Below are 144,179 nucleotides of genomic sequence, written 5' to 3' on the forward strand. Positions count from 1 at the left end.
ACGTATCAAACATTAGCATACAGCAGATGCATTCCGACAATGCGAGAAATGATGATGGTGCCCTCTCTGGGAACTGAGAGCGTCGTATGAACAGAAAAAAAACAGTCAACGGTAAAACACCGACCATGTATTTCCAGAAAATGCGACAAGCACATCGAAGCCATTGATGCAGAGAAACGACTTCCCCGTGCATTCTGTACTTTTGAATCCATTGCGCACGAGGGCTGAGGAGATCCAGAAGCATGAAAGGAGTAGAGAAGATGAGGTGAGTGAAAAAGGCAGCGCACACGGTCCAGTGAGGTGAAATGAGGAGAACATGATGTTCCTTATACATTAAATCCCAAATCAGCTGCGGTAATGTATCGTCCCCGAACATCAGTAAGGCCAAAATAATCATTTTGAATTATCAACAGATGTTTTCATATATCCGCAACACTCCCTAGTTATGATATCCTCCTGTCCAGAACGTGAGAACTACCCTCTCCTGTACGGTTATGAAACTCGTCTGGATGGTTTAGCTCTCTTTCTGGGGAATACTGACTCAACATTTGCACTTTCAGTGAAATATCATTACTCAAAACACATTGTTTAGAAATGTTGCTCTCTCAGGCAAAATTCCGTATTTCTTTGTGGTGCTCTGTGTGATGCAACAAAAGCTGGCTACATTTTTTGTTTCTATTTATAAATCATGAAAAGTTGTACTGGTGTTTACTTACCTGAGCCAAATTTAATTTATCTTTCAATAAAGCTTTATCTTTTAAGTTACACAGTTTCATTTAGCCAAAATCAAGCAGATAGGGTAGAGCAGGGAAAACAAAACTTGTGGGTCTTTGATAATTTATTCAGACATGTCAGTTATCTGTACACATGTCAATGATATTTATATAACATCATCGAATTGAACTAAAAATACACATGACAATATTATTTATAACAACCAGTATGTCATTATTGTAACACATTGTAATAAATACAAAAGCACAATAAATGTGAATATATAGTGTATGAGTGTCTTGTGTGAAATTAGTTAAATCACTGAATCAACAAAGAAAAATTTAATCCTTTAAAATGTGTATGTTTACAGACCTACAAATAAAATGTAGTAGAGGTTTAAATCATTATAAGAACAAAGCAAATCTATAATTTCCCTACAATTTGTGAGCTGCTGAGCATGACTTTTATCAAAAGGCAACAATAATAGTCTTATAATAATTATGAGTTTCAATAATGTCCGTATGTTTTCAAGTAAAAAAAAGTGTCGACACATCTAACGACTTAGACCTGTTGTGTTCTCGGAACACATGCATTTTACTAATCTTTTTTCCTACCATTTGTTGACTGCACAACAACATAGAGGTAAGAGAGCTGATATTATTGATATATATTATAACACAGATCTAGTAATCTGATTGTGAGTGGTTACAATGAAACCCGGGACAGAGAGGTGTGGTGACCTTGGAGTTTATACATTTGTACAGAGATTATTTCACCTCTAAAGAACTAAATTGTGCCAAAAAAAAAATAAAAATTATTACTAAAAGAGAAACTGTGAGTTGGGTGGCCAATGGGGTTACCAGGCTTTGGTCCATGGTGGCCACGGCCACCCCTAGCTCCGTCACGGAGCGGGATGTGGTCACGTGTCTGTTTTTGGGAAGCTCTCATGAGTCTCTCAGGTCCAATTCTAATGAAGTATTACACAACCTGCTTTAAATTTGATTAAAATGAATCAGTTCACAACAATCTGGCTATAGACAACAATGTCAGCATAAAATATGCCCCCAAGAAACACCATCATCACAAAATAAAGCTAGTCATTAATATCAAAAAGATATGATTACAAATATTTAGTTCAAATATGAGGTATGCTGTTCATTATGGAAACATAAATCAATAAAAACCTTGCAGCTACTGTCAGTTTTTAAAACATTTCTATTCCTTACAAATGTTGAGGCAAGCTTTTGATCCACATACTAATATTTGGAGGTACCAGAAAAATATGATCTTTGTATGTAACATAATTCAAAACAGCTGGCAACAAACGTCTGTATACATTATGTAACACCGCTTCAGTTTAGGGGAATTGGTGAACATTCACAGAAAACCGATTTACTCATGACACATGTAAAATGTAGACTATTCCAAGATTCCAGTAAAGGAACAGCCCACAAATGCACTGATTCAACCACAGTGAGTTGACCATAACAAAGACTCATTGCTGATGCAGTCTGCCAACACAATTTTTTGTTTTTCCTTGGAAATCTGAAGGTGATAGAAGAACTGAGTTAATGAGATCACAGTACTGGAGTTTCAGAGATCACTACTGTGCATTGGGGGTGGGACAAAGGACATCCTTACAGTTATTGTACTGGACTTAACACTGTCGGTGTTAAAAATCACATACTATTTTATAAAGATGTACTGTATGATATAGTGCTCTGTATGCAACAACACAAGTTGTAATATGCTAAATTAGCTGGGTTTCCATCCAAAATGGAAAAACTTGATATGCAAATAAACTTGGGAGTTTTGACCATACGAGCATGTGTTATGAGTGTACGATAGCTTGATGTCACTAGCCCAATGAAAGATCCGATCATGGCACAATTCTTTGTGCATAGCTCTTGGAATTTGGAAGTGTTTAATCCACTGCTGGTCATTAAAGTGTGTCCTCACAATATACCAGAACAGTTTTGACACTGTATGTGGAGGCTGGCAGCATATGGGAATCGCATTCATTTCAGCCTTCATTATATCAGATATTACACTTATTCTGTGGCGTCTCCAGGAAGCAAGTAATAAATCGAGGTGCAATTGCTCCAATCCTGCTAATAAAACTCTCCCCAAAACAAGGTCATTCAGCTGCTCCAACAAGATAAGGCAGGCCCCTCAAGATAATACGCATGACGTAGTGGATGGAAACGTGCAACGATTAATATTTTCTATAGTCTAATTTTTAGAAATGTGCTTAAAAATGCTAAACATTTAGGTGGAAATTCAGCTATTGTTTTCATATGACCTTCTGTTATGTTGCAGCTTTATGACACCATGTAATTAATACATTATATACAACAGTTAGTTCCGGTTCTTGATTTGAGGAGAGATGTTCCTTGAGTGCTGATGTCTCAGAACAGCAGTACTCAGATGCTTCAGTCTTTGTATCACTCCACTTGCGTTTGCAGCATTCTAAACTAAAGTGTAAGAGCAGCGCAGATGTATAAAAGATATGGCAGTACTAATATAGGGTCATACAGCACTCTTATTCGTGTGAAATTGCTTAAATCTTTTCTAACTGAGGCATATTTATATTATATATATATATATATATATATATATATATATATATATATATATATATATATTTTTTTTTTATTTACTTTTTTTTTTTTTAGCACATTCAAGTGAAAAAACAGGACGAAACAGAAATAGCAGACGGAAACCAGTAGTAGTTTAGTGCTGATGGGCTTATAGAGAAACAAAAGGACATTTTTTACACAAAAAATATAGGTGTATCCCTGAGGTACATATAAGTCTTTAGGACTCTAAGATGGGTAATAAGTTAACTTAATATTGTCCTATGAGTGCAAACAAATTAATGAACATTGTTAATACATTTTATGTATATTACAACATGCACAGATCTTTCCTAAGAACTTCACTCCTATCCTCCTTTGGGTTCTAAACTCACATTCAAATAAACCACCAGATTCCCTTTGTTCTGTTCAAAAGTATAACACTCCATTCAGCCACCACTGGTAATGAGCAGAGACAGTAGGATGTACCTAACACCTGTTTAGACATAGGTGTAGTGTTTTTGCCCCACTGATTCAGTATCATGTTAATTTTACTGAAGTGGTCCCTTGGTTTCAGCTGCACTTTTTGTACCAAAGCAGTCTGTTGACTGGCATTTAATCTATGCTCTTCCAATACCTGTTCATTAATCCACTGTCTCAGTGCTACAAATTTGCTTCTGGTCCTCTTTCTTGTCAATCCATGTCCAGTATACCCTCTGAGAGGGCATCTATGGCTTTGGAGGCAGCTGAGGAAGAGCTTCCTGGTCCAGAGTCCATAAACATGTGAGGGATCTCGCTTCCAAAGTATATCTTACTATTAGTGGCTATTGCCTTAAATTTCATCAGCTGGAGATATTCTGGAGTCAGTTTCAACTGAGAGGAGAAATTAAAATTGAGAACATGTAATAATTCATATAACAAAAAGCACAGGATAATCGGGTGCAATTTAGGAATAGTTACAGTACCTTGTTGGCCTCAGCTGCTTTCTGTGCCGTGTAGAACTCTGCGTCTGCCTTTGCTTTCTGCCTAGCAAGGAAAGCACTATCTATAACATCAGAGAGACATATGGAGAGGGAAGGAGGCAACAGAAAGAGCAAAATAAACACCACAAAAACATTAATATGTTTTCAAGAAGGATTTCAGTACACAGTTCCCAAAACTCACATTTAGAGCTGAGTGATGAAGGACTGTCAATGGCATTTTAAATTGATTGTTCTATTTACATTAACATTTCATATTCATCAGATAATATATTCAACAATCTGTCATTCTAATAAGATGTTTCCTCCTCAACATTTCAAGCATTTGATCTTGTGTTTATACAGTAAGTCAAAATTACACACAACCAGAGTCAAATGTATATTTAATTAATACTTAAGTTTAGCATATTTGTAACACTCCTGCAAGATTTGTCACAATGTTTGCATTAAGTGTTCAAAACCCAGCCAAGATTATACCCATTGATGTTCAATTACCCAGACTGATCACACTGTGATTTCTGCAACATTACGTTGCTGCTGAAATCAGTCTGCACTTAATAGCCATGGGAATCTTAAGAAGTTTAACAATTCCAGTTATTTAACAGTTCCAGTAATTCTTTTGAGGAATACGATCCTTATTCGATTTACTGTCCTCTACAGACTGATTAGATAATTTAAGATTTCTACAGAGCAGATATAAAAAAAACACATTTCATACAATTCTTGTTTGCTGAATTTTTAGAGACATAAATCCAATCCAACAATTGATCGTAACTGGGCTATAAAAATATATATATATATATATATATATCAGCCCAAAATAGCCCAATATCAGTAAAATACTGTGCAAAATCTGGAACAGCATGTTTCTCACACAATCACATGGAGTACCTGCAATTTACATCTTCTTCATGGTCCCATAGGGCTAAAATGAAATCAATCTTTTAAGCATACTAACGGTGTAAAAAAATATTGTATTATTTTGTATCAATTTGTATCATATGATACGAGGCTCACTATACAATACCACATGCATCGTACGATACATAAACACATTATAGTGTAGTGTTTTCAAAAATACCGGTACTCCGGTACCAAGTCAGTACTGAAACAAAAAATGTTTTACGATACCAGAATTTCTGAAGGTACCGGAATACCGAGTACCGTGTCTACCCGGTACCCGTGCAGTGTCAGGAACATTTGAACGCTCACAACAAGCAAAAGATGGCGACAAGCAAAGCTGCTGCGGAGTCTCAACTGAATCTTGTCGAAAAGAAAAGTGGAAAAAGCCAGGTTTGGAAATTCTTTGTATTTGAGGCTGATGAAAAGGGAAACATCATAGATCGGCAAAAACCTATTTGTAAACGGTGCTTTCGCAATGTTCTGACGAAAGGAGGAAACACATCAAACTTAATAAAGCACCTGAAAGACAGACACCCGGATTAATTCAAGCAACCAAAGCAGGTTAGTTTAAAAGCATATTAACATTTGCATTAGGGCTGAAATGATTAGTCGACATTTTTTAAAATGAATGAAAAATGAAAAATTTTCATTGTCGAAAAGTCGTTTGATCTCATTTAATGTAAAATGAAATCATATTATACTCTAATGGCACATGAGAGCAGCACTGCTTCATGCCTGACAGAGGAGAGGAATAATTACACAGATCACAGACCAGATGCTTTAAACTTTCACAGCTTTATTTTATGTAGATCCCAAAGTATTAGGGAATTATAAAAAAAAACAAAAAAGAAAAGTAAATTCTTATTCGTTGTGGAATAAGCGGAGCTGGAGCTCTTTAAAAGGAAATATCCCGGTGTTACAAATGCTGTTATATTTAATGTGTTATAGCTTTAATAAAGTTAAAATAATACAGAAGCAGCTCATGTTAACTATAAACTCAGAAACTGGCATTTCTCTGTGTGGCAAGCGCCTCTTCAATGAGTTGAGCGAATGTCCCGATCTAAGGGGGAGAGATTGAAACTGCACCCTAGATTAGAATGCGATGGCTCGCGACTTATTTAATCATAATATATTTCACTATGCATTTCTTATCGTGAAGAAAAATGGCAATATGCAGCTTTATTAATACGAGAGCACTTTGCACATTAGTTTGGAAATAGTTTTCTATTCATTCTATTGTATGCTTGTTGATTTTGGGTTTTTTTTAGTACTTGGCAAAAACTTAAAGTAAAAGTTGCAAAAGTTGAAGCAAATCTTATATACGTGTTCAAAAATACTTTAAGCATACATTGTACAGTTTTGTTATAATTCAAAAATAATATATTTAAATTAAAGTGTTGCTCAATGGTATATTGTTTAGTAACCTGTTTTTGCTTCGTACCGAAAATGGTATTGAGTAGCGTGAAATTTCAATGGTATTGGTACCGACTACTGAAATTTTGGTACCGTGACAACACTATTATAGTGTAATTAAAACCAAGAAGTGCAACACTGAGAGCATTGAAACAAACTCCCCCACAGTGAGATGGCGCTGAGCACTCACAGGAAAAACAGAGCAACAGATCTACAATACTTAGCATTTGCCGTTGATCTTCTCACCTATGTATTGTACCGTAGCATTACAGCTTGTTGAATTTGCCAAACAACGGTGTCATGTCTCGGTGCTACAATATATCAAACATGTATACATGTATAGACATTAAATATGTGTGCAGATCGGTTATTGCACAAGCCGCAAAATATATTGGATTATGTACATGTATCATAAAACCAGATGTCAGGTTCCCCCTCAAGATTTTTTCACCATTAAATGACATTGAAAGAAGATTTTCCTTGCTACGGTAATGTCAGCTTGTTCACAGGGGGCTTTAAAACTATGTGCGTTGTGGAAAGTACTATACAAATATACAGTAAATGACTTCATATAAAAAATATGTTCTCAAGAAAAACATATCATATTAGTTAATCTCATAACAATCAAACAGAATAAATGCAGTGCTGTTGTTAAGTCTGAGAGAAACATTTGTGGGCGCTGTTTTTTTTATTTATTTATTTAATCTTATTGTAAAATTTGTCCTTTTACTACCAAGTACTGACGGCCAGCCACACTACTTATGACACTATAATGAAAAACAAACGAAAGGAAAGTGCTCTTAAGAATGCCAATATAAACACATGTAAACCTACCTTCAATTTCTGAGATCTTTTTTTCAGTTTCTTTTTCCATAACTTTCTGTCCAAACTTTATTTCAGACACCTGAGCCACCTTCTCTGCCTCTGAAGGCAAGAAGAGAAAAAAAGAGCAACAGACTGTAATTTTTAATTTATTAACTTCATCAGAATCCAATCCACATGACTGAACCAACTCATGAGACTGAATATTAAGAATAACATCTCTGTATACCGATGACAGCCTTTTTCCTCTCTGTTTCTGCCTCCTTCTCTACCACCTTCTGGGTCTGAGCTGCAATAAGTAACTTTGTCCTCTCACTCTCCCTAAGAGAGGCACATGAAGAGAAATAGAGAAAAAATGAAGAGTAAGAGAATGGATACTCTAAATTCAGGTCAAAATATTTGTCAATAAAACACAATATACAATTGATAAGCACTGACAAAGCTACAGGTGCATCCCAAACTAAACACTATTTGCATTATTCAATGTCATTCTGTAGTGCAAGTAGTGTGAGTAGTATGTTAACACTAGCGGAAGGGGCGGAGTTACCTGCGTTGCTGGTCTGACAAAACAATTGTAAAAGTAGAATGTAGCAACTAGTGAAACTTTATGCTAGCACGTGCTAAGTGCAGCGCAATACCTTTACACATAAGCACAAATTCAATGGGTATGGCCAGGAAGTTTTGGTATTTTTGTGCAGGTGTGCGCTAAGTCTAGGTGCAAGTGGGTTTGGTGAAATCGTGCATGCAAGACGCTAATCAGGTCAATGGAGTTTCTTCGCCAGCACCATCTCCATCCTATTATACAGTCCATTCCCTGTCAAGCACCAGCAATATAAACAAAGACAGTACATTAATAAGAAGTTGGTAGTGTAATACAGCTGTATGCAATGAGTTGGGAGAATAAAAATAAGGATTATCATTAACCCTCTGGAGTCGACGGACGTGCCGGCGCGTCCTGCTGAATATTAAATCATTACAGTGGAAACAACATAAAATTCTCCATCATTTTTGGGCATACAGATAATTTTAAGACATCATTAGAGACTATAAAGGGTCTACTTTTATTTGTGTACACTCACAATAACAACAAAACCTTGTGCTTTTGTAAAATAAAGAAAATAAAAAGGGTGAGCTTTCAGCAGTCTCTGTGTTCACGAGCATATTTCAGAAACACGTCAAAAAATGAACTGAAATTCCGCCAATACTTATCACACAAACATGAAACATGTTTAAAGAAAGCTTAATGTCTACTTTTAAATAAAACAATTCAAATTTAAAACAAATATTCTCCTGCAATGTAATCTGTATGAAACAAAGCGATGTACAGTTTTCCTGGCTCAGCTAATGTGCGTCATTCATACGCTAATGTGCTGAGAGGATCAAATCAAATGGTGAACTTAAGGCGACTGTGCCTTAAAAACAAGTTCGTTCATTTTCTGAGTGTTTGAAAGACAGCACGATACACAAGTGAGAAAACTCCTGGATAGTGACGAAGAGTTACAATTTTCCTCAGAAGAAGAGTGGGACTCAGATGAACGTTTGTATTTTAAAGAGAGACTTGATTCAGCCGAGGATAAAATTTTGGATGAGTAAGTCATTTAGTTTTCATTAGTTGACATGCTATTTTATATAAACATGTAGATATTTTACTAGTGGGACTGTTTCCAGACTTGCCAGCCAGGATTCAGAGTATTGACATTTGAAATATGACTCCTAATAAGCAAGTTTTAGTTACATTTAAATGCTAATATAAATATGATATGTAATATGATATAAAAATAATATGAATGTTTAGATTATATTTTAACTAGTGTTTATGCTGTCTCATTATCATCAACAAAGCTTGTGCTTGCAAATATCTGTTCAGGTGTAAATGAGTAAAATGCACTTTATATATGACCATATTAGAAAATCACCATCTTATAATGATTTCTAAAGGATCATGTGACACTGAAGACTGCAGTAATGATGCTGAAAATTCAGCTTTGATCACAAATTGCATTTTACAATATATTCAAATATAAAACTGCTCTTTTACATTTTAAAAATAGTACAAAATATCACTGTTTTTGCTGTATTTTGGATCAAATAAATGCAGCATTGGTGAGCAGAAGAGACTTCTTTTAAATCGTAGCGTAGGTCTAAAATTAAGTAAAGTCTTTAAGTAAAGAAAATGTATAGTCAGATTACTTCTTTTAACTTAAAACTTCATTTTGATCATTAAGTCTCCTCACATTCATTCTCTTTCTGTTACATTCCTCATTGATAGGCCCAGGGGTGGGGTCTTTTGTCTCCTCAGATGTGAATTACAATCCATATTCATAATTCACGCCTCCTTGCATATGACCTTTCTAACACTAAAAGTGTCTTACAAAAGTTAATTTACTATATTGTTTTGTATGAATGAGTGATCAGGAAGGTTTTCACATTATTTTGTAGCAAAAACCCTAGGATACAAGAGCCAGTTCTCAAAGGTCTTGTGGACAAATGTTTAGTATGTGTTATATGGCCTTATTTCAATTACTTAAAAATGTTGTTTTCTCAAAAATACAAACATGTACACATGTACAAACATGTACACACGTGTTGCTCACATATTATTGTTGCCCAGTATTGTAGCACAGAATACAGACTTTAGCCATTAATGTGTTTTTAAGCAACTGAAAGAAGCACAAATGTCAAGGCATGTCAAAACTTCTCCACGGCCCAAAAAACCCTCAGACCCCAGAGGGTTAAGTTGTTCATCCTTGTTAAATGGGACACGTTCCTTTTATACGCATGGAAAATGTGGTCAGGATCAGAATATAATATGAACTTTATTACTACATGCTGGTGAAATCTCCAAACTGCAAACGCTGAAACTAAATTTGGACATAAGTTAAGAGGTGGTATTGAAAAATCTTAGCATAATGACATATTTCTCAGGAAAAAAGCAATTTGTGCTTTGAACCACTTCCTTAACATACAATACACCCATTGTTTGTGCACTTATACCCACAGTAGAGCAAACACTCCCATCCACGACCACTTTCGCAGGCATGAAAATTGCCCTTAGAATTAGTGCTCTCATAAAAATTGGATAAGGCGATGCACACCATCATAGTGATTTGCGTACCCACAAAATTAGAGCCCAGCACCTTATAAGATGAATGGTTTACCATAAACCCACGCTGTGTGAATATGTATGTTGCTAATGCCCTAAAGCTAGAGGCAACTAGGGTTGTCAACTTTCTACCAGCCAAAAACAGGACATTCCAGCTTTAAATACGGAACACTTTTTTTTCCCAGTGGGGCTGCAGCATGAGATGCTGCGAGAAGGTTAAAAAGTTCCACCTAAAGCTTGTTTACATGGAAAACAACAGCGCAGACAGACACAAAAACATGTTAAGTTCGCTTTTTTTAAGCCCCTTTATATGCTTAAAATGAAAACCGCTTTAATACACTGCCTGGCCAAAAAACAAAACAAGCAATCTCCTTAGTTGTTTTCTTCGCTTGATGCAGGCTAATAATTTGTACCTTCTGAAACACAGTAAAAAAAATTCCACGACCACGGAATATGTCTTCAAAAATGGTTGTTTAAGAAATGAGAAGCTACACACTGCATCAGTTTGGGTAAAATAATTGTTGCCAACATATTAATCACTGCAATAATTATCCAATCATAGGCTCTAAAATATCTGCTTATTTAAATCCAAATGGTGATTATTATTATTTTTTGGCCAGGCAGTGTACAATGTCCAGGAAAAAACTAATCTATCAGTCTTCACTTATTATAAACACTACATTTTGTCAAAAGAACGAAGCTGCAATCAATCGAGAAAGACAATGTTTTTCTGTGAAGCATTTTCTTCCCCATAATTAACTTGTTAAAAAAAATTAGAATTTGGGGCATCAGTTTAGACAGTATATTATTATTTAGTATAATAAAAACTTTATTTTATTTAATCACTAAATAAAATATTTCTCTCAGTACAAGTCTTAGTAGTAACCATGCACTAAAATGTATTTTTATGGGAGAGAAAACACTCAACATGAAATTGTGTATTTCTCCTTGGATTACAGTGTCATTCTTTTGGCAGTAAGTAGTGTTTATCACAAGGAAATTAAAATAAATACATAAATAAATAAATCCCCAAAACAATTTTTTTTTAGAAACCTGTACTGTATTGTACTTCAAAAAAGTGCTGCAGTTTTTCTCTCACTCTCATTTAGCAGAATCTCACTTCCAGAACAAGCCCTTAAATATGTAATGTAACGCAATGCCATGAATTACTGGTGTTTTTGAAATTACAATGTTGAAAAACAATTATCATGTACTCGAATGCTATATGTTTGACAAAATTCTCCTGCTTCTGACTGAAAACTGATTTTCACTGATCATTTCCCCAGCCGCTTCTGTCAATTGTAGCATCCGAGTAACGTTTAAAAGCCGATATCTCATACAACTCATGCGAAAGGTGTGTGTTTCAGGTCCATTTTCCTGATTTGTGAAACATTCTCAGCAGTTTGGGTGTGAGACACTAAAATATGGGACAAACGGTGTCCTGTATTCATTTCATACGGAATGCAACTTTGTTCCCTCAAATACAGGACGATTCCGTATTATAAGGGACGGTTGGCAACCCAAGCGGCAACACATCCCATGTGTTTGAATTGTGACTTCTCTTCCATCGGCTGTTAAACGACAAATGTTTCTGTGTAGTAAAAAACTTTAAGTGTTTAATTTGGGACAATACTACACTTTTAATATTTATACACTACATGGCTGAGTGCTTAGTGTATATTTAAAGTGAATAGTGTATAGTGCGTCATTTGTGACAGCAATTCTTACACTAGACCAAGCTGATACAGAATGAGTACAAATACAGAATGAGCAGCTACTGTACATTGTTTCCCATTAAGATATTTAGGGATAGTTCACCCAAAAAAGTACATTTTGTCATTTTTTCCTGATCCTAAACCTGTATGACTTTACTTTTAGTTAATGTTGCTCTTTTTTCCACACAATAAAAGTAAATGGGGACTCAGGCTGCCAGACCCTAAAATTGTGCCAAGTCCAACCACCTTCTTGTGTGTTCCTTGGATGAGGTGGAACATGATGGTGAGTAAATAATGAGAGAATTGAGATTTTTGGGTGAAATATCCCTGTAAAACTGCCATTACTTATATTCAGCTTCAACAGGTCTATTACAAAGAAGGCACATAAACTCACATCAGTTCATAGTTCCTGCGAATACTTTCTGGAATGTTTGGTTTGGTAACACGTACTGCCTGCTTATGAGGTAGAGGAAGAGAGAGAGATAGAGAGAGAGAGAGAGAGAGAGAGAGAGAGAGAGAGAGAAGAAAATGAGAGATGTATTATTATTATTTTTTTTAAAGAAAAAAAAAAAAAATTAAATCTGATTACAACTAGCAATCTTCCCACCAAGACACCTTGTTGCAGGAAGGCAAACAGCAGAATGCATGAAGACACAAAACAAAAACAAGCAGTCTGGCACCAATCTCACAAGATAAATACAGTGAATAAGTAGATAAAAACTTGTTACAGTAAATACTGTAATACTCTCCATCTGACTCATTGGTCCTCACACATCAAGTGGGTTAAAAAATACCCACAAAAGCTTGATCAGGGAATTCAGGCAAAAAGGAAGCTTGTATTTGGTCACTGATGATCTCAGGGACATTTAAATGACTGGATGACTTGTAGCACTGCCAGATGACAAATAACAGTAACAACATAGAAATAGAACACCTACATGCTACCTATGCAGAAAATTGAATATTATTGACAAGAGTAGAAAGGAAGAAGAATAAATTGTCAGACAAATCTCTGCTGAATTTCACCTGAATGATGAGTCCAGGTGCCATATTGGTCAGATCCTCCTGCAGGGTGAGCTTTAGATTCTCATCTATTTGATCTAAAATGTAAAAACAAAACATAAAAGGTCAATTTTATTATATTGATAAAATTCATCAATGTTTCATTACACTGAATCACCATTGAACAACTGCAAATAAAATAGCAGCTAAAGAGCTTATGTCAGTGACAGTGCAAATATAAAGCACCTAAACATCACCGCTAGAGGGCAGATACAGCTACTATCAACTATACCAGGGTTCAGAAACCTTTTTGACATGAAATGCAATTTTTAATTTTAATTGTTAATCAATGTGCCGAGCGACTATACTGACATCATGTGCAGGTTATCTATGGAAGAAATCTAAAGTGATAATTTTTTCATACCATAAAACTCTCAAAAATGACAATTAATTACTGTAAGGAGTTTAATTATAACAAATAATATTTATTTTTATTTATAATATTAATATTAATTAAAAAAGGTTACCTAAACACTCCTAGGAAAAATGTGTGCATATAGACTCATGACCAGGGCCTGAATCACCATAGACATTGAGTTTTTTTAATCACCAATTCATGCATTTTTACATTTGGTTGTCATGACCATTTCTCAAAGGAATAATTCACCCAAAATTATAATTCTCTCTTTACATATATATCATCTCAAACTCACATGACTTTCTTATATACAGAATACACTCACTGAACACTTTATAAGGAACACCTGTACACATACTTATTCATGCGATTATTTAATCAGCCAATCATGTAGAAGCAGTGCAATGCATAAAATCATGCAGATACAGGTCAGGAGATTCAGTTAAGGTTCACATCAACCATCAGAATGGGAAAATTTTTGATCTCAGTTATTTTGACCATGGTATGATTGTTGGTGTCAGGCGGGCTGGTTTGAGTATTTCTGTAACTGCTGATCTCCTGGGATTTGCATGCACAACAGTGTCTAGTTTACTCAGAATGGTACCAAAAACAAAAAACATCCAGTGAGTGCCAGTTCTGTGGACGGAAACACCTTGTTGATGAGAGAGGTCACTGGAGAATGGCCAGACTGGTTTGAGTTGACAGAAAGACTACAGTAACTCAGATAATCACTCTGTACAATTGTAGTGAGCAGAAAAGCATCTCAGAATACACATGTCGAAACTTGAAGCAGATGGTCTACAACAGCAGAAGGCCATGTTGGACACTTTATTAGGACCATAGTATTCCTAATAAAGAGTTCAGTGAGTGTATATTGAAACCAGGGACTAAAAACTGTTCAAAGAACAACAAAACTATATTTTTAGCAGAATGTAATCAAAAAACTGAACAAAGTGATTTTCAATTGTTCTGGAATGAAAACATTATTTTTAAATGCTGAAAACCAGCTATAACCGGTTAATTTTGTTTCCGATAATGTTTTCATGAAACTTAAGCCCAAAAGGTTTATCACAGTATATTTTTGGAACTACACCACTTTATGTTGCCTGAAAAAATTAAATATCTGCTTTGATCCTGAAGGAAACTGCTGCATCACACATTTCTTTGCCTAATTGTCCATTGTGGATGTCGTATTCTGTGAAAGAAGACCTATTCAGCAACTATGTATAATTACTACACATACATGCATGGCTAATTCAGATACAAGGAAAATATTACTAGATGTAAAAAGTACTTTTCTCAGTTGTTTCCAAGTCTTCACTGAATTATTGTTAGATAGGATGCATTAATAAAGATGTGATGCTGCCAGGTTTTGACTCAGAAGCAGATCTTTAAAAATGTACTCAATTGTTTATTAACTGTATGCTTGTTCCGATTTCTATTGTGATAAATTGCTCATTTTTGGATTATTTCGAGACAAGTGGCTTATTTTGGGCTTGATTTTTCCCAACCAGATTGCTTGCTTCTTTTGTGAGATCTGGCACAACTGCAACTGGTATTTCACCCACCCCTTAGCGCAGAGTACTGTCATGTTATTAATCGTAAAAAAAAACTATTTTTTGTTCTAACCAGTTAACATTTGGAAAGGAGGCTGTAGAACTTTTGAACTGGAACAAAAAAAATACAGTTTTTGCTCAGAACGAACCAAAATTAAAAACATTAAGTTTTATTCCCTAATTGTAACAATTATACTATGGATCTTAGTCAGAGATTAATGGAAACAAGGCAGTGAGGGTTAGGATCTTTCCAGAAAAAATGTAGTAGACAAAAAATTAGGTCACATGATGCCATGCAAGGAGCAGACGTGTAAATGGCGAACTCTGCGCACTTTGCTAATTTTTTTTATTATTTTCATGTTATAATCCAGTGAGATTCGATAAACCAAGCTACCTATTTGTTCTTTGAGGTAAACATGGCAAAGCAGTCAAAATCTTCGGGCTCTGGATACATTAAAAGACACTTACGTGCTCAAGCAGAAACCTCTGACAGGCCTGTGGACCAGGGACTCGATTTGAACGGCACGGTGGGCAGAATCCTGCATCAACTGTCCAACATGTCAGTGATGCTGATGAAGGTTGTTGCTGACTTGGATGATCTCACAATAATACGTTGATCGATTAAAACGATGGAAACAAAATTCTCTGAGTTGGTTACAAGAGTGGCAGATGTTGAGAAATAGATTGATTATCTGGAAAGGGAATTATCCTCTAATCCACTAGTGACCATTTTGGAAAAACTGAAAGATCTTAAAAATAGGAGCCAAAGAAATAACATACGGATAGTTGGAATTCCTGAGCATGAAGAAGGCAGAGATATGGTGAAATTCCTAAATGAGCTCTTTCCGAGTCTGCTCGATATAACAGGCCATAAGCTGGAAATCGAGCAAGCTCACAGAGTCCCGGCTCGCAGATCTGCTGAGGGAAACAAGCCCAGATCAATTCCAAATTTCTGAGATCATCCAATAAAAATCTCGGTGAGGAGCAAAGGAAATCTTTCTTGGAAGGATCACAATATTTTCTTGTTCCCGGACTTTGCTAATTCGAGAGAAACGCGATGAATTCAAGGAATGTAAGAAACTCTTAAATCAATGGAAGATCGCTTTAGCACTGTTTTTGCAGTTTGCCAAACTGAGAATAGAGGCTAAGGATGGCCTCAAAGTATTTATGAGTCCCAAGCAAGCAATGGAGTGAGTCATTTGGTGTTCCTCATGTAGCTCCTGAGTGGATTAACGTACTCTTGGCTGTCTGAAGAATCTGGGCGCCATCTTTGTTTCAGTTTGTTCCGCCTAGTGTCTGGAGTTTGTTTTGTGGAATAACACTCCTTCAAGAAACAATTGCATGGTCGGAAGATTGCTTTTACACTGAAGTTCCCGGCCAGATGAAGAATGGACATTACGGTTGGACGCAAAATATCTACAAGGCCACAAAAAGGATTTTATAAAGTTGACTGACTGAATAAGTCATGGTGTATTTTTTTATGTGGCCTCAGAGTGAATTAAACTCGCTCAATACACTATTGACCATCTGGGGAACCGGGATGCATTTTTTGTTTCTTTTTGTGCTGGCTCCGCCTAGAAGCTGGAGTTTGTTTTGTGGAATAACACTGCTTCAAGACAGTTGTGGATGAATCTGTTCATTTTGTGCTTTTGCCTCCTGTTGGATGGAGTTTGTTTTGTAGAGTATTTTTGAGGGTCAATGGAATGATTACGTCATCTGCTGCACTCGTAAACAGCCGGCTCACTGAACACTTGTTTGTCTCTCCGAGGAAACTGAACGCCTTTATATCGGCTGGAATTCATTTGGTGGAGGAACACACCTTTGAGGCAGTTCTGTGAAAGAATCTACACATTCTTTGTGTTTATTCTGCCTGTTGGTTGGGGTTTGTTTTACAAAGCATTTTCTGTACTGTACTTTTGCCTCACTAAATTTGTGCAGAAAATCCAACAGCAAAGTTGTTACGGGGGCTCTCGTGGATGTACATGGACCTTTTGAGTTTAGAGGGATTGACGCCGGTTGGCGCCGTCGTGCACAGGGTTAATGCACACATTTTTCTGTTGGCTTGGTTAGGGGCTCCGCATTCCACGACTCCGCCCACTCCCAGGCCTCCTGACCCAGTCCCTGTCTTATTGCTGACTCCCAGGCCTCCAGACCCAGTCCCTGTCCTCTGGCCGACTCCCAGGCCTCCAGACCCAGTCCCTGCCCTGTGGCCAGCTCCCAGGCCTCCTGAACCTGTCCCTGCCCTGTGGCCGACTCCCAGGCCCCCTGAACCTGCCCCTGTCCTGCGGCCGCCTCCCAGGCCCCCTGAACCTGTCCCTGTCCTGTGGCCGCCTCCCAGGCCTCCTGAACCTGTCCCTGTCCTGTGGCCGCCTCCCAGGCCTCCTGAACCAGTCCCTGTCCTGCGGCCGCCTCCCAGGCCCCGATCATCCTCCTGGGATCATTCTTCTCCATTTCCTCACTGTCATCTGTCTTGGGGCGCCAGGAGTCGCCCATTTAAAGAGGGGTGTATATATACACTCTAGTTTTGTCAGTAGTTGTCAATCCTTGAATTGTATTGTTATGTTTGATGTTACTCCTGCGTTTGTTCCACTCCAGTGATGGTAATTAAAGGATTTAAAGTTCCTACTCCTGCATCTCCTCTTGACTCCTAGGACACCAGTTGTTACAATAGGGAGTTTTGATTCTGATGGTATAAGTTCAAAAGCTTTGATGACAGGTGTCAGACAGTCAGAGGCACTAAATAATTGATATATTTATTACAAATAATACAAATAATTATTCATATTATATGACATAGTAATTTTCAATCACATTTGCTCGCACTCTAGAGACCTGTTTTTACATTGTTACATGATGTTTTTTCACCAAATGAGCTCAACATTGCCAACAGTTTTAGATGTGACATAAAAAAAATCACCTTGAGCGGACCGCGCAATTGCACAGATACTTATCCATAATGCTAAAAAACGGCCGGCAATGCCCTATATGCAATGATGCGCAATTCAAGGCACAGAACCGAACACTATTCTTGCATACAGCGTGACGCAATGAGGGGGCCGTTTTCAAGTTATGCAGTTATATCATATCTAGCATTCCCATTTCAATCGGTAAGCCATTTATTCAGTATGTGTATGATTAATATAATGTACAAAACATGTAATGATATAACATGTTTAATATAAGTGAGTTGTTTTACAAATATAATTGTGTTAAACAGACATATTTTCAAATGACCTTGTGTGAATTTTATGTGAGGGGGTACGTGAAAGGATGTTGAATGTTTGAAGGGGTACGCCACTGTAAAAGTTTGGGAACCACTGTTCTGAAGCTAGATAGGTTTCTTTTACTTGACATATTTAAGTTTAGCCTACATGGTGTTTTTAAGTTCAGCCAAAGATTTAAAGTTAAGTACCATTAAAATGTATGAGTTAGCTTACTTAATATTACAAGTTTAAAAAAATAAAAATCAACATGCATGAGTAGTACAAAATCAAAATCTGACAGTTATGCTTACTTAAATTTGTAATGTATTAACTTAAATTTTTTTATGTAACTGAATACCTCAAAAGTTTTGAGTTCTGCTGTAAGGCTGGCACCAAGTTGTCGTAAAAGTCAAAGACCTCTGCGAGAACCAAGTCATAAAAACTTTCACACATAATAACATCATCCTCACATCAAGTCAACACATCCTACTGAGCAAGGAACATAAAACGCAAATCTCTGCCCCCCCTCTCCTTCGTTCCCCTTCAGCTCAGAATCATCTCAAACTCACCTAAGATCTGTAAATAACTAAATATCATATCTGATGTGTACAAATTATGTAAATAGGAATGTTTGATAGAATTTAAAAGGTCTGCGACTATGGTTTCATCCCCACAATTGATAATGTAATACGGTTTTAGCAATGTAAACAAAATCTGGCCATTGCTTCGGGGTCTGTAAACCTAACCACTCCCAAAATTCCCTTTGTTTATAGTTTGGATGTTTAAGGAAAGCTGGCCCAGAGCTCATGGAATCTGCAGCACAGTTGTTGTGTGTAATGACAAAGAAATCCGGGTCTCTCTGTAGCCAGATTGACCCACACAGAAAGCACTGTGTGTAGTTTTCTCTACCAGGAAGTCTGTAGCCAAATCTCCCATGCTTTGCAATTGCATGTAGTTTTTTAATTGCCCGGTATGTTTCTTTGACTTTTGACTTTTTATTTTTAGGAATGTTTATTTATTCTGGTCATATGTGAATTTGGCTTTGATTGAATTTTGTAACATGTTTTTAATCCTATCTGGCAAATAAATTGTTATTATTTGATTTATTCTGTATTCCTCCAAAATCATTTATATCATTACTGGAGCTTTAATATAGGAGAAACTGCCCTGGATATAGCCGGGCAGGAGAAAGCCATTTAGAAATTTTTAGTTAATAAATTATATAATTACTGGAGCTTTAATATAGGAGGAACCCATTTACAGAATTTCAGTTTCAATTTCATTAGAAACTGATCAAAAGGACAATGAATAGAAGAGGATTTAGAGTAATCAATAACTTAATTTAAAAATGTTATATTAAAAGAATGATCAGAAAGTAATAAGAGCTTTAATCTAAATTAGAGGTCAACTTAAATTGGAGTCAGATTAATATAAAATTGGAGTCAGATAAAATGAGCTGCAGCTGTCTAATTTTTTATTTTCTTTGGAAGGTCAGTGAGAAGTTCATTGCAGTAATCCACAAAGTGATGAATGCATGAACAAGTTGTGGCTGGATACAAAACATCTAATTCTCGCTATATTTTTTAGATGATAGTAGGCTGATTTAGTTATTGATTTAATATGACTACTGATATGGTCTGACTCCAAAATAACATTAAGATTCCTTACTTGATCTTTTGTCTTTGTTACCAAATACAATGACTTGTATTGTTTAACTGAAGGACGTTTTGGCACATCCAACTATTCATTTCATCAATGCACAAGCACAGATTGTCTATAGGGCTGTAGTCATTTAGCGGTAAAATTAGGCTACATAAATCCGGGTGTCATCTGCATAGCTATGGTACGCAATTTTGTTCTTTTTCATAATTTGGCCTAGTGGGAGCATTTACAGGTTGAACAGTAGCAGAGAAAAAAAAAATTTGCCTTGTGGGACTCCACACGTCATGGATGTTCACTCAGATTCATAGTTCCCTACAGTACTGTGCAAAAGTCTTAGGGCACATAGTTTCACAAAAGCATTTGTATTAAGATGGTTATAAAGTCTTAGTTTCACAAAAGCATTTGTCTTAAGATGGTTATATATATCTTCAGCTTTAGTGTGTCAATATATAAAAACATAAAACAAATATACATTTTAAACTCCTGAACATTCCTTTTTCAAAAAGAATAGAATAGAATAACAGGGAGCTTTGCAACAGATAGCATGACCCTCACAAAGCCCCCCACTGAACAGAGTCAGTCTGGGATTACATGAAGAGACCGGAAGTAGTTGAGGCCACCTAAATAGAGTCAAGAACTGTTCCAAATTCTCCAAGAAGCTTGGAACATCCTATCTGCCAACAACCCAGAAAAACTGTGTCCAGATGACCTACGAGAATTGGTGCTGTTTTGAAGGCAAAGGTGGTCACACCAAATATTGATGTAGCTTTTTTAAATTTACTGGACTTTGAATGATGTTAACTGATAAATGAAAACTTTTTATGGCATTATGTTTGAAGACATCCTCAATATGCAACATTTTTAACAAGTGCCAAAACCTTTGATTAATACTGTATGTTCACATAGCACCCCTCCCAGGTTAGATATAACCTGAACCAGCTGAGGACAAGCATTATTGTTTTTAAAGCAGGAAAATCCTAACAAGCTTACGATGATAAGGTCATCCAATTTGGCATCAATATGTGCATGGCTGGGTCAAAACTTACCAAACAGGCCTATGTAGACCTCCTGAAGTGTGTGCACACTACAGAACTGATTCAGCTCATGGTGAACTTTGTTGAAAATCAGGGCTTTGTCATAGTCAGCAGTGAAGTTTCTTACAATGCCATACACTGAGAAGATGATAGTAAAAGAGGAAAGGTAACTGATGAGATGAACATAGCAGATAAAAATAATAACATTTATAGATCTAAACTGGAAAACTCTAATTAAGAACAAAGGCATTTTACCTGCTGTAGGAATAAGGAAGTTCACCACCTCAATGCGATCAAAGTAGATCATTACACCTCCACTGCAAGCCAAAAAAAGAACCATGAATGAGTGACAACTGAAATGAATGAGTGACAACTAAATATGTAAACCTCATGTGGGGTTGCTTTCCAAATAGTCGTGGAGATTTTGATTTATCATTCATTTTGATTTCGGTCACTGATTCGTTCAGTGACCATTTCAGGAGATTGTATTTTTATACCAGTAGGTGGTGACAAACAAGCATCTTTTACTGTATGTTATAAGTCATTCAATCATTGACTCAATTGATTCCTTGCTAAACACAGAGTTGTTCAACACAGAACGAGAAGGATTCATTCACTTCAAAGAAAATGTGAAAAACGCTGATTCATTTATGAACAAAACACCACTAGTTCAAAACCAGAGTATGAGTGCAGTGCAGAGAGCAGTATTGTGTTTGAAGATTTGGCTTCTTTTGGAAATATATTCGCTGGCAGAGAAGAAATGCATGATCTAATTGGCCAATTTTTGTCTGAAATGTAATTTATTTAATATTTTCAACTTGTTTGTTGAACTGTTATGTTGAAGCAATTTCACACTCGCAATCATGCTGTTGTTCCATATTTCAGCACTTGTTGGCATTAATATCACTGTTGGAGCACATGCACGAAGTACCAGGCCATGGCCTCAACTTCAACCATTTTTTAATCACTAGCCTATAAATAATTTGTGATGTTTAGATTCTATATTGGTCATCTTCTCGCTATACAAACTCATAGACCAGAGTTCACCAAACTTGAATTTTGCTATGCAGCATAAGTGTTTGCATGCGTATGAAAGAAAATGTAAGGAACACAAAGTTTAGTGTCACAACACCTTCAGCATTTAGAAGATCTGATGCATGAAAAATCAACCTTACCTTGTGCCACATGGTACATTCTTTACTTCATCTGTTTGTAGGGTTGTCTGCAAGAAAAGAGAAAAAGTATACTGAAAGAAACAGAAAACTTTAAGTTTAGCTATACTGCTCTCTGTAAGTCTGTCTTTTACCTGTACAGACTTGAATGTCGTAATAAACGGCAGCATCAGATGAAATCCAGGACCGCTGGTTGCAGTTAGCAAAGCTCCACCCCTGATAGAAGAGAAGCATTCTCAGCATCGCTTGGTTAAGAATTGTTCACAACAAATTTGCAAGAAGAACTTCCAACTAAAGGTCTAGTCACAGTGAGACCAAAATGAATGAAGCGTAAACATATTTCAAACATATTTATACTAGTTACCTGCCCGAACCTTTCAGCGTTGAGTTGTCAATGCAAGGGATAAATATATTGACCGCTGTTAAAGCATTTATTTACCTAATTTATATTACCTATTTTTTTTGTATGTTATGCATTTTGAGGAATATAGAATCTGTGTTTTTTATGTGAGTGAGATAAGAGCGCTGCTGCATAAATATACGTCTTGTGTCTTTATATTTGCACATGTCTTTTGCTACAAGTATATTCCAAATGTACTTCTCACCCAATTTTTCTTTTTATAATGCCTGGATAATATAACACAAGGTATATGGATATAAATACACCTGGAATAAATTACAATAAGAATAACAGGTATAATAGAAAATATGTTGCACAGTATTCAAAAGATAATACTGGCTCACGGCCTGTTCTCTATTTAATTATTGCATATTAGTATTGAATTCAGGGTCTCTATCAAATAGATGTATGTGCTATTAGGGATATATCACAATTCATTATATCACTATATCAGATTTACAAGCTTTTCCATGCGTATAAAAGCAGCTTATCACAGTCAAAGCAGTTAATACACAAAATAATGGAAGTCAATTTTTGTATTGTTCCAATTCATTATACAGTCCATTTACTCTACCAACTTCTTATGAATGTGCCGTCTTTGTTAATAATAATGATTAATTATATGTTCAAAATAAAATAAGAACCTCTAAATTAAATTGCACTTGACCCAGTCCATTAGCGCCTTGTGCACACTTCTCCAAACCCATTTGTACCTAGACTAAGCGCATGCTTGCACAGAAATACTGAAACTTCATGGCCATACCCATTGAATTTGTGCCTATGACATATTGCTAAGCATATGGGATCAATTCCATGCCACATATATTTGCAAAAATATAAAGTATTGCAAAATAAAATAAAGTTTTGCAAAAGAAAAAAGTATTGAGCAAAAACAATTTTTTAAAAAAACAAAAATTAAGTATCACAAACATAAAATAAAGTATCGAGAGAAAAAAATAAAGTTTTGCAAACAAAAATAAAGAATTGCAAAACATAAATACAGGTGAAACTCGAAAAATTAGAATATCGTGCAAAAGTTCATTAATTTCAGTAATTCAACTTAAAAGGTGAAACTAATACATTATATAGACTCATTACAAGCAAAGTAAGATATTTCAAGCCTTTATTTGATATAATTTTGATGATTATGGCTTACAGCTTATGAAAACCCCAAATTCAGAATCTCAGAAAATTTGAATATTACATGAATTCAATAAAAAAAAAAGGATTTTAAATACAGAAATGTCGGCCCTCTGAAAAGTATAATCATGCATATGTACTCGGTACTTGGTTTGGGCCCCTTTTGCATTAATTACTGCCTCAATGCGGCGTGGCATGGATGCTATCAGCCTGTGGCAATGCTGAGGTGTTATGGAAGACCAAGATGCTTCAATAGCGGCCTTCAGCTCTTCTGCATTGTTTGGTCTCATGTCTCTCATCTTTCTCTTAGCAATGCCCCATAGATTCTCTATGGGGTTCAGGTCAGGCGAGTTTGCTGGCCAATCAAGCACAGTAATACCATGGTCATTGAACCAGGTTTTGGTACTTTTGGCAGTGTGGGCAGGTGCAAAGTCCTGCTGGAAAATGAAGTCAGCATCTCCATAAAGCTTGTCTGCTGAAGGAAGCATGAAGTGCTCTAAAATGTCCCGGTAGGCGGCTGCGTTGACTCTGGACTTAATAAAGCACAGTGGACCAACACCAGCCGATGACATGGCTCCCCAAACCAACACAGACTGTGGAAACTTCACACTGGACTTCAAGCATCTTGGATTGTGTGCCTCTCCATTCTTCCTCCAGACTCTGGGACCTTGGTTTCCAAATGAGATGCAAAATTTGCTCTCATCAGAAAAGAGGACTTTGGACCACTGAGCAACAGACCAGTTCTTTTTTTCTTTAGCCCAGGTAAGATGTTTGACATTTGAAGCCCATGTCCAGGACCCGTCTGTGTGTGGTGGCTCTTGATGCAGTAACTCCAGCCTCAGTCCACTCCTTGTGAAGCTCCCCACACATTTGAATGGCCTTTTCCTGACAATCCTCTCCAGGCTACGGTCATCCCTGCTGCTTGTGCACCTTTTTCTTCCACACCTTTCCCTTCCACTTAACTTTCTATTAATGTGCTTTGATACAGCACTTTGAGAACATCCAACTTCTTTTGCAATTACCTTTTGAGGCTTTCCCTCCTTGTGGAGGGTGTCAATTATGGTTTTCTGCACAACTGTCAGGTCAGCAGTCTTCCCCATGATTGTGAATTCAACTGAACCAGACTGAGAGACCATTTAAAGGCTCAGGAACCCTTTGCAGGTGTTTAGCTGATTAGAGTGTGACACTTTGAGCCTACAATACTGAACCTTTTCACAATATTCTAATTTTCTGAGATTCTGAATTTGGGGTTTTCATAAGCTGTAAGACATAATCATCAAAATTATATCAAATAAAGGCTTGAAATATCTTACTTTGCTTGTAATGAGTCTATATAATATGTTAGTTTCACCTTTTAAGTTGAATTACTGAAATTAATGAACTTTTGCACGACATTCTAATTTTTCGAGTTTCACCTGTAAAATATAGCAAAAACCAAGATATAATTAACTGCAAAAATCAATGACTGTTGTAAAAGAAACTAAAGAACTTTTATCCTTTTTTATCCCTGCAACAGATTTTTAGGCAGCAATGATTTTGCCACACATCTTTTTCTTTGCAATGCCTACTAATTATTTTGCAATGCTCCTTTTAATCTGCATTACCATCACGCGTGAGCTCGTGATACCGTTTTGCCTTTGCGCTTCACTTTTCTGTGCGTTTCACTTTATGGCACTGTTTTGACGTGGTGGTGGAGTCAGGGGATTGGGGCGTGTACAACGGGCTCAGTGATGCCTCTCTGGAAGTTACGTCATTAGCTTGAGACACGGATCAAACATCATGGCTGAGCACAGGCATGCAGGTGGATCTCAGGTATATAAAGTTGATTGTTTCCTTTTATTTAATTAGCATTAAATGTGCTTTAACAGCGTTTGCTTCAGATAAAAAAAGTTAGAGATCAGTTAAAGCGATGAATTTATTAGCCATACTCGCTAACATAGCCAGCATCTGCAGTTTTTTCTCTAAAGAGATTAAAAGGAGCATTGCAAAATAATTAGTAGCATTGCAAAGAAATGATGTGTGGCAAAATCATTGCTGCATAAAAGTTCTTTAGTTTCTTTTACAACAGTCATTGATTTTTGCAATTAATTATATCTTGGTTTTTGCTATATTTTATTTATATTTTGCAATTCTTTATTTTTGTTTGCAAAACTTTCTTTTTTTCTCTCGATACCTTATTTTACGTTTGTGATACTTAATTTTTGTTTAAACATTTTTTTTGTTTGTTTGCTCAATACTTTTTTCTTTTGCAAAACTTGATTTTGCAATACTTTATATTTTTGCAAATATATGTGGCATGGAATTGATTCCATATAAGCACTCTTAAAATAGGGCCCTGTATCTCATTGGTCAGTGAGTTTTCATCGCAGACAATTTTGTCAGTGTGAATAGCGCCATATTAATCCATTGTTCCAATTCAAAAGCACATTCGGAACGAACATTCGCTCTAAAAAAGACAGAATTGTGAATAGGCCTTTATGCTTCTGTGAGGAGTTTATTGGAAAATATTGAGCAACTGACCTGTAGTAAACACCCACATGTCCTTCTTCAATCTTATGAAGAGCAGAAAACATGACAGCCCCTCCTATGGCGAGGATCACAGAGGCAACTGCTCCCAAAGTCATCCTGAACAATAAAGAAATATAGTAACCAAAGAACCGAATTTACATAGTTTATAGTGCATCATAGGAAGGCAAGAGTGCAGTTCTATCTCGTGACAGATTGGGAGAGCATGTGGAACTCAGTGACATTGCCGCGGCTTTGCTTTTAAGAGGATTGAGCAAACATGCAAGCATTAGGACCATGCAACTGTCCGTTTTATTTAACATGACTGTATATTTTTGATAACCGAAAACTTATTTAATTTAACAAGCACTAGAGGGTGCAAAACTTCTGTCGAAAGGGTTTAAGATATGGCAATAACAGGCAGGATATCTGAATTGAGCTACAATTGTTATAAGTGCATAACCTAGTGTAGATAAGCTAAATTGGCTTATATGTGCCGGCTAATGGCAATGGATTTTCTATTCTTGTTTTACAAAGTGATCGCTACAGTTTTACAAACCGTTTCATGTTACGCCCTGAATTTTTAACTGAACAAGAATCACTTAATATAGTCGCAGGACATCTGCGAGACGACCAGCTACTATCTAACCAGTAGAAAACATGACTAGCTAGCTTTAAAAGATGTACATACAAACAATATAAATGAGAAGAATTACTTTGGGAGTGAATGTGAACCAAATGAGATGTTACCTGGATAAGTATGTACTGTAACTCCTTCGTGATGGCCAGTGGAGACACCTGCGAAGGAAAAATACAGTGACGATTTTTTTTTTTTGTTTCGTTTTTTTTCTTGGCGTCTGACGTCATTACAGTTTGGGTCAACCCACTTTTCAGTGTGGTTCGAGCATCTCACCACTAGATGAGGACAAATACATGCTTAAAAGCGCAGGATTGCGGATGGCTGAGTAAAGTGAATATTGATACTTTACTCTGATTTATCAGTGCTGTTTAATGCCCTGTAACACTCTGTTTTCACCGTCATTACCTTTCACCTGCCTGCCCCCTCTAGATAGGCTATATTTTTATTTAGCTTTAATTATTTATTTTTTAATTTTAGTTGGGATAGAGTCTACCTTGATGTAGTTATTAATGTATTTCTTATGTAGTCTATAAGTTAATTAATTTGTCAGAAGTGGTCAGTGCATTTTAAGTCTAGACCTTCAATGCAACTCATGGCATGAATAAAACATGGACATCATGCATTACAGGGCCTTACAGTATGTCACAGCAAAATAATAGTAAAAAAGACTACTGACACTACTGACAACAATACTCGATTTTAAGCAGACATCAACACAACCAACAAAACAGACATGATGAAAGCCAGCAACAAAAACATGACTGATAACCCATAAATAAACCTATTGTAAAAAAGCAGTTGCCAATGATTATTTGAAGTTGAAATCAGCGCTCTTTTAATGTTTAACAAATTCTGCAATTACACGTTCATGCATCTACATACAGTACTTGTAAGCAGTGAGTGGTTTTACAAGGAGGCTGCTTTTTGGTATTTCTTGCAACAAGGGAATTTTCCCTAGCATCCCCCCTCAACTGGAGCCCTGCTTGTAACTAATCTTTACATAATCAGTGTTGGGTAGCATTACTAAGTAATTAATTACAGTAATTAAATTACTTTTTCAAAGAAAATAGTAAAGTATGGGATTGCTCTTAATTTTCCAGTAATGTAATTACAGCTACTTCTGATGTAATTGTGTTAAATACTTTATAGACTATAGAACAAGTCTATATAAAACAATAGTAAAATTAAGCAAATTGTAACATCTAATGTTAAAATATATGTTTTCTAATTTAACACTTCCCCCTTGTAGAATAATTAAGGCTTCTCAACAACTTCTCTGGTGATGTAATGTGGAATAATGAAGGCCTCTTTTAAACATATTTTGTTGGGTAGCTGCAGCTGCTCCCTGTTCTAAAGATGTTCTAAGGAATCTGTTTTTTCTCTCTATTCTCACGTTTCACACGTACCTCGAATGTATGTCACCCCCATATAAAGTAAAGGACTATTTCATTGGTGAGGGTCCAGTGGAATGTGGTTTTCTGGACCATATAACAGAATGCTGAAACAATAAACGCTGAAGAAGGATTTGATAGCATTGGTTCTCTGTGTCACTTATTTCTTCCCTCAGCTGAGCCGTATCGAGACGGGGATTGCAGATCAACAAATAAATTAAATACATTGGATGACAAAATTATCTAACACCCCTTAAATTCTTTGGCCAGTTCATGAATCATGTATTTGATTTTCTATGATTTATCTGAAAAAATTAAAAGAACAGTTTCAGGACTATCCTTGAATTTTTCATCTGGTCGAGGTTGATAAGAGTTTTAGAAAGAAATTAGTAATCAGTAATGCAATTACTTTCAGAAAGAGTAATTTGTACAGTTATCTACTTACACTGTAGAAGATGTAATTAGGGTAGTTAGTAATTAATTACTTTTTAAGAGTAACTTACCCAACACTGTAGCCTACATAATTAATTTTCTAAGAAGGGCTACAACAGACCTTAGGCAACACAACATATTCTGTGAGCTGTAGCTTTCAAACTTCCTTTGCCACAACATGTCAGTCCAAGAAAACATCTTGGTTGAAAGAGGTATTACAACTATAGTAGACACACAAATCATGATTAACCAGAATCCCAGTCTTGCCATATTACTCACACTTTGCTATTACAATGACTTACTGCAAAGAACCTTACTAAGGGAATGCAACATGGATATGACATCATCATCATCAACTCATCATCATATGATGCATACTGTATATAGAGGTTTACAACATGTATAGATATAGAAATATATAAATATACCTGCAAAATAAATATGCATATAAACAGACAAATTATCAAATTACATATATATATATTTTATTCTGAAGATGAACAGAAGTGTTTATAGGACTCAATATTAGTCAGTATAACCTGTGGCATTGATATATTACTTATTTTAACAAATCACATAAATGGGGGTCATACAAGTAAAAAAATGGACCCAACACAAACATTAATGAACTGAAAATGGAACATGTTTGTACCCTTATGTATATACAGACAATAATGCTTCGTGACATCTCATTTCCCTAGGTTTCAAATTTCAGTAGGGTGATGATGTCTACAGTAGATAGCAAAAGATGATCATCTGGTTGCATCTCATTTGTTGTGTTTCTTGAAGATGGCAATATACTCTTGTACATCATCAGGGGAGCCCAGTACGACAGGAACCCTCTGGTGGATTGTGTCCGGTTTGATGTCCAGAACATTCATGGCTCCTGTTGTCGCCATACCACCAGCCTGCTCTATGATGAAGGCCATGGGGTTGCACTCATACAACAGCCTTAGCTGTAGGCCAGCCAACCAGAAAGAAATATAAAGCCTATGAGACTGTTGCCTCAAAATATATTGTAAAATGACACAGAACACTGCTCTTTTTGTAACTCAACAGCTTATAGTATATGATGAAGGGATAGTTCACACAAAAATGAAAATTCTCTCATAATTTATTCACCTCATACCATCCTAGATGTGTATGACTTTCTTTCTTCTGCTGAATACAAACAAAGATTTTTAGAACAACATTTCAGCTCTGTAGGTTCTCACAATGTAGTGGCAGACAGAGAAAATAATTCGACCATACATTTTACATAGAAACCGGCCCAGTCCTCCCTTGTCACAATTTCAGTGAATGGTGACCAAAAGCATATAAAGGCAGCATAAAAGTAATCCATATGACTCCAGTGGTTAAATCCATGTCTTCAGAAGTGATATGATAAGTATGGGTGAGAAACAGGTCAATTCGTAAGTACGTTTTTTAATATGAATCTCTACTTTCACATTCTTCTTCTCTTGTTTATTGCCACTTACTGTTAGGGTGGAGAATTTATAGTAAAAAAAGAAAATATTTATTTGTTTCTTGCCCACATATCTTATTGTTTGTGAAGATATGGATTTAACCACTGGAGTTTTATGGATTACTTTTATGCAGCCTTTATGTGTTTTTTGTACCTTCAAAGTTCCGGCCACCATTCACTTGCACTGTGAGGACCTACAGAACTAAAAAAATACTTCTAAAAATCTTAATTTGTGTTCAGTAGAAGAAAGAAAGTCATACACATTTGGAATGATGTGAGGGTGAGTAAATGATGAGAGAATTCTAATTTTTCACTGGATTATTTCTTTAAACAATCTAGAAACTCTATGAAATATCTCATGATTCATTAATTTCTCACCTTGCCCTTGGGGCTCTTGACATTAGCAGGATAAAGAAAAATTCCACCATAGACCAGCGTCCTGTGCACATCAGCTACCATGGACCCCACATAGCGCCCTCCATATGGTGAACTTCCATCCTGCAGATCAGAGAGAAAAACATATGTTTTTGTAAGATTTATTAAATACTGTACGTTGGGGACAATATTGTCCACCTGAGCTGACTTAAATGGACTTTGTGAATCTGTTCTTTTATTTCTACAAGATTTGTACTAGTTCTACAATTCATAAGAGTATGTTTAACCAAGGGCACATGGTGCATATAGTACAAGCTGACCACCACTAGGGGCCCAGGGCCACTGAAGACATATGCCCAGGGGCCTCGCAGGTCCATGATCTGGCCATGTTTTTAACACATGGTAAAAGGCTAAAGTATACAGTATATCTGTCCTTCAGTGAGATGTGTTCAGAACAAAAGCACAGCTAGTAGACACCTGGTTCCTGAATGGAGACTTACTTCTGGAAATTTCTTTTTTTGCAGGTATTCTGTTACATCTGGGTAAAATTGCTGTGCATAGCCTTCATTGAGACTGTAGATCTTTCCCTTCTTCTTGATCCTCACATCCTGGTCTACAAGTATGAACTCACCGATGGCCTAATGAAGGAGGAAAGAAAAGGATGTAGTAAGATAACTGTTTTAGAGGTTATGCAACAGTTATATATATTAAAATGTATATAGGTTATGAAGTAGGTAACATTGTGGTGATTTACAGGATCAAGCATGAAGCAGTTGACTCCTTGGCCTGTGGAGAGAACCAGCATGGTGGCACTGCCATAGAGGGCATACCCTGCTGCCACGATGTTTCTGCCACTTCGCAAGGCATCCTTCTCTGAGGGCTCATCATCAGTGTCCTAGAGACACACACATGTAAGACAAACACTATATATTAGTCTTCTAATGACTGTAAAGAGATGAGATCCATTTGTATTGCAATTTATCTTGAATACTGTACCTTTCTGTAAATTGCAAAAATGGTTCCAATAGAAGCTAAGCAGTCAATGTTGGAAGAGCCATCCAGAGGGTCAAAGCAAACCACATATTTGCCCTGGGTGAAAAACAAAATATAAGTTACTGCATGGCATCATACATTATGAGGTTTACTGGCTCACACACATGCATCAAGGTTGCAATTATTACAGATACAGTAGATGCAACAAAGCAACTAAACAAATCAGATTTCAAAGACAATAACCAGCACAGACTAAAACAAGCAAGTTATGTAATACTCCTACATCTTTCGCTAACAATTGTGATTAAAATTATAATGATACACAATTGTGTAAATCAATAAAATACCATGGAAACGTTTTAATTACACAGAAAGAATATGATGTCACATTATCAAGAATATGATGTCACATCTGTGTCACATTTGTTTAAAACTAAACTGGGTCGAGGCCTGCTGAGAAATGTTGTGTAAAGTCATGTTAAGAGAAGGTATTGTACAGTATGTGTGTGTAGGTTTATGGTCAATCAAATTTGGTCAAAATACTGTCGTTTTCAGAAGAAAACTACATGGTAAAGTTTAAAATACAGAAATGTGTGCTTTAACACACACACACACACTCACCCGTTTCTCTGGTTCTATAATGACGGCTTTTTCATCTTCCTCAGACACCAAAACACAGGAAGTAAAGGAGGACTTGATCATGTTTATAACCAGATCATTGGACAGGACATCCAACTTTTTCACTTGGTCACCTGTTACATTTGTGCTCCCGGCAATTCCATATCTGAGAAAAATAGAAAGAGGTTTTAACAAGAAGACATGGATTAAACCACTGGAGTCATATGGATTACTTTTATGCTGCCTTTATGTTCTCTTGGAGCTTCAAAGTTTTGCACCCCATTCACCTGCATTGTATAGACCTACAGAGCTGAGATATTCTTCTAAAAATCTTTGTTTGTGTTCTGCATAATAAGCAAGAAATCATACATATCTGGGATGTATGAAGGTAAGATCATTTTTGGAGGAACTATACCTTCATTAAGAATGAAAGAGACTTGGTCGTAATTCCTTAAATGCATATACATCTATTCCTGTTACTGTGTGGTTGACCTCTTAGGAAAGAGTCCACCTTAGATATTGCAGACTTTGACCCCTATTTCAACTACAGACAAGGCTCTAATCATTGCCTCTGTTTTTGTTTGCATAGTAGCTGAACTGATCAAGCACCGTGGCTGCACACTTACATATATATAATAAATTCTGCATTCACAATGAATCAGCAAAAAAAAAACAAAAAAAAAAAAAACGAAGTAAACATTTCTTTGAATGCCTTTAAATATTTGCCACGAGGTATAGGCAATCCCAGATACTCACAGGTTGGCAATACCAGCTTTTCTGACAGCAGTGGAAATGGCTTTGATAGCTGTGCACATAGAGTTGAGAAGGGTTGTAAGCTCCCCTGTTCCTTTGGCTTTTCTGCCCTCTTCCAAGACAAACCTGGTTAGGGTCACTACATTGGTATCGAATGCACCTCTGTCGGACATGATAACTGACTGCTGGAGCGTGCTGCTTACTCTGAGTTCCTGCTAATTTGTGTCAGAGAGGATGTATTAGAACTATAGATATTTGACTGGTCTTAAAGGGGGTGTGAATGCAGTCTGGCCAATTGCAGATAGGGTTTGAAGGTAGGAGTGTTTTTTGCACATCTGGAGAATGGAGAACAGGACCTGGCCGAAGTCCATAAAGTTTATCATATTTTTCACCAAGTGCAGGGGACTACAATCAAGGTATCAGTGGAGCTGATTGAATAATTTTGTACCTTTGTTACCGAGTATCCAACATATTGGATGTATATAAGTACGTTATCTTGAACACAAATCCATTGCATGTGCATATCATTATGTCAATGATAGGCCATGTTTCCACATTTTGAGCAATAGTTTATAGATTTCTTACCAGCCTGTGCAACAAATGGTGTCTAGTTCTCAGTTGTCTGTGCTGTTATCAATAATTAGTATTACAAACGAAGGACCTTATAAGTAACATTCAATAATCTTTTCCCCACGATCAACATAAGACAGCAGTTGTGGCTAATGATTGATCAGAGGCAGTGCAGAACCGTCAGCAGAAACAGTTCTTGCGTGGCCCGCACGGGCTGTCCGTGATAAACGTGCAGTGGGATCTTACGCAAGCGTATAAAAAACTTTGTACAAAATGTGCGTTAAGGTTTATTAACATTTGGACTTTGTTCTTTGAGTTCGCAGGTTTGATTTCCACAATTTTAGGTCAGTTTAAACAAAGGACTATGAACAATAATGCACATAAATAACGATGATGATAAAATAATAATAATAATAATAATATTATTATTATATTATATTATTATTAAAAGCTGGAGAAAGTCGTTTACTTTTTCATGCGTCTGTTGTCTTTTTATATGGCACTTGGTCTAACAACAACAACAACAATAATAATGGTACTGGGGTCTAAGAGGCAACTGCATTATAATATTGTAGTTGTGATTATACAGATTGTGAAGGTTTATTACTTTCCTACAGTTGGATAGGCTCTCTCTATATGTCTCTGGGCTCTTGATGCTCTGGCCTGTACCTTTAAGACCGTCTTTTACTACTTCCGGGTTACAGGGCGGAGTGGAGAAGCAAAACAGGATTGAGCAGCGCGTAGCTGAGCCAAAACCATAACAGAGACGTCTGACATTAATGCTGGGGCGGCATATTGTTCATTTATGAATCAGGTTTGACTTTTTCGACCTTATATGTTGAACTTAAGTGTCTTGCAGCTCGAAAAGGCGTAAAAATAGGTAGTGAAGAAAGACCTTAAGATGAAAGTGTCCAAGTTATATCAGGTAGTATGCATGTAGTCTGTGCAATAAAATAAATGGACTGTAAATGTAAACTCAAAGCAGTACTCTAAAAAACAGCCCTGTGCTATTGCAGGACAGCTGCAAAAATGGCTGGTTTATCACACAAGTGATCTTGTTTCTGCAATGTGATGTAATCAGAGAGGGCATCAGACCTAGAAACTTGCAACTAAGCTGATCCAAAATGTAATACAAAGACAAAAGCACAAGATGCATTTGTTTTAAATTTAGTCATACAACTTTGTGCCTCAATGTGTAGTTAATGGAATAGTAAGTTCTCTCATGATTTCCTCACCTTGATGTTGTACCAAACCTTTTTGACTTCTGCGGAACAAAAAGAAGGACATTTTGAAGAATGTCTGAGCTGTTTTTTTCCTTGCCATTGAAGACATTGTATATTGTTTACTGCTGAAATTGCACTGAACACTCAGCTTAAAGCACTTTATTGAAATATATAGATAGCTTGAATATATTAATAGGTTTCATCTTCTTCTTTTATTTTTTCTTTACATTTGCTGTTTGTGTTTTCTTCAAAGAAATTCATTAGTTTGTATTCATTTGTCAATGGCAAGATATTTTTGCAGGATGAACATTTCAATGCAGATTAGGCAACATTTGGTAATGGTCTGACACATTAAAAAGCCAAACTAAATGATAAATGACAAATTCCAATCTGTGTTAGCCTATTATACTGTTGACAGTAAATCTATTAAGAGTTTTGGCTCAAAATATCTTTAAATGGGGGCCACTGACTGCATGACTTTTACTGAAAACTAAAATTACAGATAAAGGCTTAAAAACTAAAGTTATGTTCCCAAGGTAAACTTGTAAATCAACAATTAATTGTCAGTTGAAATTAAAGAGTACTGGGATGCTTGTGGTAACAAAATAATAGAGCTGTCTTCTGAATGATTATTTGCAGTGTAACCTAAACAAATGTGGAAACAGCTCCTGCATGATGAAGATTATCTTGTGTCTCTTTATACTAAATATTAAGACTAGGGGTACATGATTTTTGAGGAAGGGCTTCAATTACAATTAACTTCCTCTTACCATTTCAATATACAATCCACTAGCTGTTCACTGTTTTTTCTCTCTCTTGAAATTAAAATAAATTGATTTTATCATTATTTGTCAGGATGGCCTCTTTCGGCTGGAAACGGAAGGTGGGAGAGAGAGTTTCTAAGGTGACAGTGCAGCAGTTTGAGCAGGATTCAGAGCAGCCAGATACTGATGATGTGGAGGAGGAGGGCGTTGATTGGCTGCATGTCATCAAACGGCGGCGAGAAGTGCTGCTGGAGGATTGTGCTGCTAAGAGCAAGAGACTCAAGGATGAGGGCACACTATTTGCCGAACAGGGCAGGTACAGCTTTGTGTTTGAATGATTAGTTTGTGACTTTATAGTAAAAACGATCTGTTAATTTATGTTAAAAATAAAACCTGGCATCCATAAATTCTCTGTAAAAAATACATTGACCATGTTTCAAGCTTTACAGGATGTCCTTTTGGTGCCTGTATATTTTACCTTTTCATTACAGTACAAATTATGTATTGTTAATTTACCAACCTTCTAGAACCAAAAAATCTGATTTGCACTTTTAATTTACTGTTAACCACCAAAGTAGTACAGGCGGTAAAACAAAAGTCTACATGATTTAAATTTCATCAAGAATGGACCAATAAACATGTTTAGACATTCGATTATTGTTTTTCATTTTAATGTTAACATAACACTAGTTTACTGTAAAAGTACATTCATTGTCTTGTTAAACAAAATACATTTTAACTAGAATGTAAATCATACTTTTTACTTGAACATTTTTGCAACATTTTACTGTAAAATTAAACATTTTGTTAAATAAAATCTTTCTAAAATATATATATATATTTTTTTATATAAAAAGGAAACAGTCCAGATTCCAGCAGTTAAAAGGTTATAAGTAACAATTTTGGATAATTTATTAGCCATTTTGGGGTTAACAAGTGTATTCAAAGATACTCATAAATAAAAAGAATTTCTATAAATATACATTTTGAAGGGTTGGTTCACCCAAAAATGGAAATTCTCTTATCATTTACTTACCGTACACTGTACATCTTGCCATTGCAGTCTCTAGGCACAATCATGATTTCAAGCTCGATAACACTTCATATAGTGCTATCTAGTGCTTTGCGTATGCGTCAAGCACTAGGAAGTGTAATCGAGCTTCAAATCATGATCATGCCTAGAGACGGCAGTGGAAAGATGTACAGTGGAAAAGGAGTTACATTTTGGTTTGTTCTCACCCAAAACCAATTGGATAGCTACAGAAGACATTGATTAAACCTCTGGAGTCTTATGCATTAATTTTATGCTGTCTTTATGTGCTTTGGAGCTTAATAAAATTGCATTGTCTGTACCTATAGAGCTGAGAAACTCTTCTAGAAATCTACGTTTCTGTTATGCAGAAGAAAAAATCATAACACAACTAGGATGGCTTGAGGATGGTAAATGATGAGAGAATTAACAATTTTGGGTGAACTATCCCTAAAAGTTTGAAGAATTAGGCCTGTTGTGCTAATGACAGCATGATTTTAATGAGAATCTAGTCTCAAACAACATAACTTTCACCGTCCTTCTACCTTCTGCACAGTCTATTGAAGCATCATGTGTGATTCAGTGAACCGTTTGTCCAGCAATACTTTGACAAGTTTTGTTGGTTCTATTTTATGTGTGACTTTCCACACATTTTTGTAGACATACCATTATAATCTGATCTGTGTGCAGGTTCAAAACACCCTCTCTTATATACACATACCTACAGTACAAACACACACACACTAAGATAATATTAATATCTCAGTTTTGGCAAGGGACAATATTTCGTCTGCAATATCGTTTAGACATGCTTGATTTTAAATTACAGGTTCCATAATAATTTGACATACATATTATGGTGGAAAAAAATGAACTTTCCTGGCACTTTTCTTAAACGTTTTCAGGAAATCGGCCTGTTTTTTGCATATTTATTTGTTAAAGTGGAGCTATGTGCCAGATCATTCCAGGAAACAACTGACAGCTGTTTTCTTTTACAGTTATTCATCTGATAGTTGTTATTTAAGCAGGTCAGTGCTTTGGTCAGCTGCTGCTAAATAACTAATAAATTATTGTCAATGACAAAAACAGGGATAAAGAGTGATTTTTAACTATGAAGACATGAGATTCACCTACTGTTGCACTTGTGTACATGGTAGTGTGACAATAAAGTGATTTGATTTGATGAGATTGGTCTCGAGTTATCTATGAGAAGAGTACCATATGAATCCAGCAGATGGTGCTGATGTTTTGCTATGGAATCAGATATGTCATGCAAATAGATGTAACGTGTTTTAGCTGGTTTAGGATCAGTGGCCTCCAACCACCTCTTTACATTATCATGAAAGAAAAAGCCAGACTGAACTCAGATCAGCATGTTTAGAGGCTTTTATTATAACTTAAATAAGAGGTCTCTCTTCTCTGCCATCATCAAATTCAAGGCACTGATACAGAACTAACTCTAGGTCTGGGTCTTACTGCACCTAAAACTTTTTCAGAATTATGTTCCCTTTGGTTCTCTGCAGTCAGTGTGTGAGTGATGCCTGGTGGTACCGTCACAGCATGGTCCAAGGTCACATTCATAAAACTTGGTACTACTCTAGTGCTGAAATTCATTTGTTATGGTAGCACTATTTGTATTGTCTTCTACCATGGATTAATTGCTTCTGCTTGTATTATTCTCATTTGTAAGCCCGTTTGGATAAAAGCATCTGCTAATTGAAGACATGAAAATGCAAATTTCTTACTTGCAGTAGAGAGGCCTAAAAAGAATTGCAGTTCATTTCATGGACACTGAGCAATTTAGCACCTAAATGGGACTTTCAGTAAGAGATGTGTTTTAGAAGGTCTGTGTTAGCTCAACCAATGAAGCAAGATTGAGACTAAACAAAGCTAATGCATAAAGGTAATGTATTTTCTTAGCTGTAAGTAATTAAGCCATTGTTTAATTTGAACTCTCTGCCCCTGGAGATTGACTGCGGTTCTTCTGTGTTAATCATTGTAACAGGTGTGTCCATATAAACATTATAATAATTCTTCTCTATGTGAGCTGAGTGGGTAGTAGGAGAGCTGCCGTTGCTAGGGAATAGTAATTCAACTTAACTTTCTCATAATTTTGTTAAGGGTCACCCACTTAACCGGAACAATAAGTCGAATTTGGCCATTTTCTTTTGTCAGTGTCCAAAGAAAGGCTGTAAACGTCATTGCCAGCAATTGCTGTGATAGGATAAAGGAATAGCTTGAATTTACTGGAAGATTGTACAGAGGCAGGGATTAAAGACAAGCCGTGGTCGTTATGGCCTTAACCTGTAAAGCCTTAACAAGTCCATGAAAGGTCAGGTAACAGTGTCGCTCTACACGTTTACAGCCTTTTAGTTCTTTCTATACTTCTCCATAACCCACTTTTTGTGTGTCTTCACCTCTCTCGTCCTTGCACTCATTCCCTTAAGAACTCTAGGCTGAAATGTTTTTTAATGGCATTATTAAACAGCACTTTGGCTCTAACTTCGTAATGGAGTGCTGTGAGGTGCTGCAACTCCTGAAGTGGTTACCGCAGCATTATGCCACTATGTGAAGCACCTGCTTTGCATAGGAAATAAGAAAATCTCTTTTTCAAATTCAAAGGAAAGCCAGAAAGTGTTTAGCAGACATGTGATGTCTCTAAGGCTTTGTTTGCAGCTGGCCTTTGGCAGCCAGTTGAATTTATTTAGTACCAGATCAAGTCGAGTAAACGACAGGGCCACTGATTTTAGTGGTTATGTATAATTATCTCTGCAGTTCTCACCTGCTTAAGAACAGTTTGTACCCTTAATGCTTTTGGCTGCAGATTTGGTGCTGTCCTGTCTGTACTCTCTGACTCATATGGAGCTTTCATAAGTGCTTATACAGCAGTCTTGTTGCTTAAACACATCAACTAACTGCAATTAATGTGAAATGTTTAAAAGCAGTTGTAATGGTTTAGAAATATCTATTAACTGACCAACAAAGCCAAGGTTTAAAAAATAAAATTACATGTTAATTGGATTACTGTGGTGTTCACTACAGGCTTTAGAATGTTCTACTGTTATTTTGTACAACTAATTAATTACCAGTGCCCTAGGACCACCCACATAATGCCGACTCACTGACAAGCATCATCTCCTGTCAGAATTTTTCAGAATACCTTCCATTGTGGTGCAACTGGAAGCGTGTTGCTTCAGCAGCGTGGGAGACCCAGGTTTTGGATCCCATGTTGAAACTAGTAAGTTATTGTGTTCGCATTATTAGTGACAAGATGGTATGGGTAAGGTTTAGGTTTGGTGTTTGATTTGGGGGTAAAGTCAGTGGTGTAGTGGTGCCTGGAGAAGTGGGTATACTCAGAATTTATGCCCCCCATTTTCTTTTAAAGCGGCCCAGCAAAGGATGAACACCCTGTGTTATATACAGGGACATGTAAGACTAGTCTTGCATATTTAGTTCACCCCAAAATGGGCCAATAGTATTTGCACACTGTCACTTAACTTCTGCTGCTTGACTTCATGGAGTAAAGATCATTATGAAATTAATATTAGCCACAGAAGAGGTTCAGATTTAGCAATCAATACTGGCCCAAAGATTATAGGAAGAGACAACTACATAATTATGAATTTTGCATGAACTATTCCTTATTCCTTACTCCATCCACACATGAAAATTGGACAACTATTCTCTAACTTTGCAGGTAGTCTACACCAGTCATTTCTGGGTGTTTTTAGGGTATATTTGCATTTATTCGCATGCAAATTCAGTGTTTCCCATGGGATTTTTTGAGACTATGGGGGATGGACCTTCGACCCTCTAGGGGACCTCCAACCCTTCCATCTGGTGCACTCTGAGAGCAAAATAAAGAGGCTAGTGTTGTGCTCTTGTAAACAGTTTTGTGCTCTTAAAGCTGCAGTAGGCAACTTTGAAATAAACTGAATCGAGAAACGGCGCACCCAATTCTTCCCCATATACATGATGCTCTTCACCCCCAGCCAGGGTTTAATTGACAGCTGTTCACAAACACAGCCAAGGCCTACCTCGCCAAAAGCGATTGGCAAAAATTTGCTGGATTGGCACTACCCAACCCACATCCTTCTCTTAATGTTTCATTTTAATCATGATTTTGATGAACTGTTTAAATTGTTTAATTGTAGTACTGAAACAATTTTACTGGGAGATTTTAATATAAATTGGTTGGATAATAGTAAGAAAAAAACTTAAAATTATTGCATCTAAATACAAATTGCATCAAATGATAACGGTCCCACAAGAATCACTCAAATTAGTAAAACATTTATAGATTAAATTTTTACAAATAAACCAGAGCGAATTACTAAACAGGTTTGTCAGATCCTAATTTGACTTTGATTGCAAGAAAACTAACAAAACAAAGATTTCATAGCCGTTTGTTTTGGAACTACAGTGATTAATTCACAAACTGGAATTCCCAAGCAGAAAATGTCTCCGTTTGAAAATGAGTTGAACTGGGAGAGTATACATCAAATTGATAATCTGATTGAGTGTTGTGATTTTTTTTTGATGGACACACTTGCAAATACAAAGAATGTAAATGTAAAGAAGTTTACATGCTCCTTTATAAGTAACAGGAGAATTTTTTTTTTTTGCCTTGGATAAATACTGATATTCGTCTGTTAATGAAAAAGAGGGATCTGGCATTGAAAAAATCTATATCTACAAAGCTACAAACAGATATATTGATCTTTAAAGGACTAAGGAATAAAGTGGTTAGTGAACTGAGAAAAGCAAAGTCATCTTATTTCATGCAGTTGTTTGCAATAGCTCACTTATTTGGAAAACGTATGAATAAATAACCAATCAGAAATCCAGTCAAAGTAAAGACATAATAAAATTGAATGTAAATGGAAAGGTCAGTACAGATGCTTTGTAAATTGCAAATTAATTTAATACCATTTTTGTTAAATCAGAAGAAGAACTTGCAGCAAATTTAAATTGTTTGTTTATCACATGTAGTAGTAAGAAATTCATCTTCATCCTTTTATATTTCACAGGATGATCAAGATAAAATCGGTAAAATGATTAATCAATTAAAAGGTTCAAATGCTAAAGATGTATTCGGTTTAGATGCTTCTCTTATTAAAAAAAAATAAATTTTGCAACACTGGTAAAGCCAAAAGCACAATTGGTAAATGTATCTATTAAAACTGGTGAGTTTCCACAAAATCTTAAAACAGCTGTGGTGACCCCAGTTTTTAAGTCTGGACAGATTAATGAGGTGTATAATTATAGACCATCTCAATTACTCCAGTAATTTCCAAAGTATTAGAAAAGTTAGTTAGTGAACAATTAATGAATTACCTGGAAAACAAATCATCTCTTAAACTCTAAGCAATTTGGATTCCGGCCAAAGTATTCAACTGAAATGGCTATATGTCATTTTATAGATACCATGAAAAGTAGTTTGGATCAATGAAAAGTAGTGGGAGCAGTATTTTTAGACTTTACAAAGGCTTTTGATACTGTCAATCATGAAGTACTCATAAATAAATTGAAACAAATGCACTTTTCTCAATAAGCTCTAAACTGGTTTAAATCATACCTGGGTGGTAGACAGCAATGTGTCTAGTCATCACTTGAAAATGCAAACTAGGTGTACCACAAGGCTCAATATTGGGTCCTTTGCTTTTTTGTTTATATATATATATATAATGATTTACCTGAAAGTTGCAAGGAGGTCGGTTGTCAAATGTATGCAGATGATGCAATTATTAATGTAAAAGCAGAAACTTCTCATTTGGCTTCAGAAATGATAACCAGGCAACTGGTCAGTGTTTCCCAGTGGCTGCAGAATAAATGTTTAATTTTAAATTACAACAAACCAGTTTCAATGTGTTTTTCACTGAAGAAAAAAAAATCGCTGGATGGTTTTAAAATCAAAATTGACCAAAAGGAAATCAAGGACGTGAGTGAATTTAAATATTTAGGTGTCATTGTAGACTCTAAGCTTAAGTTTGATGCTCATATTAAGAAAATGTCAAGACTATTAAGACAAATTTGAACTGTTTTCGTATGATAAGACCATGTATATCTCTTAGTAAAGCAGCTCAAATGTTTATGCATACTATGATATTATCACATATGACCTATTGTGCTTCTCAATCAGTTGTTAAACCTGTAATGTCATTATACAAACAAACTTTTAAAGTAATGAATCGGAAACCAATGAAATGCTATCGTTGTCAAATTTTTCAAAAGTATGATTTGTTAAGTTTTGATAATTTTTTAAAGTTCTCTTTTATAAAAACAGTATTTAAGTTTATATATGGCCATGCCCCTGATTTTATCTGTCAGTTGATACAAAAATACAGTAGTGATGGGGCAAAGACCAGAGGTGCAGTAAGTGGGAATTGTAGAGTTCGGAGATGCAGAACTGCTGTAGCTCAATCATCCTTTTCAGTGAAAGGTTCACATCTATGGAACACTATGCCTGTAGATTTGAAGTTGCAAACAGAACTCAGTTTTCTCTACAAAGCTGAAACAATGGCTGAAATCTTTTCAGAGATGTGAACATTGAGTACCTTAGGTTTATTCAGGATGGTTAAGTTTACATTTTCTTTTTGTATGTAGGATATTTTACATTTTATGTTTTGTGACTTTGTATAAAGTTACATTTGTACTTGCGTATGTCAATATGCCAATGTTTGAAATGTTCAGGTACGACATATATACAGATAGTTATCTGTATATACATAAGTGTACTTGTTTTGTTTCTTGTGATGGTTGTGTTTTAGATTTGATTTTATGTAAAGGCCTAACCAGGGACGAGGGATGCAAATTATCTTTATATATGCCCTATGTACACGGCATTGGTTGTCTGTGTAACAATGCCTAGTGTATTGTCCCTGTTAAATAAACAAATAAAATAAAAAAATAACAAATGCTCTAACCATTCTGAAAAGCAGGGTACAAACTAGGGATATCAGTTTAATCTTTTTATCATTTAACATTACCTCAGACTGCTAACGATAGCTAGATAGTAAAGGTGAAGCAGTATAACATTATGCCAATTAACATAGTAACGCTATTGTTAATTTATGTTAATCATCATGATGCTAACTTCCGCAGTAATATTATCTGTTTGTTCTTGTACACTGATGATGATAAATTGTGTGCCGAGTAGTGTATAAATGCAGTGGATACATTTAATGTTAGTTAACAACCCTCTACTTTGTTTGACCTCATGTAAGCACAGTGTATCTAAAAAATATATAAAGCAAACTGAGAGAGGGGGCCTCTTCATATATATATTCACACAATATAGTATATTGTAAATTTTATTTGTATTTGTTTTATAATTTTAATGACATTTTAGCTTTTTAAAAATTGACAAATTTCACATTCTATCAATTTTTATGATGTGATGAAAATTAGGGGCTGACAATTAATTGTCAAACAAATAATTGCGATTATGATGATTAATTGCCTGTTTTAAGTGTTTCACAAATATGACGATTAATTACCATACCACTATGGATTAATCACTATGACCCAGCCAACCTGTATAGCTATTATATTGTATTGTATTGTGCAATAGTAAAATATTTCTGCCTTAAATTCTTCACTTTCACACATTATTTTAAGGCTGTCTGATTAACTCACAAGCCCTTATTTCTCATGAAGGAAGACTCTGAGATTGTGTTTCTTGCATTTGATCATCTCCACAGAAATAGAGCAGGACATCTCCTCTGTCTCACTGCTGCACTGTGTGAATAAACCCCATTTGCATTACATGGCCGTTAATTGAAACTGGAATCCTTTGCGTTCACAAAATTAACAAGTTTATACCTTGTTTATTTTTCACGGGAGTTTGGCGAAAGTCTCTGTAGACGGCATGGACATCAGAACGCTTGAGAAGTGATTCATCTTCACAACTGAATGACACAAATGCTTTTTGCTGCACTCATCAGACAGCATGCAGGGAAAGACGAGGCTGAATCCAGCTTCAACTGTTTGTATTCAGTAAAAGGGACTTGGTGTTTGAAACTACACAACTCTATCACTGGCAAGTGTAATGTTAATTTCATTATTGAAAGTGCGGCATAATTTTATTATGCCTCACTTTACTTGTTGCCAGTCACTAATAACAGACGTTTTTTGGTCACACAGTGAGTAATTTACTCGCATATGTGAGTGATTTATTTGCAATGTATTATGAGACTGGGAAATATAATGCAAAAATATTTTAGATGAGAAGTGTAAAAATTTTTTTGGTTTTCATTATGAGACTGTGCCGGGGCAAATTAGACTAGTCAATTAATGGGAAACTCTGCGATTGGATTAGCTACTCATGTGCTGGACTGTCATGTGGGTGTATGCCGTATACCTGCGTATACCCTGCACTATATCCCTGGGTACAGTTTATAAAATATGCATTCATCTTCACTGTATTACATACTGTACAGCTTCACAACAGCTCGCTTCAGAACTCGCATGAGGTGCAATGATGGTGTGGATGTGCTTGTTCATGCAGATGACCCGGGTTCAATTCTGCTCATTGTCCCACTTTTTCCCATCCTGTTTCCGGTCTCCACTTTTAATATTTCCTTCAATACTAATTATAATAATAAATACAAATAATATAAAGGTTGATTTCCTCACCATGATTTGGTCATGATGAAAGTGGAGCGGAGTTGAACATTTTGGGAACCTTTTCTATGAAGCCCATATTTATAACACATTGTAAAGGCATTATCATGCATTAGTAATGTCTCATAATACACATTCTAATATGTTATAACGTCTCAAAAATATAAAGATATAATGCATTAAACTTGTATAGCTATGTATAACTATGAATAGGGGAAGTCTTATAATGTATTATAACTAGTTATAATTATTTATGAATAGTTGTAACTTATAAGGTATATTATGAGTCATTATGAATTCAGTATAATGCATTTATAATGCAGGATAAATATTGGCTTCATAGAAAGTGTAACCAAAGTTTTAATACGGGTAATATTGACCATGGTTTAAACATAGTAATTGTCACGATCCCCTGTTGTCTGCCCTGTGTTTCACTCGTCACCTGTCATAAACTACACTTCCCATAATTCCCTGTCATTCATTGTTCCCACCTGTGTGTCAAGTCAAGTCAATTTTATTTGTATAGCGCCTTTCACAACACACATCGTTTCAAAGCAGCTTTACAGCTTTGTGTGTCGTTTGATCATCATCACCCTTCTGTATTTAAACCCGGTTTGTTTGTTCATTCATTGTCGGTCGTTAAAGGTAAATGTTTAAATGTAAATGTATATGTTCAAATGATTGCCTGTGTTCTCCTGCTCTCCGTGGATGTTTCTCCAGCCTGTGCTCTCCTTGGATGTTTTTTCGTGTTTGTTTTGTTTTCCCCACGTGGATGTTTTGTTTGTTCCCTGTATTGTTTTATTCTGTGTTACCCTGTTCACCGTTTTATCTCATTCATTAAAGAACTGCACTTAGATCCTCACTCCTCGTCTACCCTCGTCTGCCTTCGTAACAGTAATAATGTAGTAATCATGTTTTTTGGCAGAAGCCATAGTTTTAATGCAGTAAACCATGGTGTTACTACAGCAATATGGTGTTAATATAGTAGGGCCTAACCATGTTTAATTTTGTGGTTACTATGATTTTACTAAAAAATGCTTTGTTTTTTTAGTTTTTCTGTTTCAAAAGTGGCTTTTTCTTTGCAATTCTTCCCATAAGGCCTGCGCCCCTGAGTCTTATCTTTACTGTTATTTATGAAACTGGTGTTGAGCATGTAGAATTCAATGAAGCTGTCAGCTGAGGACACATGATGTGTCTATTTCTCAAACTAGAGACTTTGATGTACTTATCCTCATCTGGGCCTTAAACATCTCTTTCTGTCCTTGTTAGAGCCAGTTCTCCTTTGTCTTTGAAGATTGTTGTGTACACCTTTGTATGAAATATTAAAAACAAATTGTCGCAATTTCAAGCCTTCATTCCTCAAAACAATGATTGATTGACAAGTTTCTAGAAAAAGCTGCTTCTCGTTTTCCATTTTTGACCTGATATTGACCTTAAGACATGCTGTTCTCATATATATTACTCAAAAGATTTTAAACATTAACATTTCAAAAAGTGGAAATGTATATGATATAGAATCTGAGGTAATGTTACTCTTGACAAGCTGAGATTTCTGAGACAGACACAAAAATTTGAGATTGCAATCCAATTTAAATTTGTAATTTGCATTCTGTGGCAACTAAAAAACAAACACAAAGACAATGTTAAGCTTCATTTAATGAACCAAATAGCTTTCAGCTGTATTTGATATAGTGGCAAGTGATTTTCCAGTACCAAATTAGCAATTTATCATGATTAATCAAGGATAAGGTGTTGGAGTGGAAGTGTATATTTACTGCATTTATTAATCTTGGCTAATGTTAATTTATGAAAATACTATTGTTTAAAAATGTTTGGTATATTTTGAAATTCATATTAACCAAAATTAATAAGTGCTGTAAAAGTATTGTTCATGTTAACTAATGTCTTTAAGATTAACAAATTCAACCTAAATTTAAACTGTTACCATGTGTTTTTTCTGATGCTTTTAAATACATTAATATCAGGACCTGTCTTAAAGTCCCTGTATCCCTCAGAGATTTTTATTCTAGAAATGTAACAGGTATCAGAATGTATAAAACTACACTTCACTGTCACACCAACTTCATAAGATTTTCTCATTTCTGGTAACTGTAGTGAGCTCTCTCCGCACTCTCTTATTTCAAAATGTTATGAAATGCTCCAAACATCTTTTTTCTTAAAATCAATATTAACTTTTAAACCTACTATATGCTGTAGATTTATAGCTGCAGTAAATGACGATATTCCCTTAAACATGTGTCGTGGCTAATGCTTTATACCAATAAGTAAAAACTCAGAAGCCTCTTAAGTGGTGAGTTGCCCCTGCTGACCCTTATACTCAAATTTTTTGAAGAATAAGTGGATTTTCTTGAAAAATTACATAGAGCTGGAGAACAAGGACTAGTGGTCAACACAATGCACCCACAATATGACTGCAAACGAAACAAACTTTGCTCCTTTATTTACATTTATGCATTTGGCACACGCTTTTATCCAAAGCGACTTACAGAGCCCTTATTACAGGGACAATCCCCCCAGAGCAACCTGGAGTTAAGTGCCTTGCTCAAGGACACAATGGTGGTAGCTGTGGGGATCGAACCAGCAACCTTCTGATTACCAGTTATGTGCTTTAGACCACTACACCACCACCAATCCTATATGTTTTTATAATTGGAATGGTGTGATTGATCATCTATAGAACATATTTTGCTGATTGCATAGGAACATCTTATTTTTATCAAACAGTTACGCCATAAACAGGAGGTATTGTAGAGTTTGTTACCCAATAAGAAGTTTTTCCTTGAGTTGCATTTGAGCTTTTAAAACTTGCTGTTCTCAGCATTTCGCTGACTTGACTGATTAACCCTGAGACCAAATGATTACCATAGTTCTTAGAGGATTTTTTGTGTGTGTGTGTGTGTGTGTGTGTTTAAAGTGTTCTCACGAATAAAGTGGAACATGTTGAAACCGACTAGGGAGGATATTTTATGTGGTCCTCACTTGTTAAATAGTCTAATAAATCAACCAAATCATGTTTAGCTTCAAATCTAATGATTTGCACAAGTTTGTTTGAGTGTTAGGTTTAAGGCTAGGATTAGGGGATAGAAAATATCTTTAGCCTGGTATAAAATCAATGGAAGTATATACTAAAATGTCCACTACGTGTGTGTGTGTGTGTGATCCTGTCTCATCAGTGTTCAATCAATTTTCTCCCAAAAAACTGCAGGGTCATTGGTCAGATGGGTTGTGTCAGATTGTCCCCTGTTACTTATGTTGACATTTATCTAAACTTTCTCACTATCAGTGTGCAATTTCCTGGAAAATGTCTGTTTCAAGTTAAACTTTATTTCCATATGCCTCTCAGTGCGATGAAATGAGACCCTTTTTAAGTTCCAATTGCAGAATTGCCACATTTTTTACATCTGGTGATTGATTTCATATGCTAAACGGTCTAAAGTACAAATGTTATGTTGGTACATTTTGCAACCAAACTATAGAAAACCACAGCATGTGAGCTTCTTTTACTTAGTCAGTGTATTTCCAGTGGTGGATTATCCCGCATTCTCAGTATTGTCTCCTTGATTAACTTGTTCGTTGTCTCTTTAGTGATTTATTCACTCTCATGAGATTTCAAACACAAATGACTTTGGAACTCAAAAGGAGATATTAGGCTGAATTTTAGGGACTGACAGCCTCAGTTGCCTTTTTCATCATTGTATATTTGAGTGAACTGTCCCTTTAAGCCATAACTCTTGAACAAATTCTTTTAATTTCTTTGTGGTCACAGCAGTGATATTTTGAAAATCTGTGATTTTAATGGTTAAATTTATTGAATGTTAATGGACATTAGCAGGGAAAGTCTAAGGCACAGTTACACAGTGAAAGACAGATAGTACATATACACAGTGTTGTCATTGTGTCACATATTAAGGATGGCGGTAAAGGTGCATAACATTATTTCCCAGATTTACGTGACTCCTAACTCAACATGGCTATAAAGACTGAGCTAAGAGTCTTTGTCCCAGACTTAGTGGTGAAATAGTTTGTCATTTTAATGGTATAAGAATCAACAAACAGTACCAGGCCGTTACATGATGTAGTAGGTCTTTTGCCTGCTCATAGTACATCAGTGGCTACGCACTGCAAGCAAAAGTGCCCAATTCAGATTTTCAGCCCAAATACGATTTTTTGTTTTATATTGGGTCCCACATGTTTTTCTTCACAATTCTCACACGATTCACATTTGCTGCAATACTGAGGTTGAGTTACGGGTAGGTTTAGGGGTAGGGTTAGGTGTAAGGTTAACAGTGTATCTACAGATGTAATAACATGCAGGTACTTAAAATGTGATTACAATGTAACAACATGTATTTATATAAGAAGTACATTTGTATCAAATTCTTAAGTACATAGTAGTTAAAGGGACCTAATATAAAGTGGGTCCTTTTTTATGTTCATAGACTTAAAAATTGACCTACATTTCTGACCTGAATGTTCATATTGAAGTCACACTGCAAAAAACTCAGCTACATATTAAATTATTCCACGTATGGAAGTGGCCAAAGCCGGAAGATAAAATGTCAGATTCAAATGTCATTCAAATATTATAAAATATTATTTTTTTTTAAATAAAGATTTTCACACTGTGGGGTGTTTTTGGTGTTAAAATAGGAAATGTCAGCAGCTAAACCTCTGCCAAGTTACATATACTATACATTTGTAACTCTAATATACTCTCATGGCATGTTGGTATAAAAAAAAATAAAAAAACAATTACAAATATGAAAAGTAAGTGCTGCATTAAAATGTAAAAAGTTGTGTCAACTTAAAAGGAAAGGTTGTTTAAACAGAACATAACGTTGACTTAAATCAATATAACTTGAGTTTAATAAGCTTAATGTCTTTTTAACTAAACTTGACTTTCTTAGTTCAATGAACTTCATTCTAATTAAATTCAAACTGAATACAGAAGTTCAATCACTTAACTGTATATTATCATGTACTATTTTTGATAACTAAGTAGTTAGGGCAATCCCATTGTCAGAGGTTGAATAAACTGCCATTTGTTCATGGCTAGTTGTTGATGAGTACAGCACTTGAGACCTCTAACATATTCAGACTTTTGCTAATCAAGGAGTCACGCATGGGTCTCAACACTTTACGCAAATCACAATGATGGTGACAATCATCAAACACAGCTTGGAATTATTGCTACATGACAAATAACTGAAAGTGACAACAAACACAACCAACAGCATAAATAAAAGCAGAAAACAAATTAAAATATGATAAAATGGCAATTTGCATAATTTAATAATGCTGCAGTGCATGTTGGGAATCCGAATATGTGAATGTGATGTTAGTTCTCCTGACTTATATATTTTTTATTTCAACTGAATAGTTTCTCTAAGATCAATAACTTATCACAAGTTCATCCAACAAAAACTTGGGTAATTGAGTTACAGTATCAGTCAAGCAGTTATTCTAACTACATTTTAGCAGGTTTTTGTTTTGTTTTTTACAGTGATAGCTGCATGTGATCCTGCTTCAAATCATCTCAGTTCTCACTGCCATTAACCAAAGGTTTTGTAGAGTGTTATTTATAGCCTTTATATCACGAGAAATCTAATTTAATGGTTTAATGTCATGTACAATTATTAGGACCTACATTATTTTTACAGACCTGATAGATACTCTGTTTGTCTTCTTACATGGGTGAGCTGTTTGTAAGACTTGTTTGTAAGACAGTGTGTCATGTTAGTTGTCACACAAAACATTTGTGGTTTCGCAAAACCACACCCAAGCACGCTTACAGACTTACATATACACCACATGGTTTTGTTATTTTCGCTTACAGCTATTCTGAGAACAAAAATGGGAAGATGTTTTCTGAAAGGTTTGACACAGTCTTTTCCTCTAATAACAAAGAATATAACATTGTGACAAATCATTTTAAGTTCACAACTTGTAGTTGCTTCTATATAAAATTCTGGCCTTTGTACCCATAACATTCTAAGATGTCCCAACATAATACTGTATATATGATACAGTAAAGGTTAACATTAAGAACAAATAGTTCCATGCAGTAGTGTCAAGTATTGTTCACCATGTTTTGTAGAATTGGTGAGTTTTAAAGTATGTAATGTGTGAAAGTTTATAGTTTCTGCACACACATTTTAGAAGATGACAGGAATATTTGAGTACACCTTTCCTCATACCTACGCCCAATTTTACAGCTACAGTAACATAGTGTACTTTTAGCCTTTCCACAGTAACTTGTATTGTGGTGTGTTTCACAATCACACACCTAGAAAACTCCTACCACAAAGGTGATTTGATGAATTTCATCATAGGAAGCCCTTATAACCTCAGCAACCGCAGGTATTTGAAACGTTTCTGTGCCAATACTTTTTTATCAAGTTTTATTTGCATGATAAACACAGAAGACATTTTTTTGCTTAAGGAAGCTGGACCATTTCTATGAACTTTGAGAAACTACATGTATTTGCACAGCTGATGTGCAACACTTCTCATGAAGAGTTTGCTCGGGAGAACTGCAGGAATGGTCTTAAGAGTCCAAAATAGGGTCTGACCCTCATGTTGTTTTAAGTGACATGTTTATACAATAGAAGTTCATGTTTACACCTATGAAACATTGGTTTATTTTGGTTTCCATAGAATGTATTTTCCATAGGTTTAACATGAAACATTCAAGCACACAATATACTGGTAAGTTTGTATTTAAAACAGTTGACCCACTGTTCAGCCAGTCACCAATTAACCAGCACAAAACCATTTGGTTTTGAATGTATTTGTTTGTGAGAACAAAAGGGAAATTATACCTGAACTATGAATCTACACAAGTGTCTGCTTCCTCGAAACTAGCAAATTGCCTACTAATATTAGAAGTATTCAAAGAATTTAAACTGTTATAGCACTTTATTTTGGCTCTTAAGGTTTCTTAAGGTTTCCTTATGCCCATGTGATGTTCCCTCTATAAACATTCCTTTGCATCCCAAAGTGTTTTCTTTTTTGTGATGTTAACATCTGTACTATTATCTAAAGATCAAATTGTTCATTTTTTTAGTCAGATAATGATGACGTTTACTGTCGGAGATTGTGGAGAGAGAAGAGACTTTGTTCTCTTTTGAGTAAAGTTGTTGTTTTTTCTCCTCCGCTCTGATGAGCTATTAAAACGTTGATTTATACTCTTTTATCAGCTGGCTTTTTCTGGAGGGAAGAAAAACAAGAGAAGACATGCAGAGACACGTGAAACACACTGAGATGTTGACAAAGGTTCTGTTTTTACCCCATGTGAAAAACTGTTCATGCCTAACAGGGTAAATGGCAAAGACTGCCAGTTTGGTTGATTTCACAGTTTGTGTGTGAGGGCAAGTGTCACATGTTGGGGTAAGCTTGTGTTTGTACATTTGAACAAGTGTTCCCTTTTTAATTTTCAAGCTTTCTGTATGGCGTTTTCTACATTTTATAGCCTAGATTAATTTGTTCCCAAGAAGCTACCCTGGTATGTGACTTATGCATGGTTTTTTTGGTCATTGGCAGAATTAAAGTTACTATTTCACATCTATTTAATAAAGTAAACAACAGTTTATCTGGTGCGTCTTTATAAGTACTTTCCTACACTACTGAATAGAGTGACGAAGACCCTATTATGTAAATTTAAATTCCAATAGTGATACGAATCCTCCTCAGGAAAACAGATTTTGCTAGAAATCTGGTCTTTGATGTCAACTTGACTGGAAGTGTTAAAGTAATGAGGCTGAGATTTAAGTGAGATTTATTTATTTTTTATTTGAGGGTTAGGTTTAGGGTGTGGGTTAGTGGATAGAAAATATTATTAGCTCACTATAAAAACTGTAGAATCCAATAAAAAGTCCCCATCAAGATAGAAATCAAACAGGTCTGTGTCTGTGTGTGTGTTTTAGGAACTGGGAGGCATTGAAGAGATGGGATGAGGCCCTACAGCTCACCCCAGATGATGCTGTGCTATATGAGATGAAGTCACAGGTAAGAATAAATTCAAATCAAATGCACTGTACAATGTTAATCTAAATAAATTAAAGGTGAGCCTGTAAAGTGTGGAATGTACTGACACACATACTGTACACATAGCTTTTCTGCTGACACACTCTCTTTTTCGTTATTCTCTCTTTCTCTCTGGCTGTTATTTTCATTTCCTCCTCCCCAAGTTCCACTCCCCAAACACGCTCAAGATCTGTGGCTTTATAACAGAATATTATGACATCATTATAGTTTTTTTCGTGTTCTCCCTTCTCTTTTCTATCTTTATAGTGTACTGGTACTGCACAAACAAACTGTATCTTACAGAGAGAACTCTATGGACTTACTCTGTCAGTCTTTTTTGGATGGAATTATTACTCCTTGGGCACACTGCAGATTTTAGATCGAGGCCCAGCCAAGGCAACTCACGTAAACAAATATAAATGGTACCATTTTCACGAGTTCGAATCCAGGAACAAAAAATTACATTTTCATATATGACTGTGGAACAAGTTAGTGTTGAAGTATTAATCACATGTTAAATCTTTGCTTATAACAGGATGGCGTTTAAAAATAGTTGCAAAGGAAAAGTTTGGACAGGCATACTGATGTATCTCATATTTCAATTCTTGAAATTAGGCAACTTTTTTCTAGACTACAGCTCCGCACACACATTCTTTCAACCAACTTTATGACGTGTCTTCCTGGGATGCTTTTTAAACCATACTAAGTTGCTGTGTGTGCTCTCTACTTATTGTCTGCTTTCCCTTCACTTTTAGAGCTTTTAGTTTAAAAGTTTATAAGATAACCAGAAACATTCAGTCTTATGCTTCCAATCTGTAGACTAGTAGTGTAAGTGGGAATTAAAATATATTTAATATAATATTTATAGAATTAGTTATATAAAATTATTTATCAGGTCTCACCTTCAGCATTAACAAGCTGGGGCAACATCTTCTTCCAGTAACACAGTAATGTGTTAACATACGACAGCTTTTAAAAGCATTTTTACAAGTGGACCCAGTCTTTTCAACCCCACTGTTTGTGTGTTTGTCCTGAATTTTATGATTTCAAGTCAAAGAACAGCCATTAATACTGTCAAAGTGTTGATGCACCTGCTTCCAAATGGCAATGCATTTAGAAAGTGTTGAAAAGCATTTGCATAACACTCCCAGGCAATCACTTTCAAAAGCCACCAAATAGATAGCATTATTTTTTAGATGACAGTGCTTGCATAAGAGTAGCTCACTGCTGGTTTCAAAATATTATAAGCCAAATACATATATTGGATTCTGTTAACCTTATCTTATCTATTATCTCTTCTCTCATTTCTCAACTCTTTCTCTCAAGTTGCCTTTAATATCCTTTTTGTTTACTCTCTATTGTCTATCATCGATTCTTATCTCATCTCTGCTTTAGCTCTGCCAGTCCCAATAAGACAGGACATTACAGGACATCTTGGTTTTGACAGAGACAGAATTGTACTGCTTATCATTTCTATGATATCTTTTGGCATATAAATAAGATTATTTTTACATTGTTGCATATTTTATTGAAAGAAGTTATTTAATTAAGGATTTTGGTAAAACCTTTCATTTAAGGTTATATTTATATGGAATAAATGAAATGCGACATTAGAAGTGAACTTTAAAAGGGAATTTAGGGTCTTGAAGAATGTGAGCTATGGACTAAATTAAACTGTCCTTATTGTACCTTATTAGGTAATGAAATGTATAACGGAATTAGTCACGTTCAACAACCATTATAAATTAGATAAATGACAAATAACTAGATTATTTGTCTTAATAGATTCTCCACCATTAAACTGATACGTTTCATTGTATCCGCTCACAATTTCTACTGTAATGAATTAGCTTTAATAAGTGAATTATGATTAATTCACTTATTGGAGTAATATTATTCTCATGGCTTATTGAAAATAATATAACATGTATTTATGTACAGCTTTGATGCGAAATCTTTTAGAAACAGGGATGAGATTATTTATCAAAATATACCATAGTCACGTCGTCTTTGAACACAGACAAACTTTATTACAATTCTAAACATAAATCTAATCTAACACATACAGTGCATCCGGAAAGTATTCACAGTGCTTTACTTTTTCCACATTTTGTTATGTTACAGCCTTATTCCAAAATGGATTAAATTAATTATTTTCCTAAAATTTCTACAAACAATACCCCATTATGACAACGTGAAAAAAGTTTGTTTGAAATCTTTGCAAATTTATTAAAAATAAAAAAGGAAAAAAATCACATTCACAGCCTTTGCCATGACACTCAAAATTGAGCTCAGGTGCCTCCTGTTTCCACTGATCATCCTTGAAATGTTTCTACGACTTGAATGGAGTCGACCTGTGGTAAATTCAGTTAATTGGACATTTGGAAAGGCACACACCTGTCTATATAAGGTCTCACAGTTAACAGTGCATGTCAGAGCACAAACCGAGCCATGAAGTCCAAGGAATTGACTGTAGACCTCCGAGACAGGATTGTATCAAGGCACAGATCTGGGGAAGGGTACAGAAACATTTCTGCAGCATTGAAGGTCCCAGTGAGCACAGTGGCCTCCATCATCCGTAAATGGAAGAAGTTTGGAACCACCGGGACTCTTCTTAGAGCTGGCCGCCCGGCCAAACTGAGTGATTGGGAGAGAAAGGCCTTAGTCAGGGTGGTGACCAAGAACCCGATGGTCACTCTGACAGAGCTCCAGCGTTTCTCAGTGGAGAGAGGAGAACCTTCCAGAAGAACAACCATCTGTGCAGCACTCCACCAATCAGGCCTGTATGGTAGAGTGGCCAGACGGAAGCCATTAAAATTAAAAGGCACATGACAGCCTGAGTGGAGTTTGCCAAAAGGCACCTGAAGGACTCTCAGACTATGAGAAACTAAATTCTCTGGTCTGATGAAACAAAGATTTAACTTTTTGGCCTGAGTGGCAAGCGTCATGTCTGGAGGAAACCAGGCACCGCTCATCACCTGGCCAATACCATCCATACAGTGAAGCATGGTGGTGGCAGCATCATGCTGTGGGGATGTTTTTCAGCGGCAGGAACTGGGAGACTAGTCTGGATCGAGGAAAAGATGAATGAAGAAATGTACAGAGACATCCTTGATTAAAACCTGCTCCAGAGCGCTCTGGACCTCAGACTGGGGCGAAGGTTCATCTTCTAACAGGACAACGACCCTAAGCACACATCCAAGATAACAAAGGAGTGGCTATGGGATCTCTGGAGAGATCTGAAAATGGCTGTGCACAGATGCTCCCCATCCAGCTTGAGAGGTCCTGCAAAGAAGAATGGGTGAAACAGCCCATAAATAGGTGTGCCAAGCTTGTAGCGTCATTCACAAAAAGACTTGAGGCTGTAATTGGTGCCAAAGGTGCTTCAACAAAGTATTGAGCAAAGGCTGTGAATACTTATGTACATGTGATTTTTCTTTCGTTTTTTTATTTTTAATAAATTTACAAAGATTTCAAACTTCTTTCACGTTGTCATTATGGGGTATTGTTTGTAGAATTTTGAGGAAATAATTAATTTAATCCATTTTGGAATAAGGCTGTAACACAACAAAATGTGGAAAAATAGAAGTGCTGTGAATACTTTCTGGATGCACTGTATATACATAATACAGGTTGGTGAAAAGAGTGACATAAGTGACAAAAGAAGAATGTGAAATAAATATTCAGTACAGTGAAAATTTACTTTATGGTGTCTGTTGACAATACCTTAAGAACCATTTATACTTCTTTGAGTCTACATCGATTTGATATCGGATTACCCAAATGATTTAATTAATACACCAGCACTTTGAGCACAATATTGGAGATGTACTTGTGTGTCTTTGGTGTTTCCTTGCATTCTTTGTGTTGCTTGGTTCTTGGTAATGTTTTGGATCTCTGAATGAATGACGATTTTGTCTGTATTAATTATGGGGTTAGTTTGAAGCGAGGCCATAGAGAGTGATGAGTTTTCTTGGGACGTCGAGTCCCAAGCTTTCTTGAACCTCACATGGTGAGGACCTGGCCGGTAGCGGAGCAACCAGACGAAGCACGTGCAGGCAGAAGAGTGGAGAGCCTCAAGAGCCACGAGAAGGGAGGATGAAGAGAGAAGAGCCAAGAGCGTGTGTTCTTCCTGTTTGGAAATATTTGAACTGAAATTGGCCGCATCCCAATGCTCAGCGGAGCAACCAGACGAAGCACATGCAGGCAGAACGCTTACATACTAAACATGAAATTTTTTTCGTTGATGTTATATGTGTAGGTAACAAAACATGAAAATCCCTGGTTACAAAATAATACTGGTTAAATCATGGGTTATACAACATGGATGAAACATTACACACGTTTTAAAGAGGTACATCTGGCTATAATCATTCATTTGTGAGTTATACAAGTTACCACAGGTTAAAGCAATTGTCCGAATGCCAAGCAAGACTAGGCATTGTATGAACTGTGGATTTAAATGCATTCTGTACATTTTGGAAGGTTGATTCAGCAAAGTACTGTGACTTTGTGTGAGATGTTTCGGGATTAAGGAATGTCTTAGTGTTCGAGTTGTGCAAATCTGATGGTCTTTTGGAAGCCCTTCAGAGAGAACTCCGCTTTAACTCTGTGTGGAAGATCAGGAGGTCAGGCTGTGGAGGGGCCTTTCTGACAAATGAGGATGCCTGGGCCGTTTGATATATGACGGTGAAGAATTCCAGGATTGCAAAGGTTGAAAACTCGAGATTCAAGTCATATCATTTCAATTCTTCTACATGTATAATACTACATATTCGTAAACATTAGTTAACTTCATTAGTTAACTTGAACTAACAATAATAAAAAAAAAAACATTTCCATCAATTTAATCTTTGTAAATTTAATCTTGGAAAATGTTCATTTCAGCATTCACTAATACTTAAAAAAATAAATAAATGAAAAGTATATGTTTATATTTGTTAATGGAATTTGACCGAACATAAACTAATACAAAAAAATTCTTTTTTTCATTGTTAGTTAATTGTGTCTAATGTTAACAAACAGAACCTTACTGTGAAGTGTTAGCATTATTTTTAAACTACAGGTGAAACTCGAAAAATTAGAATATCGTGCAAAAGTTCATTAATTTCAGTAATTCAACTTAAAAGGTGAAACTAATATATTATATAGACTCATTACAAGCAAAGTAAGATATTTCAAGCCTTTATTTGATATAATTTTGATGATTATGGCTTACAGCTTATGAAAACCCCAAATTCAGAATCTCAGAAAATTAGAATATTGTGAAAAGGTTCAGTATTGTAGGCTCAAAGTGTCACACTCTAATCAGCTAAACACCTGCAAAGGGTTCCTGAGCCTTTAAATGGTCTCTCAGTCTGGTTCAGTTGAATTCACAATCATGGGGAAGACTGCTGACCTGACAGTTGTGCAGAAAACCATCATTGACACCCTCCACAAGGAGGGAAAGCCTCAAAAGGTAATTGCAAAAGAAGTTGGATGTTCTCAAAGTGCTGTATCAAAGCACATTAATAGAAAGTTAAGTGGAAGGGAAAAGTGTGGAAGAAAAAGGTGCACAAGCAGCAGGGATGACCGTAGCCTGGAGAGGATTGTCAGGAAAAGGCCATTCAAATGTGTGGGGAGCTTCACAAGGAGTGGACTGAGGCTTCAAATGTCAGTATTCCTCTTGTCAAGCCGCTCCCGAACAACAAACAACGTCAGAAGCGTCTTACCTGGGCTAAAGAAAAAAAGAACTGGTCTGTTGCTCAGTGGTCCAAAGTCCTCTTTTCTGATGAGAGCAAATTTTGCATCTCATTTGGAAACCAAGGTCCCAGAGTCTGGAGGAAGAATGGAGAGGCACACAATCCAAGATGCTTGAAGTCCAGTGTGAAGTTTCCACAGTCTGTGTTGGTTTGGGGAGCCATGGCATCGGCTGGTGTTGGTCCACTGTGCTTTATTAAGTCCACAGTCAACGCAGCCGTCTACCGGACATTTTAGAGCACTTCATGCTTCCTTCAGCAGACAAGCTTTATGGAGATGCTGACTTCATTTTCCAGCAGGACTTGGCACCTGCCCACACTGCCAAAAGTACCAAAACCTGGTTCAATGACCATGGTATTACTGTGCTTGATTGGCCAGCAAACTCGCCTGACCTGAACCCCATAGAGAATCTATGGGGCATTGCCAAGAGAAAGATGAGAGACATGAGACCAAACAATACAGAAGAGCTGAAGGCCGCTATTGAAGCATCTTGGTCTTCCATAACACCTCAGCATTGCCACAGGCTGATAGCATCCATGCCACGCCGCATTGAGGCAGTAATTAATGCAAAAGAGGCCCAAACCAAGTACTGAGTACATATGCATGATTATACTTTTCAGAGGGCCGACATTTCTGTATTTAAAATCCTTTTTTTTAATTGATTTCATGTAATATTCTAATTTTCTGAGATTCTGAATTTGGGGTTTTCATAAGCTGTAAGCCATAATCATCAAAATTATATCAAATAAAGGCTTGAAATATCTTACTTTGCTTGTAATGAGTCTATATAATATATTAGTTTCACCTTTTAAGTTGAATTACTGAAATTAATGAACTTTTGCACGATATTCTAATTTTTCGAGTTTCACCTGTAATTTGAGTTTCTAACTTGAATCTTTTGGGTATCAGGTATTTTTTTTTTATCTAGACGATGTTAGAGAATACACATATTTATAGGTTTTCTTATGAGAAAATGTAATTAAAATGTCATTATAATTCAAATTTAAAGCAGCAAGGGATAGTTCGCACAAAAATGAAAATGTTCTCATCATTTACTCACCCTCATGCCACCCCAGATGTGTATGACTTTCTGACTTTAAAAGTATACTTCAGCTCTGTAGGTCGTGTTAATAAAAGTGAATGGTGAGACCTTTGAAGCTCCAAAAATCACATAAAGGCAGCATAAATGTAATCCAAATTTCTCCTGTGGTTTAATATATGTCATCTGAAGCGATGCAATCAGTTTGGTTCAGAAACATAAAAATGTCAATCATTTTTTTACTATAAATCCACTTTCAATTTCACTTTCACAAATATGACCAAATCGCAAAATGTTATGTGTATTTAGAATTTTCTCTAGAATCCATCCATCCTTCCCTCCATCCATCCATCCATCCTCTATAGCAGTTTTTCCTATGTCCAGTCGGGTAGTGCTGGAGCTTATTCCAGCTTTCTCATGCCGAAGGCCGGGAAACACACTGGACAGGTGGCCAGTCCATCACAGGGCTAACACACACAGACACTATCACCTATGTGGCAGTTTCCAGTTTCCAATTCACTTGCGGGAAACCGGAGCACCCGGAGGAAACCCACATGAACACAGGGAGAACATGCAAACTACACAGAAAGGCCCTAGGTGAGCCAGGACTCGAACCTGGTACCTTCTTTACAGTGATGCCCACTTAGCCACTGTGCCTTTTTTTTGATGCCACTTGTCTCTTTAAATTTACAGGAACTTAAATTTAACTGAAACTGGGCAGGGGATTTCTATTTCCCAGCATGCATTGCATTGAACTCGACAGAGAAAGTGTATGTTAAAAATTAAATGTTATATAATGTGTCTTTGTGCGAGACTTTAGTGTTTATTTTTTGGTGTGCTATTCAAAACCGTTTCAGTTAAAGTTTTTGGAGGTTACCATTATGAAGAATGGTAGAGCTTGAACTTTTAGGTTGAATACATGTTCAATTTGAGATTTTTCTTTAGTATATTACTTTACTCTTTGAGTAATTGCTATGCTAACCAAAGTATGCTGTTTTCAATTTGCCCTGCATTCAGCATGCTCACATTCACAGGACTAGCTAGTTAGGTTTCCTCTACTTGAAGTATTTAAATTGAGCTTACATGGTAATTTTAAGTATAGCCAAAGAGTTACATTTTAAGTTGTGCCATAGTGCCATAACAATTTGCTTACTCAATTTCAAGTAAAGAGCTATTAACATGCATGTGTAGCACATAATCAAAATCTGAAAGTTGTATTAACTTAAACTTGGGTGATAATTAACTTAAAAAAAATGGATGTAACTGATTGCCTCTGTAAACCCTAACTTATTAGGGTTTACAGTGTGATTAATAGTTGATTAGTTGATTTTTAACCCTCTGATTCTCTTGACTATATTCCCTTTGTGAGTATTTTCTTGTGCTGTTTTGTTTCATCATGTTTCCTGGGTCCTGCTCTGCCTGATGGTTACTGACTAGGTTAAGTTGATATTTGTTTTCTCCATTGTTTTACCCCGTCGTGGGTTGGTATGTTTGTTCCAGCATTCACTTTTTGTCTGGGCATTTTTGAGTTTTGTTTTAGCCCTTGTGTGTGTGTGTGTGTGTGTGTGTGTTTCAAAAATAGTGTTGGATGCACATATCAGAACCAGAATGAGCTTCATTGCTAAGTATTCTTACACATTCAATGAATTTGTCTTGGTGACAAGCTTCTTGTGCACAAACAAGACACATTTATAATAATGTAAAAAAAGTAGGATCAAAATGAAAAGTTAATAAAAAATATAAGTATATATAGAAATACACAAGAAGACTATTTATAGATATACATAGTATCTCACAAAAGTGAGTACACCCCTCACATTTCTGTAAATATTTGATTATATCTTTTCATGTGACAACACTGAAGAAATGACACTTTGCTACAATGTAAAGTTGTGCGTGTACAGCTTGTATAACAGTGTAAATTTGCTGTCCCCTCAAAATAACTCAACACACAGCCATAATGTCTAAACTGCTGGCAACAAAAGTGAGTACACCCCTAAGTGAAAATGTCCAAATTTATTTGTCATTTCTTCAGTGTTGTCACATGAAAAGATATAATCAAATATTTTTTATATTTATATTTTTTTATATACTTTTGTGAGATACTGTGTGTGTGTGTGTGTGTGTGTGTGTGTGTGCACGTGCGCGTGTGTGCGTGTGTATGTATATATATATATATATATATTTGTGTACGTATGTATGTATGTATGTATGTGTGGCAGAAGAGGTAGGGTATGTTGGATAAATATAATAGACTATGCTGTGTATTGCACATAATTATACTTGCTCACTCATTCATGCACACACAAGTATGTCCATATATAAATACTCACTGAGGCAAGTATAGACATAAACACCCTTATTTGTTCAATACTTTCACTAATTCAGGTTGTATTCAGCAACAGTCATTAGATACAATCACCTCCTCTCTGATCTCTTGCAACACTTTTTCTTCTTTCTGATCCCTTAACTCACTCTTTTTTTCCATGAATCTCTCCCTCTCTGCTTCTTTTTAAAGCCCCTTTCATCACTCTTCATATTATCTGTGGCGTAAGTGTTTTGGCTTTGATGTCTCAGTATCATTGTCTGTTGTTCTGTATTGTTTTTGTTGGCGTGGATGAGTGTGCTTGAAATGACAGTTTGGACCCTTCAACTGATTGGTCTATAAATTAAATGTACCATCAAAACAATAACAGACATATGTTCTCAGCAATATGAGAGGTTATTTTGTGAATATAGTCAAGGCTGATGGGCATTGGTAGTGACGTGAAGTGGAGTACCTGCAACCCCTTTAGTTGTGACTATATTCACAATATGGCATATCCTCAAGTGCCTTATGGAGCATTTCCACTGCACGGTACGACTGGACTCTGCTCGCTTTTTGGGGATTTTCTACTGGATAGTTCCTGGTACCTGATGCTTTTTTAGTACCACCTCGGTTGAGGTTCCAAGAGAGCCGAGCCGATACTAAATGTGATGTCAAAATCTTGCAGATCACTAATTGGTCAGGGAGAATCGTCACTCCCTGCGTCACTGGATTTCCGAAATGCCCCATCATCAACCCGCTAGTTTTAAAATTAGTAACGGCGATAGCAGTATCATTTGTTCATGCGAATTGTGAAAAAAAGAAATGGCTGTGCGCAAAACCAAGCCATGGTCAATAAACGAGGTGCAGATAGTCCACTCGTTAGTGATGACCAAAACGAAAAAGTCTCTGAGGAAGTGTATCAGCTGTTAGCCACCACCGGACCTACCAACAGTGTAGGAAAAAGTAAAAAAAACTTAAAAGTGACTACAGAACTATCAAGGAAAAGTGGAAGTGTTTCGGCCAAATGGACGCTATCTAAACCGGCGAGCAATGGGAGGGAGAGTGCCCTGGACTGGCGTTGATTCACAATGGATGATGGTATGTTTTGTTATGTTAACTCTATACTCTGCTTGAAAGCTTCACCAGCTACTGGAAAGCTTGCTTCTAAAACAACCAGGCCAATTTAACTGTTACACTTGTGTAAAATCACCATGCAACAACAGCTTTATGCAGCACAATGAGCTAGTAGCTAATAGTTAGTGGTTGTGTTATTGTTTTGGTCAGTTTGTGTCGCGTTTAAAATGATGTCACGGCAGTTGAGGCGCCACAGCTATGACGATCAGCCTATTATCCCACCCACGCTGAGGCACTGAACTGCAGTGGAAATACAAGCTCAGAAAAGTAAAGTGAGTAGAGCTGAGGTGAGTCAAACTGTAACGTGCAGTGGAAAAGTGCCATTAGGGTGCTTTCACACTAGAACTGTTGGTGCGCACCCAGGGTCGAATGATGTATTTTCTGAACTCTGGTGCACACATGTGAACTGCACCCGAGTCGGCTTGAAAAGGTGAACTGGGGTATGGTTCATGTGAACTCCAGTATGATTTACTGCTTATATGAATGCAAATTGTACCAAATCGTGGAAGTGAACTTGTGATGGGTCGTTCGTGAATAAGTCTGCTCTAAGAGCCAGCTCTTGTAGGTGAACGTTGGGAGCTGGCTCGCATATCAGAAGAGCCAAATCTATTTATAAAAATATTAAAATTAAGATATGAATAATCAAAAGAATTAAATGAATAGAATTAACTAATTCAAAGAACGAAAAAAGAAATAGAATTATATAGGCCTAAATGCTCAAGCGTGCACACATATTCGTTCTGACTGTCTGCTCAGATTAACAGCCTCACATGTTGTTCCTGTCAATCAGTAATGCAGTGTCAACCAATTAACCAAAGATGCGTGAGGGAGGGCGGAGCACACTTATTATGTTGTTCAGATTGTATTCGTTTTGAATTGTTACATATACAGTATATGCAATTTTTTTATATACATTAAAAAAGTCATACTTTAAATGTACATGCTTATTAGCATCCTTTTTTTTTTACATTTATTTCAATTTGTGGGATGCTGCAGTTTTGCAAATTGTAATTTATTTTTCTTTGATATGGTGCAATATTCTATTATGCTGTTCATATTGTGTTAGTTTTGAAAGGTTAGATTTATATGCACTTTGTTTATATACAATAAAAATTTATACTTTAAATTAGGGCTGTCGATTTAACGCGTTAATTCAGTGCGATTAATTGTATTAAAAAATAACGCATTAAAATTATTTTACGCGATTAATCAAAATGCCCCCGGATTGTAATAAGGAAGATTCCTGAGAAATGCAAGCTTGTAGTACCACCTGTTTACTCCAGAGTAAACTTCTTTAAATTTCAGCTGTGTGGCAACGCTCAGTTTATACAGTGAACAAAACAACACTTCAGCAGACAGAAGAACACAAACATGCGTCACGTTCTTGCGTTCAAACACTTGATGGAGTGCAAATCCGAATAAGGGATCTCAAGATGTGTTCTAAGTATTAAACTATATTTAACTTAACACAGTGACCTAAAATTGTATGTAAAGTAAACATTAAATTTTATGTTTATGACGCAACGCACCCGAGATGCTACACAAGCATGTCTGATGCTTGTTGAAATTGACGCGTACTTAAACAAGCCCTCATAATAAATCTCCAACTGATTGACAAATTCACTTGTGAATTGGATTGGTGTGAACTGCAGAGGCGGCGGCAGCTGATTTTGCCGGGGCTTCAGCCCCGAATGTTTTGAGTGTAGCCCCGAATGTATTTTGAAAAGTTGACTGACAAATATGAAACCGGACAATAGCCTATGTAAACCTCCGAAATCATAAGTTGCCTTATTTCATTGTGCTTTGGCTTTGCACATACTGCATACAGCCTGTAAAAATAGACATAGGCATAATCTAGCCTATAGAATAAGTTCCTTTGCTGTCGATAGCCTATGGGCGACTCCGTTTCTTCCTCTCTGTTGAATATGCAGCAGGTAGGGGAGGAGCTGACATCAACTTACTTTACTTAGTGGCGAGTTAACAGCAGTTAGCAGGAAAGACAGCAAAAATGAAGCAAATGAGGCTTCTGAAATTTCTGAAAGAAGTCAGTGGGTAAGAATTCACATTTGCTTTTGTCCTTAAAGTCTAAACCTCTAGCCTTGTGGTTAGTGCATCTGCCTCTCATGCTGGAGACCGCGGTTCGAGTCCAGTTTGGAGCATAATTTTCTTGTTTATCAGGTGTTATTTTCTCTAAGGATAACCAATAAGCATTAGCATAAAATGTATGTGTGACTTGTTTTGTGATATTAGTTTGTTGTAAATATACACTTTGAGGGTAGCAGAATCAGGCATGGAAACTGGTAACAATTAATCAGTCACTTTACTTTAGAGAAAGTTAAAAGTGAAACATTTCTTATCCCAATGATCCTAATGAAAGGATTTTGACAGATGAACATGGAGAATTATATACAATTCGATGCCATGGTGTGTCAATGAACTTAGACTAAAGTCATTCATGTATTGCTTTAACTTAGGATCTTATACATCATTTTGACTATTTATGTAAAAAAATGTTTTTACTTCACTTTACTCACTATAATATAACTCTTTTGTGATGACTTTATTGTAATGTACATGAAAATTCAAGAATCATGATAGATCTTAGGGCAATCCCACTGATCTGCTCTTCCAGTACATTTTCTTCAATGGTATTGGTCTACACTTTGAAATATGTAGCACTTGATGAATTAGTTGTTTGAAGCTGATTTGCAATAAGTTATGTGCTGGATCTGTTCTTTTGCATCACAGATGATTCAGGGAGGAGAGAGGATGTTGAGGATAGAGCTAGAGTGGAAGATTTAGGAACTGTAGAAACAGGCCCAGCAAGAGCAGAACTCAAAGAATACCCTCTCACCAGCTTTGGACTACAGGGAAGTGGTTGCTAGTGTGAAAAAATTGTCTGGGCTAAGCCCCGGATGTCCTTCAATGCTGGAAACGCCTCTGGTGAACTGTATGCCAAAGATTGACTTATGATCAATAATATGGTAGTAAACAATACATTGTATTCTAAAGCCGTTTTTTGTATTGTCTTATCAATGATTAACTCTTCTGCCTCAAGAATGTAAAGCATTTTAATTATCTGAATATATATATATTTGTTTTAATATTTTAAGATAACTATGTAGAATTATTTCATCATTATATATTGAATTATTGTTACATGAGGGGCTTTCTCAGCAAATATTTTTATATGCGATTAAATGCGATTAATCAGGACATCATGTAATTAATTTGATTAAAAAATGTAATCGATTGACAGCCCTACTTTAAATGCAAAAAGTTTAATGGCATTCTTTTTCATAACAAACCAATGCATTTTAAATAAATTGTGGTTAAGGTAGAGCATGATTAAATTTAATAATTTAAGGAATTACATTTTTGTTTTAACACCAATTATAGACAAACTATTGCAAACAGTTTGACTTTTTTTTAAACTTTTTTTTTAAAGAGCCGTTAGGGAGCCAAAAGAGCCGGCTCTTTTTTGTGAGCGGAGCCAAAGGAGCCGGCTCACTGAAAAGAGCCGGAATGCCCATCACTAAAGTGAACCGCTTGTGATGATGTATAATTAGCATCTTTGCAGGCTCACACTCACAATTATTGTGGAATAATGCCTTTCGCATACCTGCTTGTCTCCAAATTAATCCTCTTCAGAGAGCTGTTCACATTCTTCACGTCTCTTTCAGCGCATTCACAGGCTTGCGGCAGACAAATGGAAAAATTCATCAGATTATTGCACAATCGATTCATTTGCGTCAGACAAACACAAGTGTTGTTCTATGAATGGCAAGTTTTTGTGGTAAATCCAAAGAGAAAAACTTTAATACTTCACTTAAAAGGTGCAAGTGATGTCTTCTCGAGTTGTTACCTAGGTACAGTAGTAAAAAGCTGCCGCATGTACTCACGTTGATGATGTAATCAGACTGTGGTTCGTACCCAAATAATATGTTGTGAATGGAGACCAGCGGGGGAGGATACGAAGGGTTCGGTCCAAGCAATCAAACCATGTGTGAAAGCACATTTATTGCTTTTAAAAACTGGTCACCATATAAAAAAATAATAAGGTCACAAATGTTCATTAAAATGTTATAAATCATTAAATGCCATCCTTCTGTCAGAAAATAAAATCAGTAAACATAAAACGGACAGTCCAAACGGCTCTTTTAACTGTAAGGCTTCCTTTCTACATCCGTTGATCATTGGGCGCTTAGAGCTGCTTGGTTGAGTGTTCTAATTTCTCCCATTCATTTTAATAGAAGTGGCCCATCTCTGAAAAATAATCTCTGGCTATGGGTTAGCGCCATTCTAAAATAGAGCCTACAAGGTTAGCATCAAAACGCATAACCAAAGTCTTTCTAGCAAGTCAGTCCACTGTCGGTCATCATTGGAATGCTCTCGGGATGGTTTTTCTAGTCATACCAGTGCAGCTTCCAAAATCTCAAAAATGGTTGGTCAAGATTACGATTAAAGAACATATTTCAAATCATTAATAAAATCTGACAATACTGGAATCATAAATTGAGATCCAATACCTCATATAAAAAATCTAATTAAAATAAATTCCCGGCTTGTATAGCTAATGCGCATGTGGGTTCTCAAGTTGATTGACTGGATGTCTGTATCTAAAAGGTGATTGGCTCTCTTAACTGTAAGGCGGGACTTCCTTTTTACATCTGTTGACAACTGGGTGCTCAGAGCTCCTTGGTTGAGCTTTTCAATTTCTCCCATTCATTTTAATAGAAATGGCCTATCTCTGCTAAATAATCTCTAGCAGAAGGCAGCAGTACACTTGTGGGGCCATTTTTATTAATGGATGTCTATGGTGGAGATGCTTCAGCGTGCTGAATAAACTGCTTTTGTGAGGAAACAGCTCATCACTTAATGAATTGACTGCCTGTCCCCTAATCCTCTAAATATTTTACACTTAGCAATCCTTTTGAGATTAACCATGTGTGGAGTTTACTACGAGATCTTATAAAACCGAAATTTTATCAGAGTAGAGAATGAAGCAACAGATAGGACTCATTTATGACATTAACAACAGCCTACAGAAATTGTTTACTGTCTCCAACTCACAAAAATAGTATTCGATTAATTAAAATAAGTGTTTAGTATTAAAAGATTATACATTTTGTACAATATTGTATATTATCTAATAAAAAATGAAAATAATTTATATATGTCTGTTTTTTTTTTTCCTTTGGCTTTTAAGATTCAGCAATTAAATTAGACTTAAATAAATTGTGATGATTCATATATTATAAATGTAATTATACTATTTTAATGACTATTAAGACTGCAGTGTGTGCCCAATGACACTGATATAAAATAATCTATACATTTTTAAATAGATTAAGAGACTCATGCTGAAATCTGCAGCAGCAGATGCTTGCTCTTTTTCCCCGCTCACTGAAAGTATTCTACAAACATTACATTCCCAAAATACGTTAACTAGCATATATCTCAAAATCTACCAAAAGTAAAAGTAATAGAAACTTAAATAGAAGCTACAAAATAAAAAAACTGTCCTTAAACTCTGAACGCGGTCCATTGACATCCGCCGTTATATGATTGGCCAGAGAAGATTCATATGATCCAAGTAGACCGTTACGCTCTGTACAATGGTAAAAGTGCGGAGGTTGATATCTCTGTATAGAATTTCACTGTATGGGTGTTGTGAAGTGATATAAACGTGAAGAGGTCAGAGCTGTGCTTTCTTGTGTAAAGCATGGCTATTGACCAATCAGCATCCATCAAATAGCCTTGGTAAAATTGTGAATATAATAGTGATTTATAGCTACTTAAAGATTTTGCTGTATCGTTTATCATGTTATGAAATGTATTTCTGAAATGTACTTATTGTAACGCGACCATGAGCTTTGGGAAAGGCACTATAAAACGTCATCTTCTAGCTACTAGCTTTTTTATGAGTATTAAGTAATAAGTCATGGAAGTTTGCTAAATGTTTGATTTTCACAGTTATGTGATTTTCAAGATTTGAAAGGTGCTTTAATTTTTTATACATTTCTTAAAAACCTTGATTTTTTTTTTCTATGGTCTAGTGTAAAACAATGTGCTCAAAAATGACTGTGTAATAAGAAACCTAATCGTTATGTTTGCAACATGATCACACGGGAAGTCTGCATGCTGCTTCCAAATGTTCTAGTACATTGACATTTGCCCCATTACGCTGAGTTTCTGGGCCCTCTCCCACCTACAGTCCCTGTACTTTTCCCATGGTAACTTTCTAGATGGGAACTGTTAATGGCACACCAAAGGAGAACTTTTCTCTGCTGCATTCACATTTAGAAAAATACCCCCTGTAGTAATTCCATCAAATATTGTAGATTTTTCTTCTGATGTTGTTGCCAACAACACTGATGGAGGATGCCAGGATCGGAGCTACACTTTTGTCAAGTCAAGTCAATTTTATTTGTATAGCGCCTTTCACAACACACATCGTTTCAAAGCAGCTTTACAGAATATCAGCATTAACAGACGATAAAACTGTAATGTCTATAAAGTCGATTAATCATCATTGTGTAATTTAGATAAAATACGATTTTTAATAGTGTTTAAAAATAATTAAATGATAATTGTATTAATAACCCCAGTGAGCAAGCTGTAGGCGACTGTGGCAAGGAACACAAAACTCCATAAGATGTTGATTAATGGAGAAAAATAACCTTGGGAGAAACCAGACTCGCTGTGGGGGCCAGTTCCCCTCTGGCTAACATTATGAATGTAATGTAAATATTAATTATGTATAGGTAAAATCATGGTTTGAAATTATTAAACTAAGTGTTAAGGGTCAGTGTTTAAACATCGATTGTGTTTGAACTGTAAGATTAATGACCAAAGTCTTTGAAGTCCATCTTGATTAATTGCAGAAGTTCACATAGATGCAATTGTCATTGTAAATTGTCTGATGAAGGCTTTTGTTGGCAATAGTTAGTCTAAGCATTTCATTTCAAGATCGTAGTCCATAAATAGACCGAGGTGATGCAGGTTGGAGTTGGCATCAGTTCATCCTCTGAAGTCCGTCATAATAGACTGAAGTGATATATGGCTGGCACCGGCTGCATTTAGTCATCATCATTCTGCGACATGTAGCAGTGGAGTCCAACATGAAGCAGGAATGGAGCTGGATCCAGCCGGTTCTGGTGACCTCAGGATAGGAGTCCCGAGGTTGAGACAGGGAAACAAATTAAAAGATGTAAGCATAGATGCCATTTAATTTATTGCAGAGTTAGAGATCATGCTCAATGTTTCTGGTTTCTGGTTCCGGCAGACCCAACTAAAGCAGCCTAATTGTGGGTTGGAGGATAAATTAGGTGTATGCCTGGCTAAATAGATGAGTCTTTAGTCTAGACTTAAACTGAGAGAGTGTGTCTGCATCTCGAACAGTGTTTGGGAGACTATTCCATAGTTTAGTACTGTTGGTACTTTTGTTAGTACTGTTTTATACAAACTTTGGCTGCATCTGAAAACTTAGGCAACTGGCTAATCAGTTAAAGGAATCTAGTTTCTGAACAGTTTGAAAAGCAACTTATTTCATCCAACCTCCATATACAGCCCCCAGGCAGCATTTTCTCTTTTCGGAACAGAGCCCAAGTCTTCAGGTTACAGTTTAAATTTGGCGCGAGATCTGTCCTTGCAGAGTTCTGTGCTGCTGCACCTGAGAGGGTCCTTGCTGCAGACTGTAGCGCGATGACGTAGTGGATTTAATCCTCTGCATTGTGGATATTGGTGATGTAGTGGATATTTTGGTTTTTATGCATTACAGTGAGTACTTGGTATTAAAGTATTACAGTAAGACATTTATTTAGCTTAGCTTTTAAAAATGTAAAATAAATGTAAATGACTTCTCTATGGGTGAAGAGAAAAAAACAGGGAAAACTAATATCTGAATCAAGCAATATACTCATACTACTCACTAAAATGTGCGTCTCATCTGCTGAGCATAAATGCCATGGGGCAAATTATTTGTATATATATATTAACATGCATTAAAGTGAAACTGGAGCACTTTAAAAATGACACACTCAGCACACGAACCGAATGGAGCATATCTGTTACTCTGAGCATGAGATGGCACTGTGGAGCACAAAACAGCTCTGAATACACTGTAATAATGCTTATACACAATACAGACATGTCAGAGCAGCGTGCATAGATTTTGAAGCGAACAGTTCGATTTATTTATTAATTTAATTAAATAGTTATAGCCCTTTGAGCGATTATTAAACTGCAATGTCATTTTGTGATTTTATTTTAATTAATTGTAGCCGTAATGTATAAATGTCTGTGTGTGCTACACTGACATGCACAGAATGTGGACTACAGGGCCCCCTTTCAGTCACAAATCTAAAGGTGTCCTTCACAAACGCAAAGGTCCTCTTTTAAACATAGGTGCCTTTCAGAGCGTAGAGATTTAAGCGGAGGTGTCTTGACCAATCACAGTCTGCAGCACCTCACACAGTCCCTATATGCCCCAAAAGAACCTACACCATGTAGGACCTAATAATATCCTTTAAAATACTTAAAAAAGTGCTAGTCCCGGGGAAAAGTACCTGAAACAGGCTTTAGTTTATGCAGAGGGTAAGGGCCTACTGATGAGCGCCATCTTCCGTTAGACATTTTTGTATCAATTCAAGCATGTTTACCTTCTCCTGTGGTGTGACTGAAAATGCATTGCATCAGCAGCGTGGGAGACCTGAGTTCTCATTCTGCGTTAAAACCAGGAAGTAATCTTGTTTGCAAAATCAATGACAATGCAATTCAGAGGTTCCTTTTCCCCTCTAAGTTTATATTTTAGGTGACAGTTAGGTTTAGGGTTGGGGTTTGAGTTTGGGGTTATAAATATGCATTCCTTTTCACTGTATTACATCCTTTTCAGCTAAGAACAATTCCCTTTAGATGACCCTCTTAGGGCATTCTGCACATCTCACTCTGGTTAATTGATGCCAAAAAAAGGTTTATCTGCCTCTACTGTTTCCATCAACATTGTAGGAAAAATATAATCAGGTAAATTTAGGCAGCATAAAAATGACTCCAGTCGATCAATGAATGTCTTCTTAAGCAAATTAATAGGTTTGTGTAAAAATACAATGACAATAGGCCACAATAATCAAAAGTTGTAAGCATTTTTAAGCATTTCTTTAGGTTTTTACCCCAAGGTGGCGCTTGCTCCAAACTTCCCAGATACCTTCAGGGCATGATGCTGTTGTGCACACTGATCGCAATAGGACATAATAAATGAATGGTCATTATTTTCCCTCTCTTGTAAACCAAACCAATAATAGTGACCGTTTCCATGCTGAGCATGTGATTACATCAGGCGAGTATAAAAAGAGTGAGAATGTGAATGTGCACCAACAGGGGCAATACACAACTGATCTCATTAGTAATCTGATACCATTGGACAGGCTGGTTAGTTCTAGTCTTTTCCTGATCAGTCTACAAGCAATGTTTGACATCAAAGTGGAGTCTGCATAAGAGTTATCTGTAAACAGCCTTCTTAGTTTGTTCCTTATCCCTTTTTTTCCCTGTCTTCACACTCTGTTCCCTGCATCTGCTCATTACTCACCTGTTTAACGATAATGCTCACCTCAGCATGTGAATATAACATTTTTCAGTCAGGCTGCAAATAAAAAAAAAACAAACAGCTGGAAACTAAGATTGCATCGCCGGTTTGCTTTTCAATTGTTGTTACCCTGGCAATAACCTGTTTTGGACAAGCTAGTATTTTGACTTTCAATATTGTGTTGACCTGATTTTAAAGCCATTAAAGGCTTTAAGTAAATAAAACATTGTAATGGAAACGCCTGTTTTGCAAGCACATCCCAGTGTGGCCATGTAATGTAGTGTTTGCTCATTCGTTGTCTTTATATTGTCACTCTATGTGTATGTTGTGCATCTACAATTTAAGGATCCATTTTCATTTCAATTTGATTTATTTGTGTGATAACAGTTTATTGGTCTTTTAAACCAAATGTCAAATAATATCTGCTTGGTCCTTGAATAGTATATGGTTATTAAGGGTGTTGGATTGTTTCCAAAAAAAAAAACCCATAGCAAAACAAGTTTCACTACAAAAAGATGGGAAACTCTCAAAAATAAGTTTTAAAAAACACTTTCTTGTGAGTTGCACCAGTAGACATTTTATGATTCCTATTGAAAATGATGAACATTCATTTGGAAATAATTGAATGAGGAAGGCACAGACTCCTGACAGACTTGTCTTAGGGTGACAGAACTATTTTTGTCAGATGCACTGTATGTTTTGAGTATACCTATTGATTTGGTTATTTGAAAATGTGAGGAGAGAGCTGACAAAATAGTTTTAGGAGTTTTCCCTCAATCTCTAACATTTTAAAATGTAACCCTTAGGTGTTGATTACCCTTCAAGAAGTGTTATTGGCTGTACAGTCTGCAGAGATGGCGACCAGACTCCGCCCCCTCTGGTGGGAGGCATGGCAAACTCTGGGTCGTGCCCAACTGAGTCTTGGTGAAGTCGAACTTGTAAGTACAGAAAATAAATTTACAAAATGGAAAACAATTCCTTAGTAATGTGAATGCCAGACAGACTTTATGAATACAATATAAAGTAGATTTATGGTTATTTAAGTGCTGCTTTTCAATCATGAATAGTGTGATGTAAAAGGTGGCACTGAAGAACACATGGTAAAAAAACTATAGAAATAAACTGATATATGCTGGAGCTTCAAAATGCTGTGTGCTTATTTGCTTATTAAATTATGTACTCGCTCAGACATATAGGGAGGCCACACAAGGGGACAGACTCTGCCTGCATACAATTATTACATTTTACATAAATGTATTTCTCCTATGTCTTTAGTTTTCAATCTCCCATTTTATATATCTCTACCTTGCCATCTTTTTCTGTTGTGTGTATATATATATATATATATATATATATATATATATATATATATATATATATATATATATATATATATATATATATATATATATATATATATATATATATATATATATATATATATATATATATATACTGTATGTCTCCACTAAAAACAAATTTCTTTTTTTTTTTATTGGTTTCTTTCTCTTTCCCTCTCTTCTGCCTCACAACAATTTGTATTAAAACTATTTAGTGGTAACTCTTTTTACCTGTTGGCTTTCTGTCCTTGTATGAGGTGAATGAGAGTCGTCTTGCCAGTTATCCAACATTCAGAATTGGCACTGTGATAAAGCGTGCTCTTGAGCACATCCAAGCCTAGGAGCATGGAAGATTACAAAACAGTGCCACACATGCCCTAACCTGTGTGTGAATTTGTGAGTTAGAAAGATGATGTGCTTAATGATGAAAAAAAAAAACAAAAACAACAATTGCGGATCCTGCTGTTCTTTGGTTCATAACTGCTTGTGTGTATATATGTGTGTGTGTGTGTGTGTGTGTGTGTGTGTGTGTGTGTGTGTGTGTGTGTGTGTGTGTGTGTGTATGTGTATGTGTCAATGCATGTATTGCACTCTAAACACCAAGCTTTAAGTCTTGGCTAGAGATAGATTGAATACTTTTCTATTTTCGGGCCAAGCATGTCATGTCAAGTCATTCAGCAAAGAGAAAAATAACCTGAGGATAAAGAAGGACTCAAGAAAAATGTTAGGTCTAAAGTTTACATGCAGTAATTTTCAAGAGGTGTTTTTCTTAGGATGATGGAAAATATTTATTTTCCAAACAACAGTAGATATTATTATTCATACGTCTTTGCACAACAGAAGTAACCAAAATTGTACAATTGCAACATGCAGGCTTGAAAAAAGTAATGCGATTATTCATAATAATTAATAATTTACCCTTGTGTCGTTTCAATGTGTATGAAATTCTTTCTAATCTGGAACACAAAATATGTTATAATGAATATCACGGTTCATCTTTTCAATACAACGTCAGTGGATAGTGCCTCACTTTAAAGCTTAAAAAGGACCCCAAAATATCATAAAACAATGGTCCATGTGATTTTTGATTCATATTCCAAGTCTTCTAAAATGTTTACAATAGGTTTAGGTAAGACACAACCCAAAATGTAAGTAAATTTACAGTGGGAAACTTGACATCATTTGTGCATTCATGAGTGCTTAAAAAACTCCACTGCCATTGAATTGAACAGCCAGATCACAGTATTTATTACAATATCTTCTTTTGAGTTCTGCATAAGAAAGGAAGTCATAGGAGTTTGAAATGGTAAGTAAATAATGACAGATTTAAAAATTGTGTGTGTACTGTTCCTTTAATAAAATTTTAAGTCTTGGAATCATAATAATACATATATATATACACACACACACACACACACACACACACACACAATGCATCCGGAAAGTATTCACAGCGCTTCGCTTTTTACCCACATTTTACAGCCTTATTCCAAAATTTATAAAATTTAATTATTTTCCTAAAAATTCTACAAACAATACCCCATTATGACAACGCGAAAGAAGTTTGTTTGAAATCTTTGCAAATTTATTAAAAATAAAAAAGGAAAAAAAATCACCTGTACATAAGTATTCACAGCCTTTGCCATGACACTCAAAATTGAGCTCAGGTGCATCCTGTTTCCACTGACCATCCTTGAGATGTTTCTTCAACTTGATTGGACTCCACCTGTGATCAATTCAGTTGACTGGACATGATTTGGAAAGGCACACACCTGTCTATATAAGGTCCCACAGTTAACAGTGCATGTCAGAGCACAAACCGAGCCATGAAGTCCAAGGAATTGTCTGTAGACTTCTGAGACAGGATTGTATCGAGGCACAGATCTGGGGAAGGGTACAGACAAATTTCTGCAGCATTGAAGGTCCCAATGAGCACATTGGCCTCCATCATCCGTAAATGGAAGAAGTTTGGAACCACCAGGACTCTTTCTAGAGCTGGCTGCCCAGCCAAACGATCGGAGGAGAAGGGCCTTAGTCAGCGAGGTGACCAAGGACCTGATGGTCACTCTGACAGAGCTCCAGCATTTCTCAGTGGAGAGAGGAGAACCTTCCAGATAAACAACCATCTCTGCAGCACTCCACAAATCAGGCCTGTATGGAAGAGTGGCCAAGACAGCCCGTCTTGCCAAAAGGCACCTGAAGGACTCTCAGATCATGAGAAACAAAATTCTCTGGTCTGATGAAACAAAGATTGAACTTTTTGGCCTGAATGGCAAGCATCATGTTTGGAGGAAACCATCATCACCTGGCCAATACCATCTCTACAGTGAAGCATGGTGGTTGCAGCATCATGCTGTGGGGATGTTTTTCAGCAGCAGGAACTGGGAGACTAGTCAGGATCGAGGTAAAGATGAATGCAGCAATGTACAGAGACATCCTTGATGAAAACCTGCTCCAGAGCGCTCTGCACCTCAGACTGGGGTGAAGGTTCATCTTCCAACAGGACAACGACCCTAAGCACACAGCCAAGATAACAAAGGAGTGGCTACAGGACAACTCTGTAAATGTCCTTGAGTGGCCCAGCTAGAGCCCAGATTTGAACCCGATTGAACGTCTCTTGAGAGATATGAAAATGGTTGTGCACCGACGCTCCCCATCCAACCTGATGGAGCTTGAGAGGTCCTGCAAAGAAGAATGGGAGAAACAGCCCAAAAATAGGTGTGCCGAACTTGTAGCATCATACTCAAAAATACTTGAGGCTGTAATTGGTGCCAAAGGTGCTTCAACAAAGTACTGAGCAAAGGCTGTGAATACATGTGATTTTTCAAATGCAATCTCTACAAAATTATTTTTAAAACACTACTGTTGTTTCTGTGTGGATGTTCTTTTACAGGAGGGATGCAGGTTTGTTTATTTAATGCTATTGTTTTAATTACCTCTCACGTCACAATGGCACGGAAATAATTTCAAATCCAAACAACTCCGCACCATTCAATGCCATTCAGTCTGCTGGTGCTGTTGGTTACTCCTAATGGTTGAGTGAGATGTAGCAAACTGTTGAAATCATCTACTTTCTGTTAAATCTATCAGGCCCCTGGAGCAGAAGAGGTCTCCCAAAGCCATCTGATGGCTTTATTCCTCATTAAAGTTGTTCCTCTTGACAATGGCTAGATTCTTGCCTCCAGCTCACACTGGCAACAGCTCTTATATTCTCCCTCTCTAAGGGCTGATACATGATCTAGTGTTTTTGTTAAAGGAATTGGCCATTTCTTTGCAAAAGTTTTGGTCAGTAGGGTAATTATAAAAGTAAAATTGCCCACTTAATCCTATTTATGAAATCTTTAATTGTCCAGGAGATGGAGAGAAACAAATCTCTTTCTCTTTACTCTGAGTCATTCTCTCTCTCCCCCTAACCCTCACTCTCATCCCTTGGGAAACATGACCTGGGTGACTGATTCATAACAGGAACTAGGCTTTAGACATCATATAGAAATAAATGAGCATATGTTAGAGCAGTTCTCCGTGGTACGTCAGCTCACGAGAAGCAGTCTAGCAGTTGAAATTTTGTTTGCACACAAACTCATTTTTATAGAATAAATGTTTAGCTTTCTGACATTCATTTTAATACTACATGGATGTGGTTTATTAGATGCTCATATGTAGAATAGATCTGTGACACATCTGCCTGCATTTCATACACACGCAGTTTGATGCTCCATGCATGCATGTATTGAAGTAATGTGGAGGTTGTCATGTCGTTTTTGTACAAGCACGGATTTTGTAATTTTTAAAGGCTTTTTTTTTTTTTAGCTTTAAAGACATGCCTGTTTTTCTGTTTTTTTTTAGCTAATATTTGTCTTGAACTGGGATTTATTTGGAAGAAATGCATGATTTAGCACATTTTACTTAGTTCCCACAGGGTGCTGCAGGATTTATCATGACAACTAAAAAAAACTATTGAGAATTCATACATTTTCAAAATTGATAATAAATAACATTTGAGTACAGAATCAGTATTCAGTTACATATTTTGTGCCGCTGTCGTTGTGGTTATACAGTTGAAGTCAGATGTTTACACACCCTTACTGTTGGTTAAAGTAATTAAAACTCATTTTTAACCACTCCAAATATTTAATATAAGCAAACTATAGTTTTGGAAAGTCATTTAGGACATCAACTTTGTGCATGACTGAAGTAATTTTTCCAACAATTCTTTACAGACAGATTGTTTCACATTTAATTGACTATATCACAATTCCAGTGGGTCAGATGTTTACATACACTAACTGTGCCTTAAGCAGCTTGGAATTTTCCAGAAAATGATGTCAAGCCTTTAGCCAATTAGCTTCTGATAGTATGTGTACTGAATTGGAGGTGTACCCGTGGAAGTATTTTGAGGCCTACATTCAAACTCAGTGCCTCTTTGCTTGACATCATGGGAAAATCAAAGGAAATTAGCCAAGACCTCAGAAAATATTGTGGACCTCCACAAGTCTGTTTCATCCTTGGGAGCAATTTCGAAATGCCTGAAGGTACCACGTTCATCTGTACAAACAATAGTACTCAAGAATAAACACCATGGGACCATGCAGCCATCCTACTGCTCAGGAAGGAGATGCATTCTGTCTCCTAGAGATGAATGTAGTTTTCTGTTTTCATCAACTCATTTTGATGGTAACTGAGATCATGCACCCATTTCTATATCTGTAAAGTGTATATGGTGTACATGTCTAGTTTCCCATATACTATGTGTTCAAAAGATTGTAGCCACCCCCTTTTAATAAACAGTTTGCCTTGTCCCCTTAAAAGAATTGTTCAACCAAAAATAAAAATTCTATCATCATTTACTAATGCCGTTTCAAACTCGTATTACGTACTTTCTGCGGAACACAAAGATTTTTTTAGAAGAATTTATTCGTTTATTTGTACCCACATACAATGGAAGTCAATGAGGTCACAAACTTTCAAGCTTCAAAAAGGACATAAAGGCAGCATAAATGTAATCCGTACGACTTGAGCATTTAATCCATGTCTTCTGAAGCGATATGATCGCTTCGGGTGAGAAACAGACCAAAATGTAACTCCATATTGACTATAAATCTTGACAGCCGCAATCTCTTTGGCACGTTCATGAGAGAAGTTTTCTCATACTTCCTCTCACTTGATGAATGAGCAAAGCCCTGTTGCTTTTTTCTTACCCAGCTGGGCTATTTTGAAAATGCAAACCCAAGTTAAAATGACAGTCACTTGTTGAGTTTTTTATTTTTTAACAATACTTTAAAAATTTACAGTTTGATGCCCGGATTAAATACCTGGAAACCGCGTGCAGCATCAAAACATTTCTCTCGTGAAGCCTGCACCGTGTTCCAATTGGGCGGATGTCAAGATTTATAGTAAATAAGGACATACATTTTAATCTGTTTCTTATCCAAAGCGATCGTATCACTTTAGAAATCAAGGATTAAACTGCTCACTTTATATGGCTCACCTTTATGCAGTCTGTAAGCCTTTTTTGGAGCTTGACAATTTTGGATCCCATTGAACAAAAACACCTAATACATTCTTCAGAAAAATTATTGTTTGTGATCCGTAGAAAGTCAAACGAGTTTGGGACAGTATGAGGGGTGCGTAAATGATGAGAGAATGATTGGCCATTGGACACCAAGGAAGCCCCAGGAGGCACCTTGAACCCCCGGAAGTAACAGTGGGAATGCAACTGGCACGCATTTGCATGCCCTCATTTGGCTCAATAGTGGAAACGCGGCTATTGATCTTCTTTGCGATGAATTGGAATGCTGACTGCGAACTGGGCCCAACCTCACTGATGCTCGAGTTGGAATTGAAGCAAATCCCTGCAGCAATGTTCCAACATCTAGTGGAAAGCCTTCATAGAAGAGCTGAAGCTGTTAGGGAGGGCCAGCTCCCTTTTATTTCCAATGGTTCTTCAGTTAATTGCCAAACAGGCACATATGGGCATAGTGCTAGAGTCCACAAACTTTTGACGACATAGTGTATATATACATGCTAAATGAACTTTGTGTGTATTCTAGGCTGTGCGGTCCTTTCAAGTGGCAGTGCACCTGCATCCGTCTGAGTGCCCGCTCTGGGAGGAGGACTTAAACTGGGCTTTACAGCTCCGGGAGCAGAAACGAGCCGTTTCCCAAAGAGCAACGCAGGAAGAGGAAGCCAGACGGCTCATTGTGGAAGCTCCTGAGCTGAACAGGGATTATGATTTCGAGAGTGATGAAGTAATTGAGGCCTGCACAGCCATGGCTGAGAGACAGAAGCAATACGAGGACTTAAAGAAAATGGTGGTTATCGAGGATGACAGCAGACCCACTTCATCTTCACAGAGTGTTTTGGTGAAGGCACGAGGACTCTGAAAAAAATCTAGCTGATTTGATCCTCCAAGGTTCTGATGGGCTTCCTTGTAGTTAAGATTGTAAAGTGAGTACCAGATGCTTAGAGAAATTGAAGCATCTGAAATGCTTCTTGTCTGGACCATTTTCACGTAAAGCATAAATTCCTTTTACTGATGCATCATGTGTTTATTCTGTATAAATGCAGTTAAAAATGGCCTTTTAAGTTCCCAAAATGGCAGAATAATCCCTTCTTAATGTACGCTGCTGAATAGGAATGTCCTAGTCAGCTTTGAGTCCCGTTTTATGTGAACCTCACTGGGAACTGGAGTGCTGTTAAAGCAATAAGAAACTGATGTGCCAAGAACGAGCAGGAAAAGGAAACTACTTTATGCTCCCACACACATAAAAAAACAGATTCGTATTATTTTGCTCTGTTAACTAACTGGATTGTCTATTTTTGGATAGTGAAACTAGTAAGAGATTAAGAGGATTCTAATGCAGTATTGGGTTAAGCTGGTAACTGAAGTGCATGCAGAAGAGGAGAGAGGACTTGCAGACCACAGAGAGTTATTTAAGTTATTTAGCCTATATAGAAGGGAGAGATAAAATCAGTTGTCTATTAGTCATCATAGAGATATCTGATTGATGTAGAAAGCAGACTACCTCTTGGTTGATGAGCTTTATTATTATAATGATATCATTAATTTTATGTGAAACTGATTTTTTTGTGAAAATACTCTTCTGTTATGTTGGTTAGATCGATTTAGGTGTTCATAAATCCTCTACATAAATCACTTGGTTGCCACTAAAAAAACATACATTTTATAACACTGTCTCTATAGGTGGATTGGATCTATTATTAGTCAGAATCAGAATGGCTCCACCGTGACAGCACCACTGGGAAATGCCTGTAAAACCTGGGCTTCTGTCTACGTAGATTGCAGAATTAGTACTTAGCTCTAGACTTCAACACAAATACTTTCCATCTGTTCCAGAAGATAATATCATGCAAGGTCACACTTAGTATGATGATTACTGGGAAAACAAGGTGTGTTGCACCCTTAGGGTAAAAACTGAATAAACATCTGCAGAATTACCTAGTTGTTCATGCTAGTCCAAGGCTTTGACTGCCAGCTTATAGTCATGGATGGACAATTCATCCTGCCTGGTGCATGTTAAACAATGCAAAACAGCACAAACTGTCATCCAGACTGTTTAGCTGGCCACTATAGTAGTCAGGGTGCACTTCTCCTTTATAAAATACCATGCTTCTGCTACATGCACCTCCAAAAAGGAACTACTCAATTAATTTGTCATTTTGTGAGGTTCATGGCATTGAATCTTTTCATGGTATTCAAGAGTTTTGTCTGAAGGAGTTAGTAGCAAGTAAATAAGATGTAAGAAATTCCTTAAGGATATTCCACTCTGTTTGCCGAGTTATGTCTGTAAAACAGTATAGGCACTAATCAATTTTGGATGTATCAGTTTTTCTTTGTTGTCTTTAGAATCTTTCTGCAAGACTAAGTGTATTATTTAAAAGAGCTAGCACTGGCATGCTGGTCTGTTACTGTTGTGTCATGGATTTCAGAATTATCCCATAACATTAAAAATGACAAATGGTGGGTCACTTTACATTGCCCATTTCTTGGGCAGTCTTGGTAGACTAAATTTCGCATCCGTTCGTGCTAGTCTGACTAGTGAGGTTGCCAACCTACAGTACAGTACTGTATTTTCCACTGGTTTTACAGTGATTTCCTATAATCCAGTAGAATAACATACCCCTAAACATACCCATCCCAACTTCTTAAGAAATAGTATTCTATTTACTCAAACTGAAGAAAAAAATTGTTGGTTTCTGTTGTCCTAAATCCAATTACTATTTGAAACTGTAAAATCTACTAACTGTGTTAGGGGCTATTCACACGGAACACTTTTTCACAAACTAGTTTTTCAGTTATTATTGTTTTCTGCAAAAGTTTTTAGACAGCATGTCAAGGTAGGAGCTGTTCACACCGAAACTGTTTGTGCGTCCATTCGTGTTTTTCTATTGTTATCTCAGCCAATCGTGTGGCAGCAGTGCAATGCAAAAAATCATGCAGATACAGGTCAGGAGCTTCAGTTAATGTTCACAACAACCATCAGAATGAGGAAATAATTTGATCTCAGTGATTTCGGCTGCGACATGGTTGTTGGCTGGTTTGAGTATTTATGTATCTGCTGAACTCCTGGGATTTTCACGCAAAACAATCTCTAGTGTTTACTTAGAATGGTGCCAAAAACAAAAAACATCCAGTAAGCTGTAGTTCTGTGCCCTCTTAGTTTTTTTTTGTTCAGCATTCCTCAGCCTCCTTTTCAACTGAAAACTGGTTAGAATGAACTAAAAGAATGATTATGTTCTTTTTAAAATGACAGTACTTTGTGCAAAGGGTGGGTGGTACTGTATATCAGACACAGCGTTGCCCAACCTCGCTAAAGCCCAAAATAAGTGACTTGCCTCACCCAAAATTAGCAATTACATTTTTTTCCCATGTGGGCGATTTGATCAGGATAGAAAGCATAGTATACAGTAGACTATATAAAATGGTGTCTTTTTAATAAATGTAATATAACAGTAATATTAGGGGAGCCAGGGTAGCTCAGTGAGTATTGACGCTGACTAACCCCTGGAGTCGTGAGTTCGAATCCAGGGTGTACTGAGTGACCCCAGCCTGATGTCCTAAGCAACCAAATTGGCTTGCGGAGGTTAGAGTCACATGGGGTAACCTCCTTGTGGTTGTGATTAGGGATTCTCGCTCTCAATGGGCCACATGGTAAGTTGTGTGTGGATAGCGGAGAGTAGCATGAGCCTCCAGTGCTGGGAGTCTCCACGGTGTCATGCACAGCGAGCCACGTGTTAAGATGTGTGGATTTACGGTCTCAGAAGCAGAGGCGACTTGTCCTCAGCCACCCGGATTGAGGTGAGTAACCGCACCACCACGAGGACCTACTAAGAAGTGGGAATTGGGCATTCTAAATTGGGAGAAAGCGGAATCATTTTTTTTATTATTAACATAGTAATATTAATTATCTGAAATATTTTTGGGGATATATGCATCTAGTCCTCTAAAATCAATAAATAGCCTAAATCTCTCTCTCCCACATGCACACAAATAATGCGCAGGCATGTTTGGACTAAATTTCACCTTATGTGGGCCAATTATTTTCATTGTTTTCAACCTTAGGTTACTCACGGAAAGCACATACACTGACCATGTTCTTCTGGAGCTAAACATTATCACAAAGTAGGGCCTAAATAAAAACAATGTAATATATGGATTGTTTAATTTTATTGACCTGCTTCTTATTCAAAACCCGCCGCATCAGATCAGTTTTAATGCATCATATCTAACAATAATCCATCGAATACTTGGAAGCAACTGAGAAAGTTAATTCCTACCTTTAATATTTTTGTATCCTTGTATCTGGATTAAACGTGCATGTATATGCAGTAAATACATGTAATAAAAAAAGGTAATTTGTATTATTTTAATTGTAAAAGAATGTAAAAATGCTACAGTAAAGTGTTCCCAGAAGTCTCTGCATGACTCATCAAATGTAATTGTATTTAATGGGAATAGTTATGTTAATATAAGTTATGCACATTGAGATGTTCTGTGTTATATTTTGTGTAGTTTAATTCATGTTTATTGCACTATTCTTGTGTCACATGTGTTACCCTGATTGTGTTTGTCTAAGTAACACTGTTTGCTGTCTGTAAATGTGTATTAATCATTGCTCCTTCAAGAGCTATTCTTGTTGAACTTTAAGGAATCATGTGGCCTTTTGTAGTTACTATAGCGATCAACAGTACATTTTAAAGTGCAAAGCAAACTTTTATAGTTCCAGGTTAGTAAATCACGTTTATATAATTTAATATAAACTGTAGTAAACCGTTAAATATACAGCTATCAAAATTACATCCCGTAAAGACTGAAACGAGGTCACTGTGTTTTGTAGGGTAAATTTGTGGCAACCACTGCTGTCTGTATTTTACTGTAAATTGAACATAATTGTTTTTTATAATATGTATAGTTGTTTAAAAGGTCTTCAGTCACAGAAGGCTACATCAATAGTGTGCATTTAGGCAAAGAAATGTGTGATGCAGCAGTTTCCTACAGGATCAAAGTACATACTTATATTCTGCTTCAAGAAAAGCCAAATTTTTTCGGGCAACAGGAAGTAGTGGTGTGATAAACCCTTTAGTTTCATGAGATTAACTGGTTATTAACAAGTTACCAGCATTTAAAAATAAGTTTTCACTCTGGAGCAATTAAAAGGGACTTTGTTTTCATTTTCGGTGATGTTCTGCAAAAAAAAAAAAAAACGTTTTTGGTTTTCGTTTATGTTCCTTGAACTGTTATTCTGTTATGTTATTAGTCCCTGATTGTATCAGCATTCCCAATATGTATGGTTCATAATTGGCAGTTGCTAGCAATGACACTATTTGTTTCATAGGCATTCACATCTGCGTTGATGATATCCAGTTGTGTGCATGGGCTGCCAGTTAAGTCTCTAATGGTTTTAATCGGCACCTGTGGGACCTGGCGGAAGCTACCAGCATCCTTCTGTCTCCCGCAAATTATTTTCTAATTGTTTCTTTATTTACATAAATGAGGATGTTGATGTCTTTGCTAATGATGATTTAGGGGGTGGATGCCAGGCACTGAAGCATATTAGGTCAGATGTAGGTCTACGAAGTGAAAGATTGCATTTGTCATTTTCCAATTTTTCTACACGTATTAAGGCACCAGGGCAGTTGGCAGTGTGGACTGTACGTCATAGCAAGTGTATAAATGAATGATTCATGGTTGATACAAGCATGAATACTTGCATTGGAAAGTTGAACTGATTTACCCTCATGGCCCAATGGAATTATGAAATGTATATAGTCGATGAATGTCTCCAGATCTGCCCCTGCACATTGGTCATCATGTAAGGATCATCTGCTCTGGTATGCCTTGCTTCATGTAATGATGCCTCAGTGAATCTTTGAATTTATGTAGTTTCTATCACAGAGCAAAATAAATTCCAGAGTTTGTATTTTTAATGATGTATATTCAACTTGATCTATTAGCTGTCTTTATCCTCAGAACAATACAAGTGCTGTAACATGACCTTATCTGACCAATCCTTTGTCCTTTTAAAAATCTGATAATCTGATATGTCTAATAATTACCAGTCCTGAGTTTTTGTATCACATCCTCTGTGGGCTTGAAAATGATATTTTATGTGAATAGAGAAGCACTCTGGTGATTCAGAAAACCTGGGCTCTTTTGTTTAAATATAATATTTATATGTGGATAAAGGGCAAAATGGCAAAAGCAAGTCTCATTTCTTTAACAAGTGTAATTGTCTTAATGATGATAATAATAATAATTTAAAAAACTCACATAAGGTAAAGTGACTTTTGCAGACAATTGAATGTTTTAAAACAGTAATGCAAAAATGGATCAATAATTGAATTATCAACTCACAGGCTACATAAAGTTAATGTTAAATCATTTGCCTTTGATTGTCAATACAAGAGGAGAATGTCTTGTTTAGTACCACTGCATTCATAATGGTTGAATGACTGCTTTATTATGCTTTATTGTTAATGAGAAAGCAGATACCATTGGATTTCTGCTTTCGGTTATCTCTTTGACAACTCAATGCCACAATCTATTTCTGCATTATAGCAGTTGCACATTTTGAAGTGTCCGATCACATCAAGGGTAATAGGTATGACAAGGTTTAAATGCATGTGTTGCATTGTGTCTGCAAAAATAAAAAGGGGAAAATATGCATCTTAATGTTGAATCATTTATATACATGCAACAAATAATGGTACTTTACCATAAGTACAGTTTGAATCACATCTTGTATTGTTTTTGATACACATAAAATGTTAAATGAAACCAAAACGTATCATATAATTGCTTTGACATGGGTAGATGTATGTCAAACTTGGCCTTCTCACAGAGAAGAAATAACTACAGTCCATAGATTGTCTAAAAATGCTACAATAAATTAAATCATTACAATGAGACAGCATTCACATTTTAGCATCACAAATATGTACAGATTAACTCAGCTCTTCCTTGGTAACCACTGAATGAGACGGGCCATGGTGATCAATTTTGAAAGTTAGAAGTTGATTTTTCAGTGGTTACTAGGATTAAAAGTGCAACATGTTTGACCTCATAAAAGACATTCTACATCTCAGTAGCTTTCACCTCCTTGGTATACATTCTTTCATCTGTATATATTTTGAAAGAAACAAAAAAACTCTGATATGAAAATGATATGCTTTGATTTGTTGTGTATGTGCTCTTACATTGTGTTGTGTTTCAGTGCTAAAGTATCTTGTGAAAATGGTATTGTCATTTAACATATGGATATGAAATTTATTGGTAAATTCACAGAATATTGAACATATTATGGGAGTCCGAAAGAATGTTCAGTCATGTCTAGCTATATTTTACTCTTTTACATAAGTAAAAGTTTAAAATAGCGGACTGTTGTTTATGCATCAGTGTTTGCATGGTGTTCTGCTAACCTTAACGTAAGGAAATGGAAACATTTTAAACGGCAATCTGCAGGAGTTTCAGTATGAGAAAAACTAACAAGGCACTCTGGCTAGTTGAACTTGTCACCTAATCAAGATCTCATCCGAATGTCTGCAAAAGGCAACTTAAAGCTGAAATATTTGATCAAGTTCATAAATCAAAACTAATCGAATGAGTTTGGAATTACAGGGGAGGGGAAAATCGCCTCCCCTCCCCCTGGGTCAAATTCTGAAATTTCTCTTATCTAGGTAAAATAGCCTTTTCTGCAGTTTTTCATTCAGAAGAGACTCATTTATCAGAGCTTTGTCAAACTCCTCACTGTCTAAAATATGCATTTCTAGCATATCCTGTTACTCAACTACAGACATTTCTTTTTAAATGCCTCTATTGAGTTATATCCAGAAAATTAAGCCAATGTGCCTTTCTATTAAACATCTTTCAGAAGACTTAACATTTGCTTTCACATGCTTGAATTTTAGAGTTTGACGATCCATCAATTTTTGTTACATAAATTGTAGTTTAGTGCTTTGAGTGGTGCATTTCTCTTAAATATCTATACTTTTTTTTTTCTTAGAGAGTTTTCCTTTCAGGTTTTGCTCTGAGTAGTTATGGTGCTACAAGTTGAAAACAGACACATAAAGCTCTTGAAATGTATTCCACCAACAGAAATTCTACTCTGTTCAATCAAGCTTTTAATAAAAATCATGGGTTTCTTGGACACCATCCACAGTTCATTTAAATGTTACTTGTAAGGGCTGGTGCTTGGAACACTGCACTTCATTTGTGCTGGAGTGTGTGAGCATGTGTGTTTTTAGAAAGTCTGTACTTCCGAGTCCACTTCTGAGGTCTAACCCCTAAGGGCCACCAGAAGCGCTCGCTCATTAAAAGCTGAACAAGTCCCACTCTGCATATATGCAGAATGACTAAAGGAACCCATCTCCTGCCCCCCCCTCCAGAGGATACAGGTATGTCTGTGATGTGTTGATCACCTCTGGCAGCTCAGGCAGCACCATTGACGGTAAATTACGAGACACGAGGGATGAGCTGAGGACACCATTGCCACAGTGGAACTCTGTAGGGCTCCTCCCATGACTTCGCCCACCGATATGGCAGAAGAGGCACTTGATCTTTTCTAGAAGCTTCTGCACAACCGACTTCCTAAGCAGGATGTAGATCCAGGGGTCAAGGATGGGGTTTACAGAGGCAATTCGGATAGCCTTGAGGTCTGGGTTCCGCTCTATATCCATCTCCACTGGGGAACGGTACAGCTGGTTTACAAACACCTGCACCTAGATGGGGGAAAAGAGACATGATGTCATCTGTTTTTATATATATATATATATATATATATATATATATATATATATATATATATATATATTTTATCTATTTCCTACACCAGCAACTATTTTATTTATACTTTTTATCATTTAAAGTGTCAAACAAGTGTACCAAAATTATTGTCCACAGAACTGATGTAAAATCAGATATCTACAAAGGCTTTCCACTATGAGTCAATACCTAACATGTCATCAGTGTACCATTATGGAAAATAGATCTCATGTGGTGAACTTCAGCAGAGATCTTTATAATTTCTATGACCAAAATTGGACACCAAGGGTTTTTTTGTTGTTGCCCCGTTTGCATTTGTATTATTTTATTTCTTAAACAATTATTTTAAGAATATTCATTATATTATTCACAAAACACATATTTTAATGATATTTTGGGGGGGGGGGGGACGCTTTTGGTGTCAGCCTCATAATCATAGTAGACACTGCTTTGTGCTTCAGTGCAGTAGCGGTTTTAACCACCACGCAAACCACGCAATTGCATGGGGCCCCGGACGTCGAGAGGGCCTCACCACTGTAGGAAAGCTCCGCAAACACAGCTTGAGGTGACATGTTGTTCTGGGTACACGCGCGAACACGCCATTGTCAGCGCTCTCAGACTGATTCACGTTAGAAACTGCCGGGTTCAGGTCAGTAGGACGTATGTTTGGGTAAAGAAGAAAAAAAGAATATGATATATATATATATATATATATATATATATATATATATATATATATATATATATATATATATAGGCCTTCCGAACTTGTTTCACTCACACGCTCAGATAGCCTACGCGTGAACGGATGAGTTAGGGGCCGTTCACACCAAACGTGTTTTCGTGTGCGTCTGCTCTGTTTTTTTGACTGCTGCACCGCGTCTCTGTGTTTCATCAGTTTCTCACGCAGTGACCGGCACATTTTTAGACACTGTCTCAAGTTAATAAGAACGTCATGTTTCAAAAAACGCATGTCGAGACACCTGCGTTCTGTCTCATTTGTTGCGCTGCGTCTAGATTGTTTTAAGCGCAGGTATCACAAAGATTTAATGTTCTGAACAAGTTCAGGTTGCAAAGAGGTGACTGTAACCATGTTTAACATTATTCCAGATTGTTCTGCAACAAGCAAAGTTTCAGCGCTTGATAAACGGCAATGTTTTTCCATTCTGCTCTAGTGTGCCGAGGGGCCGCCGTGAACTTGTGTGTTTACTGTTACTGTTACGAATGTGTCCTACACTGTAAAAAAAAAAAAAAACTGTTGTTTTTACCAAAAAATTTGGCAGCTGTGGTTGCCAGAATAATTAGGCCTATGTAGAAAATACTGTAAAATGTAAACCACTTTACAGAACAACCTGTACATTTTACAGTTTAAAATGGTTGTAATTTACATGCTGGTACTGTAAAAAAAAAAAAAAAAATCTGTTAAATTTACAGTAAAAGAAATTCATAAATATGCCTTCAGAAACTGTATAAATCTGTTGTTTACTTTATAAGGTATTTGTTAATCATGGTAGTAACTATAGAAGAGCACATGATGACATGAAGTTCACCAGTAGTGGCTCTCCCAGGAGCAATGACCAATAAACTTATAGAAACTGTGCTCAGTATCACTCACACAAACACTAAACACCATCATGGTAACACATGTGAGATTCAAATAATGCCGTAAACATTAACTAAATTGCATCAAATATAACACAGAACACCCCAGTGTACATAAAAAATATATAACTATTCACATAAAATATAATGAAATGTAATGGGTCAGCAGGGAATTGTGGGAATGAACGATTACTGTATTTTTACTGTAATTTAAAAAATAATTTACTGTAAAAAAGTACATATACTCTCTTGTTCTTTTTACCATTAATTATACAGGAAAATCTTACTTTTTACATTTAAATAATGTAATTTTTTACATCATTTTATTGTAAAAACTACTGTATGGTCTTTTAAAATATACTAAAACATTTTACTGTATATTTTACAGTTAATAGGCCTATTTGTTAATCAATTAAAATTGTATTTCTGTAGCATTTTTACAACATTTTACAGTAAAAATTACTGAAATTTTTTACAGTGTACGATGCGTACATAAAATACAGCCTTTTGCAACATCATGAACTGCAGCATCAGAATATAAGCTCCAGGTGAAAGTAAAGTAGGCTAAATAAGACAGGAATACATTACAATTGTCTACAACAAAATCCTCAAAGTAATAATAATAATACTGTCATGTTATCATGACAAAACTGGACAACAACAAATTATGTATGGGTTATATTAATAAATACCAACTAAATTCCAAAATGTTACTAGGTGAATTAGTAGGTTTTTTTGCACAAAAAAAAGTGTTTTGTAAAAATATATGTATAGGTAAATGTTTCTTTTTTATCTGTGGGAAAACTGGAAAACATGCATTAATTACATTTAACTATATTTGTATTTCATTAAACATTTTGAATGTATACGGCTTATAGGACGAATTTAAAATGATTATTTAAAATCAATTTTATGCAATTTTTTAAGCAAACCTTTTCAAGGGCCAGGGTTGGTCGGTTAATTGGTACCTCAGAAATCATAAACCCGCCCATGCTTCAGTCATATATTCATACATATTTGCTCTAAACAAATCTGTATTTTGTATTTATGACCCACCCCCAATTTTACCATGCCATTAATTTGTTGCAATATATAGCATAATATATTTTTATAGTTAACTGGCTGTTGACTGTAAATTAATATAGTAAGCTTACACGCTGTCTTTTTATTTTTTTTATTTGGAATTTTAAGCATTTCTATATGACGCAACTGATCGTTTCTTCTGTTTGCAATACAGTAACGACCCCCGCCAATTTTCACTAGGTAAATGTTAGAATAAAAGATAGGCCTACATTTTAGATTAAATGGCTACTCAGTATTGTCAAAGAAATTCTCATATGTTATTTATTAAAAGCTGAAAACTTAATGAATGGACTTCCGTCTACATGCTGATACTTCCAGTGCGCGCAGTACCCCACATTAACACACATAGTTCAACTGCTTCAAATCAAAGTATGCTCTCATTTCCCAAACATACTGTAGGCTAAAGAAGTCATTCAATATCACACTTACCACTAATGGAATGGAGCAAATGAGTACGACAATGGAGGTGGCTATAAGAACGATGACCATCTGAATCTCTGCACCAGCCAGACGGGCGAAACTCCGCCGTCGCCTGATCTCCGCGATTCGCCCCTGATCCGTGCCAAGCGAGGTCCTGCGCACGAAGCGCTTGTGCATCCGTAACAGCGCCGAGCACACCAGCACGTTACAGATAACGGTGGCAAGGATGAGAACGGAGCTCAAGCCGGCATACATGTAGGAGAACGTAGCGTTCGTGCTGTTGTTGCTCCGCCAGTCGATGAAACACCACGTTCCTGGATACTGTTTCACCACGCTCCCCAGTCCCATGCTCGGAAGAGCGCAGAAAAGCGCATTGGACACATAGATGCCAGTGAGCGTCAAGCCTGCCACCTTTTGGTCAACGTAATGGCTGTAGAAATACGCGTGATTGATGGCGAGGTACCTCTCAATGGACATGCTACAAATAATACTAAGTCCAGCCAAGGAGAAGAAGAGCAAAATGAATCCGGAATATTGACACAGCAGTTCACCACCGGGCCACGCACCACTCACATAGGTGGCAATGGTAACAGGACTCGCCAGCAGCGTGCCCAACAGGTCGGTTACAGCAAGTCCACATACCAGAGTGTAAAAAGTGGTCTCCTTTTGCTCTTTCCGTGATTTTCGAAGCACTACAATAGCAATCACGTTGCCGACCACGCCGAATATAAACATAATGACCGGAATGGTCGGGTCAAAACCTTTACTGTTAGTCTCGTTCGTCATCACCGAGTTGTTTCTTACAAACTGTTGAAGGTAAAGTCAGAAAGGTCACTTTACACGCGCTTCAGGCGCATTTCTCCTTAAATGAGGACTTCCCCAATCGCGCGCGCATCACTTCTCGATGTCTAAAATCCCACAATCATACTTTCCTCACAATCAGCGGGTCTTTACATCTCCGAAAGGTATTGCATTATGATAAAGTTTGACTTGCCAGATTCGTATATAGGCTACACGCTGTCTTCCACAAGTCGAGCCCTGTACTTCTGGTTGTGTTAGGCGTGTAGTCCACAGTTGTCTTCTGTCTCACAAAACTGACATACAAGTTTTTCCTTGAGAGCTTTCTGTCAACTCCGCCCACGAGCTTTAGTACGCACCCTCCTGTCAGTGCAAGTTGACACATACTGTATGTCTCCCATAAAATATCTAATATCTGGGGGTTACGCCCCTGGTTGTATGGATAAAAGAAGCCATGAAAGTGAATGGTGATGACTGAGTTTAGCATTTTGTGTAACATCTCATTTGTGTTCTACAGAGGAAAGAAGATTTAGAATAGCACGAGCATTTTTGTGTGAAATTTCCCTTTAAACTTAAATCATGTTTGCCTGACAAAAATTAGCTCCTTTCTGGTAATGAGCCAGCTTTAGGGGTACAACATGGGTGGCGGATCCTGACAGCTGAAAATACCTATCTGGACCTACCGCTCAAATAAATGTGTTAAAATCATGCATAGCAAATTTGTTTAAACATGGGTAGAACATTTTGACAGGACACACATAACCTACTTCAGAAGTCAAGCCCTGAAGTATTTTGTGTTGAGATTGCCTAAATGCAACAACTGCAATTATAATCATATTTGAATATAGCAACATAAATATTTTTTTGTAAATACATGTTCAATTCGCAACATTGATTTGGACTCTTTCTCTCTCAAGTTGCAAGAATTTTTATTTTTGTTTGATTTAATTTTTCACATTCAAGGCATAGAACCTGGACAGTTCTGCAGTGTTTTTGTAGACCAACACAATGACTCATGCATGACCTTTGAAATGTTGTTTAACTCAATGTTTTTGAATTTTTTTGTTTCCTTCTTGTGGTATTTCAGGTGTCTTACTGATGTCAGATGCATGTTGACGCTATGATGTGCACAAAACATCAACATACATAAGAGAGTGGTTTCCTGTGATGTTTTTTTTTTTTGGGGGGGGGGGGATTATTGTGTCACTGCTCTGTAGTAGTTAAGAATCCACAAAGGAAGCATGCGGCCATAAGGTGTTGAAAAGTTCACAGACATGTGATGCACCAACCGACAAGTCAAAAAGCAAAACAGCCAGCTCTACATATCATATATCAACCTGCTAGTATCAAAGGCAGCTTTGATTCTGCTGTAGTTCTGTGTTCAGTCAATTAAATGCAGCATCAGTGCAGCTTTAAAGGGCTAGTTCAAACAAAAGGACAATTCTGTCATTATTTAGTTTTTTTAGGGTGAATGTGACCATTTTTTTTTCTTCACCCAGCAATGAACTGACCAGTGATGGGCAGTAGCGTAACTACATTTCTGTGTAGCGAGGTGGTAGCTTTTTACATCAAGTAGCTTTTTAGTAGCAAAGCTATATTTTTGATAAGATAGCACATAGCTTTGACAAAAGCTACAACGCTACATCGTACATCACATCAATCACAAGTGAATCGCTCATATGTGTTGGTTCTTTACAATGAATTGGTCCCACATTATAGCAAAGCGGTAAGAATCAGTTCACAATTCAATCTGAATGACTCACACAAGCTCACACAAGCACCGCTGAATCATTGGTGTGGGCTCTCACTTGCCAACACAATCACAGAATATTAAAAAATACAGAAAATTAAGATAATGTTGGTTGCATTGGATCTACAATCAATAGAAACCAAACCTGCAAATGTGTCCTATCGTTTGCCAGTGATGAAATTATTTTTTTATTAATTTCAACACGTGAACAGCTTGAATGGCACTGTGGGTAAAGACATTTTACCATCATGTAACATTACATGGGAGCACCATGTTAATACAGTGGTATACAAATATTCAGGGCTGGGAGGGTTACTTTTGTAATGTATTCCACTACAGATTACAGAATACATGCTGTAAAATGTAATTTGTAATGTATTTCGTTAGATTACTCAAGGTCAGCAACAGATTCTAAATACTTTGGATTACTTCTTCAGCACTGGTTGATTTTTTCACTTGTTTTGACTATAAAAACTCTGCCAGTACAGTAAGACAAAACACACATGTTAAAAATATGTTATCTTAAAAACCAAAATATTTTATGCAGTGATGTTTCTAAAACAAGATTAAGCTAATTGATCTTGTTTTAAAGATTTGTTTTACAGGAAAACAATCAAAATATTATTATCAAAAATACGATTTTTGCCCTAATATAGAAGGTCTTACTAGAAAAAAAAGAAATTATGATCCAACGTGAATTTTCATTCAAAAAAGTGTGATGGTGCGTGGTAAAATGTGCATGTAAAATGGCTAGAAATAGCATTTTAGCTTAGCGTAAAGCTGACAATTTACACAAGGTTTATTTCTATTTCTTCTGCTTCAAACATACTTCTCTGTTTGCTCGTATGAATGTAACACATCATAAGAAAGTGTTTCACCACTGTTCAAATGCACTTTGGATCACATCAATTATATGTATAAACTTTTCCATCTGAAAGGACTAAATATTAAATGAAACAAATGACAATAAAATGCTAAATTAATCTCTTCAGTAATCAAATACTTTTTGAATGTAACTTTATTCTAATTACCAATGATTTAAATTGTAACTTTAGTGGAATACAGTCACTTACATTTTGTATTTTAAATACATAATCCCGTTACATGTATTCCATTACTCCCCAACCCTGCGAATAATGTAGTCATATTGTGAAGTACCATAGTATTACTATCATATTCTTTGAAATACCTTGAAGCACCATGTACATTCAATTGTATATGAATGTTGTAGATCAAATATCAAATTACCATGGTAGAATTATGGTATTCGTTTAAGTACTTTGAAGCACCATGTAAATACAGAATAGTACATATAAATATGGTAATTGTATCTCAGAGTACCATGGTATTACCTTCTGATACCATCAGATTGTTATTGCCCATATGTGATCACACTCACAAATGAAATTTGGCCTCTGATTAGAAGCTTCCAGTACATACAGAAATACAACAGCAAGACACATAATTACTGGATAAGATGAATAGTATATGTACAGAGTGTTAATACAGGAATGTGAATAGGAAATATATTGCTGATAAATATGATTGATAAACATCATGTGCATAGGCGGAAATCGCGGGGGGGTCGGGGTGGTCAGGACCCCCATCTGAGGGTTGTCCAACCCTAAAATATCATTAAAATATGTGTATTGTAAATAATATAATGATATATTCTTAAAATAATTGTTTAAGAAATAAAATAATACAAATGCAAACGGGGCAACAACAAAAAAAAACCCTTGGTGTCCCCTTCAAAAATTGCTCTTGAGAATTGTTATGTTTATTGTCCCCCCCAACATTTTGATGACATTTTCGCCCCTGATCATGTGTTTCTGGTTGAAAAAAATGTGAAGTAGCTTAAAGGTAGCAAGATACTTCTGAAGTGCAGCTTTTATCTTTGCTTAAGTCATTTTTCTGTTAGGTAGTTGGTAGCTTAGCTTGCGAAATATTTTGAGTTGCTTGCCCAACACTGTCCCTGACCAATAAAATATGAGCTTTGGATCAAGTGTCAGGAGCCGCTACATTTACTAAAACCAGCACAACTGGTGGCTATAAAGGACTGAAAGCTGTTTTGACCACCAACATTAAACATGGAAGTAACTCAAGGAAGAAATCCTGAGCAAGCAGTTGAGAATGTGTATTTCATTTGCATCAAATGGCTTAAAAACGGAGTAAATAAATAAATAAAATAATTAAAATGATCATATGGGTTCTCTTAACATGAAAATGGTATTGCTACATCACTGATTCACATTCCCTTTGAAAACACTCTGGACTTTTGTGGATTATCTTCATAATGTATTCCATATTGCTGGATGTTTTGCCTTTCATTTAATTTTACGTAAGTTCATTTATATCTCTAATATAATATATTGCAGCATCTTTGACTTTGTATCACTTATTTTAATAAACAACTTTATGGGGGGGTCTGGGTAGCTCAGCAAATAAAGACACTGACTACCACCCCTGGAGTCTGAAGTTCGAATCCAGGGCATGCTGAGTGACTCCAGCCAGGTCTCCCAAGCAACCAAATTGGCCGGTTGTTAGGAAGGGTAGAATCACATTGGGTAACTTCCTCGTGGTCACTATTTGTGCTTCTTGCTCTCAGTGAGGCACGTGGTGAGTTGTGCGTGGATGCCGCACAGAATAGCGTGAAGTCTCCACAGGCTCTATGTGTGGCTCAACAAGCCACATGATAAGATGCACGGATTGGCAACTGAGACGTGGAGGCAACTGAGATTCGTCCTCCGCCACCTGGATTGAGGCACTCACTGAGCACTTTATTAGGTACACCTGTACTTCTACTTATTCCTGTGATTATCTAATCAGCCAACCATGTGGCAGCAGTGCACTGCATACAATCATTCAGATACGGGTCAGGAGCTTCAGTTAATGTTCACATCAACCATCAGAATGGGGAAAAATGTGATCTCAGTGATTTCAACCATGACATAATTGTTGGTGCCAGATGGGCTGCACATCTCCTGGGATTTTCACACACAACAGTCATATGAATTTACTCAAAATGGTGCCAAAATTTATAAACTTCCAGTTTACAACAGCAAAAGACCACATCGGGCACTTTATTAGCGTTTATATGTCCTCACGTTTAATTCATAACATGAAGGGTTTTGAGCAAATATTTAATACAAGTAGATGTACTTAAGATACAATCAGTATTGTTCCAATTAATAAAATGTTTTAACCGTTTATATAATTTTTTACACTTAATTCTTTCTTTTCCATGAGGTAAATTGCAATCGTTTTTGAAGGAGTTTCGAACATTTTTCATCATTCTTTCTCCTGGAGCAAATCAACAACACACTCATCAGCTACAGCTTGTAGATAGATGTGTTTTTCATTTTTCAATCTGCTCGCTAGAGAACTCGCTGGCTTGTCTTTCGTATTGTCCATGGTTGTTTAATACTGAACTTGTCAAGTAGTTTTTCTTCTGATCTGTCATGGGCAAAGGGCAGACCAGCTGAAAAGTACTTTGCACCACCCACCGTACCAGGGTAAAATTGCTTGTCGATTAGTGCCACCTATTGTAAAGGTGTGAATTTGCTAACGGCAATCATTTACCCCAATTTTAATGTGAAGGGGCCATTCGTCTGCAATTCGTTTCACATTTTCGCATCGCCTCTGGTGTGCAAAGGACTTAAGGCAACACTTTTTTCAGCTCACATTAAAAAACTCAGGCTGAGGGATTAGTCAGCAGAGTAAGAACTTACAATTGAAAAGGTAAAAAAAAAGGTCACGATCGCTGGTTTCTGCAAAAAGCAGTTGATAGTGACTCACTTTAAAGCTATCTATTTAAAAAAGTTATGCTTTAAGAGATAGCAGTTCATGCTTTCGTCAGTTCTCATCTGGGTTACTGTAATTCTCTCTATTTTGAATTTCCAAAACTCTAATTTCTCAACTTCAGTTAGTTCAAAATGCAGCAGCAAAATTTCTAAAAGGAGGTCGGAAGTACAATCATGTTACCCCCATTTTAAAATCACTTCACTGGCTGCCGTTTCAAGCTAGAATTGATTTTAAAATTCTATTGTTTGTTTATACATTTTTACACAACCAAGCTCCCAGTTACTTATCAGACTTACTACATCCTTACAATCCACCTAGGAGTCTGAGATCCGGTGATCAATATCTCCTCCAGAAGGGAGAGCCTTTTCGGTTGAGGGTCCTATTTTATGGAATAGTTTGTAGTTTCAGTAGAATCAGTATCAGGTTGTCACCTTCATTATCTGTTTTTATATCTTCTCTTAAAACTCATCTCTTTTCACTGGCTTTTAATAGCATGTAATGTACTGGTCTTAAATTGTTGTGTGTTTTTATAATTTTGTATTTTACAGCACTTTGATCAGCCTTGATGCTGTTTTTAAATGTGCTATATAAATAAATGAACTTGAACTATGTGGCTGGTGCACCATATTCCAATTTATCTGAATATGACTATCACTTTGTATAATGAAGAGATGACATTTAAATTGTTATTCATTCTCAGATCAAACCATTGATCAACTCATGTTTACAAAGTTTTTTCTAGTCATGATGTCATGTTGTTTGGTCACAAGATGCATAAAAACAATGAGGTTTGGTTTTATTGACGTGTTGATATTAAATGTAGTTTTCAGAACATCAATGCTGTATTTAATTGTTGTCTGAGCCTTTCAGTGTCCCTCCATCACACATCTTGTATTGAATTTAATCAGCATAAAGTCCCACTCAGTCCTCTGGTACTGTAGATCAATTGGCAGTTAATGAAATTTTAAACCTTAGTAAATATAGATCTCATTGATTGAGCTGTCTGTGTTTGGCAGGGTGGTACAGCTGACTAAGTGACTATATTAGATTTTCAATGCTTCTGTGACCAAAGTCAATAAGCTGTAATGAAACATCATTCAAACGAAAGAACATCATGGCTATTTACTTAAATGTTGGGAAGCTCCACTCAGGAAGTGTTTAGGGTTTCCCAGAGAGTGAGCAAACATGAGTCTGTGTCTATAAAAATATATTAAAGATAAATGTTATCACATGTTTTGATGTTTTACTTTGTTGTGATGGTTAAGCGATGATGGATCACTCAAACGGCTTTAAACATTTCGTTTTCAGTGAGGAAAATTGGGGTAGAATTCTGCTTTAAAACTTATTTTTTTGGTCCAACCTAGCCTTCGGTAATGTAAGGGTCTGAAACCTTTAAATAACTTTTTGTATAACTTTTAAGATTATATACATCATTAATGTATATTAGTTAATGACCTTGTCACATTAACAACCATAAAAGGTTTTTGCTCAATAAATAATAAAAAAAAATGAAATAAAAAAAATATCCTGGCCCAGTTGACCATGCAAAAATGCAACTTTTTTCACTTATTTAACACTATCTGATCCCATTTATTATCTATTTAGTGCTCCATGATCCAAATTGGGTCAAGAAAGTGAGACATCAAAAATGTAAAGTTTTGTAAGGCCCCTGGAAGAAGAGTCGAGAAACACTGTTTTGCTTTACCAACTAATAATAAAGTTAATGGAGCCTACAAAATCAGGTGATTTCTATGAATTGCACTTTAACAGATGCTTAGAAAGAAGTTGATGAGTCATTTTAACAGTGTTAATAGAGTCCCAGTGTTACGATGAGCAGGAAGGCAGACGAGGATCTAATTGCAGGGTTAGCTTTATTGGAGAGGGTGAAAACTAAATAGACAAAACCAAAAGAAAAAGGAAACACCCGCAATGGGGAAATACAACAAAAACAATCACAGAACACGGAAACAAGCATCCATAAACATTGACGATCGACAAGGGAATGGAGAACAAACAGGGTTTATATACACTTGGAGACATGATGATGACAAACTACAATCAGGTGAGCACAATGACACAGGGCTGGCAGTGATGAGGGCCGGGGATCATGGGAAGTGTAGTTTTTTAACAAGAACAAGTGAAACCCAGGGCAGACAACAAGGGAATCGTGACATAACCCCCCCTTCCAGACGCTCCTCAGAAAATAAACACAAAGGGAATACTCAAAAAAAAAAAAAAAAAAATCGTCCAAGGAGTGGGGGGGGAGAGGGAGCAAACAGACAGACCAAGGGAGTACAAGACAGGCAGACCAAGGGGAAACAGAGAGCAGACAGGCAGTCCAAGGAGGCACAGAGAGCAGACAGGCAGTCCAAGGAGGCACGGGGGGCAGACAGGCAGTCCAAGGAGGCACGGGGGGCAGACAGGCAGTCCAAAGAGGCACGGGGACAAGAAGGCGGTCCAAGGAAGCACAAGGGGCAGACAGGCAGTCCAAGGTGGCCACAAGAGGACTGGATCAGGTGGTCTGGGAGCTGGCCACAGAGCAAAGACAGGTTCAGGAGGCCTGGGAGGCGGCCTCAGGACCACAGCCATGGGGAACTCCGAGGGCGGAGCCGAGTTGGAGCCGTGGACTGCTCAGGAGACCACATCGTAGAAGACTCTGGAGGCGGAGCTGAGGGAGGCCCTGGAGGCGGAGCTGAGGGAGGCCCTGGAGGCGGAGCTGAGGGAGGCCCTGGAGGCGGAGCTGAGGGAGGTTCTGGAGGCTCAGGAGGCGGAGCCAAGGAAGGCCTAGGAGGCGGAGCCGAGGAGACTCGGGAGGCGGAGCCCTGGGAGGCTCGGGAGGTTCAACAGGCGGAGCCCTGGGAGGCTCGGGAGGCGGAGCCCTGGGAGGCTCGGGAGGTTCAACAGGCGGAGCCCTGGGAGGCTCGGGAGGCGGAGCCCTGGGAGGCTCGAGAGGCGGAGCCCTGGGAGGCTCGAGAGGCGGAGCCCTGGGAGGCTCGAGAGGCAGAGCCCTGGGAGGCTCGAGAGGCAGAGCCCTGGGAGGCTCGAGAGGCAGAGCCCTGGGAGGCTCGGGAGGTTCAACAGGCGGAGCCCTGGGAGGCTCGGGAGGCGGAGCCCTGGGAGGCTCGAGAGGCGGAGCCCTGGGAGGCTCGAGAGGCAGAGCCCTGGGAGGCTCGGGAGGTTCAACAGGCGGAGCCCTGGGAGGCTCGGGAGGCGGAGCCCTGGGAGGCTCGAGAGGCGGAGCCCTGGGAGGCTCGAGAGGCGGAGCCCTGGGAGGCTCGAGAGGCAGAGCCCTGGGAGGCTCGAGAGGCAGAGCCCTGGGAGGCTCGAGAGGCAGAGCCCTGGGAGGCTCGAGAGGCAGAGCCCTGGGAGGCTCGAGGGGCGCTGGCTCTTGGACGGTCGAGGCCACTGGCGCTGGCTCAGGGACGGCCGAGGCCACAGGCGCTGGCTCAGGGACGGCCGAGGCCACAGGCGCTGGCTCAGGGACGGCCGAGGCCACAGGCGCTGGCTCAGGGACGGCCGAGGCCACAGGCGCTGGCTCAGGGACGGCCGAGGCCACAGGCGCTGGCTCAGGGACGGCCGAGGCCACAGGCGCTGGCTCAGGGATGGCCGAGGCCACAGGCGCTGGCTCAGGGACGGCCGAGGCCACAGGCGCTGGCTCAGGGACGGCCGAGGCTACAGGCATTGGCTGGTTGACCGTGATTGGCGGAGGCTGGAGAGCAGAGGCCTTTCCTCTTCCTCTTCTTCTTCTCCTCCTCCTCCTCCTCCTCCTCCTCCTCCTCCTCCTCCTCCTCCTCCGGGCGGATGAAGTTGGCAGCGCTGGTTCGCTGACCACGGCAGGTGTGAGGGTTGGTTCACTCACCGTGGCTGAAGACGAAAGCGCAGAGGCGGGAGCCGGGATCAGGAGAGGTGGCTCCCCGGCAGCGAACTCCTCCACGATGAGTCCCACATATTTCTGCCAAGTGTAGTCTCCGGTCTCCGGTAGTTCCCACCATCGGTGTTTGGGTACACCGAACCGGTACGCCACCTTCAAAGTGTGGTCATCCCAGCCGGTGTAACTGGCCACGCTGGCGAAGTAGTGAGAGAACTCCCGGACAGACAAGTCCGCCTGTGTCAGCTCCGTGTGGAACCCTGCTAGATCCATTGTAGGTCGATCGTTCGGTTACGATGAGCAGGAAGGCAGACGAGGGGCGAGGATCTATTTGCAGGGTTAGCTTTATTGGACAGGGTGAAAACTAAATAAACAAAACCAAAACAAAGGAAACACCCGCAATGGGGAAATACAACAAAAACACGGAAAACATACAAAGGTTTAACTGGCAGGGAAAACCATCAAAGAACACGGAAACAAGCATCCATAAACATCGACGATCGACAAGGGAATGGAGAACAAACAGGGTTTATATACACTTGGAGACATGATGATGACAAACTACAATCAGGTGAGCACAATGACACAGGGCTGGCAGTGATGAGGGCCGGGGATCATGGGAAGTGTAGTTTTTTAACAAGGACAAGTGAAACCCAGGGCAGACAACAAGGGAATCGTGACACCCAGGCAAAGCTAATGGATAGAGAAGTCTATATAAATTCTGTTTAAAATTTTTTGGACTTTCACTTTGTCTGATGATGAACTTTGGAAACTGTAGAAAAACAAGTGGTCACTGTGAGAAATGGCCTTTGTCAGAGATTAATATCTTTCTTCTATTATGTTTATTATTGTTCTAATATTTATAGATGGTTTACATATGTGAACTCTGTCCTTGTGGTACTATGAATCAAACTGTCAAATTCTAAAGGGATTTTTCAGGGATTCGAAGAGGAAGGAAATTAGTTTTGATGTCTGTGTCAGTTTGTTTGGTGTCTGAACAGTGAAGTTCCACATTTTACAGAACAAAAACAAACAAACTTTTTATTTGTGTTTGTTGGAGTGGAGGGCTTGTGTATGTATGGGGGGGGGGGGAGGGCTGGATTTACCAGCTTGTACGTGTGTGTGTGTGTGTTAGATAGGACCTTAATATACATATGTGAAAATTTTAAGCAACTTACATTGACGTTACTATGATGCAACTAATATGAACAAGAATGGTATAAGATGAAAAGGTAAAACAACAAGTGCTGTGGATGGAACCATTTAAATCACTTCCTTTGCTCTCACCCTATGTGAGAACTGATGTGACCACTTCCTTCACAAGTTTTATACGTGTGTACTGCAAAGTTGTCTTTGCAAACAATTCTTACGCAAAGCAATTCGGTGGAAGGGTAAAAAAGGAACTGAAAAACAGATTACTGATACAGAGAGAGAGTTCTGTGCGTCATATACCCTTTGAAGTTTAGAATGCATTTACAAGAACGACATATATTGCAGCAGAATTTGGATACTTTCAGGTTATGCACTTTGTTTGATGAAGAACAAACCTCTCAGCCAATAATAACAATTTACATTCTTCAGGTGAGCAGTAGGGGAGAGTGGGCTAAGATGAGCCAGTGGGTAAGTTGATCCACCACCTCTATTTGGGCAACCATACACAATTTTTGTCAAGAGACCCTAAATTTTGTTTGCATTCTCCATTTTCATCTTGCTGTGGAAGGAAGAACCATGTGGATGAAGTGGTAAGCATATTTTTTCACAAAAAACTGTTTTTGGGCAAATCAGGTATAATCAGTCTCACATCAAAAGTAACTTATCTCAGTTTAAAAAGTTATATCAGATATGTTGATGAACTGGCAGTGTGTAAAAACATGTGAGTGAATTAGCAAAATGGTAGCTCAGGGTTGCTAGACTAAGCACTTTTCACAAAATGGTGGCTGTGGGGTATAATGAGCCAGAGCATTGGGGGTAAGTTCAACCAGTGGTTCATCTTACCCCCTCATGTTTACATGAAGTTAAATTCAAATATTTGGGGTTTAAATTAGTGTTGCATCCAAACAATGAATAACTGACATTATATTTAATTATATTTCATGTTAGCTGTCATGCCACGTAATTAAAGGAGAAAAACAGATAGGGGCTCCACAGCCCTAGAGGAGTTAAATAGTGCAGTTGCTGAAGTCAAGGGAGGAAAATCCATCAGAAAAGTGTCAATAGAAAGAAAGACTGATAGGTCAACCCTTGGCTACAAAGTTTACAATTATACAGATATTCTAAAAATTATGTGACATGTTGGTGTTTATGTTATGTTTATAGGCTAAAAAGTTTGCTATTATGCCAAACATACAGTTGAGAGTCTACACAAAGTATCAAACAAATAATCTGTGGATGTTCCTCAAAATAATACAAGTTTCATTCAATTTAAGACTTCCATGTCTATTTCTTAATCCTACTGATTTCTTAATCCTACTGAGAGCGAATGAAAGAAAGAGAGAGATGGAGACTCGGCAAACCATCTTCAGGTTTTAGAAAGGTGGACAAATTAGTTGTAATATTTATTTCTTGAACACCAATAATATCAGCAAATATAATGTAATTATTAAAAAATATATTTAGAGTTATACTTTAAAATCTGTTTAATACAATAGTTAATAATAGTTAGTAGGCCTAACCGTTTTCTCAGATGGCTCAACTTACCCCTAACATGAGGCAAGTTGTTTTTTTGGGACCCCATTTTTTGTTGTCTGTTTGAGTTAGGCACGCTGCTAAGGTTTTAAATGAAGGCACACATCCTAAATTTGTGGTGTTTGCATTAGTTTTATTCCTGTCTCATATTCCCTTGGCTATAGGTCAACTTAAGTAAAAAACGGCTCATTTTACTCCACTTTCCCCTATGCATACATTACATGCTTTTGGCATTCTATATACTAGGGAAGTAGGCATATCCTGATGAAGGTATAGTCTGTGTTACAGTTCAGTGATGCTGAAGTATAGTCCTTTTACTTCCACATTATTTATTTTCCACTAATAATGTGAAAATTTTAAAATGCAAAAAGCTTTATGTGAGGGTCAGTAGGGATTGGGGATATAAAATATGATTAGCTCAGTATGAAAACAATGGCACGTGTGTGCGTGAGTGTTTGTGTAAGCAAATTAATAACATTTGGTGTCCCTCTGGAACCCCCATCCCCTTCAGAGGAAGCTGTCATGTTGTGCTATTTACTGGAAAACCCTCCTTACACTGACACAATCATTCTGAAGATGTGTAACATAAAAAGTCATCCACACTACTAGTCAGTCCCACACAGCAAAATATATTTTCAAGACAAGTATTTTTGTCTTGTTTTCCTGTAAAATTATATAAACATTCTTAAAATGTGATTTATTTACTTGTCAAGCAAAATGGGATAAGATATTAAGTCTTGTTTTAAGATAAATCTGACAAAATGTAGGGAACTTTAGAATCACAACAAGGGGAAAAATAAACAAAATAAACTTGTTTCTCTTTAAATTAAGTTTATTTTTCTTACTCTATTGTCAAGTAAATAAATCACGTTTTAAGAATGTTTCGATATTTTTACTGGAAAACAAGACAAAAATACTTGTCTTGACTACATTTTTGCAGTGCAGTTCTCTCTCTATTTTGTGATCATTTTTGTTTTCATGTATTATAAGAGTTTGTATCATACATTTTTGCCACTTATAATTATTAGTCAAAGTTTATTGTGCCAAAACAGCTTCTTTGTATACATATTCAGACTCTTCTATGTTTACATATTTCACGTGTAATGCGATACAGTGCTTTGCTGTGTTTATTTGCGAGCTGGAGGTGTGCTGTCGAGTAAAATTTTATTTTAACTGCCTTCAATAACAATCTCTTTGCAAAGCCAGCATTGCATAATGCATTGCTGATTCACACAACAATCCATGCAGCAATGTCACGCACAAACTGTGTCACATCCAGATGTCTTTTTTGTACATGTTTTGTGTTCATGTCTTTTATTTTGAAAAGTTTAGTTCCTGTTTCATGTCATGTGGTTCCCCCGTCATGTGATCATCCTGTTTCCCTCCATGTTCATGGTCTTGTTTTCATTGGTTTATAGTCTTGTTACTCATCAGTTGTAGTTTGTCACTGGTTTAAGTTTATTAGTCTTGTTATCTTGTTTATAGTTCTGTCTGTTCATTGGTTGTCTTGTTACCCATGTCTGAGTATTTAAGCCCTCATGTTTTCCATTGTACAGTAGGTTGTCAGGTATTGTTATTGTAACTTAGCTCTAGTCAAGTCAAGTCAAGTCAAGTCAAGTCAAGTCAAGTCAAATTTCAAGTCTAGTTTATGTGTCAAGTCAAATTCATGTTTATGTTCACGCGTATAGTTAGGGTTTTTGGTTTGCACATCTGTAAATAAAACTGCACTTGGGTTCAGCTTCACGTCACCGTCATCGTCTTCATCATTGCCATCAGCTACGTTACACTGTGGATATCAGGCTGAAATGATCAGCGACCTTTTAAAAAGATATTTACAGTGGATTTTTTTTATTTACAGTATATTTACTATATGCAGAGCTGCAGGTGCTACACACAGCAAGGCACCTCAGTTATTTGGAATTCTGGAAGTATGGAACAAGACATTTTTGCAGCTTGTTCATAAAGTGAGTGTACAAAGCTCAATGGGGTTAAGATCCATAACACTCTTTTCCTATTATCTTTTGTCCAATGTCTGTGTTTCTTTGCCCACTCTAACCTTTTCTTTTTGATTTTCTGTTTCAAAAGAGGCTTTTTCTTTGCAATTCTTCCCATAAGGCCTGCACCCCTGAGTCTTCTCTTTACTGTTGTATATGAAACTGGGGTTTTTTTTGGCGAATCCAAGCATTGTATAGCATTCAATCCTCAAAACAATGATTGACTGACAAGTTTCTAGAGAAAGCTGCTTCTTTTTCCATTTTTGACTTAATATTGACCTTAAGACATGCCAGACTATTGCATAATGTGGCAACTCAAAAACAAACACAAAGACAATGTTAAGCTTCATTTAATGAACCAAATAGCTTTCAACTGTGTTTGATATAATGGCAAGTGAATTTCTAGTACCAAATTAGCAATTTAGCAAGATTACTCAAGGATAAGGTGTTGGAGTGATGGCTGCTGGAAATGGGGCCTGTCTAGATTTGATAAAAATTTACTTTTTCTGTTTCAAATAGTCATGTTGCTGTTTTTTTTTACATCAGTAATGTCCTGACTATACTTTGTGGTCAGTTGAATGCCACTTTGGTGAATTAAAGTATAAATTTCCTTCCAAATCTGTACATTATTCCAAGCTTTTGGCCACCAGTGTATGTATATTTATTTAGCACAACCTTGTATCTCAAAAGATCAAGGAACATTTTGTTCCTCATGATATGACCCGTTTAAATATTAAACGGAAGAGTTATACTGTGTATCATCTTATCAACATGTACTGTAAAACAAAAGTGTTACGTATTATTATTTTTGTAATAACTTGATTGTGAGCTTTGTATGACTTTTCCCAATTATCTAAAGCAATGCCAATATTAAGCTGGATGAAAAATAAGAAAAAAAATCCACAAACTGTATTTCCTCCACATGGGATTCTGTGCATGAATTTGTGGTGAAGAATTAACTAACCCATGAGTCGGTCCCCCTACACTCTCAAACTACCTATTTATTTGCATATATTTGAGAGAGAGAGAGAGAGAGAGAGAGAGAGAGACAGAGAGAAAGAAAGAAAGAAAGAAAGAAAGAAAGAAAGAAAGAAAGAAAGAAAGAAAGAAAGAAAGAGAGAGACAGAGATTAATTAGCTTTGTTGCTGTTTAGAGTCCGCTAGAGTGCTGAATAGTTTATAATTAATCGATAGTTCACCCAAAAATGAAAATTCTCTCATCATTTACTCACCCTCATGTCATCCCAGATGTGTAGGGAATTCCATTTTCTGCTGAACACAAACAAAGATATTGGGAGAATATCTCAGCTCTGTATGTCCATAAAATGCAAGTGAATGGTGACCAAAAATATGAAGCTCCAAAAGGACATAAAGACAGCATAAAAGATATCCATTAGACTCCAGTGGTTAAATTAATATCTTCAGAAGCAATATGATAATTGCAGGTGGAAACAGATCAATATTTAAGCCCTTTTAAAAAAATTCACATATTTTATTACCACCTACTGGGCATGGAAAAATGACAAATATTTATCTGTATTTCAACCCACACCTATCATATTGCTTCTGAATATTTGGATTTAACCACTGGAGTCATATGGATTACTTTTATACTGCCTTTATGTGCTATTTGGACCTTAAAATTCTGGCCACCATTCAATTATATTGTGAGGACCTACAGAGCTGAAATATTCTTTTAAAAATCTTTGTGTGTGTTCAGCAGAAGAAAGAAAGTCCTACACATCTGGGATGGCATTAGAGTAAGTAAATTATGAGAGAATTTCCATTTAATGGTGAACTATTCCTTTAAGGAAGATGAGACACTTTTTTGCCCCATAGTCTTCAGAAAGAATTTCAGCAGTAGGTTATAAATATTCAATCAACCGATCTCATTCTCAGTGGGCCCCTTGATTTATCTGAAGCAGTTGGTTTGAACAGTACATGAAGTGACCTGATAAGATAAAAAATTGTTGGTAATTGTTTGTCTTTCACATTCAGATTAGAGGATTGGAAGAGAGACAAATTTTGTTGGAACATTTTCTGTTTCTAATGAAAACAAGAACGAATTGCCTTGTGGTTAAAAATGGTTTTAGACTGACTCTAGGTAAATTAACCATGCTGTGATCAAGATAGTTTTGAGAGCAAGCTGATCATATCTGTATGTTTTAGAGATAATGTTCATATGTGCATAAACACTTGTCATCTGCCACATATTTGTGTGCTGCGTATGCCTGGGAGTGCTTTTTCTCCACCTCTCTTCTGGTGCAGCATGTCACATTCACATGTTTCCCATGCTATCAGGAGAGGGAGGGAAATCTCCAGAGAGCTGTTTCAGAGCTAAAGGACTGTGGTATTCATCCCACACATGACTTCATGACCTGAGTTTCAGACTGTACTGGGGTCACGAAATCCAAATCAAAGATACCAAATGGCAATCATTCCCAGGATATAAACAGAAAAGGAATATCTGTGTAAGGGCATAAGAGAGAGTGAGTGAGAGAGAGAGAGAGAGAGAGAGAGAGAGAGAGAGAGAGAGAGAGAAAGAGAGATCATGAACTGTACCAATTCAAGCTTTGAATTAGAAAAAGAAAAAATAGGGGAGACTGGGGATAGTCGTCACATTGGGAAGTTGTCCATGCAATACATGGAAGGACCTCTCCACATTGTGTCAGAGAAGCGACACTAGGGGTCTCTCTTGAGCGCCGATATCCACCTCTGATCTATGAAAAAAGGCCAATGAGAAGTTGGCAGCCGGTATTTGCATGTCCCGCCCCCGAACATACGGGTATTTAAGCGGCGCAAATACGGGAGTTCATTCAGAAAATTTCTTCGGAGCCGATAGTCGTGTCTGCAGTTGCTGTGTGTTACACACCGAGTTCCTGCTATCCCTCTGCTGCATGCTGTTGGATTCTACAGCGCACAACAGCGGCTTTCTCCTGTTTGCACAGCTGTGCATTCCTGCCCCTGGGCAGATTAAAAAAAACTCTCACGAGTTTTTTTCCATAAAAGAGTGATTTTATTTAAAAGAGTAATTTCCTCTAAAAGAGCAAAACACAGTGGCGTTTAACGTCCATTTAAGGACGCTTCTAGACCTGTTTGCCTCACTGCGAGAAAATGACCATGAAAACTTTGCTGTCGCGGCTTGCTTACAACCGTAAGCAAGCCACTCCAGCCGCCCTCCGCGTTGCTTCTTCTTCCCACGGGATTGAGGACGATGCGGTTGGCGATGGAGGCAATTTGGGGATGGCAGCGGGAGGGCGTCCTCCCGCGGCCAGGAAACCTTCAGCTCCGCCTCAACCCGGGCCCAGCTCTCAGCCCCAGCGTCGAGCCAACCGCACGCCCCCTGTCTCACGGACCCCCTCGAGGACCCGGAAGGCTCCCAGGCGCTCCTGAGACAGCCCACCCAGAGTCCAAGACGTTAGCTCCGGAGGTGGTAGGGGCTGCGGTACCCAAATTCTCAATAAAAAGCTATTTCCTTTGTCTCTGGGTCACATGGCCCGCAAATGCCGTTCTCACGGCACTCTGCTTTCAGGCCTCAACAGTCCCGGCTTCCTGGACGCGGCGTCCCCGCCTCCATCCCCACGACTGTTCCCCGGCCGGCCGGTTCAGACGAGTCCAGAGGACGCCAACATCAGACCTCCTCCTCAGTCACGTACCCACCCCCTGCCGGGTGCACGGAGCAAGGTAAGTGCTTTGAGTCTATTCTCAGCACCGGAGCCTCGGGCCGCTTCACTGCCTCCCGATGCCACATTACCTGTTCCGCACCGCTGCAAAGCCCCGCCGGGTACGTCCAAAATACTCGTCCCCTTGGTGCCCCTAGCACGGAGCTTAGAGGCGTGGCTTTCACTGACCAGCCCGTCACACTGGCTGCACCGGACCATTCGACTCGGTTACACAATTCAGTTTGCCAGGCCTCCGCCCCCCTTCATGGGCGTTCATTTTTCCGCAGTACACGGCAAACATGCCCAGTCTCTGCGCGAAGAATCAAGGACGCCTTAGATTATAGAGCCTGTCCCTCCAACCGAAAAGAAGAAGGGTTTATACAGCCCTTACTTCTTTGTACCCAAGAAAGGCGGCGGCTTACGACCGATCTTGGACCTGCGAGTTTTCAATCGGACCCTGTCCAAACTCCCGTTCAAAATGCTCACCCAGAAACAAATTCTATCTGGCGTCCGGCATCTAGATTGGTTCGCAGCGGTAGACCTGAAGGACGCGTACTTCCATGTCTCGATTCGCCCTCGATATCGACCCTTTCTACGGTTCGCGTTCGACGGCCAGGCTTATCAGTACAAAGTCCTCCCCTTCGGCCTGTCTCTGTCCCCTCGCGTCTTCACGGAAGTCGCAGAGGCAGCTCTTGCCCCGCTCCGAGAAGCCGGCATACGCATACTCAATTACCTCGAGGACTGGCTCATCCTGGCCCCCTCGCGAGAGTTATTATGCGCGCACAGAGACCAGGTGCTCAGGCACCTCAGCCGTTTGGGGCTTCAGGTCAACTGGGAAAAGAGCAAGCTCACCCCAGTCCAGAGCATCTCTTTTCTCGGTTTGGAGTTAGACTCAGTCTCAATGACAGCACGTCTCTCCAACGAGCGTGCTCAGTCGGTGCTGAAATGCCTCGCTTCCCTCAAGCCAGGTACCGTGGTCCCTCTAAAATGATTCCAACAGCTCCTGGGGCATATGGCATCCTCCGTGGCAGCCGCACCGATGGGGTTGATGCATATGAGACCACTTCAGCACTGGCTCCAGACTCGAGTCCCGAGACGAGCATGGCGCCGCGGCATGCACAATGTGAAAGTTACCACCGCCTGCCGCCAAACCCTCAAACCCTGGACAGACCTCTGCTTTCTACGGGCAGGGGTACCCTTGCAGCAGGTGTCCCGATGCGTTCTGGTCACAAACGATGCCTCCAAATTGGGTTGGGCCGCCGTGTGCAATGGGCACACCGCCGCAGGCCGTTGGAACCAGGCCCCGCTGCGTTGGCACATCAACTGCCTAGAGCTGCTGGCTGTTTTCTTTGCCCTGAGGAAGTTTCTCCCATTAATTTGAGACAAACACATCCTAGTCACCCCAGTCGGTCCAGCTGATCTGGGAATGGTTCGGCAAGGCCCAGGTAGACCTGTTTGCCTCCCAAGAAACCTCCCACTGCCTGCTCTGGTATGCCCAGACAGAGGCTCCCCTCGGGGCAGATGCGTTGGCACACAGCTGGCCCACGGGGCTGCGCAAGTACGCATTTCCCCCAGTGAGCCTTCTTGCACATGTGCTATGCAAGGTCAGGGAGGACGAAGAGCAATCATTCTGGTGGCCCCCTACTGGCCCACCCGGACTTGGTTCTCGGACCTCACGCTCCTTGTGACAGCCCCTCCCTGGCGAATTCCCCTGAGGAAGGACCTTCTTTCTCATGGACGGTGCACGCTCTGGCACCCGCACCCAGACCTCTGGAACCTCCACGTCTGGCCCCTGGACAGGATAAGGAAGATATCTAGCCGGCCTACCACCGACCGTCATAGATACTATCAACCAAGCCAGAGCCCCCTCAACCAAGCATCTTTATGCCCTAAAGTGGCGTCTGTTCACAAGCTGGTGTTCTTCCCGAGCTGAAGACCCACAGAAGTGTGCGGTTAGGTCAGTGCTCGTGTTTCTACATGAGAGGCTGGAGAGGAGGCTGTCCCCCTCCACCCTCAAGGTGTATGTCGCCGCCATCGCGGCTCACCCCGACACGATAGATGGCAAGTCTCTTGGTAAGCACGACTTAATTGTCAGGTTCCTCAAAGGCCTAACCTATTCCCCTCCTGGGATCTCTCGATCGTCCTCACGGGCCTCCAGAGACCCCCCTTTGAGCCGCTAGATTCAGCTGGACTCAGAGCTCTCTCTCTCAAGACCGCCCTGCTGATTGCGCTCACCTCCATCAAGAGGGTCGGGGACCTGCAAGCGTTCTCTGTTAGCGACACTTGCCTGGAGTTCGGTCCGGCAGACACATACGTGATCCTAAGACCGCGACCGGGCTATGTGCCCAAGGTTCCTACCACACCCTTCAGAGATCAGGTAGTGAACCTGCAAGCGCTGCCCCGGGAGGAGGCAGACCCAACCCTTTCGTTGCTGTGTCCAGTACGTGCTTTGTGTATCTATCTGGAATGCACGCAGAGCACTAGACGCTCTGAGCAGCTCTTTGTCTGCTTCGGGGGACAGCGGAAAGGGAACGCTGTCTCCAAACAGAGGCTTGCCCACTGGGTTGTTGACACCATTTCATTGGCTTATCACACCCAGGCCGTGCACCCCCCACCCCCCCCCCCCCCGCGGGTCCGAGCTCACTCCACTAGGGGTGTTGCGTCCTCATGGGCACTGGCCAGGGGCACCTCCCTAGAAGACATCTGCAGAGCAGCAGGGTGGGCAACACCTAACACTTTCTCGAGGTTTTACAATCTCCGTGTTGAATCAGTATCGTCCCGTGTTTTCTCAGGTCCGAGCCCGTAGAACTTGGTAACACACTGACGTTCTGGCCGGGTGAATCGCTTGCGCCTAGCGCCCTTTCCCTCAGCCGAGGTAAAATAGTGCGCCTCTGTTCCCAGGAGACCCCGTCTTTGGGTCGCTGGTTGACTCCTCCCTAGCCCTTTTGGGTCCGCAGTTCAGCGGAGGAACTCACCGACCCAAGCCACTACGGGTACCCAAAGGCTACCCTGTACTGGAATAGGTGCTCCACAAGTAAGGCCTCCTGGACTCCCCCTGTGTGTAATTCCGTGGTACTGTCCCCTCACGAGCGGACCCCCGTGTCTCTCTTAGGCAGGTACAGCTGCCTCGGTCGCCATGCTGTATGCTTCCCCCCTCTACGAGGCTGGATCTACCACCGCAACAACTTTTCCACATAGGTCCTAACAGGCCATGTGATGTATTTGCCACTCTTTGCCTCCCCTGCCGGGTAGGTGTGGCCTCCGCAGGGTCTTCTCCCCCTGAAAGAAGGGCTAAGACCCCCTTCCCTCAATGCGTGTAAGGGCCCCGGCCGTAGTTGCTCTACGTTGTGTCTTCCCCGCCATGTTGCTGAGCCGAGCCACTGTTGTGGCCGGACCATTTCCGGCTCCTCAGAAAAATCCTGAATGAACTCCCATATTTGCGCCGCTTAAATACCCGTATGTTCGGGGGCGGGACATGCAAATACCGGCTGCCAACTTCTCATTGGCCTTTTTTCATAGATCAGAGGTGGATATCGGTGCTCAAGAGAGACCCCTAGTGTCGCTTCTCTGTCACAACGCCTCTTTCCCTCCATCAGGGAATGGAGGTTACGTAACCTAGACGTTTTTTTTCTGTGGTTTTGTATGTTGGTTAAAAAACCCTCTTAAATTAGAATCATTTTTGTGAATTTTATTCTCCAAACTAAAATTTAAATATCTTCATATTTGTGCTATAGCTGTTGGATAAACTAGTGAGCACAAGAAAACCACATTGGCATACATTCAGGCAAGAGTCAACTATGTAATTAATTAAAATTTGAACTTGAATGCTTGAAGTGTGTTCTTAGGATAAAAGCATTTATCATAAATTAATATTATAAAGTCGGGGGCAAGATGTCACAGGTGTTATTATAAATATATAAATTACAATATTTACTGGCCAAAACAATGGTTTGATATCTTTGTACATTATATTTAACATTTTGTTAATTACCATTGTGACAACTTACTCCATATAAACCTACCCTGAAAAATATTCTCTGGAGTTAAGTTTGATAACTAGCCTTGGTGTCCCCTATATACATTTTATTTTCTGAACTACATAGTCTAGACTGAACAGGTAAGATTGCCATTTAATTACATAAATTACAGAAATCTCACCCCTGAAGCTACTGATTAATAATTTAAATGTATACTTTTCTGAACACCATTAAAGCTCACATTCAACAAGTACTCATTGGCAAGTCTATTAATTAATTTCCAATATAATAAAAGGTCCCCACAGAATTAAAATCAACTCTTTTTACAAAAAAATTATAAATATATATATATATATATATATATATATATATATATATATATATATATATATATATATATATATATATTTATTTGTTTTCATCCCCAAATGCACAGGCCATATTCCATCATCTAATCACCATATTTTCCAGTCAATCTGTCAGAAGCTTCTGAGTTTCTGCAAATAAGTTCGCCAAGAGGCTATGCTGGAGAGGCTCTCTTAACCATGTTTTATTATTTAAAAATGCTCTAGATTTATTTAAAATAGATGAGGATCTGACACAGATGGTGTCAATGTTTAAATTTAAATCAGATGCTCCTGCTAAATGGAGTGAACTGTTCACTCCATTTAGCAGGAGCATCTGATTTAAATTCAAGCTGAGGGCTTTGATTATTTCAATCTCAACCAGCATTTAACAGACCATGACTGTTTTGAAGTTGGTGCACATGATATAAAAGTTGTTAGATGAAGAAGATTATAAAATACACAGGCCTCTACATTTGTATAAATAAAAGCACACACTGAACTCCTGAGTTTGGCTGCAAAAGAACAAAACAATTTATTATATTTGAAACATTCTTTGTAATCTCATAACATTTCTAAGTGCTCTCTTTGGAATTCAACGTCTTTCCTGTAAATATATCCAACACTTGAAGTAATACTTTACCCAATACGTTACCACTTTCATGGTGAATGACATTGCATGGAGAGAGAATATTAAATGAAAGTGAATGTGATTGAGAATGTCAGTCCCTAACATTCTGCTTAACGTCTCCTTTTTAGTTCCATGAAAGAAAGTCATGAGGGTTTGGAACAACATGAGGGTGATTAAATAATGACAGAATTTTCATTTTTGGGTGAACTATACCTTTAATTGCATGTGTGCAAAACAAAAGTTGAATTTCTAATTTTCCTCTAATACCTCTTAAATAAGATTATGTGGTCACAGCAATAGGTGGTCCATAAAAATCCTTTGTTGGGCAAGGCATTCAAATGAGGTAGAAAACCAATGTAATTTCAAATTTGCAATCCTGCCACAGTTCAGTTAAAGCAACATCAAACAACTCATTGTCAACAGTTTTGTTATCAGAATGACAGCTATTCTGTATTAGAACAATACACAATGACTGACAACAAAAGAGTTCATTTTGACAGGCTAGCAGCACACATTTATTACACACATCTAAAAGTCTGCACACTACAGAGCATCGTTGTGGGAGGCTACAGGAAAATATTCTATAGGAGGAATCTATAGGCTGACATCCAAAATCAGAACCTCAAAGCTTGTAACACACTGTTGTGCAGGTTTCTATAAGTGTTTTATGTAAAGACTCAAAAAGAGTGTATGTGTCTCTTGAGATATGGGACAGATTGCGGGCATTCCAAAGAAAAATTACACTTTTAAAAACATGCATAAACATGCATATTACTGCATAATAAACATGCATATTACTGCATATTAAGCATCTTCTTTTGCTTTAATTGTTCATTTTAATTTTTTGCATGAAATGAGAATCTGTTTCCAGTTGTGTTGAATGATATATTGATAAGTTGAAGTAGAAAGGGGTAGTCTATAAACATGCAAAATATAATCAACTGGAAAATGAGGGAAACCCCAGCAAGCTATTCCTAGCAGTAAATCACCAATTAAATAATACATTCCATACCTTAAAAGCATGGCTACGAGTAACTGTAATCCATGTACAGAACTTAAAAAATGGGCTGACACAGGGCAAGTTGGTGCATTATAAATATAAATAGTAGGAGGCACGACAGAAAAGGAACAGTGTGTGAAATGTGATGTAAGTTTGCATGTAAGTTTGAAAATCTGCTGATAAAGATTTGCTGTGTGTGCGTGTGAGTTAGAGAACAAACAATTCCTGCTCGGAACTGGAGCTGTGAAAGAAGTCCCAAATAACCATTCAAACAGTACCTAGACATAACTCTTTCTCTTTCTTTCATTGTCTGTTTGCCTCCCTTTGTCCTGTTAGAAAACTGTTCTCTCCTGTACACTCCTTCTCTTTCTCTCTCTCTCAATCTCTCTCTCTCTTTTTTTGCTTTGCTTCTATTCATTTTCCCTTTTGCATTTTTGCAAACAGCCCAGTGTGATTGTGATATTGTGTGTGTGAGTTAGAGAGAAAGACAGAGAGAGAGAGAGAGAGAGAGAGAGAGAGAGAGAGAGAGAGTGAAAAGGTAGAAGGGAAAGATGAGATGGGGTCACTAGTACCAGTTACAGACTTGCATGGTTGCCTCTTAGTTTTGCATTGTGCATCATTTTAGGTGCCATTTGTTTTTAGTTTGTGCTTTACGGAGAGAACAATCAATAAAGAAATGATGGCTTAAATTCTGCCTGTCATCTCTTTCATGTGTGTGTTATTAACACAAGCTTTAGTAGAACAAGTCTTAACAGTTTCCAAGTATTCTCCCTTGGGCAAACCAAAAACAACACAGTAATCACCAACTCAACCCCTGAAGAGAATTTGTATATTGTGCGGGACTGGTTGCATCAGCTATACATAAGTTACAACTTAGCCTAGTTATTGTGTAAATGGGTACAAAGTCACAATTTACCACCCCTTATTTATTTTAGATACAGTTCCTATATATTGTTATTTACACATCAGGGCAAATATAATATTTATTAAGTCTACTTTTATTACTTATCGTATTTTAATGGGGATATAATTTATTACAGGTGACAGTTATGTGAGCAAACAAGGTTTGAACATCAATTATAATAAGATTAAATTGAAATTCACAGCTTTTTAATACTTCTGTGTACAAATTTGAACAGTGTTTTTTATATCAATACAGTTAAACATCATATTTTGTGACTATGCATTACTTTACAGAGAGCCCCACGACCAAGTAGTTAAGTCTTGCATTGAGTGTGTATTTGTGATGTTCTTTTTCTTCTGCTCAGACTAAGAATATAGCAACATTAGTGAAGCTTCTGAAAATAATTGAAATACCATTGTATTTCAATTATTTTCAGAAGCTTCGCTAATGTTGCTAGACCTTAATTGGTTAAATACCTTATTGCAAGACCTTAATTGGTTAAATACTTCAAAGACATTAATGAAGACTTACAGAACATCAACAAATAATTATGTTGTCTACTCAAGTTAGCTAAATAAAGAAGACATGTCTGAAAAGACATGAATGATGTGTACCCTGGCTGAAGAAGCTGCTTATCAAGTTTTTGAGTGACACACTGAAGTTAATTTAGTAAAAGCCATTTGAGGACTGTGAACATCATGTACAGACAGTTTCACACAACGAAGCTGCACGTCTGTAAAACTCGTAGAGCACTGAACATTCCAACATTTATTGCTGACTTGCATAATATTTTACTAATGTAAAACATAGCTGAGGAAACATTACGTAGCAAAAAAAATCAATAAAAAAATAAAAAAATTAACTTCTCAGGACTCCAAAGCCGAATGTTTAATTTGACAAAAAAGAATAAAACAATTGCACTACACATTTCGCTCTTTCACTTCCATTCAAATGCATCTGAATGTGGGAGACCAGAAACATGAGTTCATGCTAAGAAATTTTGCATTCTGCTGCACATGAAAATTAAAGTATTTTAGTTATTTAATTAAAGTTTGTATGCGAGAAGACGTGTAAACAATGGATGATCAAAGCGTTGCACGCTGACCTCTTGGCTCAAGCCTTAGAGTACATATTTCAAAGCTGAGTGTTTTTATTGTTTGGGGGAAATTGAATGGATGGTTTATTTTAACATTTTGAATATAATATTATTTGTTAATTTATGTATTATTTATTAAAACAACAGACGCCCTCAACCATGACATCATATCATGTCCAAGTGCAGTGTTGTACTCGAGACCAGCTTGTACAACTAAAAGTCCAGGTCTAGAACAGAGTAGGTTCAGTCTGATACAAGGCAGAGACCAGAAGACGATACAAGAGTCTGATACAAGACTCATATAGGCCTAAAGAAATCTTAAAGGGTTTGTTCACCCAAAAATGAAAATTCTCTTATCATTTACTCACCCACATACCATCTAAGATGTATATGACTTTCTTTATTTTGCTGAATAAAAACAAAGATTTTTAGAGGAATATCTCAGCTCTGTAGGTCCAAACAATGCAGGTGCATGGTGACCAGACCTCTTAAAGCTCCAAAGAGGAGAGAACGTCAGCATAAAAGTAATTCATACAACATTTAAAACATTTAATCAATGTCTTCTTAAGAGATGCAATTGGTTTTGGGTGAGAAAAGACCAAAATATAGCTACTTTTTCACTGTACATCTTGACCGTATATCTCCTAGGTAATCATGATTTCAAGCTCGATTACACTTCCTATGCACTCTGCGTATACGTCAAGTGCTAGCAAGTGTTATCGAGCTTGAAATCATAAGCGTGCCTAGAGACTGCATTGACAAGAATTCCACAATTGTTCAAGTCTGAGTCCAAATGCTTCCGAGTCCATGACAAGACCAAGCCCATAAAATATGGTCTTTTGGACCAAGTCCGGTCTCAGTTACTATAACACTGCAAAGGTGATGTTGCATGCTCAAAGCCTTGAGTGACTGTGGCTTCAGAATAAAGTTAAGTTTATACAGCTTAATTAAGTTCCTTTAATTGATAAATGAAAACTATTCATGGCATTATTTTTGAAAACATCCTCACAATACAACATTCTTCACAACTGCCTAAAACGTTTTCACAGTACTTTATTTCTGGGGATTTTGGAGAGTGTGATCCTCAGATTGTGAACCTGTGCATTTGCAAAATAGTGTCTATTATATTTATTAGTGTTAGAGTTGATATCATTTAGATTCATACAAACTTCTAAAAAGTGGAAAGCTTAGCATCTGTAACTGATCTGTTACCACTTCCACTGCTCACTGGTTAGTCAGTCAACTGTACTGGTTGAAAATCTCTTTCTTTTATCTCAGACATTCTCCCTTTGAAATAACACTGACATGGGGAAATTCTACACTTTCCTATCTCCAACAGGAATGTTGGAATTAATTGCACTCTTTGCTACTATCCATATTGTTCAGAAATCACATTGTGTGGCAAAAATCACAAGTTTCTCACTCTCTCTCTCTCTCTCTCTCTCTCGGTTTATTACAAGGTTATTTGTTTATTAATTCAGATTCTCTTGAGATTATTCATAGGAAGAAATTTTTTACAGTTTCACAAAGCTGTATAATCTCTGAACTGAGTGTACGACTGCCTTTTTATAAGGCATTACAGTGTTACAGTGTAAGTAACTGCCATTTAGTTCTTTGTTTGTATGTGGTATGGCACATGTGTGGACTTGTTACCACTTCACCCGGTGGCAGCAGGTTCTCTGCTTATCTAAATATTTTCAAAAGCAAAACAAGAGAGAAATAGATAAACTTTACTCAAGCATGGAAGTAAACCACAAACAGCATACTATACTTTGCTTCTTTCTGTCTTCTCTGCTTCATTTCTCCATCTCTCATTTTTTCTTTCAATCTTTTATCATTCTCTCTCCCCACTCTTTGTCTCTCTCTCTCTCTCTCTCTCTCTCTCTCTCTCTCTCTCTCGCTCACTCTCTCTCATTTGAAAAAAGCCTACAACTGAAAAGATACTGGTAAACTGACATTAATGTAATCCTATCCACTACCATACAAAAATGTGTTTAGGTGATTTTATTACTTGATGTTACTGAAATCTCCATACATTTTCTCATATACAAGATGGCATAATAAGTTTAGCTTCTTAGATAATTTACATATACACACTGATTATTATCTTGCACAAATGAGAGTATAGTTTCTAACAGCTACAATATCAACAGTACTAAAAATTATTTTAAAATAACCTGATATGTTTTTAGTCATTAGTCTTCTTCAGTCTCACTGCTTTTCACATGATTTAACTTGTTGTAATAAATAATTTCAATATTGGTTTTGCAGAAATTGAATTGGCACCTTTTTATTGTAAGTTTTGTATTTCTGCACAAATTGCATCTAGTAGATTTCCACTCTGTTGATCAAATTCATTGTTACATAACATGTCTGCATATGTGTGTATGAGTTATTCGGTGATGCATGCTTGTAAGATAATCCCAGAAAGATATTAAGTGCTGTTATTAAGAGCAATTTACTAACTCTCACATCTAGAATCATAGATTTAATAGAATTACATTTTAAAAGCACTTTGACTGTAAAAGTTGTTTTTAATATGAATGATTAATCATCTCCAAAAAAGAAAATATTCACAAAGAGCAGTTCATTTTATAGGGTGCGGTCACATTTCCAAAAGTACATGGTTGTGATTAAATATTTGCACAAGTGTTTTTCTTACCTTGTGCTCTTACTGGACTCTTTTTAATCATGACTACATGATAACATTTCTGTATTTTTTACATTAGTGCTTATGCATGCATGTCCTCAAATATGCATGTACAGTATGCTCTCTCACTGGAATACCAGGCCATTGAACTGTTTCTCTACTTAATTTGAGGACAATTTTTTCCAATCTACATGTTTGAAAACAACCTAATTTTATGTACAACACAGGTAATGTTTCACTGTTCTCCATACCACAACAATGTCTGAAGAGTAAGCAAGATCTAAAGTGTTGCTCTCTTCCCTAGCCATTAACAATGACAAAATATTACAGTATGTCTGTGGCAGATATGCATCCAAAATCTCCTAGGTTTTTTGTTTCCTCCTTTTGTAAAGACTGCCAACTTCTTTGAGCTGTTTTTAACCTTGTACAAAGACATTCGGTAAGTGATGCTTCTGGAGAATTTATAGAAACAAAGAGAAATCGAGAGGGCATGATTGGGTACCTCTGAGACCAGACATCTGTTTTTCTCCCATCATCAATTTTCTGTCAAATAGATTTACTTAATTTCCTAAATTTACTTAAAATTATGATGGACTGCAAACATATTATGCACAGGTTGCTATTACGGTGATTACACTTGCTATTGTTGTTATGGCAACCATGTTTTCTTAAAGGGATATTACTGAATATTTCTGTCTATGCAACCAAGATGTAAAGTCATAACAGCAGCTATAGTCTTTTGAGATGCTAAAACATTTTGGAATTCATCAAGGAAAAGTTCTGTTTTCCACAACATTAACCTTTATGGATTTGTCTTGTGTATATTATGTCTCTTGAGTATGTGTAGAACAAAGCAATATCACACAATCAAGACTGCTGTATGGCCCAAGGACTAATGTAATCTCAACTGTGCTGATTTAGGGCAATACAGCACAATTGCGAGTGTGATATTGCTTTTAAACAGTAAACAATACCAAATAAGCATTAGTGCATGGAACTACTTTCTTATGCCATGGATCAGGGTCTGCCGTTCAAAAGATGTGCAGATTTTTTTTTTTTTTTTTTTTTTGCTGCTTAGTACAAAATAAGTACAAAATTGAGGTTAGAGAAATAAATACTTGTCAGTGGTCACAATGATGTGTATGTGGGTATGCATGTGTATGTATGTGTGTATGTGTATGTATATATATACATATGTAAGTGTATGTATATGTGTATGGATGTATAGAACAATATGATAATAATAATATAAAAATTGTAAATTGAATGACTGTAAGAATTAAGGGGGTAGGAGTATATAAGTTTTACTTCTTCCTAATCCTTTTCGCACATGTAATAGAAGTATGTCAACAGGAAAGTATATATATTTTTTTGCTGCTCATTTGTTTTGTTTTTTTCTCTTATGTTTTTAAACATTGTTTTATATTTTTATATACTTTCTTTTCCATGTTCGAAATAAAGATTTCAAATCAAATCAAATCAATCAAATCAAAAGTCTCTGTTACTAATTCGAAAACATAACTTTGAAGGATGGCTTGGAATGTTTCTAACAAGTCATTGGAGAAATAAGGATGTGTGTGTGTGTGTGTGTTTGTGTGACAAAGTGGGAGAGAAAGAGAGAGTGTCATTCACTTTAGAAATTGTTCTCTCCTCTGCCATGTTGAATATTTCATCTGCTTCCAACGTGGAAACTCCACTATCAGGTAAGTGCATTGAGGATGTTCTTGATTACATTGTTTGTTGTGTCTCTCAACTGTGATAAGACTTAATGCTGAAGCTGTTAGTTTAACTGATTTCCCCAACTGTAATGTAGTAGTATAGTAATCCGAGTGATTATGGAGTGAGAGACAATGCTGTTGACTTTAGAGAAACTGACCGTGTGCTGACACAAGGCACGTCAAACATAACTGGGTCATAAGACATAAACATTTTATTTTGTCTTCACCTGCTGGCTAAAACTTTTAATGTCACAGGAGAAAATGAAAAGACACACATCAGCGCACTCTTCAGAGTCACACACTCTTTTACAGATCTGCGCTGCTCTTACACTTTAGTTTAGAACCGCACGAACACAAGCGGAGTGATACAAACAGTATAGCATCTGTTCAGAGTGCTGCTGTTCTGAGATATCAGTACTCATGGAACGTCTCTCGTCCAGTTGGATTCAAGGACCATATGAGGAATAGTCATATTAGACCATAGGTAATCACAGCTGTGCTGATGTTCAGTACAACTGGACGAACGCACATATGACATAGATTATTTTTAGATAAGTTAAAAGTGATGTAAGGGATTTTTTATGGAACGGAACACATAAAATATTCCTATTATGTCAGATAACAGTGAATTAGGTGTCCTAAACTATCACCTCTGCCTCTGTGTCAGCACTAAACTCATCAGGATGCAAAAATGTGATTGCTAACCAATGTCAGATTCTGTATTTAGCCAATCAGAAGACTTTGATGTGCTTTCTACCTGTCAATCATTTTGTAAGCTTACAGAGCAGCCCATATATGGGAGGCAGGAAGGAAGCTGAGAGCATGGTAGTTGAACTGATCATTCAAGTTGAACAAAATATCCAGCTTCCTGGAACTAAAATCTGTGATTACAACAGTCTCAACGGTACAACAGTATTTTTGGAGGGCGGGGCTTTGGAAAGGAGGAGTGTGTCTAATTCAGTGGCTAGTCTTGCAGAATGGCTAAGATCATTTACAGCACCTTTAATTTAAAGACAATTACGTGTGTTTATGTGAGCATGTATTTATCACTTTGTGGGGAGACATAATATTGACAGTTTTTACACAGCTAATGTAAATAATTCCACACAAAGCCAAGACTTGATCAACTGTTGTCACTTAGCAACACACAGACAGACAGCCTGCAGCAAACACAGTGAAGTGGAGTGAAGCATGTGTGTGTATTCCTTGCCTCAATTGGGTGGGAGTTACATCTTTGCTGTATAAGACAAAGCCCTTCCTGTCAACACTGCCCCCTTCCTGTATGCAAGACAGGGCTAAGTGTTTGGCCAATCAGATCGGGGAGGCTACATCTCTCCTAGTTAATTAAGGCTCAATTAGTTCAGCAAAACTCAAGCGAGCAAGCAACCTTTAGGCTATGTCCCATTGTCTGAGGGCATGCGAAAACATTGAAAGTCACAAAGATGGCTTAATTTGTGGAGAAGCAAAGAATATCAGGGCAAAAATGTTACAGTTGGGAGTAAATAAGCAACACACCTTCCTGAGGACACAGGTTTCCCTTTACTTCTTGTGTCCTGAAACATACCAACAATATAACACACACATCCTTCCACCGCCCCCCCCCCCGGTGGAAAGATTTTAATTTGTTTTAATGGAAAGAGATGGACCATTTAAGGAATGTTGTTGTTGTTGTTGGGTTTCCATGTTTTACATAATGACATAATGTTTTTTATTCTGTACAACTATAGGTTCTATCCCCTAACCCTACCCCTAAACCTAACCCTCACAGAAAATTTCTGCATTTTTACATTTTCAAAAAACATAATTTAGTATGATTTATAAGCTGTTTTCCTCATGGGGACATGTGGTCCCCACAAAGTGATAAATACACTCTCACATAAACACACATAAGCACACACACACACACACTGAATAGCCTCTCTCAACTCCATGAATATTAACAAGGTGCTGGCAATTAATGGGATTAAATATTTTATGTGCTCATTCTTACATAACTGTCCAACTATAATATTTAGTAATGACATTTTATTGTGTTAAATAGAATAATTCACATATACTGTAGATCACACATTCAGTTGCCCAATACGGTTTAATTATTATTTTATCTGCACAAAATAAAAGCCACATTTCCATTCAAAATACATTGAACATTGTGTTGTAATCATGGTATTAGGATTTCTTTTCTTAAAATCAAAATGTAAGTTCTGGACAAATCAGCAACAGGGTGTCAATTTTAAATGACTTCAGAATACATATTATTGGTTTGTAAAATCACTAGATTAATAACCCTCTGGAAAACTGCTCAGTGTACGTTTAGTGTGTTCATGGAAAATACAACAACCAACGAAACAAACAAAATTAGTGGGAAAACAAACAAAAACAAACATCACCTTTGGAGGTTACACTCCTGGCTTGGATCAGCCTGTATATGTATACATGTTTCTGTGGGATTTTGTTGTGTCCAAGAGCAGGGGATTTTGAGAATGTAATTGTCATGTGCTTAAAAGCTGCATAACCCTGCAAGTTCTTTTATCCGAAGTGTGGGAGATGCCAGGGGTCACAAATTAAATAATTCTGCTTGTGTGGTCTTTCATTATATACCTTTGTACTCATTTAAAGCCTAAAAGAAGCTTAACCCTTTGATTAGAACAGGTGATTACTCCTAGTCAAGAATACATGTTCTTGACTAGCACTGTATTATAAGCATTTGCATGTAAGTACAATATTGTAACGTCTAGTGTAGACACAGGATAAGACGGACAAGAGGTGCAGATCCAAACGCGGTTTTATTTAACATTTAATAAATCAAAGGGTAAACACAAAGAAAAGTCCACGATGGGAAAACAGGCAACTGAAAACACAATGAATATTTAACATATAATAAATAAAAGGGTAAACACAAAGAAAAGTCCACGATGGGAAAACAGGCAACTGAAAACACAATGAATCAGATTACACACGAGGGAACAAAAACACAAAACAGAACTAGGGTAAAGGATACACAGATCAGGCTTGACAACATACCGGATACAAACAGCGATCGACAGTGATTAAACAAAGAATCAGGGTTTAAATACACGTACAAAGTGGAGACTGAACGAGACACAGGTGAAAACAATGATGAATGCAGGCAGTGAGGGAGACCGGGAATTGTGGGAAATGTAGTTTAGACAAGGACAGTGAAACACAGGGCGAACAACAAGGAAAACGCGACATGGAGCGTGAACGGTGACGGGTGAAACGGAAAACACGGAACAGACCAGGAAATATGACATAAACGTGATAGTGCGACAGAGAACACAGGGCAGACAACGGGGAATCGTTACAGAATCCCCCCTCAAAAGGACCGGATTCCAGATGGTCTTAAGACACAGAAAAGAAAAAATAGCAGGGATAAACAAATGTTCAAGGAGTGAGGGGCCAGAAAAGGGGGAAAACAGACAGACCAAAGGGGGCACAGGGAACACGGAGACAGACCAAGGAGGCTCAAGGGACACGGAGACAGACCAAGGGGGCACAAGGGACACGGAGACAGACCAAGGGGGCACAAGGGGAAATTAGGCAGTCCAAGGAGGCAAAAGTGGCAATGAGAAAGTCCACAGGGGCACAAAGGGCAGAAAGGCAGACCAGGGAGGCCGAGAGGGCAGGTAAGCAGTCTCTGGGGGTGTGTGCAGGGAACCAGGTTGGGTGGCCTGGGGGACGTCCACCGGGTAGGGACAGGTTTAGGAGGCCTGGGAGATGGCTGTAGAGCAGGGGCCTGTTCAGGGGGCCTGGGAGGTGGCCACAGGACAGAGGTTGGTTTAGATGGCCTGGGGGCTGGCCACTTGACAAGGGCCGGTTCAGGGGACCTGGGAGGTGGCCACAGGACAGGGACAGTTCGAGGAGGCCTGGGAGGCAGCCACAAGACAGGGACAGGTCTAGGGGGCCTGGGAGATGGCCGCAGAACAGGGGCCGGATCAGGGGACCTGGGATGTGGCTCCAGGACAGGGACAGGTTAGGGCTAGGGCTGGTTCAAGGGGCCTGGGAGGAAGAGTGGCCACTAGGGGAGCTGGCGGAGCCAAGGAGGACTTCTGAGATGGAGCAGTCGAAGACTTGAGTGGTGGCGCCGAAGGAGGCGCAGGCAAGGCCGCAGGAGACCCTGGGGGCGGAGCTGCAAGGGCCTCTGGAGATAAAGCTGAGGGTGGCTCTGGGGCCTCAATAGGCGGAGCTGAGGGAGGCTCAGGAGGCGGAGTCGAGGAAGGCAGAGCCGAGGAAGGTTCGAGGGGCTCATGAGGCGGAGCCGTGAGAGGCTCAGGAGGCAGAGCCGTGGGAGGCTCAGGAGAAAGAGCCGAGGAAGGCTCAGGAGAAAGAGCCGAGGAAGGCTCAGGAGAAAGAGCCGAGGAAGGCTCAGGAGAAAGAGCCGAGGAAGGTGGCGCCGTAGGGGCCTTTAGAGGCGGAGCCGTAGGAGGCTCGGGAGGCGGAGCCGTAGGTGGCTCAGGAGTCTCGGGGAGCAGAGCTGTAGGAGGCTCGGGGAGAAGCGCCGTGGAAGGCTCGAGAGGTTCTGGAGGCGGAGCCCTGGAAGGCTCGAGAGGCAGAGCCCTGGAAGGCCCGAGAGGCTTGAGGGGCGGAGCCCTGGGAGGCTCGAGAGGCGGAGCCCTGGAAGGCCCGAGAGGCTTGAGGGGCGGAGCCCTGGAAGGCTCGCGTGACTCGAGGGGCGGAGCCCTGGAAGGCTCGAGTGACTCGAGGGGCGGAGCCCTGGAAGGCCCAAGTGACTCGAGGGGCGGAGCCCTGGAAGGCTCGAGAGGCTTGAGAGGCGGAGCCCTGGAAGGCTCGAGAGGTTTGAGAGGCAGAGCCCTGGGAGGCTCGGGAAGCTCGAGAGGCGGAGCTCTGGAAAGCTCGAGAGGCGGAGCTCTGGAAAGCTCGAGAGGCGGAGCCCGGGGAGGCTTGGGAAGCAGAGCTCTAGAAGGTTCGAGGGGCGCTGGCTGTTGGATGGTCCTGGCTACTGGCGTTGGCCCTGGGACGGTCATGGCTGCTGGCGCTGGCTCTTGGACGGTCATGGCTGCTGGCGCTGGCTCAGGGACGGTCGAGGCTACAGGCGCTGGCTCAGGGACGGTCGAGGCTACAGGCGCTGGCTCAGGGACGGTCGAGGCTGCAGGCGCTGGCTCAGGGACGGTCGAGGCTACAGGCGCTGGCTCAGGGACGGTCGAGGCTACAGGCGCTGGCTCGTTGACTGTGGTATTCGTGGGTACACTGTTCCTGGTCAGGGTGGCTTCAGGCTCGCAGGCCGTGGCTGGCATGGGCTCAAGCTCGCTGACCGTGGCTGACGTGGGCACAGGCTCGCTCACGGTGACAGGCGTGGGCTCTGGCCCGCTCATGGTGACAGGCGTGGGCTCTGGCTCGCAGACCGGGGCAGGCGTGGGCTCTGGCTCGCTGACCGTGGCTGACGTTGGCCGGAAGGCGGAAGCCCGACTTCTTCTCCTCCTCCGGGCAGACGAAGTCGACCGTGCTGGCTCGTGGATGACGACAGGCGTGGGGGCGAGCTCGCTGACCGGTGGGGCAGGTGGAAGAGGATGAGCCAAGGACGACTGGAGGGTCATCGCCGTGGGAGGAGAGGCAGGATCCTCAACCACATCCACAGTAAATAGCGAGCCGCATGCCAGAAGTGTCTCTTCCATGAACTCACAGAGCGTCCAGCCACGTGTCGCCGGCGGCAACCGCTCCTGGAGCATACCGGTCAGGCTAGCCTGGAAGAACACCACCAGGGAGGAGTCAGGATAGTCGGTGGCGCTCGCTAGGTACAGGAAGTCCCTAATGTGATCCTCCACCGGGCGGCTTCCTTGCTTCAGGTCCAGGAGGCGGCAGCATGCCCGGATAACCGCTGGATCCATTATTGGTCGATCGTTCTGTAACGTCTAGTGTAGACACAGGATAAGACGGACAAGAGGTGTGGATCCAAACGCGGTTTTATTTAACATTTAATAAATCAAAGGGTAAACACAAAGAAAAGTCCACGATGGGAAAACAGGCAACTGAAAACACAATGAATATTTAACATATAATAAATAAAAGGGTAAACACAAAGAAAAGTCCACGATGGGAAAACAGGCAACTGAAAACACAATGAATCAGATTACTCACGAGGGAACAAAAACACAAAACAGAACTAGGAACTCGGGTAAAGGATACACAGATCAGGCTTGACAACATACCGGATACAAACAACGATCGACAGTGATTAAACAAAGAATCAGGGTTTAAATACACGTACAAAGTGGAGACTTAACGAGACACAGGTGAAAACAATGATGAATGCAGGCAGTGAGGGAGACCGGGAATTGTGGGAAATGTAGTTTAGACAAGGACAGTGAAACACGGGGCGAACAACAAGGAAAACGCGACATGGAGCGTGAACGGTGACGGGTGAAACGGAAAACACGGAACAGACCAGGAAATATGACATAAACGTGATAGTGCGACAGAGAACACAGGGCAGACAACGGGGAATCGTTACAAATATGTAATATATATTTCATCCATATCTGGCATAGGACATTTTTTTTTTTTGAGATATATATATGTTGGATATGCTATCATTTGAGAACTTAAAAGAATCCATAACTATTGAATTACAGCATTTGTAGGAGAAATGTCTTGTGTCTTTTATGTTGTATTTTTGTTGGCACATCACGTGGGCATAGGTAGGCATTATATGGTTCAGTTTCCTGTTTGTAGCAAGTGCAGAGGGAGTGAGCCGTTGGTACGCTCACTTTCTGTTTTACCAATATCATACCGTTTTTATTTTCTTTAATTTAATTGATCAATTGTCACACATTATACATACATTTCTGCATATACATGGTGAAATTATTTATTTTTCACATATCCCAGCTAAGCTAAGCTAAGCTAAGCTGGGGTCAGAGTGCAGGGTCAGCCATGATACAACACCCCTGGAGCAGATAGGTTCAAGGGCCTTGCTGAAGGGCCCAACAGTGGTTTCTTGGTGGTGTTGGGGCTTGAACCCCTGACCTTCTGGTCAGTAACCCAGAGCCTTAACCGCTGAGCCAGCACTGCCCTTTACTGGCATTGGAATATTATTCATCACTTTCCTGCCAATAAACCACCATGGTTTTACACATGCATCAGAAGGAGTCACAGATTTTTTGTGTTAATGATTTAAATTATTTTGGCACTTGAAATACTGTAACTACTTAGGGGTGGGGCCAGAAGAGTGGCACGAGGTGGCAGCTGTCACCCTAAAAATGAGCTTTGCCACCCTAACTCTGACCCCGCTTGCATCCTGGAGACAGTGCACTTGATAGCTCTTGTGACGATTTTTTACATTTTCTAAATATCATTCAAACCTTCACTCATGGTTTTATTATTTATGCTGATAGAGATGGCTGAAGCACATCAGTGTACCTTATATATTTTCACATAAATATAACATTTTTAAAGCGATCGTTCACTTTCAAATGAAAATCATTATTTACTCACCTTTATGTTTTTCCAAAGACTTTCTTTATTTACGGAACACAAAAGAAGATTTTAGGCAATGACAACCTCAGTCATTATGCACTTTCACTGTATGAAAAAAAGATGCAATTAAAATGAAAGGTGACTGAGAATAACATAGTGCTTAACATCTCCTTTTGTGCTCTACAGAAGATGCAAAGTCATACAGGTATGGAACAAAATATAGGCTGAGTAAATGATTAAAATAATTTTTTGTTTCAGGTGAACAATATATTTTAGAAACAATTTTTGAATATTGGTGTAAAACTGTATAATTAAAGCTGCAGTCTCTTCTGAAAACCTTTCTGTTTTATTGCCTCAATGGCTTCAAATTTCTCAAATGGGTATCAAAACTTGGGAATTTTCCATGTCACATTTACAGAGTTGTCTTAATATTGATACTGACTGTCTCTAACACAGTAATCATCTTAAGCCAGACAAAGCAGTTCTTCACAAAGAAGCAGTCATTCATATGAACATGATTAAGTGTTTGTGACATTGGAATAACCCCAATCTTTTTTTTTTTTTTTTTCAAAAATATGTCAGGGTTCAAGAAACAACTAATTGTATGGCTAAAGCCATAGCTACCAACTGTAAAAATATTAGAATTGCTTAAAATGTCAGTATGTGAATTAATGTGTGCATGTGCATATGTGCTTTATGTGTGCATAAAAGTGCATGTTTGCATATTTGTGCAGATATTTTTACACTTACTCTACACAGCAGAGAGCATCCTCAGATCTTCAATGCATCTAGATGCATAGATGGGCATCTAATGCATCTTAGATGCCCATCTATTGTTCAATTAATAAACAACACCCATGTAGTAAATCCAATGCCTACAAGTACTAAACAACAAAGCATTCTTCTCAAAACAGTGCTGCACATATCACACAAAGAGTGCCAAGAGAGTCCTCCATTTCCTGATCTTTAATCTTCAAATATGACCCTATCTAATCACCCACATTTTAGCAGCGTCCGGATATTTACATTTTGTGGAGTTTAGGGGTATCTTATCTAATCTGTTATGGTCAGATTTAAAATGGTTACGTTTGGTATAATGAGATCCTGCTGTCAGAGCAATACTATTCTTTGTTCAACTGCTTGTGAATATAAAGCCCTTGAGATATTTCTCATCACTAAATCAACCTGATTGATGGAAGTTAAACACTACGTGGTGGTGCCTTTCGAAAGTAGTTCCACTAAAGAGCTGATTTGAACTAATGTGTAAAGTCAACACTTCTAGGTGTTAGGAAGTAGTGAATAATCATATGGATTGACATGTTCTTTCCTGTTTCTCTTTTATATTCCATATTAATTAGTAGTTCCAACTCCTATATTCAAGACAGCTGAGTTCATGGAGCAGAGTAAACCAAGGTGCCTCAACGGCTGTCATACATCAGCTTGAAATGTAAGCATATCAATTACAGACACTGAATAAAACATCTTAGTGAAAAGCACAGGAAATAGGATCTCTTTAATTGGCCTTTCATTTGTGTTTTGTGAGAGAAAATTAAAGTTGACCTTTTTTTTTTTTTTTACTTTTAATTTTGATCAGAGACTGGTTGCCAATTTGTTACTGTGGAATAAAAATGTGTTTGACTCAATGTGTCTATTGCAATCAAAGCTATCTGTCTGGTTCATATCTGTTTCAGGTAGCAAGAGTTTTGAGTATCATCAAGAACTTATTGGTTGTTGCAGTTTGTTTTCTCAAACAGGGGTGACAAATCTAATATCCATAAATTTTAAAATAAATTAATAGCTTAAACTCATGTTGTACCAAACTCATATTTATTTTCTTTGTACTTAGAACCCAAAAGGAGATATTAGGCAGAATTACAGCCTTGTCACCATTCACTTGATTGTATAAATGAACTATGCAATGAATGTGAATTGTGAATGAGGCTAACATTCTACCTAATATCTCCTTTTGTGTTCTACAAAGTCATACATGTTGGCTATGGATGAACCACTGTTAGTCACCATGATGAGGGCGAGTATCACATTTATGCAAATAGATGCCCAACATTCAACCCTTGAGATGAGTGAGGTAAAAGAGCACACCTACTCCGGAGAGAAATAAAAGATCTGCTTTGAGATCTGATTTTTGAATTGCTTTGCTGTTACTACAGGAGAAGCAGTGTGCGAATTTTCAGACCTTCAGGTATTTCATGGGGTTTGTGTTGATGCAGTTGGTTATATGTTAAAAAATAACAATGAAATTTGGATTTCTTGGTTTATGTTAATTTATACATACAATATTGTTAATTGTTAATTCAGGTTTGTTCTTAATGATGTTATATTACACAGTTTTTATATTAAACTGTATTAGTGTATGTAGAAATCGACATACGTAGACCATGATTAAAAATGGTGTAAAAATATTTTCTTTTTCATGTTAATTAATTATGTAATGTTAATGTATACACACAACCTTATTGTAACAAGTTAACAATATATTTAATAAAGATGAATCAAACAGTACTTCCATGGATAGACTACCTAAATGTAAATATTATCGTGCACTTTCTCAACTACTCCTAACTAACTTTTCTTCACTAAATAGTGCAAAACTTCCCTCTTTTTTTCTCTTTCTCTGGCTCTTGTGGTCTTCACTGGTGATTGAAATCTCAGTACAAAAGGAAGGATTTATTTATTTGTTGCAAATATCACTTCATGTTGCTAGAATTTGCTATCATTAGGGCTTAAATAAAAAAGAATATATATATGTGTGTGTGTTTTTTTTTTTTTTTTTTTGCATTTGTGAGTAGGGTTGTTTCTTACATTACTACCATCAGGTTATTTAAAACTGAAAATTTATTTTATTTTATTCATTATTCATAATAATGTTATTCTGTATGACATGACAACATTTATCTTATTTCCATTTCATTTCTTTCTTTTTCTTTCTACTGACCAATGATGATTCTGAGCAATCACGCAAAGCCTATTATTGTTGCTATAGTAACAAACACAACTTCCAAGCAGGCACTTGCACACATAGACTTAAAAGGGTGCTTGAGCACCAGCCCTTTTTCTTCCTCGAGAGAAAGTGCCCTTTTTTCTGGGGTGCTTTTAAAACCCCAATCAATATATATGTTCCGGTTTGTACACAGCTTCCCTGTCAAACGAATATATTTATTGAATAAAAAAATCTAAATAACAGGTAGGGAGATGAGACTATGTCGAGTTCCGATGCCCTCCCTCCCTCCACATCTCCGTGCAGCAGTGCAGAACACATCGGCACATCAGACACGCAGACAGGCAGGCAGCAGCCCCTCCCAGCTCCTATCCCAGGTGTGTTTTTCTTGGCTTCTGTGGAGGTGAGTGGTGATGAACAAAAGAATAAGCTACCAGAGCCTCGACTTAACAGCTAATTAGCCAAAAGCCAAATATAGTTAAATTGTCTTTAACAGGCATGACTCATGAGCCACTAGCTAATGTAATAAGTTAGCTAAAGTTTAGCTAAGGCAATATATCATGGCCCTACAGGCTATTGTACTGTACTTAATGGAGACACTGCAGGTGAATACAGTAACATTTGTGTCTAAAAACGTCATCACAATCACCACATTGATATGCAGATTAGGTGTTAACTAATTAAAATTTGCTCATTTACATACATTGAAGGGTTATGTATTCCAATAACATCAAAAGAATTCAAACGATTTATTGCCTTGTGCAAAATCAACAAATTATTAGTGAAACTATGTCCTTCTCCTTGGTGCAGTCATTTATTCTAAATATATACTTCAAACTAGTAGCATAGAAAACATGCACATTGTGGCATAGTTTCCTTTGCTGTTGCCTGCTCTTGTGATAAACCTAGTTAATACTAAAGAAGACCACGGTCTCCGTGTGAACTGATTATTTAGTAGAAATCTGTTGAGTATGAAACAATTGCATGAGTGTGAGGGAATTAAAATACATTTGTAAAGAAGTCAGAGTTGTGTTAATATATTTAACATTTTATATAAAAAAAAAATAATAATAATAATTATGAGAAGTGCCCTTTTTTTTCCACTTGAGCCCCTGCCCCCCAAAATGTCTGTACACGTCACTGCTTCCAAGTATGTCTGATTGACAGGTAAAATGCAAGCTTTTATGTCTGATTTCCCCCAGAGAAAGCAGAGAAAGTCCTGAGATAAAAATGGGAGCATTTGCACATTTGACATGAAATCCTCAGCAGAAAAAAATTGCATCCTTACAGTGAGGTATTTTTGAGACTCTCGGTAGTGTTCCCAAGCATTCCTGGCAAAGCAGCTGTACCATGCTGTGGGTACAAATACTGACCAAAAATGCAGTGGTTTCAGTAAGTTTGCCAATGAAAATGATCTGACTTGGCATTTCCACTGACAGATGGTCACTTAGAAGGCATTTATTAGCAGGGTTGTGAGGGTTACATTTGAAATGTATTCCTCTACAGATTACAGAACACATGCTGTAAAATGTAATTTGTAACATATTCATTTAATTTACTCAAGGTCAGTAACGTATTCTAAATACTTTGAATTACTTCTTTAGCACTGATAGATTTTTTTCACTCGTTTTGACTATAAAAACTCTGCCAGTACAATAAGACAAAATACACATGTTAAAAATACATTCTCTGATAAACCTAAATATCTTATGTAGTGTTGTTTCTAAAACAATTTTAAACAATTAGATTAAACTCAACAGGGTATTTATTAATCCATGAGATTCTCTTGTCCATTCTCAAGCCACCTTTCATTCTGATGCTATTTGTCATGCCAATATACAATCTGTTTAGACTGCTTTTATAAAGAGAAAATTGCTAATCAGTCCTTAATAGCATTGTGCAATAACACTGCTCTTGTTTATCAGATAGTTGCTAATATTAGTTTGTGAGACATGAGAGATTTGCCATTTTACAGGCAAAAGAAAAGCTATTTCAGGACTGATTACAGACTTACTGATTATTTATATTAAGCGTGCTTTCATGCACAGTAATATGCTGATAACTACTATATCAAAAATCAGTTTATACAAAAAAACAGACAAAGCAAGAAAACAGTGTTTAGATGAGGCTTCAAATCATCTGGTTTTCTTTGCTTTTAATATCAAACCTTAAACAGGCATAAACTTGCACATGTTGGATAAGCTTGTAAGATTGCTGATAAAGGTGTTCACATGCAGAGCAAAATCGAGGTAATGTGCAAAAATCAATCTGTGTCGATCTTTATAGAGGAAAGCCATTTAAGACATTTACAAGACCACACACACGTTGTCAGTATATTAAATATAATAGATCAAAATATTGTGCATGTAAACACATTCATTGGTTCTCCCTGATGACAAGACCAGCTTAGACCAGCATGCAGCTAGACACTGGTTTGATGCTGGTGTATGTGGTGAACCAACATAGCCATGCTATTTACCTGAAAAGAGTGTCAAGTGTGTGAGCAGCACTGCCTTTCTGGTGAAACTAGTTGATCCAGGAAGTCTTGCTTGTTAAGATACCAGTACACCAGCATGCCATGCTGGGGAACAGCATTTAAAACACAACATATGCGTGTGACCAACAATGCTGATCCATCCAACAAGGCTTTTTGTTGGTTCAGACAACAACACTGGTCTTGAATGAAAACAGTTTAAGAAACAAAAACAAGAGGAACATGATGGAAAATACAAGCAAGAGCATCGAACACTTGTGTATTTTATGCATGAAAAGTATTTCTGAGAAAAAAGTATGCTGCCGTTGTTTTTGACAACAATTTAGTTATCAGGAATTTCTCCAGAACAGAGTTTTGCCATACTCTTCCCGCTCTCATTGATAATGATCTCATAACAATTGTACTTTGGCTGAAATGTTGTAACAATTCCCATACATATTCCCAATGCACACAGGAGGCACCCACAATTAAATCCACATGTACTGTCTAAATTAAATGAACTTTTAAGGAATGTGTATGTGGTAGGGCGGAGGGCCGTTCTGTGATACTGCACACCCGGTCCCTCGTCAGGCTGATCAAGCCTCAGATTGATAAAGGTTACCGGAGGAGGCAGTTCGAGAGAGAGAGTACTACAGGCAGCTGCCCTGCATGTGTTTATGTTTGTGTCTTTTTGTTTAAGTTTATTATTAAACTATTATTTATATTGTCAAGCCATTCTTTCCCTTGAACTTTGTTACAGTACATTAATAAATTGAAAGGCAAGTGTTCTCAGCTGTTGGCACCATTTAGTCAACCACTTAGCCTGTGACTGAGCTGTGAGTTGAATTGATTGAGATGATTTGTTAGTAGAAAAACTCTGATGTGCTCCGATAAAGGAATGCAAAGTTAGAAAACGTTTTAACAGTTGTTTTGATTACACACACATGAGCAAGTCTCAAACTCCAACAAAAGTTTGGTAATAGTGAGTCATTGTACAGTGAGATTTCCCCTCACGTCCTCTCGCCTTCAGGTGGTTTGTCCAGACCCGCAGCTGCCCTGTCCTGTTCATGAGCTGCATTCTAACATTTAGGTAGAAGATCACACTGTAATATGAAGACGTTATTAGTAACAAACAGGACCCTTCTATCAATTGGAGCCTACAAGGTTAGCAAAGTATTGCATAACGCAGCAGTCCCATAGACATTCTATAAGCTGTACACTGGCAAGGAGACAAGAGTAATTTTTTTGTGGATGTCTGTGGAGGAGATGCCTAAGTGTGCTGAATAAACCGCTTTTGTGAGGAAACAACGCATCACTTAATGAACTGACCATCTGTCCGCTAATCTTCAAAATGTTTTATACTACACAATAGCCTTTTTGGAATAAACTATGTGTGGAGTTTACTATGATCTCTGGTCACAAAGGCACTTGTACCTCATTTATAATGTAGCAATGAGGTTGGCATTTGTCTTTTGTAGTCATGTCAAAAGCAGCACTTGATTCACTTTATTCTTACAAACAGAAATATGACTTTATATTGTATGTTATTAGATAGATTTTCATGTTAAATCTGGACTAGAAGGAATCATCTGTAGCAGCAGAAATTTCCCAGATTTGAATATGTTTAAAAAAAAAAATGTTTTATATGACTTTTTATATAACTCCAAATTTTCCATTCATTTATTTTACTTTGACAAACTAGTGATAATATTTGAAATTGTCTGCATGCAAAAGTCAGTGGAGAAACTTTAACCTTTATAGACCAGCATAATGTCACGATATGCTTAAAATAAAGCATCACCTCAAATTCTACAAATAACTCCATTATAAATGGTATGTTATATGCATTATGAGACGGTACTTTATCACAATCATAAAAAAGTTTAGTTCATGAGTAACATGGGCTTACATCTGAAAGTGGCCAAGTGGATATGTGCAGGGTAATAAATCATGACTGTACAATTACTAAAATGTCTGTAAATTATGCAGAATGTGAGCCAATTTCATAATTTCTTGGAATCCCTTTAAAAATAGAGGGTCTAAAAAGTGTCTAAGAGCTTTGTAAATGTTTTGAATGATGCCCTTGGTCGCAATGATAGATATCTCAGATAGACAGTTGCCATTTTATTGCTCTCAATTTGGCACAGGTCCTTCATTTCAAATTGCAATATTTTATGGCTTGTTGACTATTTATGTGCATTCTTATTATAATTATGATGAACTAGGTCAAGAGATATCATCCACTGTATGCATGCATACCATGTCTGTATGGGCAGATAGGGCAGAGCCCCACCTAAATATTCATCCACTTGAAAACATAGATCCATAATACATCCATCCATCCATCTTCAACCACTTATCCGAAGTCGGGTCGCGGGGGCAGCAGCAGCTCCATCAGGGGGCCCCAAACTTCCCTTTTTCCGAGCCACATTAACCAGCTCTGACTGGGGGACCCCGAGGCGTTCCCAGGCCAGTGTGAAGATGTAATCTCTCTACCTAATCCTGGGTCTTCCCCGAGGCCTCCTCCCAGCTGGACGTGCCTGAAACACCTCCCTAGGGAGGCGGCCAGGGGGCATCCTTACCAGATGCCCAAACCACCTCAACTGACTCCTTTTGATGCAAAGGAGCTGCAGCTCTACTCCAAGCTCCTCACGGATGACTAAGCTCCACACCCTATCTCTAAGGGAGAAGCCCACCACCCTTCTGAGGAAGCCCATTTCAGCCGCTTGTACTTGCGACCTAGTTCTTTCGGTCATGACCCAGCCTTCATGACCATAGGTGAGGGTAGGAACAAAAATTGACCGTTAGATCGAGAGCTTTGCCTTCTGGCTCAGCTCTCTTTTCGTGACAATGGTGCGATAGCGCGAGTGCAATTCTGCCCCTGCTGCCCCGATTCTCCGGCCAACCTCCCGCTCCATTGTCCCCTCACTCGTGAACAAGACCCCGAGGTTCTTGAACTCCTTCACTTGGGGCAATACCTCCTTCCCTACCTGGAGTATGCACTCCATCGGTTTCCTGCTGAGAACCATGTCCTCAGATTTAGAGGTGCTAATCCTCATCCCAGCTGCTTCACACTCGACTGACAAGCGATCCAGTGAGAGCTGATGGTCACAGACCGATGATGACATGAAGACAACATCATCTGCAAAAAGCAGTGATGAGATCCCTAGCCCACTGAACCGCACACCTTCCCCACCCCAACTACACCTCGATATCCTGTCCATGAATATCACAAACAGGATAGGTGACAAAGCGCAGCCTTGGCGGAGACCAACCCCCACATGGAATGAACTCGACTTTATGCCGAGGACCCAGACACAGCTCTCGCTTTGGACGTACAGGGATTGGATCACCCTAAGAAGGGACCCCTCCACCCCGTACTCCCGCAGCACCTCCCACAGTCTCTCCCAGGGCACCCGGTCATACGCCTTCTCCAGATCCACAAAACACATCCAGGCCCCCTCCAAGATCTGTCGTTCCATGGGCAGGACGAAAACCGCATTGTTCCTCTTCAATCCGAGGTTCAACAATCGGCTGAACCCTCCTCTCCAGCACCTTGGAGTAAACTTTACCAGGGAGGCTGAGAAGTGTGATACCCATGTAGTTCGCAAACACTCTCTGATCCCCCTTTTTGAAGAGGGGAACCACCAACCCGTTCTGCCACTCCTTAGGCACTGTCCCAGATTTCCACGCAATGTTGAAGAGGCGTGCCATCCATGACACCCCCTCCACATCCAAAGGTTTCAGCATTTCTGGTCAGATCTCATCAATCCCCGGGGCTTTGCCACTGCGGAGTTGTTTGACTACCTCAGTGACCTCCCCCTCCGGCTCTGCCTCTAGCATAGAGGGCATGTTGGGATTTAGGAGTTCTTCAAAGTGTTCCTTCCACCGCCCAATAACCTCCTCGGTTGAGGTCAACAGCGTCACATCTTTGCTGTATACAGCTTGGATGGCTCCCCGTTTCCCCCTCCTAAGGTGGCGGATGGTTATCCAGAAGCACTTTGGTGTGGACCGAATGTCCTTCTCCATGGCTTCTCCGAACTTTTCCCACACTCACTGCTTTGCCTCCCTCACGGCCGAGGCCGCAGCCCTTCAGGCCTGTCGGTACCTTGCAACTGCCTCCGGAGACCTCCGGGACAACAAATCCCGGAAGGCCTCTTTCTTCAGTCGGACGGCTTCCCTGATCACCAGTGTCCACCACGGTTTTCGAGGGTTACCACCTCTTGTGGCACCTAAAACCTTGAGGCCGCAGCTCTCCACTGTGGCTTCGGCAATGGAAGCTTTGAACATTGCCCACTCCGGTTCAACGTCCCCAACCTCCGCAGGGATGCCTGAAAAGCTCCGCCGGAGGTGTGAGTTGAAGATCTCGTGGACAGGGACCTCCTCCAAACATTCCCAGTTCACCTGCACTACTCGCTTGGGCTTCCCAGGTCTGTCCAGATTCTTTCCCCACCCCCTGACCCAACTCATCACCAGATGGGGATCGGTTGACAGCTCTGCCCCTCTCTTCACTCGAGTGTCCAAAACATATGGCCTCAGATCCGATGACACGATTACAAATTCGACCATCGACCTTCAGCCTAGGGTGCTCTGGTACCACGTACACTTATAAGCATCCTTATGTTCGAACATGGTGTTTTTTATAGATAATCCATGACTAGCACAGAAGTCTAATAACAAACATCCACTTGAGTTCAGATCGGGGAGGCCATTCCTCCCAATAACGCCTTTCCAGGTGTCCCTGTCATTTCCCACGTCAAAGTCAACGTCAAAGTTTATTTATAAAGCACTTTTAAAAACAGCAAGTGTTTGACAAAGTGCTGTACACTTAAATCCTATATTACTGCTACAAACGACCAATGACACAAAAGATAAAAACAATTAAACAAAAGCAATAAAACAACTCTCACATAGCGTCAAATGTCAAACTATAATAATAGGTTTTAAGACTAGATTTAAAAGCAGCAAGTGTCTGAGCCTGTCTGATGTACAAGGGCAAATTGTTCCAAAGCTTTGGTCCAGCTACTGCAAATGCTCTTTCGCCCCTGCTCTTCAGCTTAACCCGAGGGACAACTAAAAGCAAATGGTCAGCAGACCTAAGCGCTCTTGGCAGCGCATACTGCTTGATCAGTTCAGACAGATACTTTGGTGCAAGACCATTAAGAGATTTGAAAACAAAGATCAAAATCTTAAAATTAATCCTAAAATGGACAGGCAACCAGTGAAGAGAGGAGAGAATAGGGGTAATGTGTTCCGCTTTGGTGTACCCGTCAACAGGCTGAGCTGCTGCATTCTGGACCCTCTGCAGTCTGGAGAGAGAGGCCTGACTAATGCCTACATAGAGGCCATTACAATAGTCCAGACGCGATGAGATAAAAATATGAAGCAGTCTTTGAAAGTCTATAAAAGACAGGAAAGATTTAACCTTGGTGAGTTGTCTCAATTGGAAAAAACTAGACTTAACTACTAAGTTAATCTGTTTATCCAATTTAAAATCACAGTCCATAATCACACCCAAATTCTTAACATATGGTTTCACTAGTGGATTCAATTCCCCAAGATCCACCTGTAAGGATTCATAAGTGCCACCCGGCGTGAACAGCATGACTTCTGTTTTTCTTTCATTAAAACTTAGGAAATTCAGTGCCATCCAGGCCTTAATTTCCTCAAGACACTGTAATAGAGGCTAACGTATGAGTGTCTCTCCTTTTCAAAGGCAGAAAAATTTGCGTGTCATCTGCATAACAATGAAAAGAGATGCCAAACTTCCTGAAAATGTGTCGCAGAGGGAGCAAATACAAGGCAAACAAAATAGGCCCCAAAATGGAGCCCTGGGGACCCCACACGTAAAAGAAGCCGTTGAGGAGGCAAATTCTCCAAGGCGAACTGAGATAGTTCTTTCAGACAAATATGATTTAAACCATGCCAACGCAGTACCCTCAATACCAACACATTTTTCTAAGCGTGTAATCATGGTCTTATGGTCTATGGTATCAAATGCAGCGGACAGATCCAGTAAAATTAGAATCGCACAGTTCCCCGAGTCAGTAGTAAGTGACAAATCGTTAGAAACCTTCAACAGTGCAGTTTCCGTGCTATGCTGGGACTTAAAACCAGACTGAAACACTTCATGGATACCATGTAGATCTAGGAATGCGTTCAATTGTCCAAATACAACCTTCTCCAGTAATTTAGACTAAAATTAGCAAAGACTGTGGGATCCAGGTTAGATTTCTTGATTACTGGTTCCACTAATGCATGTTTAAAAGACTTAGGTACGACTCCCGAGGCCAGGCTGCTATTAATAATCGCAAGTACAGTAGGACCAATAGTATCAAGCGAGTCTTTTAGAAGACGTGGAGGAACAATATCCATGCAACATGAGGATAATTTCATTTCAACAAAAAACTCCCTCAGAGAGACAAGAGACACCGGCACAAACTGATCAAAAACAGCAGTGCGCTCAGAGGAAACGGATAAAAAAGTCAAAGGGGGGGATATATTAGATCTAATAGCCTCAATCTTATCAATAAAAAAGTGTAAAAAATGTTCACACAACTCGGCAGAAGGCTCTAAACAAGTAGCTTGGGGAGTGTTCAGAATAGCATTAATAGTACTGAACAGCACAGCTGGCTTATGGGAATTGTTACAGATAACATTAGAGAGATACTTTGATTTCTCTAATCTAACAGTTTTTTGATATTTAGACAAATTGTACTGTAAAATATCAAATGAGATCTGTAATTTATCCTTCTTCCAGCAGCGTTCCGCCCTTCTGCATTCCAGCCTTATGGCTCGAGTAGTAGCATTCAGCCACGGTTGAACTCTAATTTTTTCACGAATCGTCCTGAAAGAGGCAACTGTATCCAAAATATTTTGACAAGTTAAAAAGAACGATGTAGTTAGTTCTTCGGTATTAAGCCCACATGCGGGCATTGAATAATCAACTTCATTTGCATTAAAAGCTTCAGAAAATAATTGAGCAGTTGAAGAGTTAATCGCCCGACAGCGACGTTGTGGAACAGTCACTTTGGAATCACGAGAAATACATATTTCAAATAAAACAGGCAAATGATCAGAAAAAGTGGCATCACAGACTTCGATGTTACTAATAGGCAAGCCATATGTCAAAACCAAATCTAGTGTGTGACCACATGTATGTGTGGGACTAACGACAAACTGGGTTAAGTTAAAGGACTCCACAAGATTTAAAAAAGCTGTGGCCAAAGGCCTGGCGGGACAGCACACATGGATATTAAAGTCCCCCACAATTAAAACCCGGTCACATTTAGTCATGATTCCAGCTAAAAAATCTGAAAAATCATCAATAAAGTCCTTGTTATATTTGGGTGGATGATAAACAACAGTGCATAACACAGGATAACTCAGACTTAATTCAAAAACACTCAGTTCAAAACTTGAGTAGGAGGAAGATAGCAGACGTCTACAATTTAAATGTTCTTTAAAAATAGTTGCTACTCCGCCTCCTCATCCCGTGAGCCGTGGAGAGTTAAAATAGGTACAGTTCAGAGGTAAAACTTCAGAAAAAACACTTGACTCACCAACACCGATCCAGGTCTCAGTCACACACAACATGTCCAAGTCCTTGGATGTAAAAAAGTCATTCAAAATGAAGGATTTGTTAGCTAGTGATCTAGCATTCACCAAGGCTAACCTCACTGGAGTTGAGTCTTTCAATGATTGCGATTCACGGGCCAAAGACCGATGGAGAGTTGCGTCCACACCTCTTCCAAAACGGGATGCCCGATAAACTCTGACCGGAGGCTCTTTATCCACATCCACATCAGTCACAGGTACCAACCACCTATACGCGGGATCCCCAAACCGTCTAAGCGCGTACCGACGGCAATCCACGCCAAGATCTCCAAAAATCCAGCGAGGATCGGCATTCAGGAACAGGGTCATCAAAGTTTTTATTTTTACTAACAGACCACCTCGTTTGCCATGGCGTCTGAACCGCTTTTTTCTCTTGAGACAGCATGGGGTTCGGCAGAGATAGGCAGGTAATCCACAGAGAAACGGTGGGGGGGGTGAATTGTTTGTTCCACCCCCGTTCACAATATAGATCGGCGTATTATCCAAAGCCTATCTAATACTAAAAAGTGTTTGGCGATCGTACACTAATAGAGAGTTTGTAATTTTTAAAAAAGTCAATAAAAACAAGACAAACATCCATACAACCATGAGCAGCAGACGGCTAGCCACACACACTGGCGCCATCTTTTCCCATCTTTTGTAGTGTAAGAATGGAGCTAACATTTCAATCTAGACCTGCAATTCTTTTGAGTTTTTGTTTCGTTCAAGCTGTGTAAATGTGTGCGTTGAAGTCACCCAGCATCACTATGGAGTCCCCTACTGGGGCCCTATTCAGGATTTAATTCAGGGTCTCCAAGAAGGCCGAATACTCTGAACTGCTGTTCGGTGCATATGCACAGACAACAGTCAGAGTTTCCCCCCCCCACAACCCGTAGGCGTAGGGAGGTGACCCTCTTGTCCACCGGGTTAAACTCCAACATAGCGGCACTCAGCCGAGGGCTTGTGAGTATCGCCTCACACCCTGGGAAACTCCAGAGAAGAATAGAGTCCATCCCCTATCCAGGAGTACGGATCCAGAGCCAAAAT

The 144,179-nt window shown here is 38.2% G+C and overlaps 5 protein-coding genes across 5 annotated transcripts in view; 1 reads left to right on the forward strand and 4 right to left on the reverse strand.

Annotated features, from left to right (window-relative positions):
• The window catches only part of ch25hl3 (cholesterol 25-hydroxylase like 3), a 12,669-nt gene extending 12,147 nt beyond the window's left edge, over positions 1-522 (reverse strand). Inside the window, exon 1 of the mRNA XM_052109911.1 lies at positions 1-522. This exon is cut by the window's left edge and continues 31 nt beyond it. Coding sequence (XP_051965871.1) covers positions 1-397 — 397 coding nt within the window. The 5' untranslated portion in view covers positions 398-522.
• Positions 523-3,393: 2,871 nt separating this feature from the next.
• erlin2 (ER lipid raft associated 2) lies at positions 3,394-27,139 on the reverse strand. The gene is made up of 12 exons (XM_052095283.1): positions 27,069-27,139; positions 26,334-26,438; positions 22,408-22,489; positions 22,277-22,323; positions 21,357-21,418; positions 21,114-21,239; positions 13,253-13,326; positions 12,621-12,679; positions 7,638-7,729; positions 7,421-7,510; positions 4,256-4,335; positions 3,394-4,163 (listed from the first exon to the last, which is right to left on the reverse strand). The coding sequence occupies exons 2-12, from the start codon at positions 26,435-26,437 to the stop codon at positions 3,984-3,986; spliced, it is 996 nt and encodes a 331-aa protein (XP_051951243.1). The 5' UTR covers position 26,438; positions 27,069-27,139; the 3' UTR covers positions 3,394-3,983.
• Positions 27,140-27,756: 617 nt separating this feature from the next.
• Positions 27,757-33,229, reverse strand: fbp1b (fructose-1,6-bisphosphatase 1b). The gene is made up of 7 exons (XM_052095273.1): positions 32,989-33,229; positions 32,236-32,398; positions 31,618-31,710; positions 31,376-31,516; positions 31,122-31,259; positions 30,625-30,744; positions 27,757-29,737 (listed from the first exon to the last, which is right to left on the reverse strand). Exons 1-7 carry the CDS (start codon positions 33,156-33,158, stop codon positions 29,549-29,551), a joined length of 1,014 nt encoding a protein of 337 aa, XP_051951233.1. The 5' UTR covers positions 33,159-33,229; the 3' UTR covers positions 27,757-29,548.
• Positions 33,230-34,256: 1,027 nt separating this feature from the next.
• On the forward strand, positions 34,257-82,511 carry ttc33 (tetratricopeptide repeat domain 33). Its single transcript, XM_052095295.1, has 5 exons — positions 34,257-34,369; positions 35,634-35,858; positions 53,144-53,225; positions 73,853-73,984; positions 80,437-82,511. The coding sequence occupies exons 2-5, from the start codon at positions 35,635-35,637 to the stop codon at positions 80,767-80,769; spliced, it is 771 nt and encodes a 256-aa protein (XP_051951255.1). The 5' UTR covers positions 34,257-34,369; position 35,634; the 3' UTR covers positions 80,770-82,511.
• Positions 82,512-82,707: 196 nt separating this feature from the next.
• Positions 82,708-92,846, reverse strand: ptger4b (prostaglandin E receptor 4 (subtype EP4) b). The gene is made up of 2 exons (XM_052095262.1): positions 91,782-92,846; positions 82,708-88,624 (listed from the first exon to the last, which is right to left on the reverse strand). The coding sequence occupies exons 1-2, from the start codon at positions 92,556-92,558 to the stop codon at positions 88,259-88,261; spliced, it is 1,143 nt and encodes a 380-aa protein (XP_051951222.1). The 5' UTR covers positions 92,559-92,846; the 3' UTR covers positions 82,708-88,258.
• Positions 92,847-144,179: the final 51,333 nt, after the last annotated feature.

Source organism: Xyrauchen texanus, chromosome 3 (assembly GCF_025860055.1).
Source record: "Xyrauchen texanus isolate HMW12.3.18 chromosome 3, RBS_HiC_50CHRs, whole genome shotgun sequence".
Taxonomy (NCBI): domain Eukaryota; kingdom Metazoa; phylum Chordata; class Actinopteri; order Cypriniformes; family Catostomidae; genus Xyrauchen; species Xyrauchen texanus.

Excerpts from the sequence above, each read along its gene's own strand:
- erlin2 (XM_052095283.1), bottom strand. The coding sequence starts at position 26,437 with ATGACTTTGGGAGCAGTTGCCTCTGTGATCCTCGCCATAGGAGGGGCT. Across the intron at positions 13,327-21,113 it reads GGTCTACATAGGCCTGTTTG|ATCAAATAGATGAGAATCTA; the intron begins GTAAGTTTTGAC and ends TTTACATTTTAG. Across the intron at positions 7,730-12,620 it reads CGCAGGAACTATGAACTGAT|GGAGAGTGAGAGGACAAAGT; the intron begins GTGAGTTTATGT and ends TGCCTCTCTTAG.
- fbp1b (XM_052095273.1), bottom strand. The coding sequence starts at position 33,158 with ATGTCCGACAGAGGTGCATTCGATACCAATGTAGTGACCCTAACCAGG. Across the intron at positions 32,399-32,988 it reads AAAGCTGGTATTGCCAACCT|ATATGGAATTGCCGGGAGCA; the intron begins GTGAGTATCTGG and ends TATTTTTCTCAG. Across the intron at positions 30,745-31,121 it reads AAAAAAAGAAATTTCCAGAA|GATGGAAGTTCACCATATGG; the intron begins GTAAGTCTCCAT and ends TCTGATCTGCAG.
- ttc33 (XM_052095295.1), top strand. The coding sequence starts at position 35,635 with ATGGCCTCTTTCGGCTGGAAACGGAAGGTGGGAGAGAGAGTTTCTAAG. Across the intron at positions 35,859-53,143 it reads CTATTTGCCGAACAGGGCAG|GAACTGGGAGGCATTGAAGA; the intron begins GTACAGCTTTGT and ends TGTGTGTTTTAG. Across the intron at positions 73,985-80,436 it reads GTCTTGGTGAAGTCGAACTT|GCTGTGCGGTCCTTTCAAGT; the intron begins GTAAGTACAGAA and ends TGTGTATTCTAG.
- ptger4b (XM_052095262.1), bottom strand. The coding sequence starts at position 92,558 with ATGACGAACGAGACTAACAGTAAAGGTTTTGACCCGACCATTCCGGTC. Across the intron at positions 88,625-91,781 it reads TTTGCTCCATTCCATTAGTG|GTGCAGGTGTTTGTAAACCA; the intron begins GTAAGTGTGATA and ends TCCCCCATCTAG.